The 121,896-nt window shown below is 59.1% G+C and overlaps 10 protein-coding genes across 20 annotated transcripts; 3 read left to right on the plus strand and 7 right to left on the minus strand.

The window, feature by feature from the left end:
- Nucleotides 1–1,890: 1,890 nt before the first annotated feature.
- LOC137152345 (selenide, water dikinase 2-like) lies at nucleotides 1,891–12,018 on the plus strand. The gene is made up of 8 exons (XM_067546903.1): nucleotides 1,891–2,257; nucleotides 2,691–2,794; nucleotides 3,218–3,325; nucleotides 7,440–7,594; nucleotides 9,386–9,476; nucleotides 9,739–9,838; nucleotides 10,236–10,448; nucleotides 11,136–12,018. Exons 1-8 carry the CDS (start codon nucleotides 1,999–2,001, stop codon nucleotides 11,363–11,365), a joined length of 1,260 nt encoding a protein of 419 aa, XP_067403004.1. The 5' UTR covers nucleotides 1,891–1,998; the 3' UTR covers nucleotides 11,366–12,018.
- A 2,159-nt stretch (nucleotides 12,019–14,177) lies between these two features.
- Nucleotides 14,178–24,451, minus strand: IKBKG (inhibitor of nuclear factor kappa B kinase regulatory subunit gamma). 6 transcript variants are annotated; one of them, XM_067546909.1, is made up of 15 exons: nucleotides 24,041–24,451; nucleotides 22,735–22,946; nucleotides 22,405–22,488; nucleotides 21,998–22,135; nucleotides 19,416–19,480; nucleotides 19,069–19,131; nucleotides 18,681–18,804; nucleotides 17,828–17,946; nucleotides 17,476–17,628; nucleotides 17,249–17,345; nucleotides 16,966–17,115; nucleotides 16,731–16,873; nucleotides 16,350–16,411; nucleotides 16,049–16,195; nucleotides 14,516–14,681 (listed from the first exon to the last, which is right to left on the minus strand). In XM_067546909.1, coding segments are annotated over exons 1-15 (1,743 nt in total). In that variant the 5' UTR covers nucleotides 24,225–24,451; the 3' UTR covers nucleotides 14,516–14,679. The 6 variants fall into 6 exon arrangements, with proteins under 6 accessions (XP_067403008.1, XP_067403010.1, XP_067403006.1 ...); XM_067546907.1 differs by lacking the exon at nucleotides 16,350–16,411 and having other exon boundaries at nucleotides 14,178–14,681; XM_067546908.1 differs by lacking the exon at nucleotides 14,516–14,681 and having other exon boundaries at nucleotides 15,906–16,195.
- A 147-nt stretch (nucleotides 24,452–24,598) lies between these two features.
- On the plus strand, nucleotides 24,599–37,859 carry G6PD (glucose-6-phosphate dehydrogenase). 2 transcript variants are annotated; one of them, XM_067546911.1, is made up of 13 exons: nucleotides 24,599–24,661; nucleotides 25,399–25,538; nucleotides 30,641–30,678; nucleotides 30,790–30,898; nucleotides 31,121–31,338; nucleotides 31,518–31,676; nucleotides 31,864–31,989; nucleotides 32,233–32,326; nucleotides 32,769–32,955; nucleotides 33,198–33,433; nucleotides 33,628–33,704; nucleotides 36,736–36,828; nucleotides 37,128–37,859. In XM_067546911.1, exons 2-13 carry the CDS (start codon nucleotides 25,419–25,421, stop codon nucleotides 37,216–37,218), a joined length of 1,548 nt encoding a protein of 515 aa, XP_067403012.1. In that variant the 5' UTR covers nucleotides 24,599–24,661; nucleotides 25,399–25,418; the 3' UTR covers nucleotides 37,219–37,859. The 2 variants fall into 2 exon arrangements, with proteins under 2 accessions (XP_067403012.1, XP_067403011.1); XM_067546910.1 differs by lacking the exon at nucleotides 24,599–24,661 and adding an exon at nucleotides 24,914–25,004.
- A 433-nt stretch (nucleotides 37,860–38,292) lies between these two features.
- LOC137152349 (ceramide kinase-like) lies at nucleotides 38,293–55,783 on the minus strand. Its single transcript, XM_067546912.1, has 13 exons — nucleotides 55,660–55,783; nucleotides 47,536–47,628; nucleotides 46,854–46,979; nucleotides 46,305–46,433; nucleotides 44,439–44,502; nucleotides 43,672–43,817; nucleotides 42,814–42,888; nucleotides 42,403–42,555; nucleotides 41,848–41,953; nucleotides 41,350–41,438; nucleotides 40,760–40,959; nucleotides 40,082–40,281; nucleotides 38,293–39,137 (listed from the first exon to the last, which is right to left on the minus strand). The coding sequence occupies exons 1-13, from the start codon at nucleotides 55,781–55,783 to the stop codon at nucleotides 39,074–39,076; spliced, it is 1,569 nt and encodes a 522-aa protein (XP_067403013.1). The 3' UTR covers nucleotides 38,293–39,073.
- Nucleotides 55,784–60,604: 4,821 nt separating this feature from the next.
- On the plus strand, nucleotides 60,605–72,328 carry LOC137152350 (dynamin-1-like protein). Of its 2 annotated transcripts, none has more exons than XM_067546914.1 (17): nucleotides 60,605–60,856; nucleotides 61,426–61,576; nucleotides 62,054–62,100; nucleotides 62,409–62,480; nucleotides 63,388–63,474; nucleotides 63,931–64,093; nucleotides 64,935–65,055; nucleotides 65,340–65,471; nucleotides 65,968–66,174; nucleotides 66,365–66,485; nucleotides 68,431–68,586; nucleotides 69,530–69,619; nucleotides 70,701–70,799; nucleotides 70,933–71,055; nucleotides 71,738–71,847; nucleotides 71,971–72,130; nucleotides 72,204–72,328. In XM_067546914.1, exons 1-17 carry the CDS (start codon nucleotides 60,755–60,757, stop codon nucleotides 72,258–72,260), a joined length of 1,998 nt encoding a protein of 665 aa, XP_067403015.1. In that variant the 5' UTR covers nucleotides 60,605–60,754; the 3' UTR covers nucleotides 72,261–72,328. The 2 variants fall into 2 exon arrangements, with proteins under 2 accessions (XP_067403015.1, XP_067403016.1); XM_067546915.1 differs by having other exon boundaries at nucleotides 60,616–60,856; nucleotides 61,431–61,576.
- A 1,733-nt stretch (nucleotides 72,329–74,061) lies between these two features.
- On the minus strand, nucleotides 74,062–75,411 carry LAGE3 (L antigen family member 3). Its single transcript, XM_067546932.1, has 3 exons — nucleotides 75,343–75,411; nucleotides 74,857–74,985; nucleotides 74,062–74,666 (listed from the first exon to the last, which is right to left on the minus strand). Exons 1-3 carry the CDS (start codon nucleotides 75,381–75,383, stop codon nucleotides 74,552–74,554), a joined length of 285 nt encoding a protein of 94 aa, XP_067403033.1. The 5' UTR covers nucleotides 75,384–75,411; the 3' UTR covers nucleotides 74,062–74,551.
- Nucleotides 75,412–76,195: 784 nt separating this feature from the next.
- UBL4A (ubiquitin like 4A) lies at nucleotides 76,196–79,525 on the minus strand. Its single transcript, XM_067546917.1, has 4 exons — nucleotides 79,223–79,525; nucleotides 78,738–78,843; nucleotides 77,129–77,334; nucleotides 76,196–76,771 (listed from the first exon to the last, which is right to left on the minus strand). The coding sequence occupies exons 1-4, from the start codon at nucleotides 79,268–79,270 to the stop codon at nucleotides 76,661–76,663; spliced, it is 471 nt and encodes a 156-aa protein (XP_067403018.1). The 5' UTR covers nucleotides 79,271–79,525; the 3' UTR covers nucleotides 76,196–76,660.
- Nucleotides 79,526–79,667: 142 nt separating this feature from the next.
- SLC10A3 (solute carrier family 10 member 3) lies at nucleotides 79,668–83,554 on the minus strand. Its single transcript, XM_067546916.1, has 2 exons — nucleotides 83,423–83,554; nucleotides 79,668–82,173 (listed from the first exon to the last, which is right to left on the minus strand). Exon 2 carries the CDS (start codon nucleotides 82,052–82,054, stop codon nucleotides 80,759–80,761), a length of 1,296 nt encoding a protein of 431 aa, XP_067403017.1. The 5' UTR covers nucleotides 82,055–82,173; nucleotides 83,423–83,554; the 3' UTR covers nucleotides 79,668–80,758.
- A 2,039-nt stretch (nucleotides 83,555–85,593) lies between these two features.
- On the minus strand, nucleotides 85,594–90,041 carry FAM3A (FAM3 metabolism regulating signaling molecule A). 4 transcript variants are annotated; one of them, XM_067546934.1, is made up of 11 exons: nucleotides 89,944–90,041; nucleotides 89,595–89,688; nucleotides 89,176–89,286; nucleotides 88,696–88,719; nucleotides 88,436–88,519; nucleotides 87,883–88,006; nucleotides 87,426–87,484; nucleotides 87,207–87,257; nucleotides 86,937–87,021; nucleotides 86,485–86,611; nucleotides 85,594–86,216 (listed from the first exon to the last, which is right to left on the minus strand). In XM_067546934.1, the coding sequence occupies exons 2-11, from the start codon at nucleotides 89,605–89,607 to the stop codon at nucleotides 86,118–86,120; spliced, it is 777 nt and encodes a 258-aa protein (XP_067403035.1). In that variant the 5' UTR covers nucleotides 89,608–89,688; nucleotides 89,944–90,041; the 3' UTR covers nucleotides 85,594–86,117. The 4 variants fall into 4 exon arrangements, with proteins under 4 accessions (XP_067403035.1, XP_067403037.1, XP_067403036.1 ...); XM_067546936.1 differs by lacking the exon at nucleotides 88,436–88,519; XM_067546935.1 differs by lacking the exon at nucleotides 87,207–87,257.
- Nucleotides 90,042–95,184: 5,143 nt separating this feature from the next.
- PLXNA3 (plexin A3) lies at nucleotides 95,185–117,080 on the minus strand. Its single transcript, XM_067546918.1, has 32 exons — nucleotides 117,070–117,080; nucleotides 113,419–114,652; nucleotides 112,915–113,097; nucleotides 110,511–110,639; nucleotides 110,178–110,278; nucleotides 109,112–109,235; nucleotides 108,852–109,020; nucleotides 108,546–108,645; nucleotides 108,022–108,136; nucleotides 106,729–106,929; nucleotides 105,848–105,944; nucleotides 105,483–105,673; nucleotides 105,140–105,285; nucleotides 104,810–104,930; nucleotides 104,492–104,628; nucleotides 104,099–104,299; nucleotides 103,367–103,460; nucleotides 102,845–103,084; nucleotides 102,251–102,394; nucleotides 101,798–102,032; nucleotides 101,497–101,639; nucleotides 100,896–101,152; nucleotides 100,116–100,182; nucleotides 99,671–99,817; nucleotides 99,020–99,179; nucleotides 98,715–98,818; nucleotides 98,445–98,541; nucleotides 97,749–97,936; nucleotides 97,379–97,548; nucleotides 97,003–97,215; nucleotides 96,728–96,878; nucleotides 95,185–96,122 (listed from the first exon to the last, which is right to left on the minus strand). The coding sequence occupies exons 2-32, from the start codon at nucleotides 114,625–114,627 to the stop codon at nucleotides 96,027–96,029; spliced, it is 5,730 nt and encodes a 1,909-aa protein (XP_067403019.1). The 5' UTR covers nucleotides 114,628–114,652; nucleotides 117,070–117,080; the 3' UTR covers nucleotides 95,185–96,026.
- Nucleotides 117,081–121,896: the final 4,816 nt, after the last annotated feature.

The following is a 121,896-nucleotide window of genomic DNA, read 5'->3' on the forward strand; positions in this document are numbered from 1 at the left end:
GGACTCACTGGCACCAGTCTGAGAGTGTTACTGGGATCTGGGCTGGGGTCTCACTAGGACCAGTATGAAGGTGTTACTGGGACCAGGGCTGGGGTCCCACTGGCACCAGTATGAGAATGTTACTGGGACCAGGGCTGGGGTCCCACTGGCACCAGTATGAAGGTGTTACTGGGATCTGGGCTGGGGTCTCACTAGGACCAGTATGAAGGTGTTACTGGGCTCAGGGCTGGGGTCCCACTGGCACCAGTATGAAGGTGTTACTGGGACCAGGGCTGGGGTCCCACTGGCACCAGTATGAAGGTGTTACTGGGATCTGGGCTGGGGACTCACTGGCACCAGTATGAAGGTGTTACTGGGATCTGGGCTGGGGTCCCACTGGCACCAGTCTGAGAGTGTTACTGGGACCAGGGCTGGGGTCCCACTGGCACCAGTATGAAGGTGTTACTGGGACCAGGGCTGGGCTCCCACTGGCACCAGTATGAAGGTGTTACTGGGATCTGGGCTGGGGTCCCACTGGCACCAGTATGAAGGTGTTACTGGGATCTGGGCTGGGGTCCCACTGGCACCAGTATGAAGGTGTTACTGGGACCAGGGCTGGGGACTCACTGGCACCAGTATGAAGGTGTTACTGGGACCAGGGCTGGGGTCCCACTGGCACCAGTATGAAGGTGTTACTGGGATCTGGGCTGGGGTCCCACTGGCACCAGTATGAAGGTGTTACTGGGACCAGGGCTGGGGTCCCACTGGCACCAGTATAAAGGTGTTACTGGGATCTGGGCTGGGGACTCACTGGCACCAGTCTGAGAGTGTTACTGGGATCTGGGCTGGGGTCCCACTGGCACCAGTATGAAGGTGTTACTGGGACCTGGGCTGGGGTCCCACTGGCACCAGTATGAAGGTGTTACTGGGATCTGGGCTGGGGACTCACTGGCACCAGTCTGAGAGTGTTGCTGGGATCTGGGCTGGGGTCCCACTGGCACCAGTATGAAGGTGTTACTGGGATCTGGGCTGGGGTCCCACTGGCACCAGTATGAAGGTGTTACTGGGACCAGGGCTGGGGTCCCACTGGCACCAGTATGAAGGTGTTACTGGGATCTGGGCTGGGGACTCACTGGCACCAGTCTGAGAGTGTTGCTGGGCTCAGGGCTGGGGTCCCACTGGCACCAGTATGAAGGTGTCACTGGGATCTGGGCTGGGGTCCCACTGGCACCAGTCTGAGAGTGTTGCTGGACTCAGGGCTGGGGTCCCACTGGCACCAGTATGAAGGTGTTACTGGGACCAGGGCTGGGGTCTCACTAGGACCAGTATGAAGGTGTTACTGGGATCAGGGCTGGGGTCCCACTGGCACCAGTATGAAGGTGCTACTGGGATCTGGGCTGGGGGTCCCACTGGCACCAGTATGAAGGTGTTACTGGGATCTGGGCTGGGGTCCCACTGGCACCAGTATGAAGGTGTTACTGGGATCTGGGCTGGGGGTCCCACTGGCACCAGTATGAAGGTGTTACTGGGATCTGGGCTGGGGGTCCCACTGGCACCAGTCTGAGAGTGTTACTGGGACCAGGGCTGGGGACTCACTGGCACCAGTACGAGGGTGTTACTGGTTTCGACGCCGGCACCCACGTCACACGCTTCGCGGCACGTGCCCTCGAGGCCCCACTCCGCCCTCGTGCGCTCTTTCCCGTCCCTCGGGCTCCTCTACATCTGCCGGGAGTCCCGTTCTCGCCCCACCCAACTCTCGCGGCATCCGCTCCATGTTGCGGGATTTTCCCAGCCTCGTTAGCTTAGATATCGCGGGATATGCAGCTCCGACGTCCCCTCTAGTTCTCGCGATATATGTCTTCTCGCTCAGGATTGGCCTGTGCGATCCTCGCTTCCCAGCTGCTGCTCTCGCGGGACGAGCCTGGGGCGGGGCGGGACGTGGGCTAGGCAGGCCGGACGGGCTTCCGTAGCTCTCGCGGCGGATCCGCGCGCTCTCTATACTCTCTTTCTCGCTCCAAAATGGCGACGCTGTCCAGCTCCCCCTCGGCCGCGCCTCCCGGGGCCCCCGGCCCATCCGGCTACCGGCCCTTCGAGCCCGAGACGCTCGGGCTGGCCCCGGGCTGGCGACTCACGGGCTTCGGGGAGCTGCGCGGCTGAGGCTGCAAAGTCCCGCAGGAGACGCTGCTCAGGCTCCTGACGGGACTGGGGGGGCCGCGCGCGGGGCTGGCTGCGGCCGGGGGCGAGCCTGGAGGGCCCGAGCCTGGGGGGCCCTCGCTGGGTGAGCGAAAGAGGGCAGCAGTGGGGCTGTGGCCCTGGTAGGGCCTTTAGGCGGAGGGACGGGGCGGACTAGGGGGAGCAATTGGGCTGGAGGAGCAAAAGTTCCGTGACCAGTGGGGAAGGGGTGGGAGTCTGCAGAACGTGGGGCAGCAGTGGGTGAGGGAGGGGGCTGTTGAGAGGCAGCAATACAGAGGGGGTTGGGGGTGTGGTGGGAGTCTGGGTTCAGGGCAGTAAAGGCAGGTGGTGGTAGTGGGTATCAGCTGGGGTTTGGCATTGCAGTGGGGTTGGATTGGTGGGGTAGGAGAAGTAGGGTTGGGGCTGTAGTGGTGGTGGAGGAGCTGGTGGTGGGATAAAGGGTACATCTATGGGAATTATGGGTAGGGTAGGGGGCTGGAAGGTTGTTGCTGATGTGAAAGGCTCTACCTCATCTTTAGGCATAGGGATGGACTCCTGCGTCATCCCCCTCAGGCATGGCGGCCTCTCCCTTGTACAGACCACAGACTTCTTCTATCCACTGGTTGAGGATCCCTACATGATGGTATGAGCTGGGCTGGGTTCTAGTGTGGGCAGGGGAAGGGAGCAAGTAATGCCAGCATTAGGGATCACGGTTGCGATGGCTCTTGGATGACAACCATCATGTTTACATCTTGGGCATGCCATCTTCATGTGGATGTGCTAGAGAGCTTGGGTGGAGGCCGGGGATGCTCTGTGGCTCAGAGCATGGGAAATGGGCCATCTGCAGGAGACAGGCACTGTGATTCAGAGCCTGTGGGCAGGGGATGGGCCCTGGGGAGCGCTCTGAGGCTCAGAGCTCAGGAGAATGGGGCATGTACCCTCGGGCTCACAGCCCGTAGGATGGGACCCCATTGCAGGTGCGGGAGTGGTACACACGTTCCTGTGCTCAGAGCTCGAGGGATGGAAGATAGGTCCCATCGGTGACCCTCGCACCCCTGTGTTCCAGGGCCGCATCGCCTGTGCCAACGTGCTGAGCGATCTCTATGCCATGGGCATCACTGAGTGTGACAACATGTTGATGCTGCTGAGCGTCAGCCAGAAAATGAATGATGAGGTGAGTGGATGGGGTGTTGGAGAGAAGAGTCTCCCTGTGTTCCAGTCCCTATATGCAGTGGTCACTGACCTTCACTGGTGCCATAAGCAGCCTCAGCATGGCCCGGCACTGCTGGTGTGGGGGTGTATTGAGTGTTACATGACAGGAGAAGTGGAAGTATTGGGACAAAAGGTTTTGCAGTGAGAAAAGTCTATAGAGCGTAAAGTAGCTGCTGGCAGCCTGATAGCTCCTCTGGAAAGTGCAGCTCAGATTTCCAGGCACTGAGTTACAATCCAGGGAGATGGTGGGTGAGGTCCTTGTTCCCCTGCCAGAGCCCTGTCTTTCCATCTGGAGCCCCTGAAATACCCTAGTGCTAGGGAAGGGAGGGACTGAGCCTTCTCATTGATCTGATAGAGACTTAGGCTCAGACGTGGTTGGACCCAGGCTCTCCCTCCATCTCCCTTTTCTGATTACCCAGACTCCTCCCCACCAGGTAGGAAGCTTCCTGGTGGACTTTAGGACATCTCCTGGCATCTAGTGGTGTAACTGGGCTGCACCTCCTGCCACCTCCTGTCTCCATCAGCCCAAGGCTGACACTTGTGTCCATGTGCTTTTCCCTAAGACCTTTGGGTGAGGTTCAGATTCCCCACTGACTTCATTCTAGTCCCTGCACTGATCCTGCTTTCTGTCCTCAACTCTACAGCCTGTGAGTCTTCTCTGCCTCTCTGTGGAGAAGAGGGCTGAGGAGAGAGAACAAGACTGTGCGGGATAGGTGGAGACTCAGAAGGTGAGATGATACCAGGATAGTGAAAGGACTAGCATGAAGGCAGTGGAGGAGGGGAGAGCAGAACTGTGGTACTGTTGGTGTTGAAAAATTATTTTTTTAAAAACCAAAGAAATTAACTGCCCCCAAAAGTTTGTTAATGCAGACTTAAGGTAGTTCAGTGGTATCGCATGCCTAGGGCCCTACCAAATTCATGGTCCATTTTGGGCAATTTCACAGTCAAGGGGGTTTAAAATGAATCAGTTTCATGTTTTCAGATGTTTACATCTGAAATTTCACAGTATTGTAACTGGAGGGTCTTGACCAAAAAGGCGGTGGGGCAGGGGATTGCAAGGCTATTGTAGAAGGGTCATGGGACTGCCACCCTTACTTCTGCTCTGTTGCTGGCAGTGGTGCTGCCTTCAGAACTGGAAGCCGTGCTGGCCAGGCACCCAGCTCTAAAGCCTGCACCACTGTCAGCAACAGTGCAGAAGTGAGGATCCCAGGGTGGGGAGGGGGGGTTGTTACCATATGTCCAGTTTTCCTGGCAGTCTCCCCCTAAGTGTAGGCTGGCAGCTGGAGCCACAGCCTCTCTGCAAGGGGGTGTGTGTGAGAGAGACAACTGGAGCTGCAGAGCTTCCTGCAGCTGGGGGAGGTTCCCAGAGGTGGGTCTGACCCACCCCGGGAATGGCCCCTGCAGGAGGAGAAGAGGAAGTCCCATCCCTCCTCATCCCCAGCTGGGACTAGCAGTTGGAGCGATGTGCAGGGTAAGAGCCCCGGACTGGGCTCCAGCTTTCACGGGGGAGATCAGATTTCAGTCTGTGATGTGTGTTTCACAGCTGTGAATTTAATAGGGCCTTACTCCTGCCTTTCCAGGGTATGGAGACTGGCTGTCAAACTGAAATCCCAGAAGTAGAACATGAAGGTATATGCCACCCCCACAATGCAACCTTAATTTTGCCATTCCCCAACACACCAAGAACACAAATACTAGCGTTCTATTTTCACAGGTGTCACAGAGCATGTGAGCTCAGTAGGCTAAAGTCCAACACCTTCTATTTGCTAGGACAAAGCTCAAGTTTAGGTTACGTGCCACCTGCCTTATCTTACAGTGAGACACATCCAAACAAGTCCAGATTTGCTCATTCTTATCGCCTCTTCACTCCTGCAGTGAGGGTTCCATCTAAGACACTGATTTCACTAAGTCCTGGAGGTGTATGCCCACGGACTGATCATCCCCATGGCAGGAAGACAACAGCCTCATGCACCTCTCCTGACTCAGCCTGCAGAATTCAGCACTGAACTGAGGCATTCCTCAAGGTTCATGTGCAGCTGTTCTCACAGCATGGTGACAGCTCTGCCATCTTGTTCCAACCGATTCCCCCACCATTCAGTGCAACTGTGTCTCACACAGCAATCGCAGGTGGCATGCAATGAAATGCTTACATTCAAATCTGAAACAACACAAATAATGGTTGGTTTTTAATGTCTGCCTGTTATGGTAACCTCTTCCTGAACTGCTTCCTCTGGCTGTGGCCAGCTCCAGGGAGGAAGACTTAAGATTGTGTTGTGGCCTTTTTATTTCCTTGTTTTCAGAGGCTGCAGCCACTTTCCATGTTGTGGAAGGGCACAAGGCAGCGCTAGGCAGCTTTGACTCAGCATTAACAAACTATTTGGGGAGTTAATCTAAGGAAAGAGTCCACATAATGTAGCCCGCGCTATTAGTCTCTCTCTCTCATGCCCTGGTTTCCCAGTACTTGGCAGAGCTCAGCAGGGAGGCTCTTGTTACAGTGAGCAGTAAAGCAAGAAACTTTAATTTCCCTTCTGATCATCTTGTCAGTGACCAGCTGTCAGCAGTCAGTGCCCCATGGGCTTGGTACTCGATGCCCCTAGCCCCATGGGTTCATTTACCTTCATTCTCATAGGACACTGAACTATGTCAGCATCCCACAAAGTACTCTTTGTTCAAATGTGCTGTTGGGAAAACAAAATAGGGTGCATGTTGCAGACAGTGATTATTGTCCCTTCATTCTGAGAACACCTCCTCACTTCCCCAGCATTGCTCTGAGAGAATGCCCTGTGGTCCTGGCATGTTTTCCAGCATTTCAAGTCATTCTGATCTTCTTGAGTGCAGTTGATTAAATTCTGATTTGTGACCTTTGGCTGTAGGTGTGAGGTTGCCTGCATTGTCAGTCTGGCTGGCCCCTTTGCATGTTGGCTCCTCAAAGGATTGTTGTCTTTTTCTCTTCCTCCTACCAATCCACTTTCTATGAATTGTGAAGTGTTGGCAAAACCCAAATGCTCGTCCACAGCTGCTGGCACCCTGCTGGTGCCATCTGTAGCCTCTCAGCCTGGCTTACCTAAGGCACACCCTGCCCTCCTTAGAATCATAGAGTTGGAAGGGACCTCAGGAGGTCATCTAGTCCAACCCCCTGCTCAAAGCAGGACTAACCTCAGCTATATCATCCCAGTGAGGGTTTTGTCAAGCCGCAGCTTAAAAACCTCTAAAGATGGAGATTCCACCACCTCCCTAGGTAACCCATTCCAGTGCTTCACCATCCTCCTAGTGAAAAACTTTTTCCTAATGTCCAACCTAGACCTCCCCCACTGCAACTTGAGACCGTTGCTCCTTGTTCTGTCATCTGCCACCATTGAGAACAGCCTAGCTCCATCCTCATTGGAACTCCCCTTCAGGTAGTTAAAGGCTGCTATCAAATCCCCCCTCACTCTTCTCTTCTGCAGACTGAACAAGCCTAGTTCCCTCAGCCTCTCCTCATAAGTCTTGTGCTCCAGCCCCCTAATCATTTTTGTTGCCCTCCGCTGGACTCTCCAACTTCTCCACATCCTTTTTGTAGTAGGGGGCCAAAAATACTCCAAATGTGGCCTCACCAATGCTGAATAGAGGGGAATAATCACTTCCCGTGATCTGCTGGCAGTGCTCCTACTAATGCAGCCCAATATGCTATTAGCCTTCTTGGCAGCCAGGACACACTGCTGACTCATAGCCAGCTTCTTATCCACTGTTACCCCCAGGTCCTTTTCTGCAGAACTGCTGCCCAGCTCGTCGGTCCCCAGTCTGTAGCTGTGCATGGGATTCTTCTGTCCTAAGTGCAGGACTCTGCACTTGTCTTTGTTGAACCTCATCAGATTTATTTTGGTCCAATCCTCCAGTTTGTTCAGGTCCTTCTGTATCCTATCCCTACCTTCCAGGGTATCTACCACTCCCCCTGGTTTAGTGTCATCTGCAAACTTGCTGAGGGTGCAATCTACCCCATCCTCCAGATCATTAATGAAGATGTTGTGTACAGGTCCCCAGAGCTGCCAGTATTCAGCCCAACAGCTGATCCCTGATTTGTATTCTCACCTCCCCAGGAACGTGAAAAGATCATGCCGCTGATAATTAAAGGCTTCCGGGATGCCGCAGAAGATGGCGGGACATCAGTGACAGGCGGGCAGACTGTGTTGAATCCCTGGATCATCATTGGGGGCGTTGCTACCGTGGTGTGTCAGCCCAACGAATTCATCATGTGAGTGAGGAGCAGTGAGGCTTCAGGAACTGCACAGTTAGTACCAGGGTTAAAGGGCAGTAGACAGCTCAAGGTGCCAGGACCCCCAGGTGGCAGGGTAGCCTGAGGCATGCACAGCTCATGGAATAGTAAGAGCAGTGGGAGGGAGGAGTTGGACAGGGCAGTATGTGGTGGTCCCAGATTTAAACAGTCTGGGCTGTGCACCAGCTGTTATGCAGTCCCCAAGGGACTATGCTTTTACAAGTATGAGTGTGGCAACTCTCCAACTCTGAGTCAGCGTTTCAGGTTCCAGCACTCTTGTTTCTCACTGTGATTTCTTATAGTGAGTCCACCTTATTTCAGTCTCATGTCGAGGTTTCTTTACCTTTGGGGAGCAATGCAATCAGTGAGTATCTGCAGTGACACAAGGAGGCTGTTTCAAAACAGATATTGTTTGTTAGTCACCTGGAATGTGGCATTTCAGAGTTCTGAAGTTAGAACGGGAAAACCACACTTCTCAGTCTGTATTGGTATCATTCCTCAGCGCTCCATCTGGTTCCCTCCCTCTGTATGTGCATCTCTTTTTCTGAGAATCTCTGTGCGTCTGAGCCCAGTTCTTAAAAACTGCCACCTTACACCTTGTACCTTCGTTCTCTGGGCTCCAGCACTGTGTTGATTGTAGAAGAGTAAAGAGTTAAAAACTAGACAAGTAGCTAGGCCTAAATTATAGGGAATGGGGTCAAGGCAAGGGCAAATCTTTTTCTGTGAATTTTAGTCAGCCTGTTATCTTTCTTCTTCTCCCTTCCTGGCCATCTGTGCAGGGGATAAGTTTATCGGCATTCCTGTGCAAGGCCTTGGTGGGAAAAAAACCGTTATCTTCCTTCTCCGCCTGGCATGCCTTTACTTCAAAGAATGTTGGTGTAAAATTTATAGGTTTTAAGGTGATGTGCCTGACCTCTGTATGGTAATCCTGTAAACAACAAACAGGGGCGGGTATAATTGTATTCATTATATAGTTGTTAATATTCATTTTATAAGTGTCAGTGTAACCAAATAAGGGTCTATGGGGAGTTGCTGAAAATGTATATATTTACATACTGTTATGGATAAAAGAATTGTAAAGTAACCCCCCCGTTGCTCACTCCCGGCGTGGAGGTGGAATGAGCAGGCAATAAAGGGTTCCGTCTTCCCAATCCACCCCCGAGACAACCTGTTTGGTTATTTCTAACATCGACATGTTCAACCTGTCTCAGCATCTGTCATTCGGTGTTCATGTCCCGCTGCTTGGCTCTTCCTAGCCTTTCGTTCATGTATTGAACCCATCCAGTTCTTATGCAGATACTTGGTGTCGACCCAAGCGGCATTAATGATTCTTGGCAGAGCCTCAATCCCCTCTTCCCTAGTAGAACTCCCCCCACTTAGAACCAGTGGATAGCAATAGAATGGGTGGGTGAACTGAGGTGCACCTGTGGATCATAAAAATATTACTAGGAATTCCCATCTTCATCTCAGTGGATCTTGGAATAACATAAACAACATCTGGCTGTGTGAGGGGGCTTGCAGGATGGATGGGGAGTCTGATGAGTTCTGGGGAGGCGGGGAGGAAACCGGGGAGGTCTCAGCAGGGAACGCAAACCTCACGACTAGAGCGGAGAAGCTAGATGAGTTCTGGGGGTACCAGGGAGCCATACAGGACCCAGTGGGGGGCATGCAGCTCATGGCTCGAGGGCATAGCGAGGTGAATTCTGAAGCGTGGGATAGCAAAGTGTGATGCACCAGGATGCACACAGTTCATGGGTGTATCCATTTCAGGCCAGACAGTGCGATTCCTGGAGATGTGCTGGTGCTGACCAAGCCCCTGGGCACTCAGGTTGCTGTCAACGCTCACCAGTGGCTGGATAACGTATGTATTTGCCTGCTGCTATTGTTGCCCCATTATGCTTGTACACCCTGCAGTCAAGGGAGGTGAGAAGGAGTCAGAATTGAGAAGCTGCTATGGGAGAGCCCCCATCAATCCTGGGATCCAAGGGGTAGAACATCCCCAAGATGGGCAATGGGCTTTGCTTTGGGACGCTCTGAACTGTTTGGAGGAGACTGAGCCTCCCAGGGGAGGGAAGTGGGCCGCAGGCCTGGGTGCCTCTTACTCTCTCCTGTTTCTTTTCCAGCCTGAGCGGTGGAATAAGATTAAGCTGGTGGTGTCCAAAGAGGATGTGGAGTTGGCCTACCAGGAAGCCATGTTCAGTATGGCCATGCTGAACAGGACAGGTAGACATCTGGACATGTAGTTGTTGGGGAGCATGGGCTGGTCCATCCTGCAGCTCCTAGCAGTAGGCTGGCCAAGCTTGTGGCAGCAGGATCTGCTTCCTGTCTGTGGATCCTGTAGTCAGGTAGCAGCCACAGCACCTTGGCTTGTGAGCTCAGAGGTTAAACTAAGCAGCATGACATAAAGTCTGTGCCTGGCTGGGAGTCCTTAGGAATACCCCAGCTGCTCAGGGGTGGAGGAGAAATCCTCCTCCCCCAGCATTAATCACCCAGAAAAGGAAGAAATGAGGCCCTGGCTGTGAGAAGTGCATAAAGTCCCTTTTGGAATCCACCCCCATATCATGTCAATGCAGCCTCCTCCCTGACCGGCCCATAAGTACCTCTCCTCCCCCTGCCACAGCTGCCAGTTTGATGCACACTTTCAATGCTCATGCTGCCACTGACATCACGGGCTTTGGGATCCTGGGCCACGCACAGAACTTGGCCAAGCAGCAGCGCAGCGAGGTCTCTTTTGTCATTCATAACCTGCCCATCATCGCCAAGATGGCTGCCATCAGCAAGGCCTGCGGGAACCGTTTCGGGCTGCTGCAGGGGACATCTCCGGAGACATCAGGTAGGGTGAAGAGTCAGGGTCACCTGAATTAGAAGCGCCTCCTAATTCACCTCCCCACAGACAGAGGGGGGGGGGACAGCTGTCTCACATCATCAAGCATGGCCAATTCCCTGGGGTTTCAGGGGAGACAGCTGAGATGGTTGGTGGCTCAGAAGCTTGATGTCTCTAGGATGAAGTCAGGGCAAGACAGCATGGTATTCGCGCACGGGCCTTATACAACGGAGAGTGTGCATGTGAGCCAGCCGGTGACTAGAATGGTGGGGCCTAGGGGCTCGTGCAACAGGAGGGAGGGAAAGACTCATGTTCCAGCTGGGTTAACCTGGCAGAGCCTAATCTGATATCCTCTTGTTCCAATATTTATCAACTCCACCCTCCTGGGCTGGCTGCCAGGACTCGGGGCAAGGGGAGAGCAGTGAATCAACGCTGGCCCCTGTCAAGGCTAGCCTCAGCCAACTGCACAACCACTCCCTCTAGCTAGCTGCTAGCAGGACTCAGGAGGCCTCTGCCCACAAACTAACTCTGTGTGGGGCAGGAAAAGAGCTTTCATCCCTTTCCGAGTTGCTCTGATTGGCCCTATGGCAGAAGGGTTTGAGGGACCATTAGCAACCCTCCCTCCATGACTGCTGCGATCTATCGACACCCGTCCCCCTTTCAATGGGCACTCAATGGCCCTGTCCCTCTTTGCAGGGGGGCTGCTCATCTGCCTGCCCCGGGAGCAGGCTGCCCGTTTCTGTGCTGAAATCAAATCTCCCAAATATGGGGAGGGGCACCAGGCCTGGATCATCGGCATTGTGGAGAAGGGGAACCAGACTGCACGCATCATTGACAAGCCACGCATCATCGAAGTGACGCCCCGAGGTGCCACTGCCTCCCCCCAGGATAACAACTCAAATGCCAGCCCCGAAGCGGCCTCATGAGATGGCAGACCCTCCTTCCTTTGGACACTATAGGCCTCTGCCTGCACACATGGAGCAGCAGGCCTGGCTGCATGTCTTGGCTTTGGACATGGGAATGCTCTGTACCATCCTTTCCTAGTGAGCTGCTCTTCTCTCACAGCACAGCAGGCTCTGATCTTCCTCCCCAGCTCAGAGCAGCTCCCCTTCCCAAGGTAGCTGAGGTGAGGCCCTTCCAGAGTGTGCCTGAGATGAGTTTCCCATGATGCTGCCTCCCCCCACAGGCTGATTCAGGGGGTTAACTTGGCTAATTGATTCCTGCAAATGAAGTGAATTAATTATTTATTAAGGATAAATGCAGGCAGTGCAGAAGCAGCTACCTCCCAACAGCAGGTAGTTTCTGTCTGGAATTATTTATTGGAATGTTTCTACATGCTCTCAGGCTCTCCCAGCCTTTGTTCAGACTGAGCAGCTGGTATAAAGGCTGGGAGGATTGGTATAAACCACATGGCTGGCACATGCCCATCCTCTCTTTAATGAAGCTCTTCCCCTTAAACCCACCCTGGGGCTAGGAGGAGTCGAGGACCCCCAGAGGACAGGGCACTAGCTCAGCCAAGTGGATTGTTTCCTGGGTTGTAAATTCCTGGTGATTTATTCAATAAATATCAATTTCTGTATGTGCTGTGGTGGTCAGTCTGCAGGGAAGGGGCAAGACACATTGCATTGACTCGGTTCAAAGAGATGCTGTGCAGAGGGCCTGCAATGAAGTCACTTTAGAACTGGTGCTATCAGAGCTGGACTGGCTGGTGCAGGAAGGGTGGTGTAAGTCAATAGATTTATCGGTTATCTGGAAGTTAATGTAAAATCACTGCTGGTAACATTTGCAAGTGACACAAGATTGGTGGCATGGTAAATGATGAGGACAGGGCAGCCACACAGAGCGATCTGGATCGCTTGGTAAGCTGGGGCCATTCAAACAATGTATTTTAATACAGACAAATGTAAGGTCATACAGCCAAGAACAAAGAATGCGGGTGAGAATGCCCAAGGGGCATGCCTGTGCAAAGGTAGGGGTGTGTAGAGAGTGTGTCTGGGGGTTGGGGGTGAGGAGTGACCATGCCAGCTAGGAGTGTGAAGGGTGGGGCAGGTCTGATATTGCCATGTGGTTTTGAAGGATGGTCCTTGTTTTGGATTTTCAGTGCACTTGGCAAAATTATTAATGGGAAGGGGGGGTGGAGGCGGAGAGAGAGGAAACCCCTCCATTCCAGTTTAAACCAGGGAACTCATAGCTCACTGTAAGAGAACCCAGGGTAGAGCTGAGTGAGGGAAGGATTTGTCAGTTCTTATCTGCCCCCGCCAGGCATATGGAAAGAAGACCGCATACTGTAGTGCAAGAACCTTGCAGGAATCTAGGGGATGGGTCCAGGCTGCAGATTTCCCCTCTCACTAGCAGCACTCAAATGCTAACCTGAGGCTCAAACGCTGCTGGCCATGAGGATCCCAGCCTGTGTGCTGACAGGGCTTTATTTATAAGTATTCCAAATGCCGTTGACAATGTTTGCTGTGTGCATTGTGTGTTTCCAAAGGGATTGTCTGGTGCTCTCTCCTTGAAGCTGGCTGGGAACTAGACACCAACAATCAGTATTTTACCCTGAATGTGACTGCTGAAGCACAGGCCAGCATTTGATCACAGTAGAAAACCCTACACGTGTGTTTAGCTGATGAGCAGGGTGAAGAGGACCCTGGCACAGAGTTACTCATAATATTAGCTCAACTCTGTTTCCAGCATACACCCTCTTATGGGGTTCTGGACCCAGCTGAGAACTACCACACTGGTATTAATGTGTACTTCATAACAGCACCTCTAGATCCTACTCTAATACTGCTAATAATGTGGGCCTGCTCTTGCCACCCTGTTCCCCTTTTAACTCATTCACCTGTTGCAAATAGTGGCATCAATCCCAGCCCATCAAGACCTGGCACTTCAAACTGGACTCTTGCATATTTGTACTCCATGCATCTTACCTAGAGATGGTACCTCAGAGGGGTGCATTGCTGCTACTATCTGTGGTGGAACGTTCTTGCAAGGGCTCTGCTCTGGGGGGGATTTTTTTTATCCTTTATACTGGGATACAGCTGTGTTGGTACCACAATGCCTCCTTTCTCTCTCTTCCCGCCCCATTGCGTCAGCTAGCAAACATTTGGTTCCACTTAGTATCTCTGCGATACCATCACAGGCTCGCATCCTCCTGCCTGCAGACAGCGGAAACTGCACTCAGCTGACAGAGGGTGTGTGAAAAATCTCTCTCATACCTCTGCAGAAACCTGTATGCTGTTCCTCACAGTCAGTTTGTCATGCAGGGTGAGCCTGGTGGGCCACTGCTACAGGCGATATTCCCCCCCCCCCCCCGGGTGGTCTGGGGACGTTGGCGTCACCTCAGCTACAGAACACATCCTGCTGCCCCTGGCAGGCCGTAGTACGGCCTGGAACCTGTTCTGAAAGGGGATGGATTCTGTTGTTGAGGCCCTCCTATTAAGCCTGTATCTTGCTCTTAATTTCCCTGCGTGTGTCACTGGTTTCGCAGAGTCCCTGGCCCTGTAAATCCGGACATCTTCAACAGCCACTTGGTGCGCTTTGCTGAATGGGCATGGCTTTTAAACACACGAGATTTTTGTTTTAAATTGCCCTAGAAAAGCTGCACTTACAGAGACATGCTGAAACCAAAGCGCGGGGGCGGGGGGAGCTGTCTGGGGGGGGCACCCTTGACAGGGCTGCATCAGCTGTGCTAAGTAGGGTGGGGAGCCTGGGTCCGCCTGAGCCACGAGCCAGTGGGGGTTAGGGTGGGGGACAAAGTGACACGATGTACGGCCCACCCCCGCAGGCAGGGACTGCCCGTGTAAGCACCCAGCGCCCCGTGCACGTTCCGGCCAGAACAGCACCAGCTGTCGCCAAGCAGCGGGTCGGTTAACAAGCCGTGAGCGGGGCGCAAAAGCCTAATAAAGCCAGATTCCGCTGATTGGCTAGCGATGGAGCCAATCGGTAGGGCAGAGGCCAATGGCGCGGCGGGGGTGGAGTATAAACCCGGAAGCAGCCCAGGTGGCTGGGTGTGGCAGCAGCGGAGCGCAAAGCGGTGGACTCAGAAGTAAGTCGCTCCGGCCGGTGGGTCCCAGCGCCTGGTTCCTCTTGCATTTGCTTTACGATAACACCGTGATTAAGGAAGTAGCGTGTTGCTCTCCTCCCAGGAGCCCTGTCAGGCCGCTGTGCAGGCCAGTCCTCGGTGACTCGCCTGGGCTGGGCCGTATTTGCTTGGACCCCGTCCCTAGGCAGCAGGTCGGTTCTCTAGGTGCCGTTTAGTTAAGTCGTTAAACGCACGAAGGTCTGGCTTTAAAAGCTACTGAGCACTTTGTTTTGCCATCCTCGCGGCTAATCGCCAACACTGGCGGCCAGGCGGACTGCAGTGTCCTGCTGGTACTTTTCCCCCTAACCTCGAGGATATGTTGTTACATTTTAAGCACCGTGTTAGCCATGAGAATTCACCACTGCTAGCTGTTTCGTTTTACTCTTTAAAGTTTAATCTTTTTTAACAAGTATTTAGGAGCGTTAAAAGTGACTTTTGTAACCTTTACGAAGAAAGCAACTACACTGAGGCAGTACTCCATCCGAGTTCTCAACAGTGCTGAGTCAGGGAATCACATTGTGGACTCACTCAGTCTTTCAGAAGTATTGAATAGTACTGGACCAAGGATTAATGCAAGTAACCCAGACCACTATTGCCTGCCCTGGGGCTGAGTAAGGTGGCACTGCAAACTAATGGAAAACAATCTTCTCTATCCCCCACCCCACCTGTGTGTAAACATGGCTGCTGTAGGAATTAATTTCAGTCGCCATCTTACTGCCCTGTCCAGGCACTCGCTGTTGCATTTTGGATATTTCGGTTACTTCATTATAGAGGACAGGTATAGTGAGTGTGTGAATTTAGCTCACAGTGTACAAGCACTTGCATGGGGGGAAAAAAAATCCCAGGCACTTAAAGGGTGGATTCTCCATGTGGTGGAAGCTCTAGCCAAACCAGTCCTGGGCTCAATACAGCAATGTCTGTAAACACTCAACTCCCCTCCCTCCACAACATTTTAATAGACTTTACATTAAGGCAAGAGTCTGATTTTGGGACCAGCACATTGCTCATAACGTTAAATAACCAGAGCCCAGCCTGAAGAAGGAAAGCAGAGAGATGCTGTAACAGCATGAAACGGAGCAGGGGAGTCTGTTCTGCCACATCCTGTGAATGCCACAGGGTTAGCAATAAGGTGCCTGACAAAGGAGATGAACAGTAAAACCTTCCTGCCATGCTCCCCTTCACCCTAATCATCTGTCAATCTTCAGACTCTCAAATCCCTGAATTACAGCAGATCATGTACATTCAGTTTCATACAAGGCATAAACAGCGCAACCCTCCCTCCCCCCAATAGTTCTCGCAAGGCACCTCTGCCCAGTTAAACTGGCTGCCATGACTAGAGCAGTGAAGTGCAGGGAGAGGTGAAAGCCATACTGTCTGTCTCAACTGGCTGTAGGCAACTGTGAACCCTGTCTGCAGCATTATTTCACAGAGCAGCAAGTGCCACAGGGAAAGTAGAGTGTGGAGCAGGCCAGGCACCCCACCCCCCTCACCCGCAGCCTTCTCATCCTTCATGGGAATCACTTGATACAGTCCATCACATGGATCTGCAGGGTATCCATGTCCGGAGCCTGGTACTGGCACTTGGGGCAGCAGAAATCCGGTTGCTCCTCGGAGATACTTCTCCTGCGCCCTGCAGCTGGCAGGGGCTGGAAGGGTACCGGAGCCATGTTGTAAACTAATGGGGGAGAGAATGTTATTGTCCTGGAGGTTGGCACCTCCCCGCAAATGGCATTTCATTTTAACTCTACCTGGGAGTGCCCACTCTTCTGATGCCCCTTACAGGCCTGGACCATGAGCATCCCCCACCCAGGGAGAGTTTTAAGACTCACCTGCCTGGGGTACAGGTGGGCGCCCCTCTGAATGGCGGTGCCTCATCTCTTCCATCAGAGCCCTTTGCAAAACAGCAAGAGTTTGGGGGAGGTGCAGGTGTCCAAAGTAGAACCTCATCATCCCTTTCCTTCCTTTCTCCGCTCCCCCACCAGTGAGCACCCCCATGGGACCCAGGCCAGTGGGCATAGCTGGAGCCAGTCACCAGCATCTCCAGCACCACAGGAGCCCCAAGGGACTAAGCAGCTGTCTGCAGCCAGCAAGAGGGGAAGCTGCACTGAGCTCTGACCCACCCACAGGCCCTTGGTCCCTGACCCGATAGCAAGGACCACACGCCAAGGGGCAGGTGTTTGGGGGGAGAAACAGACAAAGGCAGCGCTCACCAGGTGGCTCCATCAGCATCTGCCTTCAGCTTCTCATAGTCCCGCCGCAGCTGCTCCAACTGCTCCTGCAGAGCCTCGCGCTGCTCATGCAGCTTCTCCCGGGCCTCGCGCTCTGCCAGGAAATCTGCCTTGTAGATATCAGCCTGCAGGGGAGGCATGAGTGACATTCCCCTTCAGCAACCTTGCACAGTTCCACCCTTCCATCCCATGCCTCCTCCCCTCCCCCTGCACCCACCTGGGCCTTCAGCACAGGGATGGTCTCCAGCACAGCCTTGTGCTGCTCCGTGTCCTCCTTCAGCTTGTCAATCAGCTCCTGCTTGGCCACCAGTGCCTCCTCAGCCTGCTGCAGCTGCTGCAGCAGCTCCGCCAGGTGCTGCTCCATGCCCTGGAGTGGGGGACACGCCCACAAACCACTTAGCAGCAAAGCATCTGGGGTGCTGGGATTAGGGCAGCAAGGGGATTCCAGCAATGGAAGCCAGCCAGGCTGCAACCCTCCCCAAAACCAGTCCTAAACCCACCTGGCTCCTCTTCTCGTTCTCGAGGCTGGATTTCACGTGGCCATCGTACTCCTGGAAGAGCTGGTGATAGGCTGCCTGCAGCTGGGCCAGCTTCCTCCTGAGGGATAGCTGAGGTCAGAGAGCAGCTCCCGCCTTCACCCACCCACTGCTCCCCTCTGCTCACAACTCCCCTCCCCCCCCAACCAGATGTTCCCGCTCTGTGGTCCCCATTCCCAACCCCCACTCACTTCTCCTCCGTGGCACTCTGCCTCTCCACCCGCAGCGCTGTCTCCAGGTTCTGGGCTTGCATCCGCAGCTGGTCCACCTGCACACTGTGCTGTCTGTGCAGCACCTCGGCCTCCCCCTCCATCTTGCAGCACTGTTGGTTAGCAGCCTGTGCTCTGGCACAGCGGGCAGGGGAGAGATGCCAGTGTTAGCAGGATCCCAACCCCCACCCCTTTAATGTGCCCTTAGATGGCCCAAGCCTGTGTCCTGCTTCCAGCCTCCCAGGACAGATCAGTGGCTGCAGCTGGACGAACTTGCCATCAACCCCAGCTGAAACCCCACCGACAAGGGGGATTCACATGTGCACACACTCACTCCTTCTCCAGATCCCGCTTCTCCAGCATACAGGCCTCCAACCGGCTCTGGCTCTCCTGCAGCTCCCCCAGCAGTGAGGTTACCTGGGCTTTAACCGAGGCCCTGTCCTCGGTCAGCTGCTGCAGGAAGGGAAGGGACCACACATTAGCCCCCACAGGTCACATGGCCTGGGAAATCTAGATCCAGAGAGTTTGAGGCTGCCATGTGCTGGGATGGGGCCCACCCCCAAATTTCTCTATTCCCCTCTCCACTGTAGAAGTGAGCCCAGCCTGGGCCCCTGGAACGCCCCTTGCTCCCTTTCCCACTTCCTTGACTCCCTTTAAGAGGGGGTGATCCTGGATGGGGTGTTTGGGGGGAGGGGGGTGACAAACTGTATTTCCTGAAAATTTGTATGACTGCTATGCATGGCAGTGACTTACTGTACTAGAGATCAGTACCTAGTGGGTGCAGAAGGGTTAAAAAGTTGTTCCTGTGTCTGAGCAAGAAACACAAGGGGATGTGTCCTGTCTATGCATTATTAAAGGACTGGCTGGGTTAACAGTGGCTTATCTCTGCTAACCGAAGGGCTTCCAAAGTGGCATCCAAGTGACGATTAAACCCAGCTCTGTTTGGAGAACGCTGGCTGAGGTGCATGGATCCCTGCAGAGTGTAAAACTCTCTTCCAGGAGTCTGTTTCAGGGCATGGAGCAGGAGGGCTGGAGCCCAGAAGCACAGTCTCTGAGGCAATAAAGCTGATGGCCTCCCCTGATGGAAGAGGGGAACCCATTGGGGGCAGGGTGGCACGCTCTCGGGGTTCCTCCAAGGGGCTGTGTAAACGCTGGGGCATAGCACTGATCCCGTGGGTAGCATTTACCTCCAGTTGTTTCCTCAGGGCCTGAAGCTGCTGCTCCGCCTGCTGCTCAGCCTCCTGCACCCTAGCTCTCAGCTTGGCCACTTCCTCTTGCACAGATGCCAGCTGCTGCTTCAGCCCCGTGCTCCTGCCATAGAATCCGCAGTGAGGGGGGGATAGATCAGCGCTGAGCCCTGCCACCCACCACCCCAGTGCCGAGGGTCCTGCATTCCCCTTCTATCAACCCCAAACTCCACTTGAGTGTCCCCACAGCCTCCTGCACAAAACTTGACTCACCCCCAAGTGCTGAGAGCATCCTGTACCGCCTTCCCCCCCCGCCCCCCAATAGCCTCCCACCACCCCCAACACACATGCAGGTGCCAGCGCTGCCCCAAGCAGGCATCCGACTTACTCATCCTCTGTCTCCTTCAGCCTTCTCTGCAGCAGCTCAGCTGCATCCCCCCTGCTGCCGGGTCTGAAAGGACACACAGGGCAGTGAGGGGCACCAGGCAGGTCAGAGCCCAAGCTCAGACCCTGAAGGATCTCTGCTCCCCTCAATCACAGCCACCCCTCCTGCTCACACACCATCATTCATTCCTGCCATGAATGAGGAGGCCCATGATGTTCACACAGCAGGATGCCTCTTGTTCCATCTGCAGAACTTGCCCCATTGTCCACACACAGCGTGAGTGGGGCTGAGCACCAGCCGGGGTCCCACACCCTCATTGTCACGCCCTCCAGCACACGAGCCACTCTTACCCTCTGTCCCCGCCACCCTGCAGGGCCTCCAACTCCACGGGCCTCTCCAGCTGGACCCCATTCTCCTGTGAACGACACCGGAACCACTGAGCCACTGCCATGGACTCCTGCCAGAACCAGCCTGACTCCTCCCAAGGTGAACAGGGCCATGCTGACATCACCAGGAGCCTGGGTTTCCCTGCCCCCCACAGGGCATCCCAAGAATGGGGTCCCATTCCCCCACCCAGGAACAGGTCACCCCATTTCTCCCATGAGAACGGCCCCACGGGGTCACACCAATGGTCCATCTAGCCCAGTATCCGGTCTTCCAAGAGTGGCCATGCCAGGTGCTTCAGAGGGAATGAACAGAACAGGTAATCATCAAGCGAACCATCCCGTCAGCCATTCCCTGCCTCTGGCAAACAGCCATCCCTGCCTATCCTGGCTAATAGCTACTGATGGACCTAGCCTCCATGAACTTACTTAGTTTTTTTCTTTAACCCCATTATAGACTTGGCCTTCACAACATCCTTTGGCAAGGAGTTCCACAGGTTGACAGAGCGTTGTGGGAAGAAATACTTCCTTTTATTTGTTTTAAACCTGCTACCTATTAATTTCATGCGGTGACCTCTAGTTTTTGTGTTTTGAGGAGGAGTAAATAACACTTCCTTTTTACTTTCTCCATGCCAGTCATGATTGTATAGAACTATCATATCCCCACTTAATCATCTAGCACCTCTATGTGTAGGGCCTCACTGCCTGCCTGTTTCAAGCCTCCTCCACTCGCCTCAAACATCCCAGTGATTCAGGTCCCCCCCCCCGCAAGAGCTCTTGATGCAGTGATAAAGTGGGAATTTGCTGTCATTTTTCTGACCCGTGTGCCTTTTTCCCCTCCCCACCCATACTTTGCATTGCTATTGAGTAGGGGTGCAGGGGGAGGGTTAAGTTTACTCTTGGACTGCACAGGAAAGGAGGGTGTGTGCATCACCTCGCTACCTGGGTGGTACGGCTGGGTCATTAAGGAACCTGCTGAAAGCAACCCAGAACTGTAAAGAACATGGAAACCCTGAATAGCCTGAGCAGCGACACCTAGCAACCCACTGCCCCGAGGGAGGTTCTCTCCCACTTGAAAGCAGGGAAGCTGAGCAGAGACCAGCTGGAGAACAAAGGACTGGGAGGTAACAGGCTGGCTGGGGGGAGAGGCTGCCAGCTCTCAACTGGGAATGAGAAAGGGACGGAGACAGCCTGAAGTGGGACTAGCAAATTGTCTGGCCTGGCCCAATGGACTGTGTCTTAACCTTTGTTTCTCTGAGCAAACCTAAGGAGCCCCATGTTGGATTCCAGTTGACTAATAAACCCTGCTGTTCTGAAAATGCTGCCTGGTGTCCATGCAAATCCCCTGTGGGTGCATTGGTCCCTACAGTGTAAATGTCCCTGACCACGAGTCTCTCTCAGCTGGCCTCGCTGGACAGAGCTCACGGTGTGGATCAGGTATGCTGGAGCCCCAAGGCTCAGCCTTGGGAGGGTGGAGGGTGAGGCTGCAGGGCCTGACTGCTGTAGGGGTCTCTCCAAGGGACTGTTTAAAAAGTGGGACGCAGCAGAAATCCTGTGGATCTGTGACAGACGTCAACTGGCAGGACACTTGCGGGGGTGGGGGGGATACAGTTTATGGAGATCCCCTGGGTGTGGTGTTTACATTCTAGTTCACCAGAGAGTCCTGTTCAGTTTCCACAGACAGCCTGTGTCACGCTGGTCATCATACTCTGTGAAATATAGGTGTGGATAGCACATAAGGAGATAAGCATCTAGTTTGGAAAATTATGTTCTTAAGGCCTTGTTTTAAAGGCAGGTCACTCAAAGGTAGTGTGCACTGAGACATTCTCTGCCTGGCACAAGGTGGGAGACACTTCTCTCCCTAGCTGACCAAAGTCCATTTACATATTGAGTCAAGTGCTAATCAACTTTTAGGGGTATGTCATCCTTCACCAGGAGGAGGAAAGTTGCCAGTGGGCTTGCCCTCATGAAAGGAGGTCCTGGTTGACCAGTGCTGGGAGGAGGACTCTGGGGTCAGCAGCACCTTATTAGACAAGAGGGCATTTTGTTAGTTGAGTTTAAGCTCTAGAACATGTGTTAAGATTTTGTTTCCAACGTTTCTCTTGGAAACGTTCTTTGTTAAACTAACACTTGCTGTCTCTATAAAAACAAATCGAGGAACTGTGTGATAAGCAGCGCTGCATTCTGAGGTGTAAGTAGTCAGCTGTGCTGTGTGGTTAACAGCTGGTCTGGTAATTCTGAGAGCGTCCAGTGGATCAGGGGCTGGGTACTGTGGGGGAGGACGCTCGACCATCGCTAGCCTGCAGGAGGGATGGGAAGCCCGTGTGGGGTGAGGAGAGTGCTTGTGCAGCCTGTGATCAGGGCTGTCAGGGAGCTGGCTTCTGGGTTGGTACAGACAAGCCTCCCTCACGCTAAGGGCAGGTGGTAACGAGGTGCCTGATGACCCTGGGGAGAGATGGGGGCATTACAGGTAACGTTCAGACCCCTCCAAACTTATGCATGTCCTCCCCCTCACACATACCTCTCACTACCCCCAGCAGCTCCCTTACCTTGACCGTCACACCAGCCTCTCCTGTGGACTGCACCTGCTGGTGCAGAGCCAGTTTTTCCCTTTGCAAAGCCTGGTTGGCCTCCTGGAGCTGCTCTAGCTGCTCCTTCAGCAATTGCAGAGTCTCCAAGCCAGGGGCCTGGGGAATGGGGAGAATGAGAGGCAGATACGTGGCACTTCCCCCACAGCCAGTGCTCCCACCTTGCTCCCCACAGTGCCTCCTGCTGGGAGAGGCCAGGAGCTCCGCCCAGGCCATTTCCCTCCTTGTGTCTCACTAGCACAGCTGCAGATGAGGCAAGTAGGGACATACACGGTTTAGGGGAGGGATATTCTGTTATTCAGGGAATCAAGAGTTGGGTTAGGGGAGATTCCTCCTCCTCCTCCCCACCCCCACCAGGCGTCTCTCACCATCATGGGCTCTGCCAACTCCTGGGTCAAGGTTGTAGTGTCCGACTCCTCTGGCTCAGGGGTTTGTTTCTCCAGGGCACTCGGCTGGAAGTTACAAAAGAGCCAGATGTCTCAGAGGAGGCAGTTTTCCTGACCCACCTCCCGACTCCCTGTGGCCCTGCTGTGGAAAGGAACTGGGGCAGGGACGCTGGGCAAGGGGAACCATGGAGAGATCAGTGCCCAAGTGGTGCCCCCTCCTAGGCATTGTACTGTGGGGAGGAGATACAATGTGCCCATGCTAACCCTCTTTCCCCTTGGTGGGGGGGGAGGAATAGGAAACTCTCCTGATACCTGCTGGCTTCCCTTGAGCTGCTCCACCTCCCGAAAGGCCTGCTCCAGCTGGCGCTTCATCTCGGTCCGCTCAGCGTTCAGCTTCTCCACCACATCCCGGGCCTCCTGGAAACGGAGCATCAGGAACTCCTTCTCCTCGCGTTGTGCTGCCTGGAAGCGCAGGAATTCCTGGTAGCGCTGCCGCAGCATCTGGTTACTTTGTCGAATGGCCTCTGCCATGGAGACGGAGAGTGTTAGGCTCCCACCAGCAGTCCGGTGCTAGCTTAGCTTGTACCCACCCTCCGTGGGGGCTACAGCCCTTACCAGCTCTCACACACCTCCCACCCCATCCCGTGACCAAGGGGGAATTTGGGTAATATTTTTATGATTCCCATGTGTGCGTCAGTTTCTCTCTGCCCTTTGCATTGCTGTGCATGGAGCGTAAAGGGTCATAAAGCTGTTCTTGGGCAACCCTTAAGCTGAGCAAAAGCCCTAGCTGGAGAATAAAGGGGGAAGTGTCAGACAGTTGGGTTAAGAGCTGGTCTTTGGAGACAGACATGCACACACACCAAGGACAAAGGGACAGAGGTAGACAGAGTCAAGACAGCTTCAACAGCAGCATGACTTAACGGACTCCTGGCCTGGCACTGGCTGAACTTTTGCCTCTCTGTGCTAACCCAGGGACTCTCAGATTCTGTATCCAAGTGATGAATAAATAGTTATCTTGTTTGAAATGTTCCCTGGTGTCACTATGAATAATCCTGGGGCACATCATCTCCTAAAGGGCCCAGTATGAGCCTCCTGCAGGGGTCTGGCTTAGCTGGATTCCCTGCAGGAAGCCATGGAAAGAGACAGGAACTGCTGGTACCCAAAGGACTAGCCGCGGAGGCCAGAGGCTTGCAACTCTGAACTACGGGGGTGCTTGGGTCACAGGCCACAGAACGGGTCACGCCCAAGGGACTGGTTACAGGCTGGGGCATGGACCAGGCCCTGTGGATGCATGACACCCACGGCTATCCGTTTTCTTCTTCCCCCAGGGGATTTACTTCATTCAGTCCTCTCTGAGGATGTCTTCCCCAGCCCACGCCCCGAGTGGGCACCTGGAAGCTGCTGCGTGGATGTGGTAGGTGGACGGGTCGCAGGGTCAGTGCCTGATGGTCTTTATCCTACGTGTTTTTACACCCCGCCCATAGGGAATGTGGAGTGCTGACAATCTTCTTGGAGCAGCCCAGAAACAGAGCAGGCGCTCCGCCACCGCGGGAGCAGGGAGCAGCCGCCGCAGCGCGCCCCGGGGCCCGGCGACGCCGCAGGCCCAGCTCCTCCTTACCCTTCAGGTCCTGGTTCTCGGCCAGGAAGCGCTGCAGGGCCTCGTGCCCGGCCAGGTCTGGGGGCAGCTGCCACGCCGCCACCTTGCCCAGGGACGAGTCCTCGCCCAGGGCACCGTAGTCGCCGCCTGGGCACCCGCCTGGCTGCACCATCTCGCAGCTGCGGCGCCGCCGGGTCGCGCTCATCCAGCCGGGCAGGGTCCAGGCCTGAGCAGAGCGAGCGGGCCGGCCCCGCTCCGCTGGGCCCGGAGGCTGGGTTCAACTTCCCGAGAGGGAGGAAAGCGGAGCTTGGACGCCCGGGTTCCTCGGCCGGGGGAGGGGAATGGGGGAAACGGTCGGACGCCTGGGTCCCTCCCTGCGCTCCCAGACTCCTGCTTCCCGCTTCCGGGATCGCTGTTCTGTCGCTCCGGAAGTGCTTCCACAGGACCCGGAAGCGAAAGGGACCCACAGGCGGCGGCGCGGACTAGCTAGGACCGCGCTGGGAATAGGAGCGCGGGCATCTCTTCCGCCTCACTACGTGTCATGGCGGCGCTGGGGGCGGGGCGGGGCGGTCAGGGGGATGGGGAGTCGGGCGAGCGTGAGGCCGGCGGTGGCGGCGGCGGCGGAGCGAGATCTGGGGAGCGGTGGGGAGCGCGGCTACGTGGAGCAGGGAGGCGGTGGGGGGCACGGGTGGGGGCAGGGGGATCGCGGGGGGCATGGAGTAGGGGGACGAGGCCAGGAGTTGGGGGCACTGCGGGGGGCGGGGGCAGCTCTGGGGGAACAGGAGGATGCTGGGGATAGTGGCGGGCGGGAGGCACTGAGGAGAGTGGAGGGTGCTGGGGGAGTGAGGAGTAAGTGGGTGTGGTGTACTGGAGTTAGGGGGCCCTGGGGGTCAGCATGGGGGACGTGTGGGAGTGGGGGGGCTGGGAGCAGAGGGCAGCACTCGGGGTGAGGGCACCGTGGAGCAGGAGTGCTGGTGGATGAGGAGTAAGGAGGCATGGCACACTGGGGGGGCCTGGAGTTAGGGGGCACTGGGGGTTCTGGTGATGCACCTAGGGGGACCACGCAGGCAGGACCCAAAACTGATACCCCCCCTGTTTCCAGCCTGGGACTTCTCTTCACACCCCCACTGGGTCCCATTTCCCCCCATCCTCCCTCAGAGCCCCTCTTCCCCTGCAGGCCCCATTCTCTCCCACCACACACACAACTTGGGGCTCCTCTGCCCTGAAGCTCAGAATATCCCTGGCTCGTTAAGATCTATTGCCCCGCCCATGAAGCTCCCCTGGCTCAGGGTGTGTGTGGGGGGAGCCACGAACTGGGCCAGCCCTGCCAGGGGTGGGGCATCCAGCTCACACAAACCACCCAGTCTCTCTTGTTCTAGGGAGCAGCAATTCAAGCACCATGGCCATTCAACAGGAGCTGAGCCGCTCGCAGGTGTGCGGGATGTTGCGTGAGGAGCTATGCCAGGGCAATGATTTCCTTCAGTCTGACACTCACATCTTCATCATCATGGGGGCCTCGGTGAGTACGTGCAGCCCAGCTGGATGGGTGACCCATGCCAGGTGGGAACAGCATCACCTTGTGCCAGAGTCTGCAGACAGGCAGCACTGAGGGGTACAGGGAGCTCCTTGAAAGACTCTGTGGAGCATTGACCCTGCCAACAAGTAAAGGTGACTTGACTGGATGATCTGGGCAGTGAGCTGTAGGGATGGACCCCGATCCCCTGCAAAGAGCTCTGTGTTTCTGTAGGTCAGGGTCCTGAAATCCCTATGGCCCATGGCTCTAGGGGTCATGGCAAGACTGATCTTCCCCATCCCCCTGTGGCTTCCCCTGTAGAGAGAGTTCCCCCAGCCCTGAAGCACCACGCCACTGGACGATTGGATCAGCCTTCCTTCGGGGCTCCTCGGGTACTGCCACATGACCCTTGGGACTCTTGGCTAAGGAGCGGGCAGGGATTGTACCAGCCAAAATAATTAGTGCTGGTGGATGCAGCCAGTCTGCCTGGCCACTGTAACCAGGAAGAGGGTGACTCAACTTCCTGCACCACGTTGTGTAACACAGGGCAGCAGTTACTGCTCGGTGTGTAACCTGGCTCCAGCAGCAGCCGGGGCCTGTTAATCCCTGTAGGCACAGATTGGGTTTAGCCATGTGCCCCGCTATGGGGAAACCCGAGGCCTGGGTGCACCTGCTAGTACTGGCCATGGTGATGAGACAGTTCAGGTTGTTGAGGGCAGGCTCTGGCTTGGCTGAATCCCCCTTGTCTTGATCCTGTAAGCAGTAACAGGATTTCAGCAAGCATATGTGTGTGGCTAAGACCACACCCTGCCCCCGAATTCACCCACTGCCCCAAATTTTCCCTGACACTCTCAGATGCCCCAAAACTGCCCCACCCCACAGTCCACCCTTAGACCCCTGAAACTACTCCAGCTGATCTAGCACCCATGCTGGTGGTGGCTGGGTTTTGTCCTCTTGCAGAGAGAGGTGTGTGGTCACAAGGACATGGCTATCACTGTAAAAACCTGGCATAGATGAGGCCCAATTAGGGCTTACCTCCATGTGGCTAGACAAGGTCAATGCTACACCACCTGGCCTAGCTAGCCTCATGGAAGTAAACCTCCCTGGGCCTCAGCTTGCTGTAGAATGGGACATAAGGGACTGTTAGATCATCTAGTCCAGGGGTTCTCAAACTGGGGGTCATGAGGTTATTATAGGAGGGTCGCAAGCTGTCAGTATGTACATGCCAGTAAGGGTGGCATGGCATGGGGGGGTTCATCACTTTTGGGGAGGGATCGTCACAGCCTGAAATATTTTCAAAGGGGGTTCCAGCAAAAGAAGTTTGAGAACCCCTGATCTAGTCTAACACGTGTGTATCCTGGACCTGAGAATCTTGCCCACTTAGGCCGCTGTTTAGTTGGCACCTTGTGTTTGGCTACAGCATCTTCCAGAAAGGCAGCCAGGCGAGAGATGGAAAGCCCTCACTTCGCTTGGGAGTTTGTTCCAATGGCTAATCATAGAAGATTAGGGTTGGAAGGGACCTCAGGAGTCCAACCCCCTGCTCAAAGCAGTACCAACCCCAACTAATCATCCCAGCCAGGGCTTTGTCAGGCTGCACCTTAAAAACCTTTAAGGATGGAGATTCCATCGTCTCCGTAGATAACCCATTTCAGTGCTTCACCACCTTCCTAGTGAAAAAGATTTTCCTAATATCTAACCTCGACCTCCCGAGACCACTGCTCCTTGTTCTGTCATCTGCCACCACTGAGAACATCCTAGCTCCATCCTCACTGGAACCCCCCTTCAGGTAGCTGAAGGCTGCTATCAAATCCCCCTCACTCTTCTGCAGACTAAATAAGCCCAGTTCCCTCAGCCTCACCTCATAACTCATGTGCTCCAGTCCCATTCATTTTCATTGGCCTCCACTGGACTCTGTCCAATTTGTCCATATCCTTCCTGTAGTGGGGGGCCCAGAACTAGACACAATACTTCAAATGTGGCCGCCGCAATGCCAAATAGAGGGGAATAATCACTTCCCTCGATCTGCTGGCAATGTTCCTACTAATGCAGCCCAATATGCCGTTAGCCTTCTTGGCTATAAGGGCACACAAGACTCATATCCAGTTTCTTGTCCACTGTAACCCCTGGGTCCTTTTCTGCAGAACTGCTGCCTAGCCATTCGGATCCAGTCTGTAGCTGTGCATGGGATTCTTCCATCCTAAGTGCAGGACTCTGCACTTTTCCCTGTTGAACCTTATCAGATTTCTTTTGGCCCAATCCTCCAATTGTCTAGGTCACTCTGTATCTTATCTCTACCCTCCAGCGTATCGACCACTCCCCCCCAGCTTAGTGTCATCTGCATACATGCTGAGGGTGCAATCCACTCCATCCTCCAGATCATTAATGAAGACATTGATCAAAACTGGACCCAGTGTCCGTCTCCCAGTGCTTGTGCAGCCTTTCTCTGCTGGGCTGAAGAGCTTTTCTCCCCATGAAGATGCTTCACGCTGGAATCCATCTTCCCTTTGAAATGCTAAACAGATGGAGCCCTTTCAGGCTCTTTTTGCTTTTTTCTCCAGCCTTTGAATAATTTTTCTGGCTCCTTTCTCTGCCCTCTCCAATCTTTCAACACTCTTTTTATAATGTGGTCACTAGAACGGGACTCAGTACCCCAGTCTCAGTCTCACCAAGGCCAAGTACAGTGGTGAAATCCCTTTCCTGCTTCTATTCATGGCTGCCCTGTTTATACATCCCAGGATCGCATAGCATCGCCTTGGGAGCTCGTGTTGAGTTGCTTGTCCTATATGCCCCTAAGTTCTTCTCAGACTCCTGGTTTTCCAGAATAAAGCCCCCACGTTGTACATGTGGCCAGTGTTCCTAGGTGTACAGCACAAAGTGAAAATACAAGGGCCCCCATTGGGACCAGGAGCAGACACCATACGCACCTCAACCTGACTGGGGACCAGGGGCTGCTCGAACATGCAGTGAAAGACAGTCCCTACCCTACAGTGGGCAAAGTGAGGCATGGACCAATTCGATGACTAGTCCAAGGTCACCCAGGGAAATTGAACCCAAGAGCAGGCTCCCTTTTTAGACACAGACATTGCCTCAGCTTCACGTAAAGTGAGTTAACGGCCACGTTAGTGGAGCTGATGCCCTCCTGTAGCCGCTCTCATGGCAGTGAATCATGGGCCCTAGCCAGGACACTTGAAGCTGGGCATCCCCACACAGTGACTGGGGCCAAGACGAGCTGCAACGGGGGACTGCCACCTGTTTGGGTCTGTCTCTGTGGGTCGGCACCTGCCCCTCTCTCGCAGCAGGAGGAAGGAGAAAGCCAGTTTATTAGTGTTTGTGATAGATAAAGAGCTTCTTTGGCTTCCTTCTTTAATTTCCCCAGGGGCTTTGCAAGGCAGTTGGGCGGACCTGGGCCAGGTTCTGGGGTGGCAGGGATCACAGCTGAAATCTGGAACAGCGAATGAGCAGAAGGTGGCCTCTGGCTCCCGGGCTGGGCGGGTGGCAAACATGAATGTCCTTCGCTGTTGTGTGGGCGAGGGGAGCTGTGGACATGCTGGTTTGCTCTGGGCCCAGATATCTGGGGCCTGCCTGAGTCTCTCTGGGGCAGACCTGGGCCAGGTTCTGGGGTGGCAGGGATCACAGCTGAAATCTGGGACAGAGAATGAGCAGAAGGTGGCCTCTGGCTCCTGGGCAGGGCGGGTGGCAAACATGAATGTCCTTTGCTGTTGTGTGGGCGAGGGGAGCTGTGGACATGCTGGTTTGCTCTGGGCCCAGATACCTGGGGCCTGCCTGAGTCTCTCTGGCTCGTTTTTGCCCTTAGCTGCTCACCCATTCCCTGGCCTGGGATTAACATCCCTGCTCTGTGTGTGTGTACTCGCACACTGACTTGCTCTGAGTTGAACTCCAGACACCTGGGTCCTTCCCCAGGCATTGTCCTGCTGTGTCATGCTTGCAGGGGAGGAAAGAGGGCTGTGTACACAGGCAGGATGCCTGACTCCTGTGACTCACTGCTTGGTTCCACCCTCCCCCCACCCCTTCCTCTCTCTGAACTAGTCTGGATTGAAATGGGCCAGTGGGTGGAGCCAAGGTCAGGTTGCTCCTGACAAAGGATTAGGAAGAGCCACACTGGGTCTAGCTGACAAGCAGGCAGCTAATCTGCTGCAGGCGCTGGAGAGGGCAAGCGGGGGGATGGGAGCAGTAATCCTTTGGAGTCTGTGGAGAATTCCTTTTGGGAATCAACCCACCTAGTGTGATCCTCCCTGCCCCTGTGTCTAACCTACCCCATAGCTGCCTTTGTGTCCGCACCCATCCTCCTGCTCCCCAGTGTGTGACACTCCCCAGAGCAGCATCTCAAGGGGACAGCCCAGCTCTACAGAGCCCCCAGGGTGGGACAGATGGATGGGGCTCCATCCCCACATGCAATATGTGGTTCTGTCCAGGGAACGTCCCTTCCTTGAGGGGGTGGAGGGGGGGCCTGCGGATGTGTGTTTGCACTGGTGGACAGGGAGCCCTTGTTGTCAGACTGGATTCAGAGTTCCCAGCAGGCAGGAGGTCTGCATGGCTCAGCTCTAGGAATCTCCCTCTGTCACCCTGCACTGAGCTGGTAACTGGTTGGGTCCTGTCCCGTTCTCCTCACCAATCCCCTTGCACCAAGAACTGCCTTTCTTGTGGTGCTGAGCCTCTGTGACTCAGCAAATCCCTGTAGCTTGCAAGCCAATCAGCCTGATCTCTCTCCCCCTCCCCCTCCCCCCGCCAGCACAACAGTTCCTATGCCTAGGCTATAGGGGTGGCATGTGGGGCCTGGCACAGAGCCCACAAGTGCACCTGCCTGCATCACTGCGGCTGTTTGGGTCAGCTCCTCCCTCCTGCTGAGCCACGCCCTGCCCTGCTTAAAAGACCAAAGCTTCAAAGAAAGGTCTTTTGAGGACATGGAGCAGACCTGGGGGGAGAGTGTCCTGGAGAGAGGGGTGGAGCCTTTCCCTTCTAGAGGGTGTTGACTCTGATCCAGCCCCTGGGCCAGGGCCTGGCTGGCTCACAGAAAGGGGAGGGGGCAGGAATGGGTCTTGGGGCCTTTCCCTGCCTGTTTTCTGCTGTGACATCCCTGTCTATTCCAGGGTGACTTGGCCAAGAAGAAGATCTACCCAACAATCTGGTAGGTCCCTCTTCTCTCTCGCACCCCTCTCTAGCCAGGCCAGGGCAGTGGCCCAATGGCCCAGTGCCTCAGTGGCCCAGCATCAGGTAACCCGGCTGAACTCTTTTCCAGGTGGCTCTTCCGGGACGGCCTCCTGCCTGATGACACTTATGTGGTGGGCTACGCCCGCTCCCAGCTCACTGTGGCAGATATCCGCAAGCAGAGTCAGCCCTACTTCAAGGTATGGCCCCCCTCAGGGCGGCCTCTATCCTGGGGCAGAGGAGACTGGGGTCCCAGGCCCTGGGGTGTATGCATCTGGGGTACAGCACCCCTGAATCTGGCTCCCCTGGGGGCCAGGGTGGGGGCAGGAGTCTTTATCCCAGACTCTGCAATTGGCTAGGATGTGTGGCAGGGTGTCTCCCGGCACCTCAGCTGATGGGGGGTCCACATCCCCTTCCTCCAGGTGGAGTCGGGTGAGCAGAAGAAGCTAGATGAGTTCTTCGCCCGAAACAGCTACGTGTCAGGGACGTACGATGACTGCGCCTCTTTCCGGAGGCTGAATGCCCACCTGGACGCACTGCACAGCGGGGACAAGGCCAACCGGCTCTTCTACCTGGCGCTGCCCCCTAGCGTCTACGAGCACGTAACCCGCAACATCAAGGAATGCTGCATGGGCCATGGGTGAGAGATGGGAGTGGGGACAGGATGGGGTGTGACCTGGTCTAAGGGTGAGCACTCCGGGGATGAAGTCAGAGCACAGGCCTGGGGGGTGTTCTCTGGAGACCCCATGGAGTGGGGGGACTTGTGGGAGGGTGTCTCTAAAGTTCCCTTCTAGTTGCAGCCACATTTGACACCCCCAGGGGCTGGAACCGCATCATTGTGGAGAAGCCGTTCGGGAAGGACCTGGAGAGCTCCAACAAACTGTCCAATCATATTGCATCGCTCTTCCGGGAGGACCAGATCTACCGCATTGACCACTACCTGGGCAAGGAAATGGTGCAGAACCTCATGGTGCTAAGGTGGGGCTGGGCTGGGAGATGGGGCAGAGCTGGGGAGGTGGGCTGAGCCTTTTCCTAAGGGAAGAGCCGAGCAGGTGGTGGGGGGGAGTGTTCCAGGGCCCCTTGTCATCTGTTATAGTGAGACCTCCCCCAAATCCTGCCATCACGCTAGTTTCCCCCTCAGGCAGCCTCTGCGTCTCCCCAGCAGGTTCGGGAACCGGATCTTCGGCCCTGTGTGGAACAGGGACAATGTGGCCTGTGTCATCCTGACCTTCAAGGAGCCGTTCGGCACTGAAGGGCGGGGCGGCTACTTTGACGAGTTCGGGATCATCCGGTGAGCAGGAGCAGCAGGCGGAATAGTGCTGGCTTTGCAGGCCAAGGGACGGGTAGAGACGGTACCGGCTGAAGGGAGGGAGGGAATTCCCAGCCTGGCTGGCACGGATCTGCTCCCAGGGCATTGGTGGTGGATAGAGGAGAGGTGGGATGGTGCTGACGGCGATGGAGGGCATTGGGGCGAGTGAATGGGGATCATGCTGGGATGGGGATTCCTGCACTGACCCCTCTCTGCTCCCCACAGCGATGTGATGCAGAACCACCTGCTCCAGATGCTTTGCCTGGTGGCAATGGAGAAACCTGCCTCCACCGACTCGGACGACGTGCGGGATGAGAAGGTGGGTTGCTGCACTGGGACCAACACCCCAACCCAAGGAGTGTCTCACCTGGCACGGATTGTGGGGACCCAGGCCCTCCCCCTGCTCCTCGGTGTCCTGCCAATGCATCCCATACTGCCCCCTCCCCTACCCCAAGCTCTTTGCTCCGAGTTTGGCTGCTCTGGTTTGGGTTGAGGTGTCGTCTGATGGCCCAGAACCACCACTGCAAATGGCTGAACTGGAGTGGCTACTTACACGGAATGAACCTGCTGTCCCTGAGCTCCCCCATCCTTTCCCTGCCACCCTCTGGGCCCCTTTACCCTTCTTTGCTCTGGGCTTCCCTGCCCAGTGCTCTCCATGCTTCCTGACCTTCCCCTGCTGCTCTCCAAGCAGCCCAGTGCCCTACATGGCCATGGCTCCTATGTTCGATGCTCAGGGGTCTAAGACACCTGTCCCTATGCAGGTGAAGGTGCTGAAGTGCATCTCAGAGGTGCAGCCAGACAACGTGGTGCTAGGCCAGTACGTGGGGAACCCCGATGGGGTGGGCGAGGCCCAGAAGAGCTACCTGGACGACCCCACTGTCCCTGCTGGCTCCAACACGGCCACCTTTGCCACTGTCATACTATACGTGGACAATGAGAGATGGGACGGTGAGTGTGCGTGGTGGGGGGTGACTGGCAGAGGCCTGAGCGAGTGTCTGGGGGTGAGTGCCATGGCGGGGGAAGGGATGGGACTGCTGAGCAGGGGGAGTGGGATAGGAGATGTCTGATGCTCTCCCCTCTCCCGCGGTGTCACATGTTGCGTGTGTGTATCTCTCTCTCTCACCTCCCCCCACTGTCCTATTCATGCTCTTGGAGTGGGGTCCCTCGCTGAGTTTTTAACACCCTCCTAGGCGTCCCATTTGTGCTGCGCTGCGGGAAGGCCCTGAATGAACGCAAGGCCGAGGTACGGCTGCAGTTCCGGGACGTGCCAGGTGACATCTTCCAGCGCCAGTGCAAGCGCAATGAGCTGGTGATCCGGGTGCAGCCCAATGAGGCCGTCTACACCAAGATGATGACCAAAAAACCCGGCATGTTCTTCAACCCCGAGGAGTCGGAGCTGGACTTGACCTATGGCAACCGCTACAAGGTGCTGGCCCCAGGAGCCCCCCCCAACCAGCCCCACAGCATCCCCTTCCCTCCATCCCTCACCTGGACTTCATCTATGACAGCCAAACCAGCCTGCCTTGTCCCCCCCGCCCTCCCCGGCCAGCCACCTCTTCCCAACATGACCCCTCCCTTCCCCACACCCCCAGCTCACATCTCCCTTTCCCGTCTCCCCAGGATGTGAAGCTACCAGATGCCTATGAGCGTCTCATCCTGGACGTCTTCTGTGGCAACCAGATGCACTTTGTTCGCAGGTGGGTGCTGGGCCTGTCTGATGCTGATTTCCCCCCATCCCCGAGAGCCCTGGGGTGGCTGGGTTTGGGCCCTGCCCTGGGGCATCTGGGTGCTGGGGCCAGATCCAGGCAGAGCAGGACAGGTGGATGCTGGCAGAGTCTGGCCTGATCCCTGAGGACCCTGGAGGAGTGGCTGGGTCAGGGTGGGTGGGTGCTGGTGTTATACTTATTAAATAAACAGCAGGATCTTATTCAGGGGATAAGGCAATATGCCGCGTTTATTATGAATACAGAAAAGAGAAACATTTCAAAAAGCAAACAATTGCCTACAACACTCTCTCATTCACACACACAGACATACACAGAGTTCTGCAGGAGGGGTATAATTACCAGTCCCTTGTTGCTTGAGCTCAAGCCATTGGCCAAGTGGTCCAGGCACAAGATTGGAGCCGGGGTCTTGTTGGTCGCGACATGATGCTCCTTGGGGTGTGCAGAACGAGCCCAAAGTCCAGGTTTCTTCTTCCCATTTTTATGTTAACCCATCCCCATTCGGGTCTATGGATCCTTATATTAATGATGAACTGCAAGATAGTGATGTCCCTGGCCCATACTTGTGCAACACAAGTTAGCACAGTGCAGTTCTCTCTGCATCCCTTTAGTGGCTAGACTGATTATAGAGATGTATGTGTCAGCTCTAGGCACTGAGCTGACAGATTTATTCTTTTAGCTTGTACAGTAGAGACTCATGCTTTCAGTAGAGATGATTTGGGTTCAGTTCTTGCTGGACAAGTTGGAGAGAGTCCAGTGGAGGGCAACAAAAATGATTAGGTGGCTGGAGCACAGGACTTATGAGAGGCTAAGGGAACTGGGCTTGTTTAGTCTGCAAAAGAGAAGAATGAGGGGGGATTTGATAGCAGCCTTTAACTACCTGAAGGGGAGTTCCAATGAGGATGGAGCTAGGCTGTTCTCAATGGTGACGGATGACAGAACAAGGAGCAACTGTCTCAAGTTGCAGTGGGGGAGGTCTAGGTTGGACATTAGGAAAATGTTTTTCACTAGGAGGATGGTGAAGCACTGGAATGGGTTACCTAGAGAGGTGGTGGAATCTCCATCTTTAGAGGTTTTTAAGCTGAGACTTGACAAAGCCCTGGCTGGGATGATATAGCTGAGGTTAGTCCTGCTTTGAGCAGTGGGTTGGACTAGATGACCTCCTGAGGTCCCTTCCAACTCTAATATTCTATGATTCTATGATCCTGTCATGTCAGGTAGTCTCCTTGATTGATGTAATCATCAATTACGTTTGAAGTTGTAAGTGTGACTGCTTTCTCATCATTTCTTCATTCCTGTGGCTGTTCCTGTCTTTGGGTGTTAATTCCCCTGTTTTCCAGGGGTTCTCTTGATCTGGCCATCTGGGTTGTAAAGTTCTTTAAACAAAGGCTTCTTCTCTCCCTCTGGTCCTTGAAGCAGCAATTGTTTTTCTCACTGTTTTATCTCAGCACTCAAACTGCATTCTTTCCTCATTCATGCTTACTAAAAATCATTACATTCTTATTTCATGACATTAGTACATTGTCTTGTACTTACTTGCTTACTAACATCATAAAATCCTTATACCTACATCAATTTTATTAATACCATTTTACTAAAGGAAAATATAAAAATCTTCTTTGCCCTCTCACTGCCTCATGATTTACACATCAAACCACATTCCTGATATGCATTGGGCAATTCTCTTTACTTGCAAATTATCACAATTAAGTTTCAACATTCACTTAGGGATGTAACAAACAGCAGGGCCAAATGTGTCATAAATGTTAAATCACAAAGTGTTTAGGCAGGATGTCCTAGATTTGTTCTTTTTCTTAGTGTAAAAATTAACCCTTAAGCATCACATAGTATCCATGGTTCAGACCCACTTTGATTCAGACCTATATTACATTATCACAGTGCACGGGCTTGCTGTGGCCTACATTATCCCCCTTTTGACCCTTCAGTTTAGGATTGAATGGGTCAGTTCCCTTTGTGTGTTATCATCTGAGGGCCATATACTGGGAGGCGATCTGAATGCATGATTCCAATTTAACATATATTTGCCTTACCCAACAAAACATACAACACATTCCAATAAGACATATTACACTTAAAATCAACACTATTAACAATGGGTATAAAACTATTGAAAGTATTCCCTTGGAGGTAGGAGACCAGCCTGTAAAGATATCATACCAATGATATGCTGTTAATTCTTTCTCTGATTTTGTTATCCTAATCATATCCCCATTTGTGTGCATGATCTGAATGGTTCGGTTTCCAGCATGATCCACTGTTTGCTGTAATAGCTGAGAGACCTTGCTTCCCTTAAACAAATGATCTGTCAGATCCTGCCAATCCAAACCAATATCAATTGAAAAACTGACAGATTCTGCACTCACCACTACTTGTCTCTTTTCTGCTTTGGGGAGGTAGTAAGTATGGTTTCCTGTATAAATTACACTGACATTACATTTACATTCATCTACATTTCCATTCTCCCAGTATACCTCTTCCCATGAGGTTACACAAGCACATATACCATTATACAACACTCGAGTCACATTTTCCAATTCATCCCATATACATGTTCCCAATGACATGTCTTTGCTACACGGTTCAGGGGTGACAGGCAGGGAAGAGCACACCCACTTTTGAGGGTCCCAAATAACACAGCCCCAGGTATCTAATAGCTTTCCCTCCCTTCCTGCCCACTGTCTAGAAATACGGGGTAGCCAAAATGGTTCCATGTGCAAGGTTGGGAGCGGGCTAACTTTCCACAGCTCTCTTTCTGGTGTGGTGGATGCTGGCGGAGTCTGGCCTGATCCCTGAGGACCCTGGAGGAGTGGCTGGGTCAGGGTGGGTAGGTGCTGGCGCCCGTCCCAGTGTGGCACAGACCCTCCCTTCAGCATGGGATCACCCCCTCCCATCCAGTACATGATATTGGCAGTCACTGCCCCCATCCCACCCCGCTGCCATTGCGGCTGGCACAAGCACTGATAATGCTCCCCTCACCCCCCAGTGATGAGCTGCGTGAGGCCTGGCGCATTTTCACTCCCCTGCTGCACCAGATTGAGTCGGAGAGAATCAAACCCATCCCCTACTGCTATGGCAGGTAAGGCCCCACAGCGCTGTGCCTGACACCCAGGCAACAAGCACAAATGGTGCTGGGGGGCCCAGTAGGAGAATGGGAGGGATGTAGGGTGCTGTGGGGCACTGGGTGAATGTGGGGGTGCTGTGGCCTGGCAAGGCACTGGGGGGTGGGAGGTGTCTTAGATGTTGGGGGTCAAGCTCCCAGAAAGGCGAGTCTCTGGCTAGAGGCATTCGATTGGGGAGCGTGTCCCAGACCCATCTTCTGTAAGGATCATAGGACTGCCCATGGGCACTAACTGTGAGCATGTTGCTCTTTCCCAGTCGTGGCCCGGCCGAGGCGGACGAGCTGATGAAGAGGGTCGGGTTCCAGTACGAGGGCACCTACCGCTGGGTCAATCCGCACAAGCTCTGAGCCAGTCCCTGCCTCCCTTAGCTGCCGTGCTTCTCACCCAGGCAGGCTGCCAGCTCCGCTTGCTTTTCCTCCCCCATGGGCACCTGGGGTGGGGACATGCAGCTGAGGGCCAAGAGGGACGGGGGGACATCGGGTATGGGGGGGGGGGATGCTGGCACAAAAGGTTGGGGACGGGAGGAGCCTGGGTACTGGTGAGGGAAGCTAGCAGAGAAGGGCAGGATGGGGCGGAGCTAGGCAGCAGGGTTTGGGGGGGAACTGGGCACTGGGATTCGTCCTGGAGCGTTAGTCAAATGGGTTGCAATTCCCTGCCCCTATGGGCCTGGGGCCTGGTTCACCCAGGCCTCCTGCAACCCCCACCAATCCCATCTTTACCCTTCTCCAAACCCTCCAGCTCCCTGGGTCCAGCTTCCCCACCACCAGCTCCAACTATCCTGCACTGGGCCTAGCACAACCTGTTATGTTTACAGCCTGCTCCCTGCCCTGGGCTCTCTCAGGCCCTGCAGTTCATGCCTCACGTAGGGCTGGGTGAGCTTAGAGCCTCTTGCTCTAGTAGACTCTGTGCTTGCTTCACTGCTGAGACATTCCAGCCTCGCGGGTTTTGTAAATGATGTTGTTTTGTAAACAGAGATCCTTGGAACTGGTCTCAGCCTCCTGCTCTATCTGTCTGGCCACATTGCGACCTTTCAGCTGTGTCCTGCACCCCGTGGGTGTCCAACACCTTGTTAACTGGAGCCTGGTCCTGGCCCCAGCCCTGCAGTGCATTACCTGGTCGATCCCTCCGCCCTAGCTGAAAGTCCTGGGAGGGCGGGGGAATTGGCATTAAACAGAGGCCAGTCTCCATCCCTACCCATGTGTGTAAAGAGGTAAGTCCCCACTGCTTCTCTCCAGCCCACTGGGGAATGTCCTGCTGCTTCCCCCACCACGAAGGTACCACCTGCTCCTCATCCCCAGCCCTGGTGGAAATCAGACACCTCCAAGAGGGACCTGTTCTTCATTTATTTGTCACTGAGCTGCTGTTTTTTCAGGAGCCCCCGCTCTCCCCCCAAGTTCTCTACCTGTCTGTCCCCTCCCCCCATTATATCTGGCCCCCTTCAGCCCCCTGGATCAGGTCTGTGCTACTACGTTAGGTGGACCCAAGGCCTCTTACATCTACCTAACTATGGAAGTGTCAATCCTAAAATTTGGCTCTCAGCGACAGAACCACCCTATGACACCGACTTAACTCCCCCTCCCTGAGCAGCGCAGTCACAGGAGTTGGGTCAATGCAGTGGCAGGGCAGAGGCTACGTTGCTCAAATCGACTGTTGCTGGCTTTCTGGAGCTGTCCCACAATGCCCCACACTGACAGTACAATCCATGTATGTGCGCCTGGTGAGGACATGCCCTGCTGGCGCACACACCAGAAATGCAATCACTGTGGCAGCTGCATGCTGACATAAGTTAGGTCACCTTAATTTTGTAGTGTTGATGTGGCCCTGGTTAAACAGAATCTGTAGGGGTGGCTATGATTCAGTTGGACTGCAGGGGGGTGGGAGCAGCCCTGAGCCCCCAGCTGTCTGCAGGGGATTGTGGGACCCACTCTTGTCCCCACCCCACCTCAGAGCCAGCCAGGCAGGGATCGTTCAACCCTCCCCACACACACAGCCAGCACAGCTCCCTTTGGTGGCCAGGGAGTGAACAGAGGGTTCAGCGATGCACAGCTGGGTCTGGCCTTTCTCCTCCAGCCACCATGTGGCTGGGTGGGAATATCCCCCCAGACTCCAGTGCCTCTGTCACCCTGCAGGTCTCTTGGTCTCTGATGATGGGTGCAGGGTCCAGCCCTGCCCCCAGGACACAGCTCCAGACAGCCACAGCCCCTAAACCAGAGACATCTCCTGCTCGATGCCCCGGGCAAACAGGTGGATGAGCTGCCCGTGTACCCTGTGGACAAAAGATGGCATCAGTAGGATGGCCTTGAAAACTGGAGTAACAGAAATGGGATGAAATTTAATAGTGCAAAGGGCAAGGTCATGCACTGAGGGACTAACAACAAGAATTTCTGCTACAAGCTGGGGACTTGCTGGTTGGAAGTGACAGAGAATGAGAAAGACCTCTGCGTATTGGTCAATCACAGGATGACTGAGCTGCCGCTGTGAAAAAGGCTAATGCAATCCTAGGATGCATAGAAGTGTAGGACTGGCAAGGACTTCAAGAGGTCATCTAGTCCAGGCCCCTGCATTCAAGGCAGGACTGTATAATAACTAGATGATCCCTGACGCGTGTTTGTCTAACCTGCTCTTTAAAATCTCCAGTGACAGAGAATCTACAACCCCTAGGCCCGTGGTTCCAGTGCTTAACTGCCCTGACAGTTCGGAAGTTTTCCTAATGTCCAACCTAAACCACCCTTGCTGCAATTTAAGCTCATTGCTTCTTGGTCTGTGCTCAGAGGTTAAGGAGAACACGTTTTCTCCCTTCTCCTTATAGCAACCTTTTATGTACCTGGAAACTGATGTCTCCCCTCAGTCTTCTCCAGACAAATGTCCCCCGTCAGAGGTCATGTTTTCTAGACCTTTCTTCAGCTTTGTTTCTCTTCTCTGGACTTTCTCCAATTTGTCCACATCTTTCTGGAAATGTGGTGTCCAGAACTAGGCACAATACTCCAGCTGCAGCTTTGGCAGTGCAGAGTAAAGCGGAAGAACTCCTATTCACATTTTGCTTACAACACTCCTGCTACTATAGCCGAGATGGCAGAAAGAGACCTAACTCCCACCGGCCTTTGGGAATCTCCCATAATTCCAAGGACCTATGGACACAGGGCCAGCGCTGGGGCACTCCTCCGTTTCTCCCCCCTCCCCTCCTGCCCGGCAAGCCCCAGGGATGCTCACCTGACACTGATGTCAGCGTGGGGCAGGGTCTCCCCATCACAGCTCCAGGAGCTCAGGGGCTGCTCCCCCCAGCACAGCCCACCCAGAAGCCTCTTCCACCTTCTGGGGCCAGGCTGCTCTCCCTCCTCACTGTCCTCCAGCTGCTTGGGGATGAAGCGGAGGGCCTGCACCCGGTGCACGGTCACAAAGGGCAGGTCAAACTGCAGAGGGAAGAGGGGAGATGGACTGAGCAAGATTCTTGGGGAGGGACATGGAGCAGGAGCCTCTCCCTGCCCCTCCTGGGGGTCACGACCCAGTCTCCTGGGAGGGACTGACCCACGTCTCAGTGTCACTGGCCCCAGATGGGGGAGGGGGGCAGCTGCTCCCCTGATGCTGGAGTCCTCTGGCAGCTAGACCCAGACCAGCCAAGGTGTGACACCCTCCCCCCACCATGGCTGCTCTACCCTGGCTCCTTCTGCCCAGCGTTCCCCCGTCTGCTGACCCTATGGGCCCAGTTCCCCCCATCTCCTCCCCCCATCTCCCTTCCCCAGAGCTGTGACTCCAGGCCTAGACCCCTCCCCATGCTCCAGATCTGGCCCATGCCCCCTTCCTGGTCCTGTGCCTGGCTGTGGAGCTCCCTGTGGGCCATTACTGCCCCCACACCTCCCACCTGGTACCTGATGCCCACACGCCCCATACCTGGTCCCGGTGATCCATGTGCCGGCTCAGGTGGCGCAGGAAGCCCAGGGCTGAGCACTCCCGCACCAGAATGAGGTCGGCCGTGCCATCAGCCAGGTGGGCGCTGGGCGAGAGGCCATCAGGGCTCTTGGGGCATGCGCTGCTCATGCAGGTCAGATTAATGGCCAGGAAACGGCCCTGCTCTCGCCGCCACTCGCCAGCTGGGGGAGAGACATCGTTACCCCATCCCCCTGCCACTCACCATGTGGGAGGCCACTTTAAACCCCAGACTGATCACTCTCCCTCCTGGCCTCCACAATTCCTTGGAGGAGCTGGGGGGGCAGTGCCTTTTCTGGGCCCATTCATTATAAATGGGGGGGGGGTTGGTGGGTGACAGCAGAGGTGGGAGGCAGAACTCCCAGGTTCTCTCCCCAGCTTTGCTGGTACCTGTGGCTCTGGGCCTAGCTCAGACTCCCTGTGTCTCATTTAATTGCAGGAGACCCCAGGCTGAGCTGGGTTTAGAAGAGCTAATCAGGGTGACCCTGGCTGCACCTGCAGCCCGAACGGGCTTGTTAGCTCAAGCGGGCGGCACCTGCCCCTTGCTAGCTCACCTGCAGCCCCAGTGCCTTCCTCCTGCGACAGCTTCTCCTCCTCGCTCGTCCCCGGGAGCCGGTGACTAGACTCTGAGCAGACAAGGCAGCTGCAAGAGAATAGGCAATTACAGCAGAGCATCCAGGGGCCCTAACCGCTCCACGGGCCTCAGGGCCAGTCTTTTAGCAGCAAGGGCACAAGGGGAGCTGCCCCCAGTATGTCTGCCACTGCCTGAGGTGGGGAGCTGCATGAACATTGAATGGCTGAGATTATTTTGTGGGCAGGGCAGGGCAGGAAGTCACCACTCCCCAGAGCCTCAAAATGAGTGACAGTGGTGCTGAGGTTCCCATGGGCTGTTCTCACCGCTGGCAGGACCATGGGGTGGGCATCGGGTCCCCCATCCACTGAGGGGTACAAGGCCCTGCAATGAACCCCCCTGGGATCTAGTCCCACCCCAAAGGGACAGCAGCCCCCACCCCTCCCAGACTGCTCTCCAAGCCAGCAGCCCCTCTGCCTACCCAGCCCTGCAGCGCGTCTGGTCCCGGGGATTGGCCTCTGTGCTGCCCGCCGTCAGGAACTCCACGGTGCCCTCATAGCTGCGGTTACACAACACGGCTTTGAACCCTGTGTCGGGAGAGAGAGCTCAAGGCACTGCACGACTACTCCCCTCAGGGCTGTTTCCCGGCCGCCAGAGCCCTCTGTGCCTTGGTGGTCCATCCTTCCCTGCCCCCAGGACACGCCACCCCCTTCACGCCCCTCTGGCTGCCTTGTTCTGCGCTGCCCTCCCTCCCCCTCACATGTTCCCTGTCCCATGGCATGTCTCGGTTGGCTCTTGCCCGTCCCCCTGTCATTCCTGGGTTCCCAGGTGAGTGAGGGGATTCCCTGGGCCCAACCCCCCCCCCCCCCCAGCTCCTCCTGCTGGGGCAGGGGATCCCTTTCCAGTCCCCACTCTGTCTTTGGCTGCGGGAGCCCTGTCCGCACCCCCTACCCTTGGCCTCCCCTGATGGGGCCCCCTCAGGTCTGGGAGGAGGGGAGACCCAGCCACAACACCCCCTCCTCCGACTCCCCAGCACCTGAGAAGTTGTAGCGCATTGGGCCCATCCAGCGATGCTGCTCACTGTCGCTCACCACGTCCCCATAGAAGCCATACCCCACCAGCGAGACCGCGTAGCGCAGCAGCCGCCTGTGGTGATGGACGCTGCACACGTCCAGGGGTTGGCTGTCCCCTGGGGCAGAGACGGGAAGGTCACCAGGCAGCTGAAGACATGGGAGTCCTGACGCTCCTCCCTGCCACCCCACTAGACCCCACTCCCCTCCCAGAGCTGGGGAGAGAACCCAGGAGTCCTGGCTCCCAGCCCTGACCCACTAGACCCCACTCCCCTCCCAGAGCTGGGGAGAGAACCCAGGAGTCCTGGCTCCCAGCCCTGACCCACTAGACCCCACTCCCCTCTCAGGTGCACAGCTAGGACCCAGGCATCCTGTACCGATAATGATGTGCAGGGCAGAGGTTATGGGGTCATTGGTCCCCACTGTGGCAAAACAGATGCAGTCCGTGGAGCCTAAGTTGAGAAAAAGGGGGTGAGTGATGCCCTGGGCCTGCTGAGCTGCTGACCCGTGCAGTCCCCCCGCCCACCTCCCTACCCTCTTCCACCCCCCCACCACTTGTCCCCAGTGCCTCCCTTTGACAAGCTTTCTCCCAGTTCCCCCACCCTCCCCATTCCTCCACCCTCACGTCCATGATCGCCACCAGCCCTTCCCACTCCCCCTCCCACTGCCCCTTGCCCCCCCCCCCCCCCAGAGCTCCTCCCTACCCCAGTGTCCCCTAACCACCAGCCCGCTCCACCCCCTTCCTCCCCCCGGCGCTCTGTCCCAGTGTCCCTAACTCCTCCAGTTTCCCCCTGCCACTGCCCCTTCCTCCCTTGGAGCTCCTACCCATGATCCACCCCCCGGTATCCCTAACTCCACCCCTCCGCCACTGCCCGTGATCCCCTGCAGCTCCCCCTTTTCCTGCTGCCTAGTATTGGGGCTCCCTTATTACAAGGGACACGCCGTATTTTTCATCCCTGTACAGCAAGATCAGGAGTTGCTGAGGGCTGCAAAAAGCCACAAGAAGTAACCTGGCGATTGTGGGTGAGTCCTGCTCAATATCATTAATAATAATAATGATCTTCATAATGTGGGGAGCCGGGTGGGGCGGGGTGCTAAGAAAACAGACCCTTTTTTAAAAAATATGTTGGCAACCCTGTCCTCAAACTCCACCAGCCCCTGCCCCCCACCCAGCGTCCTCTAACTCCACCAGCCCCTGCTCCTCCAAAGCCTGCTCTCGCTCCCCCTATGCCCACCTGCAGGGATGATGCCAATGCGGAGCCGGGGGGGCAGGAGTGGGGCCGCAGGGTCATCCTCAGGAATCCCGGCCTTCCTCTGTGTGCGGGAGATGAGTCCGTGCATGAGCTCGTTAAATGTCCCATCGCCCCCAACACAAACCAGCCTGGGGGCAGAGAGCCAGACATTAATGGGCCCCCAGTGGGGGTGTTAATGGGGCCCTGGGTGGGGGGGACAAAGACTTGGCGGGATAATAGAGGGCCAGGAATGAAAAGGGGCCATGGGGGACACTAGCCGGACCCTCACATTTCCCCCAATGCAGGCTGGCCTGGGATGAGAGCAAAGGGACGTCAGCAGGGCCAGCCCACCCCAGGGCACAAGAACGGGGGTAAATGGGGCACTGGCATGGGGATTAATGCGACTGGGTCTGCCAAGGGGTATGTGAGGAGTGTGTGTGTGTGTGTGGTCGGGGGGGTTAACGGGGCTGGCCCATCTAAGGCTGGGAGGAGGGGGGGAAACGGACTTGGTCTGCCCAGGGGGGTACGTGGGGGAGGTGTTAACGGGGCTGTCCCATCCAAGGCTGCAGGAGCATGGGGAGGCAATCGGGGCTGGGTTTGCCCAGGGGTACATGAGGGGGTGGGAGGTTAATGGGGCTGTCCCAGCTGCAGGTGGGTGAATCGGGGGAGGCTTAGTGGGTCTGGCATTTCCCAGCAGGTGTGGAGGGAGGGTTAATGGGGCTGGCCCATCCTAGGGTTGGTGAGGGGGCAGGAAAAAAGGGTTTTCTCACCCATCCACATCACCCAGGTCTCGCTGCAGGATGAGCTCTCGGGCCTCGTGGGGTCTCTGGGTTTCTGTGAGAAGATGGGGTGTGGGGAACGGTAAGTGCACAGAATGAGAGTGTGGGGGGGGGGAGGGAGCAGAGAGGGTATTGGGTGGAGGATGGGAGCGGGGTGGGGAGTTGCTCACAGGGAGGGGTGATGGGTTAGGGTTAGGGAGGGGGCAGCACAGTGGTGGAGTGGGAAGGTCATTCAGGAGGGGCCGGTATGGGGGGGGGGGGGGTTTGGGGAGGGAGGGGGTATCACAAAATGGGAATTTTCTGTAATATTTGTATGAACCCTATGCTTGTTCCTGTTGCCCAGTGGTGCAAAAGGACTGTTGTCTCTCAGGGCAGGCTCAGAGACATTGGGGTGAATGTCACCTCGCTGTCAGAGACTAAACGGGTTGTTGGAAAAAGACCAGCTGAGGCTGAGCCCTTATCAACAGCTCAATCCCTGAGGACACCAGCAAACCCAGTCCCCTGGCTGCTGACCCCTGACAGGATTTCCCCACCCAGGGACAGGGCCGGTGTGAGGTGGGTGATAAGAGCTGGCTGCTGGACGGAGCCTGACTCTCACCTCGGATCGGGCCCAGGAGGTCAGACGGACAGACAGACGCAACTTGAACAAGAGGGTTTGCTGAGGCCTGGCTGGGCTCTGGGATGACCAGGGTGGACCCGGCTGTGCATTAACCTTCAGTTCTCTGTGCCCACCTGGGGGCTGCCTCGGCTAGATTGCAGGTGCCTAATGCCTTGTCGGAGTGGTTGGGTTTGAGCATTGCTGCAAATGCGTGTGAGGAGTACGGCCACCCCGTAAGTGCCACAGCTCAAAAATGGCGTTAGGATTGGAACTAGCTAAGGCCATCAATGGCTATTAGCCAAGATAAGCAGGGCTTGCTGTTTGCCAGCGGCAGGGATTGGCCGACCACTTGATGATTATCTGTTCTGTTCAGTCCCTCTGTGGCACCTGGCATTGCCACTGCCAGAAGACAGGATACGGGGCTAGAAGGCCCATTGTTCTGACCCAGTCTGGCCGTTCGTTCATTCTTACTGGTGCAGAGAAGGGCAACAAAGCGGTGAGGGGGGATGGACCACTTTCCATGTGACCATTTCCTTAAAATGACTGGGGCCATTCAACTGGGGAAAAAGGTAACTAAGGTGCGCTATGACAGAGGGCTATAAAATCATGAACGGGGTGGAGGCAGTAACTAGGGAAGGGCATAACACAAGCTCTAGGGGTTAGCCAATGACAAAAAGATGTGGAAATACTTCTTCACCCAACACAGTCAACCTGTGGAACTCACTGCCACAGGAGGTTGTAAAGGCCAAAAGTATAACTGGATGCAAAAAAGAATTAGATAAATTCCTGGGGACTAGGTCCAGGAATGGCTATTAGCCAAGATGGTCACGGAAGCAGCCCCCTGCTCTGGGTGTCCCTAGCCTCTGACTGCTAGATGCCAGGCCTGGACGGCAGGGAATGGATCACATGCTAATCACCCACTTCTGTTCACTCCTTCTGAAGCACCTGGCATGGGCCACTGTGGGCAGACAGGGTTCGGGGCTAGGTGGCCCATTGCTCTGACCCAGTCTGGCCGGTCTTATGTTCGGGCCTTCTCAGCCCTGGCTGCATGGCCCAGTCTCCAGCAGGCACCTGTACCCCTCAGGAAGAGGGAGAATTCATGGGGGCTTGGCACACTGAGGGGTTCCTCCGCGAGACTGTTCCCAAGCTGGGGGCATGGCAAACCCTGTGGTCCGTGACCGAGTGTTGCTGTGCGGGTGGGGCAGCACAGTGCAGTGGCGGATCACTTGGGAGGGTGGGGGATGTCAGCGAGCACTCACCTATGACCTCTGTCTGGATACCCGCCAGGGCAAAGAGCCTGGCCACCTGGTCTCGGTAAATCTCGCCCGCACGGCGCCGCCCACCCACCGGGTTCATGAAGACCAGCAACTTCCTGGGGCGAGTGACACCTGGGGGCAGGCAGACAGCATCACAGATTCCAGCGTTTGCATGGCGGAGGGGGTGTTCCTGGGGCAGAAGCTGCCCACCCGCTCGCCATGGGGATGCCCCAACCCACCTCCCCCTCTTGCCCGTCCCTGCTCACCAGGAAGAGCCCAGGACGTTGGCGTCCAGCCCCGTTGGAGAGGGTCACAGTTCACTCTTGTCCATCGCAGCGGTTGGGGGTCCCCCAGAGCTGCTGACCCCAGGGGATGGGGAGAGATGACCAGACCACTTCAATCCCCAGTGAGCCTTTGGCTCCACAACCTGCTCCAGTCCCCCTCCCTGAGGTTACTGACTGGTCCCCCCACTACTGCCCCCCTTAATGACTGGTCCCCCCCATTGCTGACCAGTCCCCACTGCCTTACTGACCGGTCTCCCCCAATACTGACCATGCAGCTGGATGCTCCCCTGCAGGGCAGCAACCCAGTGTGGGGCCAGCCCCGAGCCAGGGGGCACGGTGAACTCCAGCGAGCCCAGACTCCAGCGTTGCCGCTTCTCCCGCTGGACAAAGAACACTGAGGAGACCAGAGCCAAGGAGGGTCAGAGACCAGGGGCAGGAAGCGCTCCCCTGCCAGCCTCTCCCTGCAGAACAGCTGCTCTTGGGGATGGGGGTTCAGTCACCCACATTAACATCTGACCCCCCCACACACCCCATTTCCATTACTCCCACCTGCCTCCCCCCATCCACATCCTTGCCCTCTGCCCCATCCTGCCCCACTGCCTGGACCGACCTCCACTGCCACCTCCAGTGCCTGGAACTGCCCTTCCCTCTGCCCCATCCTGTCCCACTGCCTGACTCTGTCCCCCAAACCCACCTCCACTACCTGGAACTGCCCTTTCCTCTGCCCCATCCTGCCCCACTGCCTGGACCGGCCTCCACTGCCTGCTCATTCCTGCTGACGGCTCAGCCACTTTGGGACCCAGTTCCCTTATTCACATCCTGCGAAATGCAGCCCCGCCACCAAACCTTCCCTAGTGACCCACAGTGGGGGTGCCCCCCGTGACCCACAGTGCCCCTAGTAACCCACAGTGGGGGTGCCCCCCGTCTGCTCCAACCGCCACCTGCCTCACCTGTGAACTGGTTTCCCTCCATGGGGGGGGATGAGCTGGACCCGCCCAGCTGCACCCCGACCATCTCTGTGACAGGGATGCAAAAGCTTTGGCCTGCAAGGGAGCAGTAGAGGAGTTAGCGCAGGACTCCTGGGTTCTCTCCCAGCTCTGGAAGAGGGAGGCAGCTGGGAGCAAGGACTCCTGCTCTGGGAGGGGAGTGGTGTCTAGTGGTTAGAGCACAGTGGCCGACAGACCCCCGCCTCCTCCAGCACAGGGCAGAAGGGAAGATGGGGGGGAGCTGTGCAGAGCAGCTGCTGCAGCTGCATGTGGGGCATGCATGGAGCTGTCACCAGCCCGGGGCCCAGGGCAGCTCTAACCAGCCCAGCCAGTTGTGCCACTTGCTGACCCAGCCCAGCTGTTGTGGGAGGGGAGCTGGTGTGACCGGAACCTGGCACTTAGCATAGCGCCACAGGCACATACTAACCATGGTGCTGACCCCAAATCCTGCTGCTCTGGGGCCTCAGGCCCCACACAGCCCCCAGACCGGCCCACCTCTGCTAACTTGAATTCAATTCCTCCAGCCTAATTCAACAGAATGCCTGGGTTCGCCCTCCAGGTCTGGGAGGGGGAGTCAGGTCTGGTGATTTGGGGGGGTGGCTGGGAGCCAGGATTTCTGGGTTCTGGTTTTGCATGATGGGGTCCTGATTTGGTGGCCTCTCGCTGAGAATGTAATACAAATGAAACCAATACTGTGAAAGTAACTGTGCCACCTCCTCCCCAAAGCCCCCACCTCAAAAAACAAACCCTTGCATGCTGGAAAACCAGGGGAAAGCTCACAGTCACTCCCAATTCCCTGGAAACAAGTGTGATGTTACAAGGGAAAACGTCACAGCCTTAAGCACATAGTGTCCTTTGCTCCCTGTCTCACCTAGCTGTCTGTCTGCCTCCTGCCACGGAGAGTCTCCGCTTTTGCAGGCTGGGGCCAGTATTTTGTTCGGACTGGCCAGTGCCTAGCGCCATGGCATCATGGAGCTGCGGCACTACACAACGATAAAACCCTGAGTTCATGTCTGGGGCAGAGTCTAGCTCAGGCATAGGGTGGCCAGGCTATGGTCCTATATAAGACAAAGCTCCTCATATCGGGACATCTGCTCACCCTTCTCAGAAACCCTCTTCAACCAGCTTCCCGGTTCCTCCCCAAACTCGCCCCCCCCCCCCATGCCTGTCCCAGCCTATGCCACTTCAGGATGATTTGGCTTTTGGTGCAGGTTGTTGGGCCCCTGCACATTTCAGCTTTTAAGCAGAAACTGCAGTTGCTGCTTCGCTCAATAAATGCTGGACCATCTCTGCCTCTTGGGTTCCCCTGGGGAATTGCTTAATTACAGGAGAGTTTTAAAATATGCAGCTAGCCAATTAACCCCAACGCCCCTCATTCAGCATCAGCTCCTCCGAGGGCGGGTTTGCGACACCCAGACTCACGCACCGATACCGGCGCTGATGCAGGAGCCCTGAGGTGAGCGCCAAACCCGCAGGCCTCGAAACTCAGTGCCAGAAATAGGAGGCACATTGACCTCTAGGTCACCAGTTCCAGCCCCAGGGAATGGGGCACAGGCCTTTCCCATCACTGTCACTAAGCTGGGTTGGCCTCGTTCTTTGGGGTATGAATAGGATGCAGGAACTTCCCCCTCAGGGTCTCTGGCTAGCAAGGTAGAAGAGCATTGCTGGTAAAACTTGCAGCTGACTAGGCGCATAACAACATGCATTTCAACACAGCTGACTGCCAGGCCAGTCAGCTAGGCCCCACAGCCACAGGCAGGCTTGGAAAAGGTTACTCCATCTGAGACCGTGTGTGTCAGATGGATAGCTAGACAGCGACTCTGGCAAGGCCTTGGAGGGCTTGATCGATACCAGCTGAGCAGGAGCACCACTTTGTTCCAATGGTTACTCATGCAATGACTATTGATTTACACAACCTACCAAGGGACGTGGGTGTGGATTCTAAGAGCGCCTGACTGCCTTTCTGGACGATACACGTTTAGCTAAACACAAGTTACGCTTTAGCCACAGCCAAGTCATTGGGCTTAGCACAGGGGTGTCATGAGCTGAGTGAAACCTTGTTATGGGCTGAGTTCTCATGTTAGTTGGTGATGTTTTAACGCAGACATCATTGAAGATAGCTGTAAGTGTAAGAAATACTTGAGGGGCCCACACCTAAAACAAGGCCTAATAGTCTGCCTGGAACCCAGCAACTTTTGGGGGCGGGAGCTCGTTTTGCCAATGTGTGGCTGAAGGAAAGGAGAACACACACAAACTGAGAACAGAACAGACGAGAACAGAGAGGGGGGGGCAGAGGCAAAAAGCTAAGCTGTCACCTGGGAGCACAGTGTGATCCTGGGAAAAACTAGCGCGAGCTTTTGGGTCTGGTGGCTAAAGGGGCTTGGGGCTGCAGGATAAGCAATGACTCGCTCTTTTCTTGGTTTCTCCTGCATTGGAGAAGCAGGACTTTATTTACAAGGAACGAATAAACAAGAGTGCATCAAAGACAATATGGACTTTGTCAATTTCTATGTCCAATGGGAACATCCCCCAGGACCCTGAATTGACGAGCCATGAAGGGCAAAAAGGAGTAACTGGGTCTAAACAGAAATAAGAGCAGGGGTGGTAGTGGCACCGCTGTGTATGGCATTGGTGAGCCCACACTTCAAAAGGCTGCTGGTAAATTGGGAAGGGTTCAGGAAAGCGCTATGAGGACGATTTGAGGGCTCAAAATCCTGCTTTTCAACGAGAAACTATTTTATCGATCTAAGGGCAAGTCTCCAATAAAATGCTGCAGCTGTGCCGCTGTAGCGCGTTAATGAAAACGCTCTAAGCCAATGGCGTAGTTAAGCCACCTCCCTGAGTGGAAGTAGTGGTGTCGCTGGGAGAAATTGTCCCACTGACATAGCACTGTCTACACTGGGAAGTGGGGGGTGTTAGGTCAGTAGAACTCCATCACTCAGGGGTATGGATTTTTCACACCCGGGCCCTGAGTGATGTGGTTATTCTGATATAGGTGTGTAGTGTAGACCAAACCTTAGGCACCTCTCTGGCCCCCATCACCATAGTCTCTGAGCACCTCCCAGTCTGCAATGTAGCACCACACCCCAGGGTGGCAGGGTACTGACGGTAGCCCCATTGTACAACTGAACTGAAAACCTCAGTGGCTTGGCCACAGCACACCAGATGTGAGCAGTGCTCAGATACCACATGGCTGGCCCATCCTTCTGCGCTTTCTGAAGGTACTCCATTTAGTTAGTTTAGCCAAGAGGTTAAGCAGTGGCACGATCACCATCTACAAGAACCTAATGTGACAAAGAATCTTCTGCTAGGAGATGGTGCTTCACTGCACGAGACAAAGGCCAAATGAGATTCGCTGGCTCAGAGCTGCACCCAAATGAATGCAGACTAGAAACAAGGCAGACATTTTTAAGGGTGGAGGGGATATTCTGTGGGACAGATGACCTAGGAGCAGGATGGAGTTTCCATTACTTGGCGTCTTTAGGAAGGCAACCGTGTCTTGCGTCAGACGACCTGCTCTGGCTCAACCAGATGTTCTGGCCTGGAAGTGGGAAGCGCTTGGCCTCTGGGTCTCTAATCTGGGCTATGCGGGAGGTTGTACTAGATGGGAGCAATGATCCCTTCTGGTCTTAAAATCTCTCAGTCTGCCCTGCCCCAGGAGCGGCTGGTTTGTCAGGGCCGGAAGATCAGGAATGGGACACGGGGCCTCACCCCTCAGGGTATCTGTTGAACCCAGCCACAGAATGGGCTGGTCTGTCAGGGCCGGAAGATCAGGAATGGGACGTGGGGGCAGGGAGGCCCTTTCTTCCCAGCCGCAAGGTCAGGAATCTCTGTTAGGGTCTCTGGCCTGGTTTAGCCAGTAACCTCGGTCGTTCCCTTCCCAGGGCAGTGCCCTGCTTGCTGGAGTGGGGCATGTTGAAGCTGTTCCACTTGGTATCAATCATTAAATATTCATGGGGCACAGCTGGCACCTCTCCAGGAGATCAGACAATCTGGTTCTAGTCCCTGGGCTCAAGGATATTTAGCTATGCTACATCCCATGGCACAGTGTCAAGCAGAGACCAAAAATACCCAGCCTGGCGGGTAGGGCAGGGCTCTCCAATAAGAAAGGGCAGGAGCTGGGTTCAAGTCCCCCTCCTCAGCAGATGTATCAGCTTCAACAGCAGAGCTGCACCCCAGCCTCCCTCAAACAAATGTGAGGTCGGTTCCAGTCCGTGCACTGACGCAGTCAGAGATTTGAACCATGTTGTCCTGCCGCCCAGGCAAGTGTCTACCCACTGAGCTTTTGGGTGTTTCCTGCTGGCTATTTTAGGTGCCTAACTCTCCGTTCCTTGTACGTGGTGCCCGCATGCCTAAACTCGGGCTGCAGAATCCATGAAGAAGCAGGCTGCGTAAGAGCTAGATGCTGAGCATCGCAACGCCTGCATCTCAGTGCCCCAGTCTGGGAGGGGCCTGCACTGCTCCTCATGGCTATATCTCTGTGGATAGAATTTGAACCCCTCATTTCCTGCAGAGGCACCTGTCAGGGACAAAGCTCCTGGTGCGCTCCCACCCCTGCCAGAAAGGCTCAAGCCCTGCTGCAGCTACTTTTTGTTATGTGTATTCCAGTAGCTCCTAGGAGCCTCTGTCATAGACCATGACCCTTGTGCTAGGCGCTGCACAGACAGAACAAAGAGACATCATCTGAATTAACTCTCAAGTGTAGATAAACCTGTAGATTAAGATAGGGTGTGCATTTAAAAAACAACCGGAGTGCTGTAGCACTTTAAAGACTAACAAATTCCTATTTCTTGCATCTGACGAAGTGGGTTGCAGAAATGCCTGCAGAAATGTGTTAGTCTTTGAAGTGCTCCAGGACTCTCGTTGTTTTTGCTGTATACAAACTAACACGGCTCCCCCTCTGGAACTTTTCACCACGAAAGGCTGTGAATTTAGTGCTGATTAACTCCAGTGTATACACTGTCATTCCTGAATGAGAGTGCTTAGTTCCTCTTTACTATACTCCACCTTCAAACAGGAAAAGGAAGGCACGCTGGAGCGTCCACGCTAGGAGCATTTTAAATTCATGCCCTAGCTATGTCGTAGAAATGACTGCAAGGCACCTCAAGTGTTCATCTAGCCCAGTGATTCTCAATGACCGGTCCATGGACCAGCACTGGTCCCTGAGATCTCCCTGACACAGTAGAGGAAGCCAGTCCCTGGTATCAAAAAAGTTGAAAAACACTGATCTATCCCATCTCCCCACTCTGAGGCAGGAGCTAGGCAGCAGTTCTGCATAAAAGGACCTGGGGGTAACAGTGGATAAGAAGCTGGATATGAGTCAGCAGTGTGCCCTGGTTGCCAAGAAGGCTAATAGCATATTGGGCTGCATTAGTAGGGACATTGCCAGCAGGACTTGGGAAGTGATTATTCCCTTCTATTTGGCATTGGTGAGGCCGCATTTAGAGTATTGTGTCCAGTTTTGGGGCCCCCACTACAAAAAGGATGTGGACACATTGGAGAGAGTCCAGCGGAGGGCAACAAAATGATTAGGGGGCTGGAGCACAGGACTTATGAGGAGAGGCTAAGGGAACTGTGTTTGTTTAGTCTGCAAAAGAGAAAAATGAGGGGGGATTTGATAGCAGCCTTAACTACCTGAAAGGGGGTTCCAGGGAGGATGGGGGTAGGCTGTTCTCGGTGGTGGCAGATGACAGAACAAGGAGCAACGGTCTCAAATTGCAGTGGGGGAGGTCTAGGTTGGACATTAGGAAAAAGTTTTTCACTAGGAGGGTGGTGAAGCACTGGAATGGGTTACCTAGGGAGGTGGTGGAATCTCCATCCTTAGAGGTTTTTAAGCTGAGGCTTGACAAGGCCCTGGCTGGGATGATTTAGCTGAGGTTAGTCCTGCTTTGAGCAGGGGGTTGGACTAGATGATTGCCTGAGGTCCCTTCCAACTCTAATATTCTATGACTTAGTAACCCTAGACCACCCCTGACAGTGGCTTGGCCAGCCTGTTCTTAAAAACCTCCATTACCAGGGATTCCTCATCCTCCATGGAAGCCCATTCCAGTGAACCACGTTTAGAGCTGGAAAGTGTCTTCCTAAAATCTCTTCCTGAAGATTAAGCCAATTATTTCCTGTCCTACAGTCAGTGGCTGCCATGACAAGTCCTATTAACTGCCCTGTGTAGACAAGGCCTTACATTCACACCTTCCTTTAATCTGTGTAAACAATCCCTTTAGGAGTGGCTTGTTGCTGGTTAGTTTAGTGAAGAAGGGAGCCATGGTTTGGAGACTAACCAAGGACTGTGGTGACATCGATTCCTTTCTCATTGCTCTGGCCTGTGTACTGCAGCCTTTCTGCATCTCAGCTGCCTGGCTAACCGATAGAGATGGTAGAGGTGTGGGAGGCCAATATATTAGCGATAGCGAAGCACTTTGAGAGCCACCGATACAAAGTGCAACACTATTTTGTTCCATCAGAATGGATTCACCAGTGTCCACAAATGGGGTTAATCAGGATGGTGATTTCCTGAATAACTTCATGGGTAGATAACTAGCCCGAAGTATGAGAGTCAACAGATGGAGACAGACAAAGGGTGGCACAGTGAGACAATGCCAGCCACCTAGCCCTAATCCCCCAGTGCCGGACTCCGGCCTGATCTCATGCAGCAAAGCCTGCAAGGAGCAGGGGTAGTTCCTGCTACACAAACACACTGCCCTGGTTAATGGTTAATTACTGGGAGGAAATCAACCCAATGGGAGAGAAGGGCATTTATCTGCACTAAAGCACCCGGGCAAATATTAACTAATAACTCTCAGACATGCCCCAGGTTGGAGGGGACGGGACCTTTCCCTGGGGTCTTGTGGCCCGACTGATTAGACTCCAGGACTTTCCAGTCATTGTCCCCACACATACACACAGTCTGGGCCTCACATCCAGCCCAACACCTGACCTTGCTGGGGCAGAGCCAGCCAGGTACAGGATGTCAGCTTCCAGCCCTGACATAAACAAATGGTTCTGCAGGGTTCCCTGCCTACCTGAACAAAGGACTGACGTGCCCTGCTTACAGCCTGGGAATGCAGCCCTGGGAGAAGAGGCCCTGACGCCCCATCTCTGACACTAATGGCTTGCCTGTCCATGGGCTGGGCAACATTGGCCCAGTGTGATGGAAAGGGCATTGAATGGGCTGCAGACAAGGACCACGTGTCTCCTGTTTTCCACCTGTGGCACACAACAGTTAATCTCCTGAGGACTGACATGCTCGATTCAGGGAGAGCTGGGGCCATTTTCTGGCCTGGGTCACATTAGATAACAAATAATAATTGGATCATTGGGGAATCCTCGTAATAGACCCAGCCCCCACAGTGCCAGATGCTAGACACAGAACAAAAAGAGGGTCCCTGATAGCCATGAAATCTGTCCAACACCCCTGCCAGCCTCTGCCCTCTGGACCGCTTTGTCTGCTTAGGGGGTTCCAGCTGCTCCTATGACTGACCCACACACCCTCCCCCACAAAGGGCTCAGGCCATTGGGTGCAGAAGTAATAAGCATCACTGTTGGATTTGCTGGGGCCCCAATCCTGAGTGGTGGCCCTCAGGAACCTGCCTTCCCCCATTCTTTCCTGTGGGATCTCCCAGAATTCCTGACACCCCCCTTCCCAGTCCCCACACTGGGACCCTTTGCAGATGCGGGGAGGGGAGGGAGCAATTCTCTCCTGTGGAGACATCTGCCTAAGGAATTGAACCATCCAAGCTCAGCAGGTCGGTGGCAGCTAAACCTATTGCGGAGTGACCAGGTGGCAGGGATTTACAGTGGTCCCGAGTGCAGCGTCCCGGGGGACTAACCTCCCTCCTCCTTCCCCTCAGCGGGGATAAAAATCACCCAGGGCAGCAAAAACTTCAGCGGGTCAGTGGTGGCCAAGCCACGAATGGAACCCAGGAGTCCTGGGGCCCCCACTCCTCCCCAGAGCTGCCAATAGAACCGTGGATCCTAGACACCATCCGTCTGAGACGGGAACCCAGGCGTCCTGGACAGCTCCCCCAGGCCCGCCCGGCGCTGCAGAACGCAGCTGTCCCCGCCGCCACCCCCCGTGATCCCGGGACTCACCAGCAGCGCCCGGCCGGCTCAGGGGCTCGGGAGTCCCCAGCAGGAACTCACCCCCCGGGGGCAGCGAGACTCGGAACCGGCCGCGCGGGGTGCGCAGCAGGGAGCGGTGGAAGGGGTCCCCCATGGCGGGGAAGGATCGGGGCCGGCCCCGGGGGTCGGAGCCTGGCTCAGGGGGGAGGTCCCGGGACAGTCACGGGTGGATTCGGTTCCAGGGGGGCTGCAGCCGTCAGACAAGATCGGGGCCGGTCCAGGGACACGGGGGTCGGGTCCGGCGGAGGCGCTGCAGCTGGATCCCGGTTCCGGGGTGTTTTCACCAGGGGACGGGCCACGGGAGGTGCTGCTTCTGGGGCGGGGAAACCGCAGAGACCCGCCTCCTCCTCCCGCTCGGGATGGGACAGGAGCCTCCACGCTCCACCCCGTCCCATAGGAGCCTCCATGTCCTCCCCCCACCTCCAGGAGCCTCCAGCCTCCCCCCTCCGGATCCCTAGGAGGCTGCATCCCAATCATTCCCCAGGGGTCAGCAGCCCCCCCCCCCCCCGACCCCGCACCCCCCGGGGTCTCCAGTCCTCCCTGAACCCCAGGAGCCTCCGGCCCCCCATCACCTCCAGCCCCTCACCCTCCAGGAGCCTCCAATCCTCCTCCCACTGTACTCCTAGAAGCCTGCACCCCCCATCAATCCTCAGGGGTCACCATCCCCCTCAACCCTGCACCCCCACAGGCCTCCAGGCCCCACCACAACCCCAGGAGCCTCCAGCCCCCCAATCATCCCCTCACAGCAAACTCCAGCCCCCCAGCCCTTGCCCCAGGAGCCTCCAGCGTCCTTCCCCAGCCCATTCCTGTGAGCCTCCAGTCCCCTGAACACATGCTCCTTCTCCCTCCCGCACCATGGACACAGATGGGGGGCAGTACAGGGTGTGAATGGGGTGGGCATTGCCCATTTACATTGCCCAGTTACAACTGGTGGCTGAGCCCTTCACTGAAAAAGATAAAAGGAGGCCTGAAGCTTTGTTCTCTGCTGGGAAATGAGCAGGAGACAGGGCTGGATTTCAGGCTGATCCAATAATGCTTGGGCTGATAAGACACAGATAAAACCACCACAGGCAAATCTAAGATTGCATCACTGGGTTAATGCAGGAAAGACCTCAGCAAACCAGCCAGCGTGCAGGAGGGTCTCCAAGGCAGAGTCACCAGTGCCACTGAGCCCAGGTTACAGACCCAATGGGCTGGTTTCAGTCTCATCTCTTGGAGTCACATTCACTGGGTTATCGTGAGGTCCAACAGCCACAACTCCAAGGTGCTGTATGACACCCAGGTGAAGGGCTGAGAGCAAGACAGCTGGATTTTACCGGATTAGGGAGGAGAGGGATTGATTCAGAGATTAAGGGGACCATTAGCCCTCTGGTCTGACCTCCTGTACAGCACAGGCCAGAGAGACTCACCACTTAGCCTTGTACTGAGACCAGCAATTTGTGTTTGGGTATGCAATTTCTAGCAAGACAGCTGGGTCTGGATTTGAAGATGATACACTGTGGGGACGCCACCAGGCAGTTAGATAGTGGGTGTGTATGAGGAGAGAAAGCTGGGGGTGTATGGGTTGAGCAGTGCTTGCTATCTATCTAGCTATCTGTCTATCTATATAGCTATAATGCTCCATGAGCAGTGTTACTCTGCTCTGGGATTCTTTGTTGTTTTGTCTTCACGGCCTTTGTTCAGACAAATACACATGGCTTTATTCTTTTTTTAATCTTGTTTCCTTATGCCTCCAGCACTCAGGTGTGTGGATGGATGTGTGTATGGGGGGAGAGCGGTATGTGTGCTTTCTATCTCCCCCCTCCCTTTTGCAATCCCTCACTTCCCCAGGTCTCTTACAACACACAGAAAAGACCTATCTTGCACTTTGATTTCCTGTCACCGCCTCCTCCAGTGATGCCAGTGGCGCAGGCCCATCTGCTTCAGCAACCCGCCGGGCCTGCATGCATGGGGGCAGTGTGCTCTGCTGGGGGCAGTGCATCGTAGCTGTCAGACCATGTGTGTGCATGTGTGAGCGCTGCTTTCCCCCTTATGGGGCATGGGATCTCACCCATTCCCCTCTGCCCCCACCCCCAGTCAGATACAGGCTGCCCTAATTAAAGGTGGCTGTCCCTGGGGATCAGATTTACAAAAGGCTGTAGGCCCCTATGTCATGGGGTCCCAGGCTCTGGTCTATGCTCCAGTCTGTAAACCATGCCTTGGGAGTGACCCTTTCACTGCACCAGACCTTCCGGACCCACAGCGCCCCAAAGGGGCAGGCTTGTAGCCTCCATGGCTCTGACAATGGGCCTGGCGGAGGGAGGGGACAGCAATCCCCTGTGTGGCCTTGGCTTCAAATCTGGCCAAGCCAGATTCCTGCAGGAGGCCTGTACAGCAGCCCTTCACAACACAAGGCTAGTCATATTCGCAGTGACATCAGGCAGCCTTTTCAAAACCAGGTAATTTCTTTGTCCCCTGGTCTATGGCGTCTGAAAGTTGTTAAGGAAGCATGGAGAAGCAAAGGTTAAGACAGAGCCACATCTCCCTTGAGCAATGCTGCTGGAGAAACCGTATTTGCTTCCACCAAGCCTAATGGTTTCCATGATCTCTTCCCCAGTCTTCTTCAGAATCTCCACTCCAGTCACGACTCACGTGGGCGTAGACTTTATTCAGGTTTTTAACTCTTCTGGGCTCCACCCAGGCTGCTACATGAATCAAACACCTCATCCCTTTCCTGTAGGCTCACCCAAACTGGCACACAGGCTGTGACAACTACAGGAACGTTGGTAACGTTTGTATGCGTCCTAGGTGCGCCTCTGGGCTTTGCACTCCTATGCACTAAGTCCAACATGTAGATGCTCCTCAAAAACCTCTGTTCAGCTGCTGCCTAACTCTGCAGACACCTCAAATTCCTTCACCCCTACATTTTTGCAGTACAAGTCCCTGATCTGCCTATGTTTTGGAGGCACCCTCTGCACCAAGGATTAGGTCATTTTAGCTGCCTGACTCAAGGGTGTAGATTTTTCACACCCTTGAGTGATGTGGTTATACCAACCTACTTTCCTAGTATAGAGCAGGCCTCAGTCCAAGGTGAGAGAGCAGAGCTCTGTGTCTCTCTGTGAACAGCTGCTGTTATTCCAGCCACTTCACACCTTTCTCCTTCCTTCTCCAGTTCTGCCTGCACTGTTACCTGATATTAAGTGTTGATTGTTCATCATTGGGGGTGTTTCATGGACTTTCCAGATCCTCTGTTGATCTGAGTCCATTTCACCCAGGTCTGTAATGAAAGTCATCCACCCTAGGCCTGGTATACACTTGAAAATTAGGTCATTAACTCCATCACAGGGGGTGTGAAAAATCTACCCTCCTGAGCAACGTTGTTAGCCAAACCTAACCCCAGGTGTAGATAGCGCTGGGTCGCTGGAAGAATCTAACTATCGCCTCTTGGGGAGGTGGCTTAGCTATGGTGGCAGGAGAAGCTCTCCTGTCAGTGTAGGTAGTGTCTACACAGAAGTGCTATAGCCGCATCTTAAGTGTAGATCAGTGTTTCTCAATTAAATTTGGCCACGGAACCCTTTTGAACTCCATAAACAATTGCGGGACCCCCCAAACTCTTAGCAGTCTTCAAATGTCGAAATAAGCAAAGGTCAGCATTTCTCACTTAAATTACACTTACACTGGATACCCTCCGCCGGAAAATCCGAGACATCTTCCCTTTTTTGGCGGCACGAAGAACAGCTGCTCTCGGCGGCGGAGAACAGCTGCTCTCGGTGGCGCAGAGAACAGCTGCTCTCGGCGGAGAACAGCTGATCGGCGGCGCGGAGAACAGCTGCTCTCGGTGGCGCAGAGAACAGCTGCTCTCAGCAGAGAACAGCTGATCGGCGGCGCGGAGAACAGCTGATCGTCAGTGCAGAGAACAGCTGCTCGCGGAACCCTAACAGTGTTCCCGCGGAACCCCAGGGTTCCACGGAACACCAATTGAGAAACACTGGTGTAGACAAACCCCCGGACTGCAAGGGCCCATGCAGATCTCACGTCTCCCGCACGCTCCAAAAGCAGCGTTAACCCTTCCTCCCCCCTCCACTGGGTCGTGATGGGAAAGAACCAGGGAAACTGAGGCAGGCTCATCTTTGTACAATGAACAGAGGAGATCCTGCCTTTGTCACAGGCTCCATAACGCTGGGGCAGCTCCATGGGCTCGGGAGGTGCTGGGCAGCGCAGGCATAGGCCACGCAGCTGTTCTCATGCTGGGTGACCAGTGGCTGTCTTGTACACCACCTGGTGTAGATTTAACAGAGGCTCATGCACCCCATAGCCCAGGGGGCTCCCCCTAGGATCTGGGAGACGGACATTAAACCCTTCCTCCCCCTAGGCAGGCACGGGATTTGAGCCTAACTCATCTGTGCCCCAGGCGAGAGCCCTAACGTCCCGCCCTTCGCGCCTCTGCCCCTATGAAAATGTTTTCCCTTCTCTAAGATGGCTGCCCTCCTTTCCTCTATGGAAGATGAAGCCTCAGAGTTCCCTAAACAATGATGTCTCCTACCATGGGCCTAGCCAAGATGGCGGCCCTTATCACAGCCTGAGCCGTCCCTATCAAACATGGCCGCTTATATTGCCCTCACGTTGCCCGGTCCAAACATGGTCGTCGCACTGATTGCTGCGCCAACTAGCCAATGGGCCTCCAATCTCAGCCGCGCGCGCGCACTGCCCCGCAGCGCCAAGCCACCGTCCTCCAATGGGATTGGGGTAAGGGCTTTGGCCAGTGATTGATGGTCTCTCTGCCAATAGAGATGGGACTCGAGGACCAATAGAGAGCGGAGACGGGCGGTGCGGTACTTCCGGGTTGGGAGTGAAGGGGGCTGGGCTGGCTGGGCTGGGGCTGGCCTGGAGCCGAGCCGAGCCGAGGCGGGTGGCGGGACGGCTCCCGACTCCTCCCGACTCCTCCCGTGTCCTGGACCCTGGGTCCTGGGTCCGCTCAGTGGCTGGGCTGGGCTGGGAGAGGCCAGGCCGGGCCGGGCGCCGGGCTCTGTCCCGGCTCGGGGGATGCTGCGGGGCCGCGGGGAGCAGTCCCGGAGCCGGTGTTGCTATGGAGACCCTGATCCCCGTGATCAACAAACTGCAGGAGATTTTCAACACGGTGGGGGCCGAGGTGATCCAGCTGCCCCAGATCGTGGTGATCGGGGCCCAGGTGAGACCCCCCCATACCCCCCATGTCCCCCATCCTTCGCTCCCCAGGGGATCCAGCTGCCCCAGATCGTGGTAATCGGGGCCCAGGTGAGACCCCCCCATACCTCCCATGTCCCCCATCCTTCGCTCCCCAGGGGATCCAGCCCCCCAGATCGTGGTGATCGGGGCCCAGGTGAGACCCCCCCATACCTCCCATGCCCCCATCCTTCGCTCCCCAGGGGATCCAGCCCCCCAGATTGTGGTGATCGGGGCCCAGGTGAGACCCCCCATGCCCTCCCATCCTTCGCTCCCCAGGGGGATCCAGCTGCCCCAGATCGTGGTGATCGGGGCCCAGGTGAGACCCCCCGACCCCCCCATGGCCCCCCATCCTTCGCTCCCCAGGGGGATCCAGCCCCCCAGATCGTGGTGATTGGATCCAGTTGAGACATCACCCCCGCCCAGCATGCTCTCAGCTCAGAAGCCCCAGCTCCTCTTCTCCTTCTCTCCACCTGATCCCCATCTTACTGCCCCTCTCCCCCTTCTCCCATCCAGTCACCCTCAACCTTAACCCCATCTCCCCCCTCCTCACAGAGCAGCGGGAAGAGCTCAGTTCTGGAGAGCGTTGTGGGCCGTGACTTCCTGCCCCGGGGCTCAGGCATTGTCACCCGGAGGCCACTGGTCCTGCAGCTGGTGTACCTGCCTTCGCTGGAGGAGCGGCAGCGTTCAGTGAGCGGGGAGACAAGTAAGGGGTGCTGGGAGCCAAGGTGGCCTTCCCTGGGCTGTGAGGATGGGTGGCAGAAGGTTGTATGAGTGTCCAGGACTCCTGGGTTCTATCCCCTAGTTTGGGAGGGGAGTGAGTTAGAAAGGGGGCCCATCCCCAGCTATGGGAGGGCAGTTGGGTCTAATGTTAGAGCAGAGTGGGCTGGGAGCCAGGACTCCTGGGTTCTATCCTTTGCTCTGCAGTACCATTCTGTGGGAGACCCCCCCTTGCTCTGGGAGGTTGAGGATAGAGACCCCAAAGGCTGAGATGGTGACATCCCGAGGTGCCCTGCTCACAATGACTTCCTTCCCCTACTGCTGGGGAACACGGGTCTGTGGATTGTTTCTGTGGGGAGCCAGTGTCCCCGACAGCTGCTTGGAGCGGGACTAGAAACTCCTTGAAGCCCCAACCCTGGCCTGGGGGACTGAGAGTGACCCTCTGAATCTCCTGTCCCTGCAGGTATCCAGGCTGAAGAGTGGGCGACCTTCCTGCACTGCAAGCACAAGGTAGGGGCCCTGCTCGGGACCTGGGGGTGCCCCCTCAACCCACATCTGGGTCTTAGAGGGGAGTGATGGTAATGGGGGTGGGTGGGTGACACCCCTCCTTGACCTGTGTCTGATGGGGAGTAATAGAGGTGATGTTCTCAGTAGCCTCCCTTGCCCTCCTCCTTTGCCCCCCAGCTGTGGGTCATCACACACCCAAAGAGCAAAATGGCCTCCCAAGGGGGAGGGGGCATCTCGCCCCACGGTCCCTGTCTCAGGGCCAGCCCTGCCCCCCCTCTTTGTTTCATGGGTCCTACTCTTTCCCCTCTCAGACCTTCACTGACTTTGATGAGATCCGGCAAGAGATCGAGACTGAGACTGAGAGGATGACAGGAGCGAACAAGGTAACGAGCCCCTGTGAAACCAACTGCCTCAATGTGTGTGTGAACCCAGGAGTCCTGTCTCACAGCCCCCTGCTATAACCAACGAGATCCCACTTCCCTCCCAGAACTGGAGAAAGAACCCAGGAGTCCTGGCCTCCCACACAACCTCCTGCCCAGCGCCCCCTTACCTGTGTCCTGTTATCATAGAATCATAGAATATTAGAGTTGGAAGGGACCTCAGGAGGTCATCTACTCCAACCCCCTGCTCAAAGCAGGACTAACCTCAACTATATCATCCCAACCAGGGCTTTGTCAAGCCTCAGCTTAAAAACCTCTAAGGATGGAGATTCCACCACCTCCCTAGGTAACCCATTCCAGTGCTTCACCACCCTCCTAGTAAAAAACTTTTTCCTAATGTCCAACCTAGACCTCCCGCCCTACAACTTGAGACCGTTGCTCCTTGTTCTGTCATCCGCCACCACCGAGAACAGCCTACCCCCATCCTCCCTGGGACCCCCTTTCAGGTAGTTAAAGGCCGCTATCAAATCCCCCCTCACTCTTCTCTTTTGCAGACTAAACAAGCCCAGTTCCCTCAGCCTCTCCTCATAAGTCCTGTGCTCCAGCCCCCTAATCATTTTGGTTGCCCTCCGCTGCACTCTCTCTAACTTGTCCACATCCTTTTTGTAGTGGGGGGCCCAAAACTGGACACAATATTCTAAATGCGGCCTCACCAATGCCGAATAGAGGGGAATAATCACTTCCCGTGACCTGCTGGCAATGCCCCTCCTAATGCAGCCCAATATGCCATTAGTGTTCATTGCCACTTCTCCAGTAAGAGTACATGCACCAGCGTCAGGATCCAGTGATGGAACCTAGGAGTCCTGGCTCCCAGATTCCTGCTCTAACCCTGCTGGTTATTGCTCTGCAGGGGATCAGCCCGGAGCCTCTGTACCTGAAGATCTACTCCCCACGTGTCCTGAACCTGACATTGGTCGACCTGCCAGGGATTACCAAGGTCAGAGGCGGGTGCCCCAAGAAGTTGGGGGGAGAGGCCCTTGAATGGGGTGGAGAGGGGTAATGCCCCATGGGAGTTGTTGGCAGCAGTATTTCCAAAATTTGGCTTATTCCTGTTCTCACTGGGAGACCTTCCCAACTAGAGATGCTCAGCCAGTTGGTGTCTATAATCAAGAGTTCTGGCTCCCAGCCCCCCTGCTCTAACCTACTATGCCCCGCTCCCCTCCCAGAGCCGAGGAGAAAACCTAGGAGTCCTGGTTTCCAGCCCACTTGCTCTAAACTACTAGGCCTTGCTCCCCTCTCAGAGCTGGGGATCGAACCCAGAGTCCCAGCCTCCCCTGCTACAACCACTAGACCCGACTCCCCTCCCAAAACTGGGGAGAGAACACAGGAGTCCAGGCTGTCCTGTATTTGTGTGTGACAGGGACCTGCACTGACTCTTCTCTCCCCTCCCCAGGTGCCTGTGGGGGACCAGCCCCCCGACATTGAGGGCCAGGTGCGAGCGATGATCCTGTCGTACGTCTCCAACCCTAACAGCCTGATCCTGGCTGTGACAGCCGCCAATACCGATATGGCCACCTCTGAGGCACTCAAGCTGGCCCGGGATGTTGACCCTGACGGTACTGACGTGAGGGGGCACCCCCTTCCTCCCATCACCCCCCTGGAACCCCAAGGAGTGGTTGAGGCTGAGATCTGGGAGGGGCTGTGACCTCTGCCTGGAGGGAATGAAGTGGAGGCAGGTGGAGAGGTGTGGAGCAGCAGGGTCCTGGGTCCTCTTGGTGGGCCGGGGAGGGCTGTAGTGGATTCACTGGGTGTTTGATGCTGCAGCCTTCACAGACTCTGGGGAGTTCCCTCCTTTTAAGACTCTGGGCTTAACTGGTTTCCCTGTAGCTCCCTTGTGCTCCAGCCTCTCTGGTCCTCCCTGTGGCTCCCAATGGGGAATTTGGGTCCCTGGTAGAGATTTCACCCCTCATTGAAATGATGTAGCCAGCAGGGAGCAGTGGAGATGTGGGGCAGCCTTTGCAATATGCGCTGGTGTTTCTTGGTCCCCTGGAATCTGGGACTGGAAGATGCATGTAAGAAAGGAAAAGCCAGGCTTAGGTCAGAGTTTGTGTCGCCTGAATCACGTGCCCTGCTGCTCCAGAACCTCCTGGGTCCTACCTCGCCATGGCTACGCTACAGGGGCTGGCGCGGCATGGCACAGGCACCGGGGCTGTGCTAGCCTAGACGCAGCCTGCCCGATGGAGGAGTTTCCCTAGTGCCGGAAGCGCTCATCTGTCAGCACAGCAGCATCTATGCCAGGGGTAGGGCGATTGTGTGGGTTTTCACACCCCTGACCCACGTAGATGGGTCGACCTCAGTGGAGAGTGTAGTCCAAGCCTAGGTCTCCGTCTCTGTCTCTGAGCCTGGGCTGGAGAGGCATGGCTTGCCTGATTGCCCTAACTTCTTCCTCTCCCGCAGGGCGCCGGACATTGGCCGTGGTCACCAAACTGGACCTGATGGATGCTGGAACAGATGCCATGGATGTCCTGATGGGCCGGGTCATCCCTGTCAAGCTGGGCATCATTGGGGTGGTTAACAGGTGGGCAGGAGGGTGGGGGTACAGGCAAAAGGGCAGTCCTGGGGGGGCTGCATGGAGGTGGGAGTGCACATGGGGGGCTGCTGGGGAGGGATAGGCAGTGCTTGGCTGGAGTTGGGGGGGCTGTAGGAGACAGTCTGTGCTGGAGTTTGGGGTGGGGTGGGCTGCAGAACTGTGTGCTCCTCACCCAATGCCCCCTCCCCAGGCTGGAATGAAGGGAGTATCCCAGGGAAGAAGCCACAGAGAATGATTTTGCTCCCTCCCCCCTCGGCCCCCAACCCTCCCAGGAGTCAGCATGACATCAACACTGGCAAGAACATTGCGGAGTCACTGCAGGATGAGCAGGGCTTCCTGCAAAAACGGTACCCATCTCTGGCCAACCGCAATGGCACCCGATACCTGGCCAAGACCCTCAACCGGTGAGTAACAGCTGTGAGGGTGCAGATGCCAGCTAAGACCTGGAGGGCTGGAGGCTGCTGGGACTCTGCTCTCCCTGCTGTGGGGGGCCAGAGGAGTAGGGCTGGGGAGGAGCCAGTTGAGTAATCTGTTGTGCCTGTGCACACTCGCAATGTCCCTTCTCCTGGGCCAGCCCAGCCCAGCCCAGCCCAGCCCAGCCTTCAGCGGCAGCCTGCACCAGGCAAACAGAATATAAGTGAGCCTATTTCAAGCTGAGCAGAAAGAGGAGGGTGTGTGGGTGTCACAACTGATGACCCCACTCTCCTGCAGAATTCGCTTTCACTAGAGTGTGGCCAGGAGCGTGGGGGGCAGTGGGCAGAGCAGGGGTGCACATGGGTGGCGGAATCACCCCAGCAGAGGAGCTGAGCCCTGGCTGGCAGGGCTGGGGTCCAGAATGTCCCCCCTGAAAGGCTGGGTTCAATGAGCTCTTTCCTGTCTGCCCTCCCTGTCCCCTCCAAGGCTGCTGATGCACCACATCCGGGACTGTCTGCCAGAGCTGAAAACCCGGGTGAATGTGCTGACAGCTCAGTACCAGTCGGTGCTGCAGAGCTACGGGCAGCCCATCGAGGACAAGAATGCCACCCTGCTGCAGATCATCACCAAGTTCGCCACTGAGTACTGCCACACCATCGAGGGCACCGCCCGGAACATAGAGACCTCCGAGCTGTGAGTGCAGGGCAAGGCATGGTGGGCAGAGAACGTGGAGCTGAGAGTTATGGAGCATGGGGGAGGAGGCAATGGGTGGGCAGTGCTGAGTGGCAGGATGAAAGGGGCCAGTTTTGGGGGGTGCTCTGTGCTTTGGCTACTGTTTCTGTGCCCCCAACCCTTCTGTCTCTTCCCCCTCTCCCACTCCCAGCTGTGGGGGTGCCCGCATGTGCTACATCTTCCATGAGACATTCGGCCGGACGCTGGAATCCATTGACCCGCTGGCTGGGCTCACCATGCTGGACATCCTGACAGCCATCCGCAATGCTACGGTATAGAATCATAGAAGATGAGGGTTGGAAGGGACCTCAGGCGATCATCTAGTCCAACCCCCTGCTCAGAGCAGGACTAACCTCAGCTAAACCATCCCAGCCAGGGCTTTGTCAAGCCGCAGCTTAAAAACCTCTAAGGATGGAGATTCCACCACCTCCCTAGGTAACCCATTCCAGTGCTTCACCACCCTCCTAGTGAAAAACTTTTTCCTAATGTCCAACCTCGACCTCCCCCACTGCAACTTGAGACCGTTGCTCCTTGTTCTGTCATCTGCCACCACTGAGAACAGCCTAGCCCCATCCTCCCTGGAACCCCACTTCAGGTAGTTAAAGACCGCTATCAAATCCCCCCTCATTCTTCTCTTCTGCAGACTGAACAAGCCTAGTTCCCTCAGCCTCTCCTCATAAGTCTTGTGCTCCAGCCCCCTCATCATTTTTGTTGCCCTTCGCTTGACTCTCCAACTTCTCCATATCCTTTTTGTAGTGGGGGGCCCAAAACTGGACACACTATTCCAAATGCAGCCTCACCAATGCCAAATAGAGGGGAATAATCACTTCCCGCGATCTGCTGGCAGTGCTCCTACTAATGCAGCCCAATATGCCATTAGCCTTCTTGGCAACCAGGGCACACTGCTGACTCATATCCAGCTTCTTATCCACTGTAACCCCACTGTAACTGTATAGTATCTCCCAGGGCCTCCCCGGAGCCCCCCTCTCACCCACAGCCTCCTGTTATACTAATTGAGATGGAGTAAATGGGCCAAAGATGTTCCCATAACCCAGTCACTCTCCAACGTTAAACAGTATTAAACAAGGTCCAGGGTTTGGTATCCAGAGACCTCAGCCAGCGTAGCACCTCTGCCAGCCTTGTGACCTTGTATTCATGATACAGAGAAGAAGGAAGGCGAGTGGAAATGTGCAGTCTGAAGTCAGGGTTTTAGGCTAACAGCCTTTCTTCTTCCCTTTCTCTTTAGCTGGAGAGGGGTGCTAGACAGCAAAGCCCTCCTGGCTGACAGCCTTTTGGGGAAAAGAGAAGTTAGATGGGCTGGGTTGGAGCTGTGTCCAATCCTGTTTTATCCCATGTGGTGTTTTGGGATTCAGCAGGAACTGGCAGAGGTGGCAATGTCATCTGGGGCCCACTCCAGTCAAGACTCTCTGGATTAGGAAGAAGAAGGGCTGGGGTCCCAGCTGTGGGGGGCAGATGGTGAAGCTTGTTTCAGAAGCTTCTGTTCTTTCTTTAGGGAGTGATGTTTGGAGTAGCCCAGCCCTCGTTATTTTTGCCACCAAATAGGCCAAGCTTCCAAGACACCAGTTCAGGTTAATTACTTTCCGCTCCATGTCTTCAGGTTTTACCCAGCCTGATTTCAGTGCCATGCTCGAGTTCTGTCAGCAACCCAAGTTGTTCATATTTCGTATCTCTGGCTGGTTTGCTTGTATCTCTTTATAATGTTCTTTACTGACAATAATTAACTGGGTCTACTTTTCATGGTTAATTCCCAAGCAGGCCAAAGTTAGACTAATTGTCACAATGCCTCCCCTCCCCAAATGGTACCACCTACTGCCCCTTTGTATTCCCACATGGTACCCCTTACTGTGCCCCCCAACCCTGCATGGTATGGTAACACACACACACCCCTGCAGCCCCTTATGGTCTGTTACCACGCCCTCTACTGCTCCTCCCCAACATGGTATGTGCCTCTTCTCCCAGTGCCCTGGGATGGGACATACCCCGGGGCTGGTGGGGCCAGTCCCACAACACACTGAGTCCCAACTCACTGCGGTTGCCTGGGATCGGCCACCCCGTTGTGTCCTGACTGTAGCTTGTCTCCAGGTTTTCTGGGCCCCTAGGGTGGGTGGGGAATGGAATGAAAGGGTCTCTCTCCCCACTCTCTTCATCCCCATTGGAAGAGGGCTGCACTGATGAGGTCGCTTCCCCTACCCCTAGGGCCCCCGCCCCGCGCTTTTTGTGCCCGAGGTCTCATTTGAGCTGCTGGTGAAGCGTCAGATTAAGCGTCTGGAGGACCCGAGTCTGCGCTGTGTGGAGCTAGTGCACGAGGAGCTGCAGCGCATCATCCAGCACTGCTCCACCTACAACACGCAGGTGCCTTCCCCCCCCACCCCTGGGACCCCGTCACCCAGCCCCGTTCCACCGATAATACACAGGTAACTCACCCATTTGGGGGTGGGGGTGTGACCTTAGTCCAGCACCTGTGGTTTGCCACGTGCTTTCTCCCAGGCGCCAGGACAGGGTTACCAGAGACCAGCCAGCTTTCGTGCCACACAGTGCATTTCTTTAGGATAAAAGCATTACAGGGATGAAACAATAATACACCCCATGGCTGCTGCGTTACTGGTGTCCTCCGTCTTCTCCATGGAGACCCCAGATCCTTCACACCTGCCAGCAGCCCTTGTCCCCAGGCTTACAGTCTCATGTCTGTTTCTGGGTCAAAAAGCAGGACATTCACCCTCTACACCAAAAGCCCTTTATCTCCTGGGTGCCTCAAGCCCAGGTTGACCCAGTGGTGCAATACTCCCAGGGGCAATATGATGTTTTGGGGGTGGGGGTGTGCGTTACCCCTGTAACCATGGGGACCTTGGTGCTGTGCAGATGGGGTTCCATTCCCTGACCACATGAGCACGTACAGTAAAATAATGCTGTTTGCAATTAACTGCTTATTAGGGAAGGAGGGGGAGGTACACCTTCTGTTCTCCCTGGGGTGTCTGGACTCTGCTTGTCACTGGTGGTACTTTTCCAGTGTTAGTTAGCTGTCCTGGGATCTGCTGCAGAGTCCTGCAACTGGATCCAACTGTGAATGTCAGGCTGTGAGGGAAAGTCTCAGATTCAGCCGGATCACGCTCTAAAATTGGGCCCAAACAGACATCTAGTCTTCAGTAATCAAAGATACAGATGTCATTTATAGATGCATCAGTCTATGGCTAATCCATGGGCCCATCGTGTCCTGCACATCTCAGTAGCAGTCTTTTGAAGTGTCAGTGTTTCCAGCGTCTTGCATCTTTCTCACTCTCTTCCCCTCCCCGGCCAGGAGCTGCTGCGCTTCCCCAAACTGCACGAGGCGATTGTGGAGGTGGTGACAGGTGTCCTGCGTCAGAGACTGCCCATCACCAATGAGATGGTAACGCCTGGGGAGGGCTGGGCTGCTATGGGCCCACGCAGGGTAGGAGGCTGGTATGTACTTTGGAGGTGAGAGGGAGTGAAGTCTGTCCCAAGGTGGATTGATTTATATCAGCAAGCAGGAAAATGTGATTAAAATCACCAACTTTAATTATATTTTGCATTTGTACTTTTTAGGAAAATAACTTTAAAAAAAAAAAAGAAAAAGGTGGATTCTCATTGGTTGATAACCACTAAAACATGTTAATTTGCAACTATAGTCTTTACACTAAGTGTGGTGCCTCTTTTGGCTAATCGGGAAGATACGTTAGATCGACTACATTTATTCCATCTGAATTTTTAATTTTGTTACGATGTTAGGAAATGGTGAACGATGCATTTTTTATTGACTAGATGATTAGTAAAAAAAACTTCATTGCTGTTTCTGTGCATATTTAATTAAATTCCAATTTCCATCCAAATACAGTTTGACATAAATTACAAATAAAAAAATTAAATTACCTTAATATATAAGAAAAAATGTTGATCAAAACATGGTTTGCATTTAAAACTAACTGATGTATTCAACAAAGGCCTTTCCCCATGTCCTTTGAATAAAGCCGGGTGGGAACTACTAATTGTAAAATCTCAGACTGGAAGAGGAAAACAAGGATTCCTGCGCAGCCATCTCTCAATTGGGTTTTAACTTTGAACAGAACTAGTTGAATAAACTGAAATGAAGAACGTATTCTCCCCGCACTTGCAGAAGAGGCGACTGCTGTCGAAAGCTGGTTTAACCTTCGACACACTCTGGTTCCAGGTGCTGATCCAGTGACTTCCGTGGTTAGACTTTTTCATTAAGTTGTCAGCAGCAAACGTATTGCTCTTTATTAGAATAATGATGCCCTATGCTAAGGGCTACATTTACTATCCTCTCAATAAATAGGTTCACAACAAAAATCAGATTTATTAAGTTGAAATTAAATACAGGTTTTGTTTTCAAAAGATCATGGCTCATGCTATCCCCAGTGATTAGTGCAGAGACAGGGCTCCTGGGTTCTGTCCCTGACTTCCATCCCATCCCATCCCTCTCTCCTCCACAGGTTCATAATCTGATTGCAATTGAGCTCGCCTATATCAACACCAAGCACCCAGACTTCATTGACACGGCTCTGGTGTCTGCTTCCGTCAGCAGCAGCAAGGTAATTCCTCTTCACTCCCGTCCCGCAATGTCCTAATGCTGACCTTCATCCTCCTCCACTGTCCCATCCCTCCTCTCCCATGGCATGCTGGTGGCCAGCTGGTCTCTGCCACCTCCTTCCCCCCCACACACAGAGTGACCTCCCTGCGGAGGGGACCCGGCGCTGGAAGAGTGACAAAATGGAGGATGCTGGCATGGAGGAGAAGCCCACGTTTTCCAGCCCCAGTCGCTCCCCTGCTGTCAATCTGCTGGACACAGTGAGTTGCATCTGAGCCCCTTTAGCCCTGGCCGATCAGGCCAGCTCTTGGAATTGGGATCCATCTCAGCTTCACCTGTAAGGATGTCAAACAGGCAGGAGTCGGCAGGCCAGCCCTGCCCCAAATATGGATTCACATCTGCTGGGCCGTTCACAGTCTCTGTCTTCTAGGTCATCCACACCCTCATGAGCCCCTCCAGACAACAGCTGATTAATTGTTGGCCGTCAGGGGAGCCCCTACGCCCAGATTTCAAAAGTGGGACAGCAGCATGAAAGGCCATGAGCTGCAGGCAGCTGCTTCCCCACCTTTGTGAGCCACAGATCTAAAGCGGGTCTCTGCGGATCTGCAGGGCTCTACTGATATCTAAAGCACCCATTCTGCTCCGCGTGCCTCGTGGAACATACTGACTGTGTTCTGGCAGGAGGCCTCGTGGTTGGAGTACATCATTTCTCTGGCTCCCTTTTGCACCTTGTCATAGATGCTTAAAATCTTGATTGTCCCTCAGTACGGCAATTTTTCACTGCACCACAACCCTTGGTCCATTGTTTCCTTGCTTAAGGCATACATTTTTATTTCTAGTCTACATTTTCCTAATCATTTATCCCTGTGGGTGGGCCACTCCCCAGCTGGGCAGAACCCCCATTCCCCTCCAAGTCACATGCCCTGTCTCTCTCCCCCTCAGCCTATGCCAGCCACACGGAAGCTGAGCCAGCGGGAGCAGCGGGACTGTGAGGTGATCCGTAGACTGATCAAATCCTATTTCCTCATTGTCCGCAAAAGCATTCAGGACAGGTAGGATTGGGGGAGGGAGGGAAGAAGAGAGAGGCACCAATACTTCTCCTTGGCTTTTAAGGGACACGGCAAGCTGGCAGTGGGCAGGAAGAGGAAGGGCTCTAAATTCTGACTCTACCCCAGTGTCCCCAAGACGGTCATGCATTTTCTGGTGAACTATGTCAAGGATCATCTGCAGAGCCAGCTGGTTGGGCAGCTCTACAAACAGCAGCTGCTGGATACGCTGCTCACGGAGTCCGAGGACATGGCACAGCAGCGCCAGGAGGCTGCGGGCCTGCTCCAGGTGAGAGGGGAATAGGCGTGTCTTTGTCTTGCATGCTGCCTCCCCTCTGCTAATGTCTTCTGTTTCCCATCAGGCCTTGCAGCGAGCCACCCAGACCATCTCTGAGATCCGGGAGATCCAACTGTGGTGAGAGGAGGCTGCCTGTGAGGATGACTGGGGGGGAACGGGGTGTCATAGAATAAAACCTGTTTGTTCAAAGAGCTGGCTCTGAGTGTGTGACTTGGGACACTTCTTCAGATCGTGCTACACTTACAAACGGGGTAGCTAGTGCCGCCTGCCTTTGGGGGTCTGTCCCCTGCCACAGCCAAACCACAGAGCCTCCCCTTGTTCCAGCTGAGTCCCCCGGGGCCAAGCGATCATCCTGTCCCCCAGCCTGGGGGTGGGGTGGGGTGGGGGCTCTGCAGCCCACCAGGGAAAGGCTGTAATAGCCAAGCTGCTAGACGGTGCAAGTGCAGGGGAGGAGAGGATTTTTTTAAAACTCACAAGAAAAAAGGGCCACCATTATGTTGGGCTGTATTGGATCTCAGGAAGTCAGCTGCTTCTCTCCCCTATTCAAAGCAGGGCCAAGCCCGCCTGCAAGGAGGAGGCCATGGGGGCCAGTTTTAGGCCCCTCCCCCCCCACTACAGGAAGGATGTGGGCGATAAGAGCCAATGGCAGGGCTTGGCCCCACTGCAGCCTTTGTCAAGCTTGAACCAACCACGCTCAGCGGTGAGGAAGCAAGGCAAACCGGTCAGGTTTCATCCTGCTCTCACCAGATCTCCCCAGGGGTGCACTCGCCTAGGAGCTGCTGGTGCTTCATATGTGCCAAATACAAGCCCCTGCTTCCCTCGGGTGGCAGCCGAGGCTCATCACATACACACAGTGTGAAAATGTCTGTCACGCTGGATTAGAAACTGCTCAAAAAATCATGGCTAAGAAAACACGGACTTAGGCCCTTAAAAATTTAATGTAGTTGGGGGGAAAAAAATCAGCTCTCCAACTTTGAATTCATGTCAGACAGTGGCCCACTTCCTCAGTGAATTTAAGAGCCTAAAGCAGTGTTATCTGCCTAGTCCCATGTGGGGACGGGGAGTATTTTGCTGTGTTATCGCCTGATTGGGCTACATGTACGATATGGCTGTCATTGGTGTTTAGCGACGCAGTCGGGCCAGTGCGCCTGTCAGCTACGTCGCCCCTGGAATCGGGTAAAGGTGCATAACTTGTCTCGCTCAGGCTGTAGCCTGGCCACCAGGGCCAGGAGCACTGACAACCCCCCCACCCCCCCAACTGGCTGCCAACTAGACATTGGCACCTTCCGCTCAAATGTTGCAGTTGTCCAAAGGTGGGAGGTAGTTCCTGCGCCTGGGTTAGCTGCAGCACCCTGGGCCAGCACAATGGGCTAAGCGAGCCTCTGGGCTGCCTGTTAACCCGTCACTGGCCAGCATGCCTCATGACGGGGGTGTGTATGTCTCCCAGGCTGTAGAGGTGGATCCTGGAAAGGAGAGGCAGTGTGGGTCTTTGGGGAGGAGCCCATGTTGGAGGGAAGAAGGATCCCAGGGAGGGCCGCATAAGGGGCAGCAGGCCTGATTAACTGATGTGCACAGCCCTCCCCTCACCCATCAGAGTGGCAGCAGCTTGCTCTGCCCCTATTCAATGTGGGGCAGTGTCCCCTTGGCATGACGGAGGGGCAGCTGGGCCAGAGCTCCATGTGTGGTGCACCTGCCCCCCCATTCTCACCACCCCAAAAAAGTCTCTGCTGTTCTGCAGGGCAGCACACATCACACCTGCTACACAGCTCAAGGACCAGGGCGCTACAGCAGCACTTCCTACAGTACACAAGGCCCCCAACCCTTTAATGTGGGCCAGGTGAGCTGTGTGTGTATCCCTGGGAGGGAGATCTCAGGGGAAGGTGGCTCCTGGGGGCCTGGGGGAGCGGGGGGGGGCATCCTGGGATGCTATGGGGGGAGTTCCTGGCAGAGGAGCCAAGGGGTGGGGGGTGGATTCCAGTGGGGGCCAGATCCAAGGGGCAGAGCTTGGGGTGGTTCCTATGGGGCTGTGCAGGGGTGGATGCTGGCAGGGAGGGGATGGTCTTTGCCCAGCTTATATTCACACGGACACAGCAAGTTCCCCTGCAAAATTTATTCTAGAATGCAAAGTCTGTCAGCACGAGGGTGAGGGTTATACAGAGCCCCTGGCGGAGTCCCACAGCCCCCCCCAATGCCCCTCCTGGCCAGGCTCTTCTAGCCTCAGAGCTGAAACCAGTCCAAGGTGCTGGCCAAATGTAGGGACCTTCTTTGTTCCCCCAAGACAGTCCAGCTCATGCCTCACCTGCACCCCCAGCGGCACTGGCTCCAGCATCTTCCAGACAACAGGGGCCAAGAGGACATGGTCCCAGCCTCTCACTCTGCAGGAGCTTGGCGGGGAAGAGGGGGGAGCAGGTGCTATCGCGGCACTGGAGGCCCAAACATCTCCATGGTCTGTATCACGAGGGAGAGATGGTCCAGGAAGGAGCTAATGGAAACACGCAGGATCCGGGCCTCATCTGCCTTCCAGTGCCTGGAGGGAGGCGATGGGATGAGAAGGGAGCCTCCCGCTCACCCAGCTCTGCTGGTGCCCCTCACTCCTGACCAGCAGCCCCCTGCTATCCCAGCCCAGGGGTTCCCCCAGACGTCTGCCAGGGCCCCTCACTCCCACTCAGCAGTCCCTGGTGGGTGTGTTTGTTTGTCTCCCTGGGGGAATCACTCACACGTGTAGGAAGTTTTCGGTCACTCTCAGTTCTTTGCTGATCCCCCCCTTGCGGGGCTCAGGGTCTGGGGCCAGGGAGCCATGGGCGATCTGGGCCTCCAGGGGCGATGGGAACGGGACACTCAAGGTGCTGTGGGTGGGTGGGGGGGCGACAGTTAAGGAAAAAGGGAAGAACTGGAAATAGAGGTGAGAGACCTGGCCAAGCCCAAGGGGAGACACCCCCGCAGTCCCCTCTGTGCCTCCTCCCCAGCCCCTCCCAATTCCCTCCCCCCCCCCCCCAGATCCCGCGCAGTCCCCTCTCTGCCCCCCTCCCCAGGCCCCCAATTCCCCCTCTGTGCCCCCGCCCCCAGATTCCCTGCCCCCATGTCCCTCCCCCCAGATCCCGCGCAGTCCCCGCTGTGCCCCCTCCCCCGCAGCCCCCGCTGTGCCCCCTCCCCCGCAGCCCCCGCTGACCCCCTGCACCCCGTCCACACCGGACCCCGGATACAAGTCCAGCCCGGCGGCCTGGTCAGCTCCAGCTTCCTGCATCCCTTCCCGGCCTGGCTCCGCCCCGCACGTGCCGGGGGGGGGGGGGGGGGCGGGATTTTGTGGTCAGGCCCCGCCCCCGCAAACTCCAACCCCCCCGGAATTCGCCCTGCCTGAGCGTCGAGACGCCCCGTCAGGGAACCCACACCGCGCTATAGCAGAGGGAGACCCCCCCCCCCCCCGAATGCACCCAGCTGAGACCCCCCCCCTTTCAACTTCCCACACCCAGGACCCCCCCCCCAGCAGAATCACGCCCCTTATGACTCCCCCATGACCAAGAGCCCCCCCCAGTCTCTAAGCGCACCCCACTGCATTGCCTGCCCTCACCCCATCACTGCCGTGGAAGCACCCCCCCCCCCGAACCCCCTTCCTAGGAGTCCCCACACCTGGGTGGGCAGAGCCATCCCCTTTCATGGGCAGCCCCCGTGCCAGAAGAGGGGCACCTCACTGTAGCGATACCCCCAGTGAACCCCCACCGTTGGGTAGCGCCCCCCCATACACTCCTCGCCTAAGAGCTCGCTCACTACCTCTGGGACACAGTAACCACCCCCCTCTGCGGAAAATACAGCCCGCCCCACTAAGTCACACCCTGATCCCAGGTGCCTTCCACAGCACCCCCAATCAGAAGTCCACCCCCCAAAGTCCAGCCCCATTCTCCATGTCCCCTCATGCCTCCCCCCACCGTCTTCAGGGCAAATGAAACCTTCCCCCATCTCACCCTCAGGATCATCCCTGCTGAGAACAAGTGTGCCTGCCTGGCTGGGAGCTATGTGGCAAGAGGGGGGGGGAGGCGTGTTGAAGACTTAGAGGATACAGCTGCTCCATGGAGACAGAGATGGGGGGGAACTGGGCGAGGGGTGCCAGTATAAACACCCCCACCTCCTATTATGGTGAGGGGGTCCCCCTATAACCAGCCCCTGAGCCCCCCCATCCCTCCAGGGCCACATTTCTGTGTTGGGCAGAGTCCCTGGATAACCAGCCCCCATGCCCTACTCCTGAGATGGCCGGGTCCCAGCACTGGGCAAGGGGTCCCTGGGTGAACCTCCCCCGAGCACCAGCCCAGTAAACACATCAGGCAGAGCTGGGCAGGTCTCACCCCCACCATCACCTTTAATGGGGAAGGGGAGAAGTTACAGACACTCCGTAGCAGCAGTTCAGAGGTGTGAGGAGGGGGGAAAGGGACCCCCAAGCCCCCTGCTGGGCCCCACCCTCAGGCTCCTTGTTCCAGATGAAGGGAGGGGCAGGGTAAACGCTGCCCCCTGCCCAGGTCTGTCTGGGTGCTAGTCCAGGAATCCCATCTCCACCACATCAGCAACCTCCGGGTGCAGGAGCCGTGTAGCCAGCCGCTCAATGTCGTCAAGGCTCAGCAGGCGAAGGCTTCGCTCATAATCCTGGAAGGAGAGGGGGGCTTAGCTCGGCGCCCTCGACATGGCCGGGGGGGAGGGAGGGGATCAGTGCAATCCTTGGAGAAACAGCCCCTGCCCCACCCCAGCTCCATGCGTGGGGTCCCTGGAATATCGACCCCAATGCCCCACCACAGAGGGGCTGCGTCTCAGCACTGGAGGGGTCCCTGGATAACTGGCCCCTGCGCCCCACCCCACAGGGGCTGTGTCCTGGCTCCAGGTGCGGAGTCCCCAGATAACCAACCCCCCACCCCAGAGGGCCACATCCCAGAACCAGGGGCATTTCTAGGGCACAATGAGGCCACCCAGGAAGCCTCCCCAGCCTGCAGTTCCCTTCGGTGTCACCTTATGCAGCTGCTCCAGCACCTTCTCTGCATCGGCCGTGCTGAAGTGCCGTGCCAAGACCTGACCTAGTGGGTGCCAGATGGTCGGGAATGGTGGCGGGGGCCCCCTCTGCCCTGGCTCCTCAGGGGAAGCCTTCTCCGGTGGCTTGATCACCAGGTTCAGCTTGGACTCCGGGCCAATGGAATAGTCCGAGAGCCGGTGCTCATCTGTGTGGGCAGCAGAGAGGCAGTGAGCACCTGCCCCCCCTCAGCTTGCCAAAATCATCATCATTCATGTGAGATATGCCATGTCAGGTACTGTTAGGAAGGCTGTAACGTGCTGAGTCAGATGATGATGTTTGTGTTCATGTGTGATAGGTGAGATGGAAGTTATGGATGTGTTTGAGATATCAGCATTTCAAAGTGTGCTGTCTGGGTAATGACTCAGACAGGATGGCTGCAGAACAATAGACGGCTTAATGGCCCATTAAGACATTCCCAGGTGCCAGGGGCCCAGGGGGAGAAGCCAGGGATATACCTGATGAGGCACCAGGACTGGCCCATGTGACTCTGGACTCCATCTTCGTTCCTGTAAAACCCCACAAACAGCATGGCCAGGGCCAGAAGGTATCTAAGGCAGAGGCCTGGGGACTCCATTTTGTCTTTCAGTTGGGATTCAGCTACCATCCTACCCCTGGATCAGCTCATCTACAACTAAACTGAAGCTGTGAAACAAAGGACTGAGACCCATCCAGGTACTGGATGTGCACCAGAGGGACTGTACAAGCCTGCAACTCCACCATTCTTCTAGAAACCTGATGTATCTGGACTTTCAAATCATTTGTATGTGTCTGATTGCTTTAATCCTTTCACATTTCTCTCATAGTTTGTTTCTTTTGTTTTATAATAAACCTTTAGTTTTAGTTACTAAAGGATTGGCTGGCAGCGTGGTATCTTGGGTAAGATCCAAATGTATATTGATCTGGTGCTGGGGCTGACCCTTTGGGGTCAGGAGGAACCTTTTTAGTAAAGAGCAGAGAGTTTGAATAACTGGTCTCTTTACTGGACCCAGGGGCTGATCTGGGAGCCAGAGGCTGAAATGGAGTAAAGGGGGCTGTGTGTATTCGTGTACTGGCTTCTGTGGGAAATCAGAAGCGCAGTTCGTGGTTGGTTGGGAAGTCTGGCTTCAGTGCCACCCACCAGCACTGGGAGAATCTGCTCTCCTTTTGCAGCCTGCCCTGACCTTGGCATTGTCAGGTGGCTGCCCTGGGCATGGAAGGGGCACAGACGTCCCCAAGGATGGTGAGATGCCAAGATAAAGGGAGCCCCCAGACCATTTAAAAACAGAAGTTTGGGAGCTTACAACTCTCGCCTCACCCCAGAGGGGCCGTGTGCCCCCGCACAGCACCCCAGAGCACCCGGCAAGGTGTCCCAGTGCGAACACCCCACTCCAGGGGCAGCTGCATTGAATGAGATTAGACTGAAGGGGTTAGCGATGCAATAGCTGCTGGGGTATGAAGTGTTCGTCATTATGTTTCAGAGTCAACATCCTAGAGAGCCGAATGGGGAAAGCTCGAGCCCCTCTGGCGCTGCCTGTCTGCAGCCTCGGGCCCCTGGGAACCAGCACCCACCTGCCAGGGCCTTGCCCTTGAAGAGCAGCCGCTGCTGGGAGACGGGGACGTTCAGCTTCTCGGAGACCAGGCGTTTCAGGGAGCTGACGCGCTCGTCGGGGGAGACCTGGGGAAAAGGGAGGGGGGCTGGAGTGGGGAGCTACACCCCCCAGGACTGCCAGCCCCCCCGCGCCCTCCCCCCCAGGACTGTCACCCCCAGGACTGCCAACCCCCCCGCGCCCTCCCCCCCAGGACTGCCAACCCCCCCCAGGACTGTCACCCCCCAGGACTGCCACCCCCCCAGGATCTTCCATTGCCCCCCCCAGGCCTGCCAACCCCCCCACGCCCCTCCCCCCCAGGATCTTCCATTGCCCCCCCCCCCGCATTGCTCCCCGCCAGCCAGCCGGGGGGAGAGGCGGGCACAGGGCACCCACACAGCCCCGCACCCCGACACACATACCCCGCCTCCGGCCCCCCGCCCTGGGCACACGGCCCTGCCCCGGCACCTGCAGGCTGCAGCCCCGGCCCTGCAGCGCCTTCACCGTCAGCAGCATCGCTGGACCGCGCAGCCCCCGGCCCGGAGCGGCCCCTTTAACGGCACCATAGACACAGGAGGATGCTGGGGGTAGAGCGGCCGCTGCCGGAGGACCATAAAGTTAATGGAAGCTAGACCAGCCTGAAAGAGGCCATAGAGTACCACAACTCCATAGATAGAGCGGCCGGTGGTATTCCATAGAGTCGGCACCGGCCGCGCCCACAGTGACTGTAACCATAGATACCAAAGGGACGGGAAAACTGGCGCGGATCGGGCTCCACTAGTGATTGTGTTGGGTTGGTCGGGTCCTGCTTTGAGCAGGCGGCTGGGCTAGATAGCTCCGGCCGTCCCTTCCAAGCCCCATCTTCTGTGATGGGGTGGCTAGCAAGGACCAGAGCGGCGAGTTCCATACCATAAAGAACCAGAGGGCTTGCGGCCTAGAGTGGCAGCGCTATACCATAGAGATACAACGGAAGCATGGACTAGAGCGACGCTTTCTGGAACAGAAATAGAAATAAAGACCCAAAGGGAGCAAAGGCCACAACCATAGAGACCAGCCAATTCCATACCATAGAGACAAAGGGGGCCAGAGCGGCCCGTGGGGTTGGGATATAGAAGCTGGAGCTAGAGCAGCGCCAGGGGGAGGGCGTGCCTGGGCGATAGAGGCATCCCCAAGGCTGGAAGCAGTGTCCCTCCCGCCCCCCAGCAGGGACGTGACACCCCCATGTCTGAGCCCTCCCCCTCCCCGCTCTGCCAGTGCCCCTCACTCCAGCCTCCACCCCCCTCGCAGCAGGAAGTTTCTCCATTTCCTGGCTGCTGCCTGCAGCCATGGGGCAGTGGGGAGAGACTCTAGTTAGGAGCCTGGGAAGTTGCACAGTGGAGAGGGGCAGGGATGAAGAGGCAGCCTGGCATGGGTCCCCGGCTGTTCCCTTCTCTCTGCCCAGGGCTGGGCCCAAAGCAGCCTGCACTGGGCACAGCACCCACATTTGCTCTTGGTGGCACCAGGATTGTGCTAGTCCCAGCTGAGCAAAGAAAAAAGCTCAGCTGCTTGCAATCTGAGTGGCCCCAGGGGTCTCTCACTCCCAGCGCAACCCCCCTCCCCCCATGCTCCCCCACACCAGTAATAGCTCCATGCACAAATTGTGTTGCTCTCTCTTCTTTATTCAACCCCCTCAACTTTGTGGAAGAGGGGCTGCTCCCCACCCCCTGTAAACAGCCCAGGCTCCACACCCTAGGAGGGCCACCACCAGAAGCATAGAAAACAAATTGTATAAAAATAAGGCTGGGTGTTCGGGGGCCCAACCTGAAAGACTTTGGTTTCCAACTGCCCCAGGGGTGGGCGCTCTGGGGCCAGAGTCACTTGTACAACACGTCCTGGAATCCTTACATCTCTTCCCCCGTGGCAAGGGGCACTCAGCAGCTGGGGGAGCACACAGCCCCTTTTACAGCTGGTCCCCCCAGCACTGCCTCCCAACAGGGGTCCAGTCCCTCTTGCAGCAGGAGGTTCTCAGGGGCCGGCAGGCGGACGCAGCTTCTTATAGACGAGGTGGCCCAGCACCAGCACCAGCATTTCAGCAGTGCTGCTCAGCGCCACAACAAAGGGGGCCTGGGAGGCAAAGTCAGCCTGCCGGCGGCGGAAAGAGAGCTGCAGGACAGCCAGGGCCAGCAAGCTGTTCTGCACCCCCACCTCGATGCTGACCGTCCGGCAGTGCGGGCCCGGCAGCTGCAGGCAAGAGGCCAGGAGGTAGCCCAGCAGGAGGCCAAAGAGGGGCACCGTCAGCCCAGCCAGCACCACGGGGGGCCGCACATCAGCCAGGATAAATGCTCCCATGTGGTAGGCCATGAAGAGCCCACCGAGGATGAGGGTGAAGCTGAAGGGCTTGATGAGCAGCAGGAGTAGGCGGGCGACCCGGGGCAGTTTGCACTTCACAACCAGGCCGGCCGAGATGGGCACCGCGATGAAGAGCAGCGTCCCCAGGATCTTGGCAAAGGGCACGTGCAGGGTCTGGTGGGCGCTCAGCAGCTGCCCATATAGTGCTGAGGAGAGCGGCATCAGCCCAGTGGCCACTACGGTGGACAGCAGTGTCATGGAGATGGCCAGAGTGACATCCCCACCCAGCAGGAGGCTGTAGAGGTACCCGCCGCCCCCACCTGGTGAGGAGCAGGTGATGACCAGCCCCAGCGCCAGGGCTTTAGGGAGGGCAAAGGCCAATGACATGAGGTAGCCGTACAGGGGCATAGCCACGAACTGACCCACGATGCCCAAGAGGATGGGGTGGGGCTGGCGCACCAGGCCCCGCAGTGCCTCCAGCTCCACCTTGCAACCAAAGGCGCACTTGTTGACAAAGATGAGGGGCAGGAGGACGTAGAGGAGTGGGTTCTCCGAGAAGTGGCCCAGCCCCAGAGGTCCTGGCTCCGGGTCCTCGCTTGCCAGCACCCGCACCTGGAACTCCCCCCGCTCCTCCACTAGCCGATGCTGGTCCAGCAGGCGCAGTTGGAGTGGTGCCAGCCCAGCCGTCCCTGAGCGGATGGCCACCACAAAGCCCCCCGCCCCGCAGCACAGGGCGCTGACGTTCTCTACTGTCAGCACGGAGGGCGCTAGTGAGGCCACGCTGAGCCGGACACCACCCGCCGTCCCGTTGGCACCTGGGTAACGGCTGGACACCACCATGATGCCCTGGCTCCTCTCAGGGAAGTCAAACTCCAGGGTGCTGCCATCGCCAACACTCAGGTACCTTTCGGCTGGCTGCCCCCAGGCTGGCTGGGCCCAGCAGAGCAGCAGCAGTAGCAGCGCCTGTGCCATGCCGTGGGGTCTCAGGACCCACAGGCACCTGGTCTCCAGCAGCTCCGGCACATGGAGATGTTGCTCAGCCAGGATGCGTGGGGACCTCCTTCGTTCAGTCGCCGGGCATCCCCACCAACCTGGAGGAAGGGAACAGGGAGAGGCTGAGAGGAGGGGCCTGAGCAAGGATAGACTGAAGGGGTAGGGGGATCTCAGGCGCTCGGCTGCCAGCTCCTGGGTGACCACCCCAGAGGGACTGGGGAAAGGGGGATGGGGATGGGGCAGGGGCAGCCCAGGACCCGACTGCGGGGGGAACACACAGTGGGGGTTGTGGGGTGGAGGCAGCTGCTCTCTCCCTCTTCAGCTGAGTCACTGAAATTCATCACAAATGCCCAACCGCACTCCCCTGCCCCCAAGAGATCCCTTTCTCCTCACAGCTTACCCCCCATCAACACCCCTCCCAGTCACCCTCTCCCCAAATGCTGCCCCACCCTGTAGGGTCAAAGGTCATGCAGGGGTCAGGGAAAAGAGGTCAAACTCCACCAGGACTCAGTCCTAGGCCTCTCCTCTCCAGCTCCAGGCAGGCCTCTGTCCTCAGACCCCCTAACTCCTACCCCCTCCTGCTACCCCCCACCTCAGGTCCCAACCCTTCTAATCCCAGCAAGACCTCTGACCCTGCAGGACTCAGCCCCCCTGCCATCACCCCTAGCCTTCCCATTGAGGGGACTCGGCCCCCCCAATCTAGCCTCACCACAGCTCCCCTACCAACTCCCCCCATTCCAGGTCCCAGCCCTCTGAACTCTCACCAGCCCCCCCCCCCCCACCTTATCTCCGCCTCACTCCTGCTATCCTACAGGTCCCAGGCCTGAGCCCGTACCCTGATCCCCTCCTTCTGCCCCCCAGCCCAGCCCCGACCCCTGAAGCCCCCAGTGCCAGCCCTGACCCCTCCCCCATCCTTCTGCCCCCCCCAGTGCCAGCCCTGACCTCTCCCCCATCCTTCTGCCCCCCCGTGTCAGCCCTGACCGCTCCCCCATCCGTCTGCCCCCCCCAGTGCCAGCCCTGACCCCTCCCCCATCCGTCTGAACCCCCCAGTGCCAGCCCTGACCCCTCCCCCATCCGTCTGCCCCCCCAGTGCCAGCCCTGACCCCTCCCCCATCCGTCTGCCCCCCCCAGTGCCAGCCCTGACCCCTCCCCCATCCGTCTGCCCCCCCAGTGCCAGCCCTGACCCCTCCCCCATCCGTCTGCCCCCCCAGTGCCAGCCCTGACCCCTCCCCCATCCGTCTGCCCCCCCCAGTGCCAGCCCTGACCCCACCCCCATCCTTCTGCCCCCCAGTGCCAGCCCTCCCATCCTTCTGCCCCCCAGTGCCAGCCCTGACCCCTCCCCCATACCTTGTCTCCCCCCACCGTGGACCCCGTTTGACTCGAGTCAACTCGGCTGCGTCGGCGTCCGGTCCAGCTCCTTCGGCCCCGCCCCCGGGACACACACAACCTTACAACGGCCCCGCCCACCACGGAAGTGGCTGCGCGCATGGGCAGTAGCGGAATGAGGCAGCCAGGCAGGATCCCGGAAGGGGGGATGGTTCCTGGGGAACGGAAGTACGTTAGAAGAGGGGAGGCGGGACTAAGGTCGAACTTGTCCTTTGATTGGTTGGGACACTGCGATCTCCTGTACCGATTGGTGGAGCTAGGAGAACCCAAAGCGTGACTGGTGAAGGTAGGGGGTACCCGGGCTCTGATTGGTGAGTCTCTGCAGCCCTCTATGTCCTAATTGGTGGAACTAGGGGTTCCCTGTGCTCTCAGTGGTTATGTCCCTGCAGCTCCCGCCCCCAGGCTCTGATTGGTGTGACTAGTATACCGTGGCTGTTGAGTAGTCGCATTTCCTCCACCACGCCGGCCCTCCATCCTGTGATTGGTGGGACGGGCCCCTTCCATCCGCTGATTGGTGGGAACGGGCCCCTTCTCCTGCGATTGGTGGGATGGACCCCTTCCATCCGCTGATTGGTGGGAACTGGCCCCTTCTCCTGAGATCGGTGGGAATGGACCCCTTCCATCCGCTGATTGGTGTTTTCTCCCATTGCCCCCTGGGGGGCTGGGTGCGATCGAAGCCTGGCTGTCTCCCCGCTCCCATCCCTTCCCTTCCCTTCCCTTCCCTGGGCCCAGCAGGGCAGGGTAGGGCACAATTGTCCCCCCCACACCTCCCCCAGCCCAGTCACCAGAGGCACCCTGGCCATGCCAGGCTCCAGCCAGCATCTCCCGCCCGCAGCCTCGCCAGCCCTCACAGCTTGTTTGTTCTCGTCGCCCGTCCCTGGGGCCAGGAGCAGCCCCAGGGGAGCGTGTGGGGCTGGAAAGCTGATCAGCATGCACAGCTGCAGCTCAGTATTCCTGCCAGGCAAGGCCAGGGCCATGCAGGCGGCTCGGTGAGGCCATGGCGTGAGGGCGGTAACGACCCTTTGTTCCTGGAGAAGTTCATCCCACTGCCTACGGCAGCTCCTGCACCAAGAGTTTAGCCTTAGTGCTGCTCATGATATGTACTTCCCTAGCGCTGAGGAGCCCTTGCCATGGATCAGGTGCCCATGGTGCTAGGTGCTGCACAGACACAGAGCAACAAGCCAGTCCCTGCCCCCCACAGCACTGTGCAAGACAACAGCTGGAGCCAGTCCTATAGGGGAGAACCAGAAGGAGACACTAGCCGTCACCAAGCCGGGACCGTGGGTTCCGCGCTCCAACAGCCCAGCTCCTGGTAAGACTGGGGTAGGAGAGTTTTAAGGCGTGACTGGAAGGTGGGTCAGGAAGTAGCTTGTGGGTGGTGACTGGGAGCAAATGAAGGGTTAGACAGATTAATAAGTGGGCAACAGAGGCTGGGCTCACAGACTGCTTGGAGCCAGCAGTCGCTTTCCATACTGAACCAGAGATGATCCAGCTTGGGGTGTGGAGAGCCTCAATAGTCAAGACCAACATCTTCAGTTGGATGTGTGAGAAAAGGGGGAGCCGGGCAAGGGCTGCGCTGGGCAGCAGGACAGGACAGGAGACTGAATGGCAGAGAACCCCCTGGGGGTGTCGAGTGCATCTTAGAGTTTTAGATAGATTCTTATCAACACTAGTCCCACACCTTGGAGCTCCCAGAAAGACCAAGCCCTGGCAGCTCTGAGAAGGTTCTTGCTCAGGCTCTCGTGGCTCACCAGCTGGGGGACTGGGGAGGCTGTTGGTGATTGGCAGAGAGCCCAGAGAAGCGCCCCGTGAATGGTTAAAAGGCTAGAAAACCTGCCTTACAGGGAGAGACTCCAGGAGCGCAATTTATTTTGCTTCACACACAGATTGAGGGGTGACTTGATCCCCATTTCTCAGTACCTCTGTGGTGATGGGCTCTTCAGTCTAGCAGAGGTGTGGCTGACACCCCCCCCCCCACTGGTCCCCAAGGACAGACACCAATCCCTGCTCTCTCTGCACTGCATTTATTCAGACTCCATGAAGGGCCCAGGCCACTGCTGAGACACATTGGAAGTTACAGAGCAGCTCAATTACCCACCCCCCAAAGATGAAACAGCCCCCCGCATCTCCCCCCCCCGCCCAAGTCTCCAGATCTCAGCTGGGGAGTGACAGGACTGAGTCACCAAAACAGAGAGGATTGGCCCTAGCAGACACCCCCTGCCAGACTGGAAGAGTGGTGTCTCTCTCTATGGAGTGATGATAATGCCAGGGCAGAGAGCAGGGCACAAGCCCTGCTTTCTGCCCCCCAGGCTCTAAGAATATCAGTAAGGAAAAAATGCCCCTGGGCTTAAGGCCTGCCCTGGGGAATAAGGCACTTAGAAGGCGGGCAAGGCCAGCTGTATGAGACCATGGGGCCTTGAATCCCCAGCTACGCCCCAGGAGGCACCAGAGAGAAAAGTCAGTGGAGCAGGCCCCCCTCCAGAAGAGAGAGATGGCCAAACAGCCTTACCCATCCTTGGGGGGGGGGGGGGGGGCCCTGCTCCCTTCCAAACCCACAGACAGACTAAAGGAGCAAGACCCCCTCATCTCCCCTCCCCGGAGCGGGGCATAGACAGCACCTTGGTCTCCATGGTTCAGGGTTTGGGGGGGAGGGGCATCACTGAACATCAGCCGTTCTCTGCGGGATGCAGCCCTCCATCTCCAACGCCTCCGGCCAGCCCTCATACTTGTTGGAACTCTTGCTGTTCTTCGTGTGCTGGGGCAGGGGACAGAGTGCGCTTTAAGGGGGAGAAGAGCCCGCCCCAGCCTCTCCACCCCCCAGCCCCAGGGTCCTCCAGCCCCTTTCCGCCCCACATGCTGCAACCCACCCCTGCAGTCTCTCCCGCACCCCAAAACACACACAGAGCCCAAGGAGATCTCTGCAGGAGTGACAGGACCTGCACCCTCCCTGGACCTTTCCCGACAATCAGCCAGGGAAAGTGGGGGTCGGCAGGGCCCCAGGCAAGCAAGGGGTGGGGGCTCACCTGCTCAAAGGGGCTTTTATCCTGCACCCCTTTAGCCCCTACGAAGACCCAGCTGTCACGGAAGCCCAGCTCCTTGGCCACGCTGCTGCCCAGCTCACTGAAAATCCTCCGCGTCTCCTCGTTCATCCTGAGGGTAGAGCCTGGGGTGAGCCGGAGGATGGGGGCTCTGGGTCCCATCCCCATCCCACCCCCCAAGCCAGCCAGGGCCCCACCTGCCCTGAGGCCAGATCGGAGCCGGTGTGCCAAAGAGGGGAGAGACCCCATGTCCCATTCCCCACCCTGCCAGAGCCAGCCAGTTCTCCCCCAACTCCAGGCCTGGATCAGTGGCAGTGCTCCCCAGACAGGAGACGCCCTATGTCCTGGTCCCCCATCCTGCCTGGGCCTGGATCAGAGATGGCAACCCACAGACAGGAGCAGCCCAGTGCCCCCTTGGGCCTTTGTCTGACACCCACTTGGTAGCTGGGTCGTCGTAGGAGGCTACGAACACCAAGGTGCCCTCGTGCAGCGTCCGGATGAACTTCAGCAGCTCGTTGACATCTGGGGTGGAAGATGCAGGGGTGAGCATAGGCCTGGGCCCCATGCCCCCTGTCAAATTCCTGCCACTTACACAGACCCATACATCACATAAACGCCCCCCTGAGGCTCCCACACCTCTCCCACCTGGAGCCTCCCTGAAGCCCCCAGATATTCCCCCCCAACATCCTCAGGTGCTGCCCCCTCACCTCCAGCCCACATGTCGAAGAACTTGGCATCAATGAGTTCCCCGTTGACCCCTGGAACCAGAGCAAGACAGTGTCAGATCCCAGGTTGCCCCACTCATCTCAGCAGCACACACCCTCCCCAGCCCTTGTGCCCCCTCCCCTGCCCAGCCCTCCCACCCAGCTGGCAATAAACCCCCCATCCCCAGATCTCAAGGTCTTCCCCCACACACACAAACTCACCATTCACCAAGGCAATGTTCAGGCCACGCCCCACATTGTTCTTCACGCTGCTCATTAGCCTGGAATGAAAGCAGGGTGAGAACAGGCCTCCCCCCAGGATAGCCCCACAGGCTGTAGGGAATCAGGACTGCTGGGTTCTTCTATCCCTGGATCTGGGAGGGGAGTGGGGTCTAGTGGTTAGAGCAGGAGGGGCTGGGAGCCAGGACTCCTGGGTTCTTCTCTCCCTGGCTCTGCGAGGGGAGTGGGGTCTGGTGTGTTTGGGGGGAGCTAAGAGCCAGAACGCCTAGGTTCTCTCCTGGCTTGGGGAAGGGTGTGGGGTCTGGTGGATTAGAGCAGGGTCAGAGGGGGCTAGGAGCCAGGACTCCTGGCTTCTCTCCCCAGTTCTGCCCCCGAAATCATTAGCATTCTGCCTTCTCTTGCCTCCCCATGCTGAGCTGCCTCCCCACCCCCAACTCACATTTTATCCTCCAGGCAGATCTTGGGCCCAATGACGTTGGCGGCGCCGCTGACCAGCCGGAAGGCGAGATGCAGCTCAGGGCAGGGCCGTGGGAGCCCACACTTGTATCTCCTGGGCCGGGGCTCTGAGGGGGAAAGGCAGAAATATGGGGAAGTTGCCAAGACACCCTCACGTCACTCCCCCACCCCGTGGTCCCCGGGCTCCACGACTCCCACCCCCAGTCAAGGGTGTCAGGCCCCTGGGATGGGGAGGGACAGATCCTGGGGAGGGTGTTGCCGGGGGGATGGACAGACATGAGCAGAGCTAGGGGATCTGGGGACTCAGGGAGTCACCTCTGAAATGCAGCTAACTCAAGGGGGAGTGTTCCTCCTTCACCCTATTGGACTAGGACCCCCCCTTTGCCAGTAGCAACACACGGAGTGGTGACCAGGGTTCCCGCTCCTGTACTTGGGATTGAGCCCTCTCCCAACTCTGCCTGCCCAATGGGCTCCCAGGTCTGGGCTCCAGTCCCCCGCTACCGCTGCCCTCCACTTGCCCCAGGCCAGAAACTCACTGTTGTGTCTGCTTCTGGCTCCCCCTCTGCCTGAGGGGGCGGCGCTGACCTGAAGGGGCATGACCGAGCTGCCCCAGCCCGACACTGGGGGCAAGAAGAGAGGGGGCTGGTGAGGGGAGGGGGGGAAGCACCCTGGAGCCCAGCCCCCCTCATCTCCCCAGACTGGGCCTCCAGCCAGGATCCTCCCCCATATCTTGGCACAGATCTTGGAGGGGTTGGACAGGGCCCCCCAGGTAGCAGCCCCTCCCCAAGTCACTTACCTGCTGTGGGGGGGTTCTCAGGACCTGTGGGGAGAAAGAGCAGCACCTGTGACCCACAATGCAGTGTGCCCGACACCCCACTGGCCACTCTGGGCCCACAGTTGCCCCCTTACTCTCCCCCTCATCCCCACAGCTTATGGGAGAGCCAGAGGAAGAGCAACGGGAGGGCTCTGCCCCAGGGGAAGATCCCCCTTTCCCCAGCCCCACCAGGATTCAGGGCCTTGTCAGACTTGTACCACAGCACTGGGTGTAGAACTCCCCGGCACAAGGCAATTGGGTGTCATTGCTGGGGGGCGACTGCAGCCCCTGGCCCTCCAGTCCCAGAGGAAGATCCCCTCATGCCCACAACCCTGGTGCACGCCTGCTTCCTCCGCAATAGCAGTGAGTGATGTTGTCCTGCGTAACTGCCTGCCACAAGGTTCCTGGGGCTGTCACTGGGGGTGGTGGATTGCAGTCCCCAGGGGAGGACCCAGCCCTTACTGCTGAGGAGCTGCTGGAGGCGAGAGAACCCACTCTGGGTGCCCAGCAGGAGGCTGACGAGGATCCAGGTGAGCCCAGCTGTAAGGATGATCGCCACCACACGCAGGGGACCTGGGGGGCAGAGGAGGAGGTCAGAACCAGGGCACAGGCTGCCCCCCAAGAGCATGCCCCCCTCCCACACACCCCAGCCCCCCCAGCTGGTACACCCCCCCATCCAACTCAGCCCCCCTCCCACACACCCCAACCCCCCCCAGCTAGTACAACCCCCCCATCCTACTCAGCCTCCCCTGCCCACACTTAATCCCCCCTTGATCCAAAGCAACCCTCCAAATATAGGGGCCCGCACAGCCTGTGGCTCCAGGTACACCCACCCCATCCCCCTCATTCAGTGCCCCCCACCCCAGTTAGATCAGCCTCACCTGCCAGTCTCATGGCCCTGTCCGAGGGCCCCCAGGAGCTCCCCAGCCAGGGGTGGGTGGGGATGGTCCGAACCCGGAGGCTCTGGAACCAGGGCTGGAAGGGAAGTTACTTGTCGGTCAGAGTTCAGAACCAGTCCAAATCCTGTGACCCAGCCCGCAGGGTACCCCAGGCCCCCGGATCCCCCGGGTCTTGATACCGCCATGTGCCCCCCACGTCTCTCCACTCCCCCACATTCCCCAATACCTCTCACAGCGTACCCAGCCCCAATGCCCCCCACAGCCCCCGCTTCCCCCTGACCCTCCTGCCCGCACCCGGGCTCCCTCCGGGCCGGCTTCGGACGCTGCTCACCGGGCGGCTCCTGCGGTGGCAGCTACGCCTCCTGCGGCCGCGGCGGCCCCCCCGGACCAGGGAGAAGCCGAGCGGAGCCTGGACCCGCCCCTGGCTCCGCCTCCTCCGGGATCTAGCCCTGGCTCTGCCCCCGCGCCGGGACCCGCCCCTGGCTCCGCCTCCTCCGGGATCCAGCCCTGGCTCCGCCCCCGCGCCGGGACCCGCCCCTGGCTCCGCCTCCCCCGGGATCCCTCGCTGCTCCCCCATCTGCCCCCCATTAGCAGGGGCTGGGCCCCCGTGGCTGGAGCTGGGGGTCTGTTGTTACACCATGCTGCACAAAGCAGTAATGAAGGGGGTTCCTCTAGGGCGTGGTGAGGGACGTCTCCTCCGGGGGACAGAGAACTGGGGTCTCTTCTGGAGAATGGGCGCAGGACACTGGGGTCCTGCCCCCGAGAATAGACCCATGGGCCCATCTAGCCTGGGGTCCCGGCCAGCTCCCAGAATGCCGACATGCCCCGGCAGGAAGTGTATGAACCTTGCAGATGGGGGGGCCAAGGTGCTGCAGCGCCCCACCCCAGAAGTGGCTGTACCTGAGCGCTGGGCAAAGGGTCTCTTGTATAAACAGCCTCCTGCACCCCCATTCCAGAGGGCCCCGTCTCAGTGCTAGACAATCAGCCCCCTCACCCCACCCCAGAAGTGGCTGCATCTCAGGGCTGGGCGAGGGGTCCCTGTATGACCAGCCCCCGCAGACCACCCCAGGGGGGCCACATCGCAGCTTCTGGCAAGAGGTCCCTGTATAACCAGACCTCGCCTGGTCCCCACCCCAGAAGTGGCTGCATCTGCGTGCTGGATGAAGGGTCTTCAGATAACCAGTCCCTGCGCCCCACCCCAGAGGGGACCATGTCTCAGCACCAGGCAAGTGGCCCCTGTATAAACAGCTCCTTCCCCATCCTAGAGGAGAGGTGCCTACACACCAGGTGAAGGGTCCCCATATAAGCAGCCCCCCAACCCTCACCCCATAGGGATCGCGTTTCAGTGCTGGGGGGGGGTCCCTGTATAACCAGCGCCTGATTGAGGTGGCCACACCACAGTGCTGGAATATGCGGGTTACGCACACCCCACGCCTGATATGTCGGTGGTCTCTCTCAGCCCCTGCTGGCCAGGTCCCAACTCTCAGTGCTGTCCAGTGGCAGGGAGTCCCACTGGCTTGTGGTGAAAGTCACCCTCCCCACCCCCATCCAAGGCCACAAACACGCCCCCCCCCCCTCCTTCCAGCTGGCATTTTCGCTTGTCCCTGGAAAAGGAAAAAAAAACTCAGCCTTTTTCATCAGTCGCCATACCAGAATGCCTGGATTCTCACCCCAGCGCTGGGAAGGGAAGGGGGGTCTAGCGGTTAGAGCAGGGGGGTCCTGGCAGCCAGGATGCTTGGGCTCTCTCCCTGGCTCTGGAAGGTGAGTAGGGTCTAGTGGTTAGAGCGGGGGGGGGGGGGAGGGAGGGCTGGGAGCCGGGATGCCTGGGCTCTCTCCCTGGCTCTGGAAGGGGAGTAGGGTCTAGTGGTTAGAGGAGGGGGGCTGGGAGCTGGGATGCCTGGGCTCTCTCCCTGGCTCTGGAAGGGGAGTAGGGTCTAGTGGTTAGAGGGGGGGCTGGGAGCTGGGACGCCTGGGCTCTCGCCCCGGCTCGGGGAGGGGCAGTAAAAGCATAGGGCCAGGGGGCCGCTGCTAGCTCTGAGCTCCTTGTTCAGCCATCACTGAGCAGCTTTGTGCCCTGCAGAGGGCGCCCGTCCCCTATATGGACCCTGAGAGGCTGGGTAGCTGCAGATGCTGGGGTGAGGCCCTGGGCCCTTTCCTTCTGGTCCTGATTTGCCAGCCCCTGGCATGTATGAACCCAGGTGTGGGCGTGCTGGGTCCTGGTATAAACAGCCCTCCCCTGCGCCCCCCCCCCCCCACTCTAACCACTGGCCCCCACTCCCCTCCCAGAGCTGGCAGAGAACCCAGGAGTCCTGGCTCCCAGCCTCGCCATCAGCTGAGCCCACAGCGTGTCACTGTACATCACGCAATTCATGTGGTAACAGCCCTGTGGATCATAATTAATCTTGACGAGCTGGGGGGGCGGGGTCTGCACTTGCCACGATCAGTTCTCCCCCACTCCTATGTCAGGGAGATTTATGGGGCCGGGGGGGCGGGGGAGAGATGCGTCAGGGTTGGGTCTGGAAGGAGTCTGAGGGTTGAACTGGAGGCAAGCAGGATATCCTGGGGGTGGGGTGGACATGCAAAGCCCCTGAACCTCCCCCAAGCCACCAGCCCTGCACCCCTCTGCCCAATCGCCCCCACCTCCATTTCCCCCCCCAACTCCCAGCCTACCCAAATCTCCTCACCCCCACACCAGGCCCTGGGCAGTTCTGGCCAACCCCAAGCCACCCTACTGACCCTGGGACGTGCAGGGCCCCCCCTGCAACCTGCCTGGGATTGCTGGGAAACTTAAGAACCCACAACTGGACTCAGCAGTTCTGCAGCCTCCTGCAACAGCAAAGTGCTGTGCTTGACTTAATGACAGTGTGTGTGTGTGTGGGGGGGGGGCCGCAGCAGCAGTGCCCCTCCTGGGGCAACTAACACACTTGGCACTGGAGAACAAACCCAGACTCCCCAGAGCTGAGGCAAGAACCCAGGCATCCTGGCTCCCAGTGCACCTGCCCCAGCCCCCAAGGTTGTGGTATTAACTGGAGGTTTGGGATGGCTCAGGCAGGGCGACGTTAACGACACGGACGCTGTTATTAATGGGGCTGCGGGGGGGGGGGGCCTGCAAGACCAAGGGACGCATGACCAGGGGCGGCACCGTGCCAAGGTGAGCTGGGAGGCCTGAGCTGAGCCAGCGCCCCCTAGACGGGACAGTCACTGAGCCAGCCACGATCTCAGCCCATACCCCCGCTCATCTCCCCCACATTGGGGTATGGCCCTCTCCCCCTTATAGGAGCCTGGCACTGAGCTGAGAACCCCTCCCCCCACCCAGACACCTGCTCTGGCCTGGCCCCCACCCATGGCCCCCAGCACCCGCTCTTGATTTGGGCCCCTGGAATATTTTTTGAGACAGAAACAATAAAAATGCCTTTAGGAGGCCATTAGCGCCAGGTGGGTGGGGGGGCAGGCAGGGAGGGGCCTGGTGGTGGAGGGGTCACTGGAGAGGCTTTCAGGACTCAGGGGACCATGGCTGAGCCGCCTCCCCTCTAGGCCACAACCTCACACCCCCATAGCCTGGGTCCTATCACCTGGACGGGGTCTCCCCACCCACCCCAACAGCCCTGGGCTTCCCACACACCTTCAGGCCCCTGCCCGCCCAGCCCTGCTCCCTCACTCCCATCCTGCCAGCCCCTCATTTTGTGCTTTTCTCCACCCCCCCCCGGAATCCTGGGGATGGGGAGTTTCTGTTGCGCTATGGAATTAGCCTCCAGGTTTCTGCTCCAGCAGCTATGACACCCCCCCCCACCCGGTGCATCACCCCCAAAATGACACCTTGCTGCAGGGACGCTGCCACTAATCCTGCTGGAGCTGCTGAAATCCGGCCTTTTGATGGGATTAGCTGTGCTCCTTCCCTGACACGACCGCCCGAGCTGGGGGTGCTGCATTGCGGAGGGGCGTGCTCCGCTGGCAGTCAAGGCCAGGTGCTGGGGGAGGGCAGGGACACTCTCCCCTGGCAGGCAGGGCGGGGCGCGGGGGGGCACCGTGCTCTGGGGGGTGGAGGAGGGGCGCTCTCCCCTGGCAGGCAGGCAGGGTGGGGCGCTGGGGGCACCGTGCTCTGGGGGGTGGAGGAGGGGCGCTCTCCCCTGGCAGGCAGGCAGGGCGGGGCGCTGGGGGGCACCGTGCTCTGGGGGGTGGAGGAGGGGCGCTCTCCCCTGGCAGGCAGGCAGGGCGGGGCGCTGGGGGCACCGTGCTCTGGGGGATGGAGGATGGGCGCTCTCCCCTGGCAGGCAGGCAGGGCGGGGCGCTGGGGGCACCGTGCTCGGGGGGGTGGAGGAGGGGCGCTCACCCCGGGCAGGCAGGCAGGGCGGGGCGCTGGGGGCACCGTGCTCTGGGGGGTGGAGGAGGGCGCTCTCCCCTGGCAGGCAGGCAGGGCGGGGCGCTGGGGGCACCGTGCTCTGGGGGGTGGAGGAGGGGCGCTCTCCCCTGGCAGGCAGGCAGGGCGGGGCGCTGGGGGGCACCGTGCTCGGGGGGATGGAGGAGGGGCGCTCTCCCCTGGCAGGCAGGCAGGGCGCTGGGGGGCACCGTGCTCTGGGGGATGGAGGAGGGGCGCTCTCCCCTGGCAGGCAGGCAGGGCGCTGGGGGGCACCGTGCTGCCCTGTCTCCCATCCAAACTAGGATTGCCCTGCTTAGCAGGTTGGCTGGTTAGGCTGCCCCAACAGCAGCTCCCAGATGGACTCCCCCCCACCTCTGTCCATTAACCTCCCATCAGCTGCCTTCCAGAGAGCCGCTGAATCATTAATAAGCACAGGCACAGATGGTGCTAGCCCCCGGGGGAGCCCAGGGCTGGGTGAGCAGGGGCTGTGGGTCAGGAGTGAGGGGCACCGGCTGGGTGGGGTGGGGTGGGGTGGGGTGGGGGATTGTCATTCTGGAGACTGTCAATATAGGCCATGATGAATCAAGGGCCCATGAAGCACCGCATGGGGCCTGATGGGGGGGCTGGAGCTGCCCCTCCCCCACTTATAGCTGTGTGGAGGGAGCACCCTTGGCTGACAGAGCTTCCCCCCAAGCCAGCCCCCACCCTGAGGCTGGTGCCCCCTCCAGGGAAAAGGCCCCGTACCCCATTCCCCACCCCCAAGCCAGCATCTCCCCCCACCTCCAGAACCGGCGCTAACGACCTCCCGCAACCTGCCCACAGCAACGTCTCTTTCATCCCCCTCCCTCCCTCGCTGCCTCCTGGCCTGAGCTTTAAATCCCTCCCGCAGCCCCCTGCCCCTTCCCTGGCAAAGCCAAATCTCCAGCCCGGGCCAGCCCATCCAGGTGGCATCCCAGCTCCAGCAAGAGGCACACCAGAGGAACAGCTCCTCTCCCGAACCTCCGCAGGTTCATTATCTGCTTCCTGGACCCCAGCCCCTGCTGCCGTCAGTTATTCTGGCTGTCCAGTGGCAGGGAGTTCCACTGGCTCATAGTGCATCAGTGTTCAATAAGATTCAGAGAGCAGCCCCTCCCACTCGCGTTCAGCCTCAGCCCTCCCCTCGCTAACCCTGATCTCTGTGCAGCACCCCCAACATCATGCAGCAGGGCAGGGGGCTTGTTTTTTCAGCACTTTAATTAGCAAAAGAAAAGTTAATTATAAAATGAACAGAGAAAATGGCCGTGGGGGAGGAGGCGGGGGAGGAGGTCTGTTCCTACCTCCCCTGCCCCCACATTTCACAGGGGGGGAAGCCAAGGGCTCCCACCCCCCGAGCCCACACACAGCATGACTATTTACACAGCTAGCGGGGGTTACATTGAAATGTCTTACACCCAGGATTAAAGTCACATTGCACCCCACTGAGACAATAAATTATTGAGTAATTAAGGCACCGCACCCCTTGGAAAGGGGCACTGGGGGGGGGGGGGAAGATCTGGGGCAGGGGCTGCTAGGGAATTCCGGGACAGGGGGAGTCTGGGACTAGGGTTAAATCTCCAATTTCCATCGTCACTTTCACCAAAACAAGAGACAAATTCCCACAACTATTTGGGGGGGGGGGGGGCTGTTCAGCTGCCAGCTTGGGGGGTGCACTGAGGACAGAGAGGGGTTATTGGGGGGCTGTACACTTTTGGGGCAAGGTGGATGGTATGGGGATGGCTTGAGGAGGTGAAGGGGGGTCATAGGGTATTGGGGGCTGTACAGTATTGGGGGTCAGGGCCTTGCTCTGGCTCATCCAGATCTGTTCCCCCCCCATCACGATCCCCTCCCCCCAAAACATGAGAGCCCCTCAGGGTTATTGCTACAAGGTCCAGTCCTGGTGGCACTGGGGGGTGAGCTGCTGGGGGGTCCCCCTCCCAGAGTGGCTGCCCCCCAAAAGTCTTCCTGCCCCGAGCCAGAGGTCGAAGGTGGCCCCCTCCCGCCTAGCAGGGGGTCTGTCCACGGCCAGAGGCAGCCCCCCCTCAGCTGTTGGAGGAAACCAGGGCGATGACCTGCTCCAGCCGCTGGCGCAGCCGCTGCTGCCGGCAGCCTGCGTCCCGCTCCAGCGCCGTCAGCACCTGCGGGGGGGCACCGGTCAGGGAGTTACCGCCTCACGGCAGGGCCCCACGTATGGGTAGAGCTGCCCAGCGCTGGGTGGGGGGCAGTGAGGGGGTGTCTCACCTCCTCGCAGCAGGGCCCCACGTACTGGTGGAGCTGCCCAGCGCTGGGTGGCAGGTGTGGGGCAGTGGGGGGAGGGCAGTAGGGGGGCAAGTGGGGGGGTCTCACCTCCTCGCGGTAGTGCCCCACGTACTGGTAGAGCTGTCCAGCACTGGGTGGCAGGTGTGGGGCAGTAGGGAGGCAGTGGGGGGTCTCACCTCCTCGCGGTAGCGCCCCACGTACTGGTAGAGCTGTCCAGCGCTGGGTGGCAGGTGTGGGGCAGTAGGGGGGCAGTGCTGGGTGGCAGGTGTGGGGCAGTGGGGGGGGGGTCTCACCTCCTCGCGGTAGCGCCCCACGTACTGGTAGAGCTGCCCAGCGCTGGGTGGCAGGTGTGGGGCAGTGGGGGGGCAGTTGGGGGGTCTCACCTCCTCGCGGTAGCGCCCCACGTACTGGTAGAGCTGCCCAGCGCTGGGTGGCAGGTGTGGGGCAGTGGGGGGGCAGGTGTGGGGCAGTTGGGGGGTCTCACCTCCTCGCGGTAGCGCCCCACATACTGGTAGAGCTCCCCCAAGGCGCCCAGCGTGTTGAACTCGCCAGCATGCAGCCGGGACTGCTCCCCCAGGTAGGCGTCCATGTCCTGGTCACTGATGGCTGCCATCTTGGCGATGTCTCGATAGTAGCTGGGGGGGGACAAGGGTGAGAGGGGACAAACCTGGCCCCCAGGGCCCTGCCCCCCTGCCTGCCCCCGCCCTGTATCCCAGCACCACCCCCCCCAGCTCGTCAGCCCCAGCCAGGCTCGCTCACCGCTCCACCCAGCCGCGGTAGCAGGGCAGGTCCTTGGCGTACAGCAGCTTGGTGGACGGCGAGTCCTTGCCCAGCCGGTGCTCGGAGGTGGAGCAGGAGTCCATGAAGGTCTGGGCCACCACGGAGAGACACGCGTCCGTGATGCTGTTCTTGTGCACGTCGAACACGAACTGCGGGTTCTTGATGACGTTCACCCAGAACCGCAGGGGCAGGCTGAGGGGAAGGGGGGTTACAGAGAGAGACCCAGACCCCCCCACAACCCCCTGCACCCAGAACCGCAGGGGCAGGCTGGGGAGGACTAGGGGGCGAGAGAGACCCAGAGCCCCCCCACCCCCTGCCAACAGGCTGGAGCGCAGGGGCCAGCTGGGGGGCTCACCAGTTGCTCTTCCAGGTGTGGCGCACATCGGGGTCGCTGATCTGGCGCCGATCCGCCTGCTCGTCCAGGAAGTCGAACATGTACTTGATGGCGAGGGGCAGGGCGCTGGCCCGGTGCGCGGTGCTGAACAGCGTCTCAAACAGGTCATCCACAAACTTCTGCAGCGTCCCCTGGGGGCGCCGGGGAGTCAGCCGCAGCCCCCCACTCCAGCCCAGCCGCCACCCTCAGGCCCCCCCGGTGAAAATCCCCCCAACAAGAAGCTGCCTCCACCCCAGAGCTCCCCCCTCCACCCCATGTGTCCACTGACCCCTCCAGTGCCCCCACACCCCACTTCCTCACCCCCACTGACCTGACCCCAGGCCCCCCATACCTTGGTGGCAAGGAGCCGGGTGAGGTAGATTTCCGACACCATCTTGCTACCGCCCTCCTTGGGGTCGCCCAGGGGGTCGTGGCTGCGGACGAGGTGCCAGAGCCGAGTGCCCCCCTGGCGCTCGGGGCTCAGCGTGGGTGCGTGGGAGCGCAGGCTGTCAGGACTGCTGGATGTCCGCAGGAGGCTCTCTGGGGCGGGGGAACGGACAGAGGGTGCACGGGGAGCTGGAGGGGGGCACCCCTCAGAGCCCCCAGCCCCCCTGCTCCAGCAGTGCATGGTGGGGCCCATTTTGACTAGCCTCTCCCCCCACCTCAGGACGGGACTGTGCTCCCCTGGCTAGGGCAGGTAGGATAAGGGGGTGTTTGGGGCCAACTGGGGGGCGGCAGCAGCTGGGTCTCAGGGCCCCTCTTCCAGCTGGGCAGACAGTCAGATGTGGGGTTGGGGGGAGGTCAGTGAGGAAATGGGGAGTGGGTTTGAGCAAGGTCTCTGGGATGTGGTGCGGGGGGAAACAGAGGGGGCAGCCCTTCCCCCCAGCTCCCAACGCCCCGTCGCTCTAGGGCAGCACAAGCCCCCTGGCAGGCGGGAGAGCGGAGTGATCTGTGTGGAGCAGGCAGGGGGGTCCTTTCCCTGGCAGCTGAAGGGACAGGGGCTGGCCAGGCTGGGGGGCTCTGGGGTGAGGATCCCAGGGGTCCTTACCATAGCGGCTCAGCGAGCGGCTGAAGGTGCAGAAGCTGGCCAGGTTGTACCCTGAGACCTGCCGGGGCGTCAGAGCCACCTTGGAGCCGTCGGTTACCTGGGGGGAGGCGACAGATGAGGAGGGTAACGGGGGTGCGGCCGCGTTTCCAGGCAGTGCGGTGGGTGGGTGATGGTAGGGGGCTGTGGGGCCCAGCGCATTGACACGTTTCCAGCCCAGGGGCAGGGCGGGGGGCAGTGCCTCTCCAGCTGGGGTGTTTAGAGGGGCCCCACCTGGTAGTGCCCCAACGTGTTGATCTGTTTCCAGTCGCCCTCGATGTGGCTCGTCGCATCCTCATCCTGCAGCAGGGTTCGGCCCGACCGGCCCTGGCACCACTCTGAGAAGGGGGAGGGGGGTGATCAGACTGCCAAAGACCCCCCCCGCCAAACCCCCTATCTTCCCGAGGCAGCCCTGTGCCCGAGCCCCCGACATACCCCAATGATCCCTGCACCCCACAGCCCCATTACCCCCTTCCCCAGCCCTCCCCCAAGTCCCTCGGCATCAGCCCAGGGGTGCTGGGGCACAGCCCCTCCCGTACCCAGCTGCAGGGCGTGGGCGGGGGGGCGCTGGGAGTGGGGCACGCCCCTGTAGACGGCATCCAGCAGCTTCTCCTTGGCCTGCGTGATGGTGTCGCAGTTCAACACCTTGACGGGCACCTCGGGGCCGCCGGGGGGCTCGGGGCTGGCACAGTGCAGCGTCTGGGGGGGACGGCGGGTGAGTGGGGAGTCCAGCCCTCCTGTCCGAGTCCCCTCCCCCCAGGGTAGGAGTCACCCCACCCACTCCACTCCCCCCTCCACCTGCCCCTCATGGCCCCCCCCGTCTCTAGTTCAGATGTGACTCAGTTTCCCCACTCACTGGGTGAGAAGAGCTTTCCTCCGCCTCTGGGCGCAAGACCCATGGGGGGGGGGGGACAGGATACACATGCATGGAGCCCCCTCCCCCCGACATTCACAGGCAACCCCCCACGCTGGGCAGTGGCATGCGGATGGGGGGGGCAGGGAAGGATTTCAGGAGGCTGCCAGAGAGGCACAGCCGGGGCCCCAGGGTCAGAGAGGAACCCCCAAACTGCATCTGGGGTCGCATGGGCCCCTCCCGGGAGATGTGGGGGCAAAGGAGCCCCTGCAGACGGGGCCCAGGCCTGAGCAAATGGGGCCCCTCCGCCCCCATCCTCTTCCTGCCCCCAGCTGACCAGGGTGGTGTAGTCGATCTGCTGGCGGATGAGTTTGTCCTCACTCAGCGAGTAGCGAGCCTCGCCCGTCACCGCATCCATCGGCCCCTTCTCCATCTGCTGCTTGATGGCACAGAACAGCAGGAACAGGGGCTCCCCGGCGCACTCCTGGGGAGAGCACGTGGCACTGAACCCAGGCGTCCGGGCTCCCAGCCCCCTTCCCGCATCTGACCACTACCCCCCACTCCCCTCCCAGAGCCGGGGAGGGAACCCAGGCGTCCGGGCTCCCAGCCCCCCTCCCCGCTTCTGACCACTACCCCTCACTCCCCTCCCAGAGCCGGGGAGGGAACCCAGGCGTCCGGGCTCCCAGCCCCCCTCCCCGCTTCTGACCACTACCCCTCACTCCCCTCCCAGAGCCGGGGAGGGAACCCAGGCGTCCGGTTGTCCCGGCCCTCGCCCGTCTCACCTTCAGGAATCGATGGAGCAGGAAGGTGAACCAGTTTGTCAGCATCTTCTCCGCCACGGACTCCGTCCTGAGGCGAGGGTGAGAATCAGGACCCAGCAGTCCGGGGGAAGAGGGACGTGTTACTGTGGGTTACGGGGGTGACGAAGTGGGAATTTTCCATATTTCATATGACTATTGTGTGCGTGCCTCAGTTTCCCGTGTGTGCTGCATGATGAATGGGGGCAGAGAACCAGGGGTGACCGACACCGGCTGGCTGGGCCCCCCAGGCCCATGGGGAGTCCCAGAAGACAACGGCCGGACATTCGGTACCTAGCAACTAAGGTCCCCCCCTCGCGAGCAGCCGGCCGGGGGGGGCGTGACCAGCTGGAGGACAAGGGGCTGGGAGCTAAGTGGGGGTGGCTGGAAGGAGAAGCTGGGGGTCAGAGAGATCCAGGCTGTGACTCCAAGGACTCTGCACGCTGGGCCCAGACACCCCACACACCTCGGCAGTCCCCGCGCAGCTGGGGAGTCAGGGGCACGGCTCCCTTTGGGGGTGTCCGGCTCCCCCTGGGCTCCAGTCCATGTGAACTCACTGCAGGCGCCGAGGGCCGATCCCAGGAGGTGGGGAAGGCCAGGGGCTGACCCCCAAGGAAGGGGGCGGGAGGGGAGGCTCCAGAACCAGGCGAGAGCACAGGTTCTGTGCAGCAGGATGGCGGACCGGGCAATGGGGGCAGGGTTCAGATGGTTCCGGGCAGATTCAGGGGCCCCCGGGGGAATGGAGGGGCCCCGGGGGGGTCCCACCTGCGCAGCAGCAGCTTGGGGTGGGCCCGGTTCTGCAGGTTCTTCTCGATGAGGTCGGCCAGCAGCTGCTTGAGGACGCCGGTGGCGTAGTCCAGCCGGCCCTGCAGGGCCACCAGCGTGAGGGAGGCCACGGCCCCGCGGTCCCGCATAGAGAAGCTGCGCTGCCCTTCCAGCGCGTGGATGAAGGTCAGCAGGAAGGGCCGGCAGTGCAGGAGCTGCCCAAAGAGCCGCAGGCCCCGCTCCGCCCCGGGGGGCGCCTGCGGGACACGGGGGGGTGAGACCGGATATCCCCTGACCTGCTCCGCCCTGGGGGGCGCCTGGGGGACCGAACCCCCCCAGGTCCCACTCTACCCAGTGCAGGAGGGGTAGGGGGAGACCAGACTCCTCCCCACCCCCAGCCCAGGGCAGGATGCCGGGGGGAGGGGGGGTAGACCAGCCCCCAGTCCCAGGCCCACTCCACCCCAAGGGGCACCTGGGGGAGACGATGCCCCCCCAGCCCACACATTGCTACAGAAACGGGGCTTGGGGCTAGATGGAGGGATCCCCCCCAGCCCCTGCTTCACTCTCCAGCCCCTGCCCTGCTCCCCCCAACCCCGCTCACGTGGCCATGGCGCAGCAGGGGGGGCTCGTCGGTGCCCGGGAACAGCACCCGCAGGGCGTAGGTCCGATAGTCCAGGAAGGGGATCTGCACGCCGTCCATGTTGTTCGTCAGCTCGTTGATGTCGGTCTGCAGCTCTGCGAAGGCTGGGAGGGGAAAACACCCCCCATCTGTCAGCCCCCCACAACCCTGCCCCTCCCCCAGTGCCAGCATCTCCTACTCCCCAACTCTGCACCTGCCAAGCACTGGAGCAGGACCCCCCAGCCCAGCCCCCCCCCCCCCCATCTCTGGCCTGCCCCCTCACCCTCCTTGCACTCCAGTGCCACGCGTGACTCCAAATTATCCATCTGCAGCTGCAGCCGCTTGAGGGTCCGATCGGCATCGCGGGTCTTTCGCTTGTAGGCGACCAGCACCCCGATAATGGCCAGGAGCAGCAGAGACCCCCCTGCGCCCAGTCCTACCAGCGCCCCCAGGGGCAGCGCTGCCTCGGGGTAGATGTGCAGGATACCAGGTGAGAAGGACAGGCCCCCCACCAGGATCTGGAATGGGGAGAGCAGAGGTTAGACGGGGGCAGCCCCCAACACCCCAGGAACGGACTCCCCGGCACCTGGGAGGGGGACATCGGGGCACCTCTGCTCCCACACCAGGATCGGTAATTCCCCCCAAACCCCTCCCACCCCCACCACACAAAATGAGGGGCTGCCCCATTTCCCTCTACCCCAGCCCAGCCTCTGGGCGAGTCCCCCTGGTGACACACCGTGACCGGCTGCTCCCCTGTCTGCCTGGGTGAGTCGCACAGAAGCTGGGTCTCCGACACTGTCAGGGCGCAGGGCTCCCCCCCGATCAGCACCGTGTAGTTCAGACGAGCCCCCCCTGCAGCCGCTGGGATCAGGTTCCTGCCCTGGCGGGGTGGGAAAGAGGGAAGAGGGTGAGATCAGACCCAGGCCTCTGGGCCAAGCACCACACCCGGAGTGCCCCTCACTCCCGACCTGCAGCCCCTGCCCCCCAGCCCTGCCAGTGCCCCTCACTCCTAACCCCCAGCCCCCTGCCCCCCAGCCCTGCCAGTGCCCCTCACTCCCGACCCCCAGCCCCCTGCCCCCCAGCCCTGCCAGTGCCCCTCACTCCCGACCCCCAGCCCCCTGCCCTGCCAGTGCCCCTCACTCCTGACCCCCAGCCCCCTGCCCTGCCAGTGCCCCTCACTCCTAACCCCCAGCCCCCTGTCCACCCAGCCCTGCCAGTGCCCCTCACTCCCGACCCCCAGCCCCCTGTCCACCCAGCCCTGGGCTCTCCCCCACCCCAGCCCTCCCGACCCGCAGGCCCCGTCTGCCCAGTCCTGGGACGCTCCCAGTACCTTGAGGACGACGTGGGAGCCAGGTTTCACCTCCAGCACCCCACTGGGCCCAAAGGGCTCGACGCGGGGGTCAGGGTAGTAGGTGAAGGCCGAGCGGTTGAGCGTTCGAGCCGCCTGGACGTGGTCCAGCAGGAAGCCGAACTCGTCAGGGGTGGCTCCCCCCACGGGCAGCTCCCGCCCCCCTGGCAGGATGCCAGGCGCCTGGCACAGCATGAGGGAGTCGTTCAGCACCCGGCAGCTCTGCGGGGAGGCAGAGGATCAGCGGGGCACAGCTGGGAACGGGGCCCTGGGGTGGCAGCACGGCAGAGTACCAGCCAGGTGTGGAGGGGTGGATCCCGGCGGGGGGAGCAGGGAGAAGAATTGGGCCTGTCGGCTCTGAGGGGCGAGGGGGTGTTGGTGGCAGCCGGGGGGGTGGATTGGGGGCTCTGGGTTCTCTTGCAGGAATCTGTCCCCTTTCTTCCCTCGGCCTCCCTGGGCCCCCTGGCCCCAGCCCAGCCCCCTCGCCATGGCAGGATGACTCACGCTGACGGTTTCGATGCCCCCGTACACAGCTCGCACGCGCGGCTCCTGGATGCTCAGCAGACGGGTCCCGGTCACTGTCAGGCTGGTGCTGCCGCTGGGGGGGAGGCAGAGAGACATGAACCCCCCCAGGGGGAATGCCACTGGGGGTCTGGGCAGGTCTCTCACTGAGCAGAGGGCACGCGGCACCAGGCGACATTCCCATGGGGCTAGGATTGCCCCAAATCTGCCCTGACTCCCCAATGCTCCCCTCTTCCCTGGGCCCCCCTCAGATCCCAGAGCCCCTGCCCAGGTCAGCGCTGGCACCAGAACCCCCGGTCCCAGCCAGACCAGTGCCTTCCCGCCCAAACCCCGGGACTGGAGCCGGGGGCCATGGGAGGGACCAGGCTGGCGGGTTCTGCAGTCGTCAGACGCCCTCTCAAGCCCCCGTGAGGAGCAACGCTCGGGTCTGGGGCAAATCCAACCAAGCAGCCCGAGGCAGCTGCCTGGGACCAGAACTGGGAGCGGATGGAGCTGCCCGGCCGGGTCCCATCTGTTCCGGACCCTGAGCATCAAAGCCGCTGGACGTGGGTTATTGGAACACCTTTCACAGTGGGCCCAGGGGGGCGGGCAGCGGGCCGGGAGCACAGAGGGGCAGTGGGAGGGGCCTGTAGGCTCAAGGGGGCGTGGGGTGGGAGCTGGGGGCACAGGGGGAACGGCAGGAGGGGGACGGAGGCGCAGTGGGGTGGCTCTTACTTGACGATGCTCCACTGGGGCTCGACGTGGGTCACAGCTGGGTCGGGGGTGTAGTGGAAGCTGAGGCTGGGGGGGCCAGCAGTGCCATTGCGGAGCCCAGGGGGGCCCAGGCTGGCACGGTCGATGCGGATGCTGAGAGGGGCTGGGCCAGGACCCAGCACAGATGGGGGGGTCAGGCAGACGATTTCCTCAGGGCCCCTCCTGCCAGGGTGGGGTGCAGAGTGAGAGAGACCCCCCCAAATCTCTCAGCTCCCCAACCACCCTGCCCCACATCTCCCCACTGAGCCCTGACCTCTCACCACCACCACCACCTCTCCTGCCCCCACCCCACATCCCTCCCCCCAAATTCCCAACAGCTCCTCATCCAAACCACCCCAGCCCCATCCCCGGTACCTGAGCAGCTGGCAAGACGCCCCCTGCAACGAGACGTTGACGCTGCTCCCGGCATCCAGATGGGTCCCGGTGACGGTGACACGGGTCCCCCCCGACACCGGGCCCCCCCCAGGGCTGAGCCCTCGCAGTGTAGGGGTCTGGGGGGAAACGGCAGTTATAGGTGGTGACGCACACACAGATGCCCCCCAGCTACCACCTCCTCTTCCAGATCCCCCTGGGGTCGCCCTAGCCCACGGCTACCCCCTCCTCCCAGCCCCCTGTGGTGTCAGCCCCACAGATCCCCTCCCGCACAGACACCCCCCAGCGAGCCCCCATTACCACAAAGGTGAAGGGGCTCAGGGAGCGAGTCCGGAACTCAGCACTGCAATCACCCACGCAGATCTCAACGGGGCCAGGCGGGGGGTCGGGCACCAATGACTCCTCCATCTCGCACACCAGCCTGGGGGAGTACAGGGGGTCAACCCCTCCAGCACAGACGCCCTCTGTGTCCCAGCCCCCCAACCCACCCGCATCACAGCCCCCGCCCCCACCCAGCCCCCGGCATCCCAGCTCCCAGTCCCCCATCTGCCCCTCTATCCTGCCCTCCCCTGCTCCCCCACCTCCCAGTGCCCCTGCCCCCGCCATCCACTCCGGCCCCCCTGCCCTCACCTCTCAGCAGGGACATACTCCCCCGGCAGCAAGTTGCAGCGGACGCCGGCCACGCGCACCCCAACCTCGTGGACCTGGAGCCCCAGGTTCTCACCCACGACCGTCACCCGCGTGCCGCCCTCCCTGGGCCCCGCCGCCGGTGCCACCTGGGGAGAGCCCCGGGGGGAGTCAGGTGGATGGGGACGCCCAACACACCCAACCCCCCAAGGCACCTGCTTGATAGGCCTCCCCGGGCGAGGATTCCCTGGGATGGAGGAGCAGAGCCGTGGGTGTCCCCAGCAGAGATGGGGCCTCATTATGGTTGGGGGCGAAGGGGTCTGGGTGGTCCGAGGGGCCCTGTTACCTGGGTGATGCGGGGGTGGCTGCAGCGGGCCCCGCGCCGGCCTGGTGGCACCCAGTTGAGTTTGGGGGTCGGGCAGTGGGGGCGCAGGACGCAGCGACGCTCGGGCAGGCACCAGCCGCACTCATAGCGCGGGTCGGAGCGGAGACAGAGCCCACAGCTGGGGCGCTGGGCCGGGCATTTGTACAGCAAGGCTGGGGGACAGAGGGGGGCTCAGAGACACAGGCAGCCCCCCAACACCCCTTGCACCCTCCCAATGGCCACCACCCCCTGGGCACTGACCTGCCCACCCTCCTTCCCCCATGATGCCCCGCCCCTGCCTCCCTCCCTCCCATCTCCCAGCCCCCTGGACACAGCCCCCCCGGTACCTTTGAAGCCGGGGGGTTTGTCGATGGCGAAGTCCCCATCCCAGACGACAGAGAAGTCAAGGGGCAGCTCCCCGACCGCATCGCCCTCATACCAGTACTGGGGGACGGGGGTCAGAGGACAGCCGGGGCGGGAGGAGGGACAGACAGGGAGGTTAAGGGGATGGAGAGCCATCAAGGGGACAGAGCTATGGGGGGCAGCCCCCCATGTCCCTGGGGTGGGGCAGGGCCAGAGGGTCAGAACAACAGCACCACAAAGGGTTAAAAAGGTGGTACCCAGGCATCGCCTAGCAACGGAGACAGCAACTGTCACATCACCTAGCAACAGTGCATCTCTCCCAGGGGGTAAAACATCACACACATCCCTGTGCCCCCCCCACAGCCCTGCCGTGCCCCTCACTCCCGACCTGACCCACAGCCCCCTGCTAGCCCGGCCCTGGACTCCTCACCCCACCCCAGCCCTGCTGTGCTGTGCCCCTCACTCACTCACTCCCGACCCGACCCGACCCGCAGCCCATCTCAGACGGTTCCTGAACCCAAGCACGTTGCTGGCAGCTCTAAACCAGGCAGGGAGTTAACGGCTGGGGGGGGGTTGGCACTGGGCCCTGGCTCAGAGCCCATGGGGCTAGAGACTTCCCAGCCACCCATCCCCCTCGCAGCCAGCCCAGTGCAGGGGTCTGGCTGAACCCATCTGAATGCCCCTCCAATGCTAGGGGCCAGGACAGACAGGACAGACAGACAAGCTGTTTTCCACCCCCCTCAAAAATGAGCACTTGGGAGTGGGAGGGAGCGGAGGGCAGGGCAGGGCAGGGCTGGGCTGGGCTGGTGGGGAGACTGGCGGGCCTAGGGGCTGGCGGGCCTAGGGGGGCGGGGGCACCTCTCACCGAGGTGTTCTGGCACTGCACGCTGCTGGAGTTGAAGCGCACGGCCGGGACCCGCTGGCGCCGCCCCTGCACGGCGAAGACGCACTCGTAGTTCTTCTGGCCCGACTGCGGCTGCGGCAAGTTCTTGGCCCGAAGCGTGATTGGCTGCAGGACCCCCACCGGGATCAGGATCTCGCCCGCAGGGAGCAGCTCTGGGCAGCCCTGGGGGAACGGGGGGGGGGGGGGAAGAGAGTGAGTCAGGGGTTCCCAGCCAGAGTCCTGCTCCCAGCCCCCCCTGCTCTAACCACTAGACCCCACCCCCGCCAGTCGGGAGAGAACCCAGGCCTCCTGCTCCCAGCCCCCCCCACTCTAACCACTAGACCCCACCCCCGCCAGTCGGAAGAGAACCCAGGCGTCCTGCTCCCAGCCCCCGCCGCTCTAACCACTAGACCCCACCCCCGCCAGTCGGGAGAGAACCCAGGCATCCTGCTCCCAGCCCCCGCCGCTCTAACCACTAGACCCCACCCCCGCCAGTCGGGAGACAACCCAGGCATCCTGCTCCCAGCCCCCGCCGCTCTAACCACTAGACCCCACCCCCGCCAGTCGGGAGAGAACCCAGGCGTCCTGCTCCCAGGCCCCCCTGCTCTAACCACTAGACCCCACCCTCGCCAGTCGGGAGAGAACCCAGGCGTCCTGCTCCCAGGCCCCGCCGCTCTAACCACTAGACCCCACCCTCGCCAGTCAGGAGAGAACCCAGGCGTCCTGCTCCCAGGCCCCGCCGCTCTAACCACTAGACCCCACCCCCGCCAGTCGGGAGAGAACCCAGGCGTCCTGCTCCCAGGCCCCCCTGCTCTAACCACTAGACCCCACCCTCGCCAGTCGGGAGAGAACCCAGGCGTCCTGCTCCCAGGCCCCCCTTCACCAGGGGATGGAGCTGGAGATGCAGGATCCTGAGCTGCCATGGCAACCGCAGCTGGTTTGTTACTTGGCAGGGGGAGGGGCCCTGCTGTTGGGGGAGGGGAACAGCGGCAATATAGGAAACAGGCCACTTCCCCCCCTCGCCCGCCCCACTCCCTGACCCACGGCCTGCGCCCCCCCATGTCCCAGCACGGGCTCAGAGGATCCCGGCCCCCTCCCGCCGCGTGGCCTGGCCACGGCCTGCAGACGGCTGCAAACCGCAGCCGCGCTATCAATTATCCCGCCCGCAGGCCCCGCTGGGCACATCGATCGATCCGCAGCAGGAGCCGGGGCCAGCCACAGCCCACCACGGGCCCCCAGCCCCCCGGTCTGACATCGGCCACCCCCTGCCCCCACCTCGGCCGTGCTGACGCGCCCCTCGGCAAAGGCGCACTCGCCGGGATCAGGGGTGCAGACGTGCCGGTACTTGCACCACTGGCAGGGGTAGCGGCTCCTCACGCAGGACAGACACCTGGGGGGCAGCGAAGGTTACTGGGGGATCCCCTCCCGCAATCGTCCCTTCTGCCCCGGATGTGGGGCATCCCCCACCCCCTCCAGACCCATTGTTCCCCTGCAGCGGCCGGACAATGCTGGCACCACCGCCCCTCCCAGCCCTTTGTGTTTGTGTTGGGGGGGACGGATGGACGGGGAGGGGATTGCGTTAGCTGGTCAGGCCCCAGCAAGGAGCCACTTGCCCCAGACAGACGCCCCCTTCCCTGCCTGAGCGCAAGGGGGCTGTGGGTCAGGTGGGGGGGGGCACTGGCCGAGGTGGTGGGGTCCGTGGGTCAGGCGGGGGGCCCCGGCCGGGCTGGGGGGGGGGTCCGTGGGTCAGGCGGGGGGCCCTGGCCGGGCTGGGGGGGGGGTCCGTGGGTCGGACTCACGAGGGGAGGAGGCTGCAGTTGTAGAAGACGAAGTCAGCGCCAGCGAATTCCATCCCCGTCTCGAGCGACTGGAGCCGGAGCCGCACGGCGTTTGCCTCACCTGTGGGGTGCGGGGGCAGGGCTGAACCCCCAGCAGGGAGAACCTGCCCCACACCCCTGCCCCTAATTGCCTCACCCCAGACCTCTCCCTCCGACCCCCAACTGAGCCCCTGGGCCTCAGCCCCACCCTGCGCCCCCCCACGGCCCCGCTCCATCCCGTGCACCCCAACTTTGCCCTTTGATGTCTCGTGCCCCTCCCCCACTCACCGTGGGGGCCAGGGCCGGGGGACAGCGCCCTGGGAGCAGGTGACTGGCAGTGGATCATTCCCCCGGGCAGCACCTGGGCCTCGCTCTGCCCCAGGCTCTGCCCTAGGCTCTGGAAGGAGCAGGCCACGCCGGATCCCAGCTCCGGGGCATTCTGCACCAGCAGCTGCAGCTAAACGCGGAGAAAGGGGCTTTAAGAGGGGGGCAGGCTGCCATCTTCCCCGCCCCATGGAGACACGGGCTGGGGGCCCTGCCCCACTCACCAGGACGCTGGGGGCGGTGACCGAGACGTTATTGGGCTCCACGAGCAGCTGGAGGCACAGGCCCAGCGTGGCCGTGAAGCGGTGGGGCTCCCTGGCCCGGGGACACTCGCTCTCCCGGCAGCACCTGGGGAGCGAAGGGTGGGTCAGGCACAGATGGGGACCCCCCCCCCACCCGCTGGGCTGGGCAGGCACTGTCACGGGGGCGGGGGGCAGCCCGGGGAGCTCATTAACCAGCCGGTCGCTTCCCCCCGTGGGACTCGTTAGCGCAGGATCCAGGGGAGTCGGGGATGCAGCATCCGGTGCTGGCAGCTCCCGGGGGGCCCAGATCCCCCATCCACTGGGGCTGCGGGTCGGGAGTGAGGGCAGCGGCTGAGCTGGGGGTCGGGACGGAAGCTGATCTCTGCTCCACGCCGTCTGGGGGAGGGCAGGGCATCACCTCCTGTCACGGCTGTCTCGGCAGTTTCTATATTGAGCCGAGAGGTGCGAATCCAGAGAGGTGGTGGTGAGGGGGGGAGGGAGGGGACTGTGGGTGTGGGGGGTGCTCTATCCCCTCCCTCTACAGAGAGTCGGGGGGAGGGAGGGAGGGACGGGGGAAGTGCCTCTTTGGGGGGCACTCAACAGGGCTAATCCCCCCTTCACTGGCCAGGTGGGGGGGCTACCGGAGAGCCAATTTGTTACAGGTCTCCAGGTTAGAGCGACCAGCTCTGGTCACGGCCCCATAACCCTCAGCCCCCCAAGCCCCAGACTTTCCAACCCCTACACCCCACAGCTCTGCCTCCCCAGGCTCTGGCCCAGGAGGTTTAATAAGATTAGGTGCCTGGGACTCCTGATAAGGGAAGTGGGGGCTCGGCCAGGAGCCTGCAGTAGGGGGGCCCCACATTCCTCTGACAGGCCAGTCACCCCCCAGCACCTCGTACACATGGGGGGGGGACCCCTGGCTAGGCTGGGAGCTAGAACGCCTGGGTTCTCTGTGAGGGGAGTGGGGTCTAGTGGTTAGAGCGGGGGGGTGGGGGGGGCGGTGCCAGAACGCCTGGGTTCTCTGCAGGCTCTGCGAGGGGCATCTCACCTGCTGTGCAGGACGCACCAGCCGCAGTGGGGGTCCCCGGAGCCCAGGCAGACGTCACAAGTGAGATACTGGCCACACATCTCCACTGGCAGCCGCACCACCTGGCAGGAAAGGGGTTAGCTCCTGGAGGGGCAGCCAAGACCTCTGCCCCACGGCAGCCCCTCCCACCTCAGTCCCCAACACCCTCCAGCCCCCCACTTCTCCCCCGAACCTCAGCCCCCAGGACACCCCCGGTCCCTGTCCTTGTGCCCTCTCTTCTTCCCCCAGCCCCCCACCTCAGCCTGCCTCCCGCCCCCCCGGCCCGCCACCTCAGCATGCCCCCCGGTCCCCCACCTCTCCGCGGCTCAGCAAATAGAGGTGTCTCTGGTCAGGGCTCAGCTCCATGTCCCGCAACAGGGGCTGCCCGGGGGCCACTGGCACCGACTCGTACAGACGGACGTCCTGGGGGCCGTCCACCCGCACCTGGGGGGAGAGCTGTGAGAGACATGCCCCGAAGCCCTCAGCTCCCCAGAGACCCCCATGTTCACAGCGTGAAGGGGCCCACAAAGCACGGCGCTGGGGGGGAGGGGGAGACCGGCATCCACCTGCCAGCCACCCCCCCACACACACTGAAAGAGGGGCCAGCCCCACCCCGCAGGCAGAACGATCCCTTTCACCCCCACCAACAAGGAGCCCAGTGAGCCCCCTCCCCCGCAGACGGGGGATCTGACCCAGAGCCACCCCCCCACGGGTCGGCGGGATCCCAGCAGCCCCCAGCACAAAGGGCCCTTTCAGAGCTGGGGGAGGGAGCCCCCCAGGGTCACCCGGGGCGAGGAGCCGGGAGCTCTGACAAGGGAGCCAGTGTCTGCGCGGGGTGGGGGGGCAGAGGGAAAGGAGCCACCTCCCCCACATTTCTCCTCTGTGCCCCCAGCCCCTCCCCTCCCCCCAGCCTCCAGCACAGACCCCTCCCCATGCCTGAGCCCCCCAGCCCCTCCCATCTCCCCTGCCCACTGGCCTAATTGAATTTGCCCCATTTACAAGATAACAGGGGTCACAGCCCCCCGGAGGGTTCAGCAGTTCAGAGCCAGACGTGGCTGGACCCCCCCATAACCCAATTCCCTAGGTCAGGGCCGGGGCAGCCAGCCTGACACTCCAGACACAGCCCCCTGGGACCCCCCAGGCATCGCAGCTGCCAGGGAGCTGGGGGGCAGGCTGGGGAGCGTGGGGCACCGGCAGGGGCCTGGGCGTTGGCCTGTCTCTGCGGCGCAGCCGCTCGGGGGTTAACTGTCGCCCAGATGGGTTTGCCCTGAACTCAGCATTTTCCACCCGAATCCGCCACCCTTTGATGTCGCTTTTTAAGAGCCAGTTTGGAAGGAACTGGCTGGTTTGTGGGGAGCTGGAGGGGCGGGGAGGGGACCGCGCCCCATGGCGCTGAGCTGGCTTTGCTGGCAGATCGTACAGGCCCCAGCCCAGCTCTGACAGTGCCCCCCACTCCCAGCCCCCCGCTAGCCTAGCCCTGGGCTCCCCCCACCCCAGCTCTTCCAGTGCCCCCCCCCCACTCCCAGCCCCCCTAGCCCAGCCCTGGGCTCCCCCAGCCCAGCTCTGACGGTGCCCCCCACCCCACCCCAGCCCTGGGCTCCCCCCACCCCAGCTCTTCCAGTGCCCCCCCTCCCAGCCCCCCGCTAGCCCAGCCCTGAGCTCCCCACACCCCAGCTCTGACAGTGCCCCCCACTCCCAGCCTCCTGCTAGTCCAGCCCTGGGCTCCCCCCCGCCCAGCTCTGACGGTGCCCCCCACTCCCAGCCCCCCGCTAGCCCAGCCCTGGGCTCCCCACACCCCAGCTCTTCCAGTGCCCCCCACTCCCAGCCCCCCGCTAGCCCAGCCCTGGGCTCCCCACACCCCAGCTCTTCCAGTGCCCCCCACTCCCAGCCCCCCGCTAGTCCAGCCCTGGGCTACCCCCACCCCAGCTCTGACAGTGCCCCCCACTCCCAGCCTCCTGCTAGTCCAGCCCTGGGCTCCCCCCACCCCAGCTCTTCCAGTGCCCCCCACTCCCAGCCCCCCGCTAGCCCAGCCCTGGGCTACCCCCACCCCAGCTCTGACGGTGCCCCCCACTCCCAGCCCCGGCTCCATGTTGGTCATTGCAGATCTTGGCAGCAGATGGAGCCAGAATCTGGCCATGTCCCGAAGGACCCAGCAGCGACTGACACCCTCAGTGGGGGGTTTCCCAGACACCCCCCATTCCAGGCAGGCAGGGGCCCCCCCGAAGTCAGAGCCTGCTCCAACCCCTGAGGCTGCCCCATTCCCTGCCCCCCATGGGTTCCTCTGTCCCTGCTGTGCTCTGGCCCTGTGCTCACCCCAGTTCTGATGGCTGCAGAGGGGGGCTGCGGGTCGGGAGTGAGGGGCACTGGCAGAGTGGGGGGGGAGCTCCCTCCTGGCAGCCCACCCCTACTCGGTACCGCTCAGCACCACGGCCCACTCAGCGCTCCAGGCTCCCTCCTTCGCCCCAGCTGCTCCCAGGCTCCCTGAGGGGAGGGAGAGACAACGGGGGGCTGTGGGTCGGAGTGAGGGGCACTAGCAGAGTTGGGGACACAGACACAGAGGAAGGCTCTGCCCCACATTGGGACACCCCAATTCTAACAGGGAGGGGGCAGATCCCTTCCTCCCAGGGGGACTGGTGTTACTGGGTACAGATGGGCAGAACCCCCCTTTGTCTCCCCCCCCGTGGCCCTCCAGCCCCCACCGCCCATGTACGTGCCCCACCTTCTTGAGGGTGCCGGCGCGGGTGCCCAGGAAGACGACGGAGTGGCCCTGGTAGGTGTAAGCGGCGACGCTGGCCAGGCCCTCGGTGCGCTCGGCCAGCAGTGGACGCCCCTCGAGGACCTGCAGCCCCCCCAGCGGCTGATTCAGCACCAGCCCGCAGAAATTACCATTGATCTGCATGGGCTGGGGGGGTGGGGGGAGGGGGGTTAGCAACAACTGGGATATGGCCCCCCACCTCCCCCCAACACGCCCCCACCTGCCCCCCAATATGTCCCAGCTCCCCACCCCATCCATCATCCCAGAGCACTCTCACCACCTCCAGCCCCCCACCTTCCCTCCCACTCCCCCCGGGTCCAAGCGGTGAGCTGGGCCTAGGGTGTTTGGGGGGAGGGGGCTGAGAGCCAGGACTCCTGGGTTCTCCCCCTGGATCCGGCGGTGAGCTTGGCCTCGTGGCTCACAGCCAGGGGCAGGGCCCAGCTCCTGGACGCCTGGGTCCCCCTGTACCGTGTTGATGCAGGGCAGCTCCTTGTTGAGTAGCCAGGGCAGGGAGAGGTGCCCCTCGCCGCGGTAGCAGCTCTGGATGCGCTCCTGGATGCGCCGGTTGACCTCGTCCAGTGTGAAGAGGCAGAGGAGGCTCTGGCGTGGCGGTGCCACCCGGTTCTTCTGGCCCTGGGAGAAGGCGGCATACAGCACGTCCTGCCCCTCGGCCAGCCCCAGAGCCTGCGCCAGCCGGCGGCCGGCCTTGGCCAGCCGGGCGGCCTGCACCAGGCGGTACTCCATGCCGGCGTGGGCGCAGCCCAGCGGGAACTCCACATAGGAGTAGAACTCGGCGTCGCCGGCGCAGAGCCGCACGATCTTGGAGGAGAAGAAGCGCTCGCCCCCAGGGGTCCCCCCGGCCGCCCCGCCGCCGGGGCTCCCCCCCGGCCCCTCCAGGGCCGTCTGCTGGGTGTCCAGCTGCAGGGTGAGGAAGTAGACGAAGGCGCCGGAGACGAAGGCCGAGACGTAGTAGATGTCGAAGGCTGGGTGGAGCGAGAGGGTGTCGGAGGGCACCTTGACCTGGGAGGAGACAAACTCGTCCTGGTAGACCAGGCTGAACATGTCGGGGCTGGCGGAGTCGGGCGCCAGGTGCCGACTGGACAGGGTGGGGAAGTACTCAGAGCGCCCTTCCACCGAGGTGCCCACAAACAGCTGGCTGGGCTGGCCAGGCCGCTCCAGGATGACGCCGGCCATGGCGTCGGCCTCGCGCCCCCCCGACAGGTAATGCTCCTTGCGCTGGTGGGGTTCGCCCACCTTGGCCAGGTCGCCCAGGCGCAGCAGCTGGCAGACGCCCTGCCAGACGCTGCCGCAGGCCACCAGCCGCCCGCCCGCGTAGTCCAGCAGCAGCAGCTTGTTGACGTTGTCAGCCGGGGCCAGCGGGTGCTGGCAGAGCCGCACGGCGGGCGGCGGGTAGCAGCGGGCGTCGTCGGGCACCGGCCCCGTCCGGTGCACCAGCAGCTGGCTCAGGTTGGCTGACAGCTTGTAGACCCGGTTGATGGCCCCGGCAAAGACCTCGCCCGTCTCACGATGCACAGCCAGGTGTGTCAGCCCCCCGTCTGGCACCGAGAAGGAGGCCCGGGCAGCAGAGGGGGTGGGCGCTGGTGAGGGGGGGCCCGGCCAGGCCAGGCGGGGCAGCAGCAGCAGAGCCAGGGCCCCCAGCAGAAGGGGAGGGGGCATTGTTGGATGCTCGGGGCCAGCAGGCCTGGGCAGGGGAGAGACGGGGGTTAGATGGAGGGGGACCTCCCCCAAGCCAGAGATCCAGCCCCCCACTTCCCCATAGCCGAGCCCCCAACCCCCCCATCTAATCTCCTGCCTTCCAGATCCCTGAATCGCCCCATAGTGAGTCATAAACCCCCCCAGGCCCTGTCTCCCCACAGGGTTACCCCCCCCCCAGGCCTATCCCCTCCATAGCTGACTCCCCCCAACTCCTCCACCAAGGGTCAACCAACCCCAGGCTCACTCCTCCAGAACCGAACCCCTGCCCGGCCCCCCAGCACGCTCCAGACAGGGTTATCGCCTGGGCCCAGCCCCGATGTCCAACCCCGCCAGCCCCACCGCAAGAGATCAGACCCCAACCCCCCCACTGGGTGCTGAGGGCAGAGGCCTCAACTGTCAGTCAGCCCCCCACCTCCAAGCACCCCCCCCGCCAGACACCCCCCCTTTCTTAGCACCACCTCAACACCCCCCACATGCCTCGTTAGCACCCTTGACAAGGAGTCAAAACGCCCCCGCCCCTGCAGCACCTGGGGAGCCACGGGGGGGTGGGGAGGGCTCAGCCCCCCCCACGTGCACGGGTGACGCACGAGGGGAGAATGGGCACTCGGGAGACAGCTCTGAGACGCAGATGGGTCAAAGGATCCCCCAGCAACAGGTGCCCCACAGCCTCCCCACAACACACCCAAGGACCTCCCAGCCCCCATCACACCCCATAGGCGGCAGCCCTGTCCCACCCCACCCCACTCACACCATGCCCCACCTCCAGGGCTTCAAGAGCACCTGAAAACAGGGCCCCCCTTTCAATGGGCCAGGGACAGCCAAAGCCCCCTGGGCTGCTGCCCCATCTCCAGCCCGAGGTGAAGAGCCCGGCTGCTCAGTGTGGGGCTGCCCCCAGCCTGGATGGGGCTAGGACCCCATTACTGCCCCTGGAACTAGGAGAGAGGGTGAAGAGGCCCACGGGGAGCAGAGGTGAGGCTGGGGGTGCAAGAGACCCACTTTAAGCCATACGCCCCCAAACTGACCTGAGAGAGAGGAGAGGGTCAGGGCCCCCCCCAACCAGTCCCCCAAGGCAAAGCCCACTGCCCGTCCCACAGCCCCTAACAACCCAATCCCTCATAGCCTCCTGCCCCCTACCCCAGCCCCACAACCTTCCCTCTCATCCTGGCCCTATAGCCCACCCCAGCCCCCTAACTACCCTCCCCAACACCCCACCCCTCACACCTTCTCCCCTTAAACCAACCAGTGCCCACACAGCCCCTAAGCCGCATGCCCCATGGCTTTCTCCACAGCCCCCTGCCCAGCCACCCCCACCTGCCCCACCCTGCAGCTTTGGTCTCCCTCCAAAAGAGGAAGCTGAGAGGAGGGAGCTGGCAGCAGCCCCCCTCCCCCAGCCCTAGACAAGGGCCAGGAGGAGAGACAAAAACCAGGCACCCCCTACTCCTAAGCTGTCCCCATCCCCCTCATCCAGGGACCTGCTGGGAAATGGCCACCTGTTCCCCTGCAGCCAGACATTGCTGTGCAGGGAGAGACCCCAGGAGTCCTGACTCCCAGCCCCCAGCTCTACCCACCAGGCCCCACACCCCTCCAAGAGCCAGGGATAGAGCCCAGGAGCCCCCACCCCCACTCTAACCACTAGACACTACTGCCCTTCCACAGCTGGGGAGAGAACCCAGGAGTCCTGGCTGCCAGCCTGCCCCCGCCCGGCTCTAACCCGATTGATTGGCCTCCTAGGGTCAGGGCCAATGTAGGGTTTTGAGGGGGGGCACTTGGTCCATCTGTCCACCCCCCATCTGTCCAGCACCAGACAGCAGTAAGTAGCTCACTCTCCTGGGAGAAGGGGAGTCTCTGACAGCTGGGGGGATTGGCCAACAGCTTTGAACAGTGCCCCCAGCCCTGCCCCCCAAGTGGCACCCTGACTGGGTGACCCCCTTGCTGGACAACTGGCGTATGGGCCCCCCAACATAGCAGCAGGTAGAGGTGCTGCATCCCAGGCTGACAAGGGGCTCCTGCAGTATGAGGGGTCTGCCCCATCCCCCAAAATCCTCCCTCCATATCCTGCCCTGGGGCCTGCCCTCCACAGACACCGAGCCCCAGTGTGCACCCCCCCGCCTTCCATGCTCCTGTCCTGGGGGCTTCCCCGCCCCAATGCATTCAGCCCCCCCAGACCCTGGCCTCCCCACCCAAAGCAGAAACCCCTGAATCCCCACCCCAAAGTACTGATCTTGGGGGGACTCCCCATTGACCTGAGCCCCACACACGCAGCATCCTCCCCAACACCTCGTGCACCGATCCCGGGGGGCTCCCAGCCCCCCTGCAGCCGAGACCCCCGTGCACCGTGCACCGCGCACCGCCCCCCTGCAGCCAAAACCCCCCGTGCACCGCGCACCGCCCCGATCTACCTACAAGCTGCCGCCGCGCGCCCCGCTCCGGCTCTGCCCCTCCCCGCCCGGCCGGGCCCTTTAAACGCGGGCTGCACCATTGAGGGGCGGGGGGGGCGGGATGAGGAGCTGGGCTGGGGGAGCCCCCCAGGGACCCCGCCCCGCGACCCCCTGCTCCCTCCCTCCCCTGCTGCCCCCAGGTCCCCCTCCCGGGAGATGGAGCGGCCAGGCGAGTCCCTCGCCCCCGGTCTCCGGTCCCCTGAGCGCCCCCCCCCACTGCAGCAATGGATCGGCCCAATCATTCATTGCAGCCCAGCGGCCGCTGGCTGGAGCCGAGGGGGTGAGTGTGCAAGGCCCCCAAGCACGCTGGGGCGCGAGTGTGCAAAGGATCTCTTATGCTGACTGAGTGTGTAAAGGTGATTTCACACACCCTGCTGTCTGGCTGTGCAAGGGGCTTCCACGCAGCATGACAGTGTAAGACATTCACACACGCCTGGTGCCTTGAGTGTGCCAGGGGCTTGCACTCATGCACACACTCGCATAGGGAAGGTGTGAGGCATTTCCACACTCACTGCTTGCTGAACATGCACGGGGCTCATCACACTAAGTGTGTAAGGGGTCTTATACAACCCACATGTTTGTGAGGCTTTTTCATGCACACCATCACTTGAGTGTGCCAGGGGTGCTGCCACCCATACACACTGCTACTTGAGTGTGAAAGGAGTTCACACAGCCTGAGTGTGCAAGGCCTCTGTACACAGCCTGTCCACAGAGTGGAAGGGGATCCCACATAGGCTGTGAGTGCATGTAGGGCCTGGGGGGTGCAGCCCTATGGAAACCATGGGCAGCCCTAGGGGCACAAGGGGATCCTGGTTTACCCACCTAGACACACCCAGGAGCAAAATGGGGGGGTCTGGGCCTGGCAGGACTCCTGGGTTCTATTCTTCATTCCCAAGCAGCAGGCCCCTGCTAGGCCAGCCCTGGGCTCCCCCCTCCCAGCTCTGCCAGTGCCCCCCACTCCCGACCCGCAGCCCCCTGCTAGCCCAGCTCTGAGCCCCCCTCCCAGTTCTGCCAGTGCCCCCCACTCCTGCCCCGCAGCCCCCTGCTATGCCAGTTGGCACCTAGCACCTCCTTCTGGGGAGAGCAGAACCCAGGGGTGTAGGTGTCCACCTGAGGAGCTCCCAGCACCCCCAAACCCAGCTCCCCCCACACCTACTCACCCTCCCCATTGCTCCTCCATCCCCTCCCATCCCCCTCCCTGGAGGACCCCCCCATTTCAGGGCGGGGAAAGGGGGGGGGGAAATCAGCACATGCTGCTATCACCGCAGCCGGGCGTGTTTCCATGGTGACAGAGCGAGGAGACAGAGGATGGACGCCATGGCAACGCCCCATGGGCACAGGCGGGGGGAGGGACAGGGCAGCCAGTGGTGGGGCAGGAGGGGAGAGGATGGAGCTGGGGACTAATGGGGGGAGCTGGGCAAAGAAGAGGGCTGGAAACTGGGGGGGTCTCAGCACCCGGAAGCTGGAGAAAGTCCGGGGGGGGGGGAATCAGTCAATACAGGGAAGCAGGTGGGGGGACTTAGGGATGGATGGGCCTGTGGGGAATGGGGTGCAGGTCAGAGTCCGCATTTCTCCCTGCCCCCCAGCCCTATTTACCCCCCCCCCCAGCCACTCTCTTACTGGCTGTTTCGGCCCTTTGCTATAAAAAACATTTCGTTCATTCTCTGCATATGACTCACCGGGGGGGGGGGGGCAGCGGTTGGGGAGCTGGGTTGGCCGCCGGGGCCTGGTGGGAGTGGGGGGCTGGACGGGTGTCCCAGGGCCTGTTGGGGGGCAGGAGCTGAGCTGGCTGGGGGTTGGGAGGAGGGTCTGTTTGGGGCTGGGTGGGTGTTGGGGGGGGGGGTTCCTGTGGGCTGGCAGGGGAAGCTGGCACCGAGATTCCCCATCCTGCCAGGCTGTGTAAACAGCTGAAATTTAAAACCCGGGAGCTGCTTATAGGAACCAGATGTGGCTACCGAGCGGGGCTGGGCACGTGCCCCGAGTGCAGCCAGGCCAAGGGGCTGACGGAGGCCGCAGGGGTGTGCCCAGCAAGGCAGTGAGCGTGTGCACAAGTGTGCAAAGGGGGTCACCCTTGTGCATGGTCTGACCGGGGTGGGTGTGCCAAGGAGGGGTGAGGGTGCAAAGCCGGGGCAGAGTGCGCTGAGTGCGCTGGGGGTGATGTGCAAAGCTAGGGTGAGTCTGCTTGGGGGGGGGTGAGTGTGCAGGGGGGGTGAGCATGCAGCGTGCCCCCCGGGGGTGAGCGTGCACTGGGTGTGCCGGGGCGGGTGTGTGACACTTGTTTTTTCCTTTTTAAGGCGTTTTTGCAAAATCATCAAGGGAAGATGCCCTGGAAGGATCAAGGAACCCAGGAGTCCGGCCCCGCCCCGCCCCCTTCCCCAGACCCCCGCCGGGCTCAGCCATGGGGTGGGGCTGGACGGGGTGGGGGGGCTGGCTGCTCTGGCGAGAGGGACGCTGCTGCCACCTGGTGGCTGTGAGGGGCATCGGCGCTGCTGGGCGGGGCGCTGGGAGCCAGGACTCCTGAGTTCTCTCCCCGGCTCTGTCCCGGACCTGTGGGGCAGCTGTGACCCCCGCCCGGCTGTACAGCCTGGGCGCTGCTCTGGCCCGGCGCGGGGGGGGAGTGTCTCTCTCTGTGGGTCTCTGCAGCACCCGGCACAATATGGGCCCCTTCCCTATATGTCAGCTACCGTAACATTGCTAATAACGTGCCTCTTATAATAGAGCCCAGCTCCCGGCTACCGTAACCCTGCTAATAATGTGCATCATGTAACAGGACTCTGATTTCAGCTACCGTAACGTTTCTAATAATGTGCACTCTATAATAGTGCCCTGCTACCATAAGGCTGCTAATAATGTGCATCCATAATAGTCCCCATTTTGGCTGGGCTACCGTAATATTAATAACACCACACATAAAAATTCAGACTGGAAATAAGTGTTCTGTAGGTTCTTGGCGGTGGGAGTAATGAACCAATGGAACCATTTGCCCAGGCCATGGCGGTTTCGCCGTCCCCGACAACTTTTAAAGCGAGGCTGGGGATTTTCTAAGAGCTCTGCCCTGGGACGTATCGGGGATCCCGCCTGGCCTCAGGGATCAGTAAAATCACCTGTTTTAAAGGGCAGCAGGAAACCTTGACTTCACCCAGTGATTTCAAGCTGGGTTTGCACGTTTGCGGCCCGGCTACTTTTCTAAAGAGAAATTCCGTCTCCTCGGCTCATACCCGGTAAAATGTGCTGATCTGCCAGTAGCCCCGCGGCCTGCGTGCTGTGCTTGGTGCTAACCAGGACCCTGCACAAGGTCTCTGCCCATTTATTTAACAGTTCAACATACATTGCTTCCGGTTCTTCACTTGTACCCGTTTTACAAGGCGAGAACATGCTGGGTGAGGCGTTATTTCCAGCTGACGAGTTTCGTCCCAGGAGTGTCTCAGGCGCTGTTTGGCTGGAAATTGGAATTCAATTAACAATGCGCAGAAACAGCATCTCACTGCGCTGTCAGTTAAATCAGACTGCTTACCTGGGCTGGCTCGATAAAGAAAAGATGACCTCACTAACACACAGGAAGGCATTACACAAGGACCTGTGAGCTGTTGTGTCTGGGCACCACGGACGTCAAGGTTTAGACGTAGCAGATTGAATTGAAGAGGCAAAAATGAAAGGAGACTAAACCCACAGAAGTGCCGTGCTAGGGCCAGAAGCTCTGGCCTGTTCCAGGGCCAGGCGGCCAAGGTTCGGGCAGGCAGTTGCTGGTGAGGATCATTCTATGATGCCCCAGCTGTTAGGACCACAGGGCAAAGAGCTAGGCGGGGCGGGAATTAAGACCAGTCCAGGGCTCAGCGCTGCAGAGTGGGGCAGCCTCTTTCTGCATGAACACCAGGGCAGAGCTGCATTGCTCTCACTAGGTTGGCCAATCAGTGCGAGCAGCGAGTCGCTGGAAAATCTTCACCGATGCAACTGGGAGGCAAGTGGGGAAACCAGTTACCCCCACTGGGGCAAGCCAAAGGTTGTCTACACTTGGAAATTGACCAGAGCAGCTCCCCGGACTAAGCGTGTCCACAGGAGGAGTTAGGTGAATTCTTGTGGAATAACAGCTCCCAAATGGCAATTAGTCAATTTCCAGCCCTGAGTCACAAGCCAAGGAAGCCTGGCACCGCTAGTCAGAATCCAGCCCGTCTGCCCACGGCCAAGCCCCTCCATGCAGCTGCTCTCGGGGACGTGGAGCCCTGCAGGCTGGAGGGTGGGCGAGGGCTTGCTTAGTGCGTGTGGACAGGCCAATGCCTCAGGGCTAGTGAGACGCAGCAGCCTCCTGCCTGCTTCTGCAGCATTGCCGACCCCCAGCCCCCGCTCAGCTGGACACACTGGCCTAGTGGGTAGAGCAGGTCTAGGACTCAGAACTGGATTCTGATTCCAAGACATCACACCCCCCTCCCCCCGGCTCTGTTCTCCAGCACATTTTTGTCCCTCAGGGGCCAGGCAACCCTTTCTGTTGCTGAGACCCCATCCCCCTGTAGCAAGGGGAAGCTGCAGCTGTGTGCATGTCCCCCTCATTTCCCCAAGAGAGACCAGCACCCCCTTGTGTGCAGCTGTGGGAAGCAGGGAAGGGGGCATGGGGCCAGCAGCTGCCCTGGGACAGGTCTCAGGCATGCGGGAAGGGGGAGTCCCACATCTGTGCAGGCCCCCCGAGTGCCCTGGGACCCAGGCACCCGGCCAGGGAGATGCCCGGCTTGCTCCTGGGCCCTGCATTGAACTGTGTGAAGAGCCTGCCCTCCCACCCAGGGAGGTAGTTTCCTCTCAC

The sequence above is a fragment of the Emydura macquarii genome, unplaced genomic scaffold (genome assembly GCF_026122565.2).
Source record: "Emydura macquarii macquarii isolate MOO-44397 ecotype Brisbane River unplaced genomic scaffold, CSIRO-AGI_Emac_v2 contig_1203, whole genome shotgun sequence".
NCBI classification, from domain to species: Eukaryota; Metazoa; Chordata; order Testudines; family Chelidae; genus Emydura; species Emydura macquarii.

Bases quoted from the DNA above. Each gene is read 5' to 3' on its own strand.
- IKBKG (XM_067546904.1), bottom strand. From the start codon at position 24,224: ATGAGCGCGACCCGGCGGCGCCGCAGCTGCGAGATGGTGCAGCCAGGC. The intron at 17,346-17,475 runs GTGAGTGGGGGT...GCTATCCCTCAG, and splicing joins CAGAGTGCCACGGAGGAGAA to GAGGAAGCTGGCCCAGCTGC. The intron at 16,196-16,730 runs GTGAGCGCTGCC...CTCCCCCATTAG, and splicing joins GATGCTGATGGAGCCACCTG to TTTACAACATGGCTCCGGTA.
- G6PD (XM_067546910.1), top strand. The intron at 32,327-32,768 runs GTGGGTTGCTGC...GTCCCTATGCAG, and splicing joins ACGACGTGCGGGATGAGAAG to GTGAAGGTGCTGAAGTGCAT. The intron at 32,956-33,197 runs GTGAGTGTGCGT...ACACCCTCCTAG, and splicing joins GGACAATGAGAGATGGGACG to GCGTCCCATTTGTGCTGCGC.
- LOC137152349 (XM_067546912.1), bottom strand. From the start codon at position 55,783: ATGGGGGACCCCTTCCACCGCTCCCTGCTGCGCACCCCGCGCGGCCGG. The intron at 46,980-47,535 runs GTGAGGCAGGTG...TGGTCTCCTCAG, and splicing joins GGAGGGAAACCAGTTCACAG to TGTTCTTTGTCCAGCGGGAG. The intron at 46,434-46,853 runs GTCAGTATTGGG...GCCTGCCCCCAG, and splicing joins GGGGAGCATCCAGCTGCATG to GTGTCACTCGCCCCAGGAAG.
- LOC137152350 (XM_067546914.1), top strand. From the start codon at position 60,755: ATGGAGACCCTGATCCCCGTGATCAACAAACTGCAGGAGATTTTCAAC. The intron at 62,481-63,387 runs GTAACGAGCCCC...ATTGCTCTGCAG, and splicing joins GGATGACAGGAGCGAACAAG to GGGATCAGCCCGGAGCCTCT. The intron at 71,056-71,737 runs GTGAGTTGCATC...TCTCCCCCTCAG, and splicing joins CTGTCAATCTGCTGGACACA to CCTATGCCAGCCACACGGAA.
- LAGE3 (XM_067546932.1), bottom strand. From the start codon at position 75,383: ATGCAGGAAGCTGGAGCTGACCAGGCCGCCGGGCTGGACTT. The intron at 74,986-75,342 runs GTATCCGGGGTC...ACCCACCCACAG, and splicing joins CAGGCCGCCGGGCTGGACTT to CACCTTGAGTGTCCCGTTCC. The intron at 74,667-74,856 runs GTGAGTGATTCC...GCCTCCCTCCAG, and splicing joins ACCGAAAACTTCCTACACGT to GCACTGGAAGGCAGATGAGG.
- UBL4A (XM_067546917.1), bottom strand. From the start codon at position 79,270: ATGCTGCTGACGGTGAAGGCGCTGCAGGGCCGGGGCTGCAGCCTGCAG. The intron at 78,844-79,222 runs GTGCCGGGGCAG...CCTTTTCCCCAG, and splicing joins GCCGGGGCTGCAGCCTGCAG to GTCTCCCCCGACGAGCGCGT. The intron at 76,772-77,128 runs GTGACACCGAAG...CTCTCCTTCCAG, and splicing joins TGCTGGAGCAGCTGCATAAG to GATTATGAGCGAAGCCTTCG.
- SLC10A3 (XM_067546916.1), bottom strand. From the start codon at position 82,054: ATGGCACAGGCGCTGCTACTGCTGCTGCTCTGCTGGGCCCAGCCAGCC.
- FAM3A (XM_067546934.1), bottom strand. The intron at 88,007-88,435 runs GTGAGTTTCTGG...TTTCCCCCTCAG, and splicing joins AGCCAGAAGCAGACACAACA to AGCCCCGGCCCAGGAGATAC. The intron at 87,022-87,206 runs GTGAGGGGGCAG...CTTCCACCCCAG, and splicing joins CTTCGACATGTGGGCTGGAG to ATGTCAACGAGCTGCTGAAG.
- PLXNA3 (XM_067546918.1), bottom strand. From the start codon at position 114,627: ATGCCCCCTCCCCTTCTGCTGGGGGCCCTGGCTCTGCTGCTGCTGCCC. The intron at 105,674-105,847 runs GTACCGGGGGGG...TCTGTCCCCCAG, and splicing joins CAAACCCCCCGGCTTCAAAG to CCTTGCTGTACAAATGCCCG. The intron at 104,629-104,809 runs GTAATGGGGGCT...GTTTCCCCCCAG, and splicing joins TGAGCCCCTTCACCTTTGTG to ACCCCTACACTGCGAGGGCT.